The sequence below is a fragment of the Xenopus laevis genome, chromosome 2S (genome assembly GCF_017654675.1).
Source record: "Xenopus laevis strain J_2021 chromosome 2S, Xenopus_laevis_v10.1, whole genome shotgun sequence".
Taxonomy (NCBI): domain Eukaryota; kingdom Metazoa; phylum Chordata; class Amphibia; order Anura; family Pipidae; genus Xenopus; species Xenopus laevis.
Window position 1 is genome coordinate 11,659,737 of NC_054374.1, and position 144,179 is coordinate 11,803,915.

Below are 144,179 nucleotides of genomic sequence, written 5' to 3' on the forward strand. Positions count from 1 at the left end.
ACCCTGTTTTATCTTTGACCCTTTTATCCTTGTTTTCCTGTTAAATTTCTCTACTCCACTATTCCTGTACAGAACTTTCAGGTTACTAACGTACCCCTTCAACAAATGTATCCCCCTTGATATTAGTGGTGAGTAAAAATTTTTGCGTGTTTCACTGCAAGGTGAGCCGAAATGGGTCAGATTCACTACTTGTTTTTGATGTTCCAGCGATCCTTTGAAAAAGTCAAAAAAGGGAAATCAAAGAGAAGCATGTTGTGAATTTAAAAAAACAAAATATTTGGCTTTAATCCAGTTAAAGGAATAAAATATAGCATGGTAGAATAAATAAATATAATTGCATTCTGTATTAATTTTTTTTTAAATTCCTTTTGATCATCAGCTCTGTTACCCCAAATGAGTTTTGATGGATTCATCTCTTTCTTTAACAGCAGAACTGTATGCTACTGTATAAAAAAAATCTACACTGTCTTTTGGAAATGCCATGCAAGTGATATATAAATGGTGTTATCGGAATAATACAATGAAAATTGCTTCGTTTTCTAAAGTTAGAGTCAGTGAACTTGTATGTATTGTATTAAACTTGTGTTTGTCAGAGATTACAGTAGGGATGCACCGAATCCAGGATTCGGTTCGGGATTCGGCCAGGATTCGGCCTTTTTCAGCAGGATTCGGATTCGCCCGAATCCTTCTGCCTGGCCGAACCGAATCTGAACCCTAATTTGCATATGCAAATTAGGGGCGGGGAGGGAAATTGTGTGACTTTTTGGCAAAAACAAGGAAGTACAATTTGTTTTCCCTTCCCACCCCTAATTTGCATATGCAAATTAGGATTCGGTTCGGTATTCGGCCAAATCTTTCACGGAGGATTCGGAGGTTCGGCCAAATCCAAAATAGTGGATTCGGTGCATCCCTAGATTAAAGATCAATAAAAATAATATAGCACATTGATAAAAAAAAAAATTCTCCTGTATGCCTAACATTGAGACAGTTATGGTGTGTAATTTCAGTGTTAATATATGATTATTTCTATTACTGCTTTTTTACATACAAACTGAGAAGGGGTTCTGACCTTTCTCATTTCTCCCACATAATAACTTATGTGTGGGTTGTCTGTATTAGACATCTTAATCACAGAACCCAAAGCAATCAAGAAGAATAATTTTCTCCATAATTGTTTCATGCTCTTTAACAGAAACTTGAAAAGAAAATCTACTCTAAGCCTTTACAAACCTAAGGAATAAACAGTAATGTTAGCTCTGTTAGCAAACACCGAAAGTACATTTGCACAGCACAATCATTCCATCCAATATATTTTCATTCATTGTACGCGAGTCCTGCACGGTTTGTGAGCATTATAATTCTGTAGTGCTTTTTAAGACCATTGTGCACTTACCCTTAGCTCAGGAGCTCTAGTGGGAAAGCTGGAAGCTTTTAAGCCCCAGCCAGGGCAGCCATCAGGGGGGGACAGGGAGGAGAGTTGTAGGGGGCCTGAGGGTAAGGGGGGCCCCCCATCTTTCTGAGAGCTGCTGACTTCGGGAAGGCATGGACGTTTAAGGGGCCCTGGCCACCAATTTTCTCATAATAATAATAATTTTTATTTTCTCATGTGTAGTCCTAGCCACCAATATTTTTTAATGGGGGGGGGCCCTGACCACCAATATCTTTTTATTTTTTATTAACATGTGGGAACCCTAGCCACCAATATTTTTCTGTTTTTTTACTGTGTGGTGGGGGGTGGACCTGTGGGGGTGGGGAGGGCGGACTTGTAGGTGGGGCTTACGATGGGTGAAGCCCAGGGGGCCCAGATAATGTTGTCGTATGGGGCCCTGCAATTTCTGATGGCGGTCCTGGCCCCAGCCAACAAACATACACCTGTGAATAATTTCCTTCCTACACTATTTGCATTTTAACTTTGTAGTGTATTTAAAATCAAGTCCCACAGTAAACATGTGACTGAGTAATAAGACCATGGTGCACTTCCCCTTAACTCAGGGGCTATAGTGATAAAGCAAGGAGCTTTTTATCCCCAGCCAACTAACTAAAACTTGTACACGAAACCGAAAAAATCGCCAGCACACGGACTTACTCAGGCTGTGGCGTTGACCAGCTGCCGTAGACACCATTGTCCCAGTGCTTGTTCTAACCCACATTCTGGAGTTGAGCATAATTGAGTGCAGAGATGTACAACTAAATGGGATGGAACAATTAAAATATGAGGAAAGACTGTCAAGGTGGAAGTTTTTTTCTTGACAGACATTTGTTATTTTTAAACTGTGTAACTATGTAACAAGCACGAGATGGCTATTTTTTTTTACTCCCTTTCTTACAGATCAGGATGAATCATGGGTGGTTCTACCGTGAGGCAAGTTGAGAATCTTGCTTCAGGAGGAAGCACCTTACAAGTTACATGGGGCAGTTGAGAAGCTGATTTAAGACCTTAATTTCCAATTTTTTTTATGAGTGATTCATCATTTGACTACATTCTTCTTCCACAATTGATCTAAGGAACCAGTGAGATGAGATCAAGGGGGTTATCTTCTAAAGTCTGTTTTTTTTTTTGGTTGGTGTTTTACAGGGGAAAACATTTTCCATTGTTTGAAGGAAAACATGTTTACATTTTTTGGAGGGATGTATTAAACCCCAAAGCTGCTAACAGTCAGAATAAAAAAGTGCTCCATCTCACCCCTGCCATGTATAAGTCAGTTGTCCCATTTACAATTGGAAGATATCCTGATCTGTGCTGGGTTTTTTTTTATACGTGAAGCCAAAATAATTTGTAGATTTCAGGCATCAAGTCCAAAAAAATTATTCTGATTTTTTTATCAAGCCTTTTCCTGCACCAGATTTTATCGAATTAATTTATTGATGAATAAGGTAAAAATGTGGATGGGAGTTTGGGAGAAGTGGTTTTAATAAAATGAGAAATATTTTAGTAAATAACCCCTTTATTCCAAATCTAAAAATACTCCATCTGAAATGTGTCATAAAAATCTCAGAGAAAAATGGACTTTAGTAAATAACCCCCTTAACAGCCTCTGAGAATACTAAGGGGCAGGTTTATCAAAGGTCGAGGTGAATTTTCGAATGAAAAAAATTAGAATTTCGAGCTATTTTTGTGTACTTCGACTAGGGAATAGTCCAAATTCGATTTGAATTCGAAAGAAATTCGAAAATTTGAATATTGAAATTTATCATGTACTGTCTCTTTAAAAATTCGATGTTGACTATTCAACATCTAAAACCTGCTGCATTGCTGTTTTATTTGGAGTCAATTGGTGGACTTTGACTTTGGACTTTTGGGAAAAACTTTGAATCGAATGCACCATTCATCTTCATTTTGTACGATTTGAATTTGGTCAAATATGGACCTATTAGTTTGAAAACAGACCTATTCGACCAAAAAAAAACTTCAACTTCAACTTTTTGCATTCAAATTTTTACGTTTTTTCAATTCGAAATTCGACCCTTGAAAAAACTCGTATTTTAGTAAAAAAAAATCTAGAATTTTTAGAGAAAAAAAAATGTGTTTTAATAAATAACCCCCCTTTCAGTTTTTTCGACTTAATAAATACCAGACATTCAAGTTTTTTTTAAATATAATTCTAATTTGAGAGTTTTTGTGCATAAAAAACATTTGGTTGTGGCAAAAATTCAAATTTGAACCTTGATAAATCATCCCCTTATTGCATTTCTTATATGGCCAGCACTTTTTTATTTAATGTGTGTGTGTTGGGGTATCATGAATCCAGAAGTGTGATTGAAACCAAAAAGATGTAATGTCTGACTTGAATTGGACTGATTCTTTGCAAGTTCACTTACAAATCTATTTTTCTCCAAGAAAAAAAAAAAAGCAGAAATCCAAACATGCAGGCAAACAGCAATAAAACTAAACACGCAGGGAAATTGGAAATGACACAAAACTCTCAGAAACCAGTACTATTTGTGCAGTCAATGATGACACCAAGTTTGAAAGAGGGAATTCAGGTTTGATTTCTATGTCTGCTCAAAGTCACTGTATCTCCCATTGCCCGGGGCATAGAAATATAGATCGTATATTTCACTGAGGAGCAACTTGACATGCCCGAAAAGATTCTTTTTGTATTGTCTCTGCTTCCTGAAAGACTAAGAATAAAGTCAGCTATTATAAACGTTATAAAGTTTAGCATTGTCTCTGGAAAGTTATAAGGACAAAACAGTATTTGTAAAGGCAAGAGCTGAAAGTTTATTTATGCATCACAGAATCCAAGACATGTTTTGTATTACTCTGCACTGCTAATTCTGCAGGGAAAAAGAAGCATGAATTAGCTATTTGAATGTTTTTAGAAAATTGGCACCATATAGGGCAGGTATGGGCTTATTTATCATAGATTGAATTTGTGAGGTTTGTGGGGTTTTTTGTAATACAAATAAACTCACAATTTTTTTATGAGGTTATAAGCTTAAAAAAACTCGAATTAGTGAGTTTTTAAAAATATAATTCGAATCTGTGAGTTTTTATGCAAAAATATTAAACAGTGGCAAAAAAATCTAATTTGAACCGTGATAAATCATCTCCTTAGTGTAGATATAACACTTCATGCATTGCGGTGTGCATAACAATACTTAAAAACAGTTTTTCTTAAAACCACTTGGACCAAACTCCTGTGCACATTGTTACCATATTTTTCTATAAATTTTCTATAAATTTACTTTAAATTTACTTTTTAATTTAAAATCTGCTGCGGGAAAAGACTCAATAAGATCATGAAAAAAACCAAATCATACAAATTTTTCAGATTTGATGCCTGAAAACTCATATTTTTTTGGATTATTGCCTAAAAACCATGTATTAATTGGATTATTGTACAAACCCAGTGCAGATCATGATATCTTCCAATTGTAAATGGGACATCTGACATTCTGACATTTTCAAGCTATGAAATGGGGGGCAGTGACCCCATCTAAAAAACAAATGCTCTGTAAGGCTACACATTTATTGTTATTGCTACTTTTTTATTACTCATCTTTCTATTCAGACCTTTCCTAATCCTATTCCAGTCCCTTATTCAAATAGGTGCATGGTTGCTAGGGGGAATTTGGACCCTAGCAACCAGACAGATGAAATTGCAAACTGGAGAGCTGCTGAATAAAAATTCAAATAACTCAAAAACCACCACAAATAATAAAAAATAAAAACCATTGCAAATTGGCTCAGAATATCACTCTCTATGTCATACTAAGGGGCAGATTTCCAAAGGTGTGAATGGTAAATTCAAAATTTTCTAAAAAAAAATTTGGTCAAAACTCACAATTTCGAATTTAAAACCAGCAACTCTAATTTGATGTGAGGTTTATCACACTTGACCCAGGAAACAGTTCTAATTTGAAACTTCGCCACCTAAAACCTGCCGAGTTCATGTAGAAGTCAATGGTCGATTGAACCATTTTAGCGTTCCTGACATTCAAGTTATATCTTCAGAGGAAAACTCGATTCAAATTCAATTCGTATTTTCGGGTTGTTCCTATTCGAGCGAATGATAGACGTTCGTTTTTCCTTGAAAACCCTCGATTTCACATAACTTTGAAATCCGACCTTTGATAAATAACCCCCTAAAAGTTACCTCAATGATAAACAACCCTTTACTTATAATTTTCGTTTCAACTGTCTCTGCTACTTCTTCATAAATGTGTTCTTGATGTCATTATTTAGGGGGTGAATTTGATAATAATTAGAAATTCGAATTTTAAAATTTATCATGTACTGTCTGTTTAAAAATTCGACCATTCACCATCTAAAACCTGCCAAATTGCTATTTCAGCCTTTGGGGGACCTCCTAGAACCTATCTGGAGTCAATTGGTGGACTTTGAAAAATTAATGTTTTTTTTTGGTAAAACTTCGAATCAAATTCGATCTAATGCGCTATTAATTTGAAAACTGACCTATTCGATCAAAAACTGACCTATTCGGCCGAAAAAAACTTCATTTAAATTAAGTTGGTCTTTTTGAATTTCAGAGTTTTTCAAATTCGAAATTCGACCCTTGATAAATCTGCCCCTTAATATATCATGTGTTATGGCCATATTCATACAAATACATGATTTCATAAAATATATAACATCTTCTTGTGTCAGTATATCTTGATAGCTCGATACAATATCATGCAATCAGCATAGTTCAAATATTTTTCCTGGCTGTAATGTTTAATCAGTACTTTGTTGTATCTTGTGTTGGACTGGCCCACCGTGATACCAGGAAAACTCCCGGTGGGCCCAGGTGTCAGTGGAACCTCATGCTGCAAAACATTTGGCCTATTTCATGGTCATTCCCTATTTCTTTGAGAACAAAGAGGCTAAATAGATGGAATAATAGATTATAGTATGTAAAGAAAAGAGACTGGGAGAATAGAGGTTGAGTGAGGAGAATAATAGTAGAGAGTGGATCTATGGTTCTTTGGTGGGCCCCTATTCTAAGGTTTTTGGGTGGGCCCCTGGTGTCCCAGTCCGACACTGATTGTATCACATGATTAGGCAGAGCTTCTGTATACATTTATTCTGTAGAATGTTTTACCATACCTGAGTAAAAAGCTCTAGAAACTCTCTGTTTGTTTAGGATAGGAGCTGCAGTATTAACATGGTGTGACATCACTTCCTGCCGGAGTCTCTCCCTGCTCTGAGCTCAGATTACAGCAGTGAAGGGAGGGGGGGGGGGTGAAGAGGAGCAAACTGAGCATGCTCTTGCCCAGGGCAATGAGGTTTAAGCTGAAGGCAGGAAGTCTGATACAGAAGCCCATGTGTACATAATAGAAGGAAAGAAATGCAGTGTTTCTTTTGACAGGGGACTCAAAGCAACACTACTTTGGGGGTTTACTGGTATATTTAGATGGACCTTTCTGATAAGGCTTACTTAGTTTTAACCTTTCCTTCTCCTTGAAGTGAAATGGTTTCGATTCAAGCTGACCAGTACAAGCTCACTGGTGTTCCATCTGGAGGGAGAGAGATAGAGAGAGATCAACTAAACCTACAGAAGTCAATGTAACTGTACACACACACAGTTGCCTGCAAAATGTAATAATAAATTAGCGTTAAAAACCCGAGTGGCTTAGATCAGAGTTTGTAGCAGCGCCGGATTTCAGTGACGGCCGCCCCTAGGCCGCGCGGTCCGACCAGGCGGCCGCACGGTCCTAGCGCCCACCTAAACTCCCCTTCCCAGCGCGCCGGCACAGCTGCTGTAATTGAATGGGGACGCACACGTCTCCATAATGCGGCTGGGCGGCATGGCGCCCTAGGCCCGGGCCTATGCGGCCTTGCTGCAAATCCGGGCCAGGTTTGTAGAAGCCAATATTGAGATAAATTCGGACCTTGATAAATAAAAGTGTTTATATAACACTTCAGCATGGCAATTTATCTTTCCTAATGCAACAGTACAACTCTTTATGGTGGATTGCTCCACTTTTAAACCATAGCAGCAAGTGACATCACAATGATTAGATGTAGCGCTTCCCTCTCAGAGAAAGTTTTCTTCCAGTGATTTAAGGTTTCTTAAATCAATCAGTGTCCATATCTGAGGTCGTTAGCCACGCATATTGGTATTCACTGCTGCAGAGGTATGCAGCTGCCATTGGCAAACGATTTGGATATTGCAGGTCTCGTCTGATATTTTGTGCTACACTGGCTATACTGTATCTCGAACTGCACATAATGGATAAGAAAGTGTCTCTAGTGTTGTTAATACAAGAAGCTAGAAATGACTTTCACTGAATGCCTAAATCATTACCTTTTTTAAAATGTTAATAAATACAGGTAGAGTAGAAATATGACAATGAATTATGATTCTGTAATTACAGTAAATGCAAGTTACTTTGTTTTTATAGATAACTAAAGTACACCTAAACCCTCATATTTTGTTTCCATTTAATTGCAGATTTTAAAGTCAGCAAAATGAGATATTGCGGGGGGAAATAACTAAATCATGTACCAAAATTTGATCACCTTTGAAATGCTCCTCACCATATCAAATCTGACAATGTGTTGCATTTTATATGTAAATGTTCTAGAACTGAATGCTATGTAAAAAGAGCTAAGCATTCAACATACAAAAGCAGCTTTGCGAATGTAATTAAAAACAGAATCAAAAAGCATCTAGTAGTCGCTCCAGTCCATCAAGAGATATGCTGTTGGGAATATATTAAGGGAAATTACAGTGCTCGAACATTAACTCAAGGGGATTTCAAACATCTTTCATCTCATTTTGTGCAGCTTCAGTTAAACTGAATTGCTTTCATTCGTCTCCCCTTTCAACCATACAGAAATAATATATATATTTTTAAATATTCTTAAATAAGCTATATACTTTTTTTGTTAGGAAAATCGAATACAAAAAAAAAAGATACTTCTTTCAGTGTTCTTCCATAAAGTGAAGAGTTAAAAAATGTATTTTGAATAAAAAAAAAAAAACTAGAAAAGCCCAACCTTTTCTTTACAATAAAGAATTGTTGCTAGAAACAATTCCTAATGATTTCTATAGAAATTTGCCAGCTTTTACATGGCAAATCTTTTCTGGCGAATAAATGCTTTTTTTTTCTTCAATAAATTTATTTTTTACATTCCAATATCCTCTGGTCCTGATATTTTTATATTAGCATAATTGCAACAACTAGAGCAAAGCTATAGATTGCAATTCAATGTTTTTTCGTAAAGAATGCCAGTGGTTTTGAAATAATTGAAAACAAATATCGAAGTCGAAGGATTTACTGCATTTCATTCGATCGAATGATTCGAAGGATTTGGTGCTTGGTAGGTTTTAGGTGGAGAAGTAGGTAGTCAGTTTTTTTTAAAGAGACAGTACTTCGACTATTGAATTGTTGAATAGTCGAACGATTTTTAGTTCAAATCATTCGATTTGAAGTCGTAGTCGAAGTAGCCAATTCGATGGTCGAAGTAGCCAAAAAAGAAACTTCGAAATTCAAAGTATTTTTCATTCTAATCCTTCACTCGAGCTAAGTAAATGTGCCCCTAAGAGTCCTTATGCTGAAAATAAAATAAGAATCTGTATGCCAAATTTATATGGGCTAGTTTATTAAAAATCAAATTAGTTTTTTTTCAATTTTAATTTGAAAAAATTTGAATGTTTGTTTAATAAAAAAATCAGAATATGAAAACCTAGAGTGAATACAACTGTGAACTCGAAAACTGAAATTTTGTGAGTTTACAAGCTCTCATCTTAAATAAAAAAAAAAGCTTGAATTTTACCTAGGACAATTCCCATTGACTTCTACATGAACTCACAAGCTTTTAGTTGCTGAAGTTTTGCTTTCAAGTTTTTTTGTGCTTAATATATACTAAAATTCTAATTTTTGAAGATATAATTTCAATTTGTGAGTTTTTTGGTAAAAAAAATAAATTCAGCCCCATAGTCTCTTAAAATGCACAAGAGTTCTTACTGAAAAAATTACCATCATTAGACCAAACATGAAGAACAAATATAATTAATATGCTATGGCATTATACTATTCCTTTTCATCAATAGTAGATTATTTGGCACAAACAGACACACCTTATTCCTCTTAATTAAACATTTAAAAAAAAAATGATGAACCACGATTGTTGTTTGTCTCCAGGGCATCAATATACTCTGCCTTATATGTATCTAAATCTATTATTGAATGTCTGGAAGCAAACTTCTAGAAATGTGGGACCATAACATGTTACACTCAGATTTGTAAAGAAACGTTTAATTAAACCAGCTCTTGAGCACTCATAAAATTATATATGAAACAAATAAGTATCTTCATAGGAATGCAATATAATCAAAATATATAATTATTTCCTATGGGAAAACTCATAACTCATAGAAAAACTCATAAGCTTGTCATGGGTTTCCTATGGAAGAGTTGTGAGCATTGCTGTATTAATTAAAAAAAAAAACATAGCACACAAACATACCATACTATTAAGGCTTTTAAATATTTTAGGCTGTCATTATATAGCTTAATATGGCCATTGTGTGCTTTTTAAGCTTATAAACAAAAATGTAGAACAGCAGACAACTGTTCCCTTGTTGGCACAGTGGGATTTGTCTAAATTAAACATTTGATATGACATAAAAAGAAGCAAATATACCTGTTTTTTTGTTAAAATAAGTTAAGGTGTTAAGGCTATTTTATGTATAGCATGAGGCCTGTGAATACTTGTAGTCCACGTCACCGTTCTATTACTAGAGGCTGGTTAATCTCCAGGACCTGTTCCTCAGAAGCCATGCTTCAATCTCTTGCATTGATGAGATCTAACAATAGGCTGTCCACAAATTTGGATGTATGGCTCTGAATTCTAATGGGGTTGTAGACCATATACCACAAATAAAGCAAATGTTAATATTGCAATATCCATTCATTACAAATCATTTTAAAGTATCTTGCACTTTAATTATAGTAACATAGTAAGTTAGGTTGAAAAAAAGACATGTTCATCAAGCTCAAACGTTTAGATCTACTGTATTTATAACCTGCCTAAATGCTAATTGTTCCAGAAGAATGAAAAACCCCTGTTTGAGGCCTTTCCAATTTGCCTCAGAGGGGGAGAAAATTCCTTTCATACTCAAAGATGGCAATCAGACCAATTACCGGATCAGCTTGTACTATGAGCTATCTTCCATGACCCTGTATTCCCTAACTTGCTAAAAAGCCATCTAAACCCTTCTTATAGCTATATAATGTCTCAGTCATCACAACTGATTCAGGGAGACAATTCCACATCTTCACAGCTCTTACTGTAAAAAAAAAAAAACCCTTCCGAATATTTCGGCGGAACCTCTTTCCTTCTAATCAAAATGGATAACCACGTATCAGCTGGAAGGAACTACTGGTAAATAAAGCATCAGAGAGATTATATGATCCTCATATATTTATCATCGTTATCATATCACCTGTCAAGCGCCTCTTCTCTAGTGTTAAAAACCGCAACTTGGCCAGTCTTTCCCCATAGCTAAGATTTTCCATACCTTTTACCAACTTAGTTGCCCTTCTCTGGACTCTCTCTAATTCAATAATGTCCTGTTTGAGCACTGGAGACCAAAACTGTATGGCATATTCTAGATGGGGCCTTACCAGTTCTCTATACATTGAAAGAATCCTCCCACAAATCTATGCCCCTTTTAATACAGCTCAAGACCTTATTTGCCCTTCCAGTTGCTGACTGGCATTGCTTGCTACAGTCAAGATTATTATCTACTATTTCCATTATGGCTTGCGTATTTTACATCCTAGGTGCATGACTTTACATTTATCAACATTGAATCTCATCTCAGATTGCAGGTTTGTCAAGATCCTGTTGCAAGGATACCGCATCCTGGATGGAATTATTTGTGCTTCATAGTTCTGTGTCATCTGCAAACACTGATACATTACTTACAATTACAATACCCTCCCCTAAGTCATTAATGAACAAGTTAAATAAAAGTGGACCCAATACCGAGCCCTGAGGGACTCCACTAAGAACCTTACTCCAAGTAGAGAATGTACCATTAGCATCCATCCTCTTAGCCAGTTTCCTATCTATGAGCAAACTTCTTTATTAAACCTAACAGCCCTTAGTTTAGAAAGCAGTCATTTGTGGGTCACTATCAAATGATTTGGCAAAATCAAAATAGATCTACTGCAGTACTGTTGGTCCAGTCAATATCTAAGTAATTAAAATCACCTTTTATCATTACCCTAAACTATCAGCCTTTTCTATTTGCAACTGGAGCTTAGCCTCCTCCTCTTCACTTACTATCCTAGAGCCCCTGCACAGTCCCAATCACCACCAGCTCTAGACACCCTAGATTGGTTCTCTGGCCCCCTTACTAGCAAGTCCCATGTCTAGCAGTTAATGTACAGTGGAAGTACTCATGGGAGTTTGTAAAAACTCCAATAAACTCACATAAACTTGAAATTCGACCAACTGCAATTTATAAAAAAAGAATTTGAATTTTGCAAACTCAGGTGAAAGATCGACCTGCATCAGATGAGTTTACAAAATTTGAGTTTTTTTAAGGGCTGACGCCAATGCTCTAGCGTTACTACATTCTTCCACGCTTTCCCTAATGTGCAATTTTCTTCCCCGAGTTCCAGGCAAACCTGTAGCCGAAACAGTCAAATAAAGTGCAAAATAAATCTTACTCTTTACAGTGTCTCTGAGAAATATGCCGATAATGTACAGCCTAGAGGCACTGCAGTAAGATGGCTGCTTAAGAGGCACGTTCCTTGGAGGCTCATTGGGTCCAGGGGAGAGAAACTGCAGAACGAATAGAAGTGGTGCTGAATGGACAGCGACAAGCTATCGGCGGCAGAGCGCACAGCTCTATACACAGAAAAGTAGAGGAATGAATGGAAACAGGTGAGCTGTGAGCCGAGCACTAGCAGCTAAACTCAAATAAGAGGGGAAAAGGCCCACACAACTAAACTCCTCCCCAACAGCGCACTACTACTCTGTCTCATTCAGGCTCTCTCTCTCTCAAATGCTGGCACAGTGATAGTTACCAGTGCAGGGAAAAGTGCAGTATCCAGCAGTCAGTGATACACAGGCATTCTCCTGCTGAGGGGTGGAAATGAGCAGAGAGATTGCATTGGCTAAACTTTCCCTGTGGATGTGGTTACTATATAGAGGTATGGTAATAAAAGCAATTACACACAGCTTATTGGCAATGCAACGATCACTGCTAAAGGGCAGCAGCAGCACACAGTTACTGAAGGGTAACCTACAGGTCATCCCTGTAAGTGCCTTTAAAGTTCATTTAAAATTCTTGATCAGAACAAATTGGCACGGTTTAGGAACCTCCCCCATAAGCTAAAACAGCAATTCGTCAAGTTTAAGGTAGTCGAATTTGAATTCTGAAAGGGCCAGTACATGATAAATTTCAAAAATCAATTTCAAAAACTTGATCGACTTTTAACTATTTCCTAGTCGAATTCCACTCGAAAATTCGAATTCAAATTTTCACTTCGACCCTTGATAAATCTGCCCCCTAAATATATCTATTGCAATTTTAGAGGAAAAAAAAAAACATTTTAAGAGATTTGTGGCAAAAAAAAAACCAAAAAACTTCAAAATGGAAATTTTTATTAAATACTGTAGACAACTGCACTACACCAGACCTTACAGCAGTTTATCTGTGTCACAAAAGAAAACTGAACAATAAATTCATCAACTGACTTTTGGGAAGACTATGACCTTGGACTATTTTTTTCGTTGTTTTAGAAACCAATATTTCCAAGATTATAGACATCAAGCAGGTAAGCTTTATAAGTGCTTACTGACCTTTAGGAAAAGTAATGATTTTTTCCTGGGATTTAGATGGATGGTGCCTTAGTCCTGATCAATAAAATCATAACAATTTTAAGTCCTCGTTGTTGATTTTGTGTGAATAGCAATGAAGCTCTACAGAGTGAAGAACATGAAATTTACATCTTATAAGCATTCTGAAAAATGTATAATATCAATGAAGGTACTTTAAATTGCCCTGCATTATCTCATAACTGAGAAATGTTTGTCTGAAAACAATGTGATCAGAAAATTGTCTAATTAGCTTCAAAAACAAGATAGTTATTGGGAACTAGGGATTATACGCCTAAGCTTTCCGCCAAAAAAAAAAAAGAAAAATGCGTAACAACTCCACGGGCAAAAGAAAAAAAAAATATCTTAAGAAAAGAGCAGTGAAGAAATGCTGCAGCGAACTACTAATCTGTGTGTCAGATTAAGTTCAAGCTTTTGCAGGTAACTGATAATACATAGTAGCTTATGATTCCAAAGTACAGTATGTAGGAAAGCTAATGGTAAAAAAAATGAATGACGTTAAAGCACCACTTTTCCTAATAAACTGCATTCCATTTGGAATAGTCTCAGACTGTACCGTTTGTAAAGTGAATGCTGGTCACCATTTGAAGGACGATTTGCGGTTGAATCATCTTCTCATTTTGATTTCTAAAACCTAAACTTGTGGATCAGAAGCTGGCATGACAGATCTTTATCCTTTTCATACCTTTTAAAAGATTTTTCTTTAAACACCTATGTATTACTTTAGGACTATTTTAAAAGTTTTATTATACACCACTCCCCTTCATTGGTGAAAGTAGTGTACCTGGAAAGTTGGCTATATTGACAATCCCAGATAAGAGACGCTAACACTACCTAGTACTGAAACCTATGGGGCCATTTATTACCAATCAAATTGCACTTTTTCCCATGAAGCTCGAAAAAAATAGTTTTTCTTTATTTCTTAAAAGCTCTAAAATGTTATTTAGTTAAAACACAAACCTTTTATACCAAACATTGTCAAGTAAAAGTTGAGGTGTTGAGAAGTCAATGGAAGCTGCACCAATCTTACTGGACTGCTTTTATTCAAATCAGTCTTTGAGGTTTTCATTTTTTTCTTCTTCTAGGAATTGTTCAGGAAACTCAAATTTTTAGAGGTTTTCAACGTAATCATATTTTTAATTACATTTATTTTCGTATGCACTTTTCATATTCAGATCTTTTCATAAATTCAAAGACATTTGTGGTTTAAGAGTTTGTGAGTTTAGTTGTAGTTTCCAAAACAACTGCATTTCAACCTTCTATAAATAATCCTCCAAGTGTTGGGAGAATATTATGCAAGTTATATTATGCAAGTTATATTTCAACAAATTAATTTTGCAAGACTGGCCTAGCACTACTTTGGAAGACACACGTAGGAGGGGGGAAAAAAATCTCATAACTTCAAATTATGATAAAACATGCCATACTAACCACAGGGCATATCCCGATTGGGAGGAGTGCAATAATACCCATAATGGGGGCAAGGCAAAAAATCTATTTCATGGTATAACACCTTGAGTGTACAAGGGCATTTTTAAAGGTAGATTTCCATATAGAATGAGTTCAGTTTTTGCTGCCACCAAAGGGAGCAGGTTAAGCCATGGCCAAATAAGACCGAAGGCAGTTAAAAAATTCAGAATCAAAGGCTGTAGATCAGCAAAACAAAGGTAGGTTTATTAGTGTGAGCATATTTATCAATAGTTGACTGTTCGAGTGCATGGTTTCCTAAATACGCCTCTTAGATCCGATAGGAATGAATAATGTGGCAGAATTTTACTGTGGTGAGCTCAAACGTCACACTTTGAGGGAGCTTGGAATGAAGGTTGACCTGTCAGATCAGGAGGGATCGAACAAAATAAGTAGTAGTATCTTTTGATTTTTCACAAAAATAGCTAATAGGCTGAAAAACTCCAGATGGACCTTGACATAGAGGCTCACTGTGTCCTTTCATTCCACTGGATCATTATCACATGATCTATTGGAATGCATTATATGGCATGCTGTGCTGCATGAGGCTGAAACTAAGTTTGCTCCACCTGTACAGGTATAATTTGTAAAATATATGAGGGAACACAAGTAAATCTATAAGTCTCTGGTTAATATTCATTAAGAGGGAGACGCTAAATTCATATTTTAGATATATAATTTATACTGTATAATTTTAAATTGGGATTAAAAATACTCATGCTCACTTGAGTAGAGCAACTGTGCACGATTTTTCTCAGCACCAGTGTTCTTACTTTCCAAAATGGTTACTGTAATACACAAGATGGACAGACTCAAAATGTTCTACACATCTGGGATACAAGATCTAAAAATATGCTTCCAATATATTTAAGAACTATAACTTGGAAATGTTTGTTTAACTGAATACAGAAACAGGATAGTGAGGTAGAGAACATTCATTATTAATTAAAGTTTAAAAACAATGCAAAGTTTATTTTTTTTAATCTTTTTAATATATATTTTTTTCATTTGGAAATAAACCTATTTGTAATTTGCATAATACATTTTCTGCTATAGAAAAGCCAAAATTATACAAGTAACATTTATCCCATACATTTTTACATGTGACAGAACAGCATTTTACAACAAAGAAAAAAACACAGCTACGAAGAAGGATCTGGTGCCTAAAGTTGCAGCCTTCGAATCTAAAAAAAATATATATTTCTATATATATGTTTGACAGCGACTCCTAAACGAAAACATATTTCATGGTTATTCAGTTAGAGACCTAGAAGGAAAATGTTTGGATTTTATGCTTGTTGTAAATGTTCTCAACAGGAAGGGAAAATATATGTGATGCATTTTGTGTAATTGTGGTGATTGTTCAACAATACTACTTGCTATACATTGATAATAGAGATGAACTAACCATAATAAAAAATAAAAACTGGTATTTCAAAGCAAGACCCTAAAGGTAATGTAATAATGGGTGAATTTCCAACGGCAAAGGACATCTATGTGTCCTCCAGGTGGTAAAGTAAAAGTGCTTCTGAAAGTCTGGAGAAATGCCCATTGAGACATTCCAATTAAAGTATTCATCCTTCTCTATAGGTATGTATGCCAAGATATCACTAATGTACCAGTTGGCTTGCTTCTTCCTTCCTCTCCTCTGTGCTACATGAAGTTGCAGTAGTAAAGCATTGCAAAGCCATTATGGGATCTGCTTTCAAGCCAAAACCAACTTTCAAATATAAAATTCTAAATACTTTTATAACAGAGTGTCTTTGATTCAAGAAAATGATGTTTTTCAATGAAAAAAATAAAATAAAAATATGATTATATATATATATATATATATATATATATATATATATATATATATATATATATATATATATATATATATATATATATATATATATATATATATATATATATATATATATATATATATATATATATATATATACCATAATTCCTATGGGGTTTTTAAAAGCAAATGTATCAAATGGTGAACTACATTTTCTGAAAATCCCATAGGATTAAATAGAACATAGGTGAGTTTTTCTGTGGTGAGCTATAATCTCACATTTTGATAAATTAGCCGCATATAGTGGAGATACTTTATTGAATGGAGCACACATGTATTGTTGTCGGTATTAGCCCAAATGCCAAATCAATATGTAATTCAAAAGGATGAAGAGATAAGAGAACCCGGAGATGAAGTCTTTGAATTATTAAAAATAATAAATAAATTATTTAGCAACATTAAAGAGTGTCAAAACCTAAAATAGACTTTTGCAGTATATGCACAATAAGCCATGTACAGAAACTTTAGTGTAGCCCAGCAAAGATTGCAATAAATTACAATAGTAAGAGGAAATAGTCTAGAGCACTGCTGATTGCTTTGTTCAACAGTCTGGTTAAAGAATGAGGAAAATGTAGGGCTGAGCATTTTATTTTTTGTTTCCTTTTCAAACAGGTATGATTTACACATGGAAAATGTTGAAGTGAACACTTAACGGATCAATCAGCCTTGCACATTTTATACAGTAAGGGACAGATTTACTAAGCTCAAGTAAAAAAGTTTGAAATTCTAAGTAATTTTTTGGGTACTTCGACCATCATCGAATAGGTTACTACGACCTTCGACACGAACGATCGAAGTAAAAATCGTTCAACTATTCCACCATTCGATAAACGAAGTATTGTCTCTTTAAAAAAAAAAACTTTGACTTCAATACTTCGCACACTTAAACCTGCCGAAGTGCTATGTTAGCCTATGGGGACCTTCCAGAGCAATTTTCTAAGTTTTTTGGTTTCGAAGGAAAATCGTACGATGAATAAAATCCTCCGACTTCGAATGTCGGAGGATTCTATTCGATGGTCGAATTTCGAAGTATTTTCCACTTCGAAATTCGACTCGATAAATCTGCCCCTAGGTGTCCTGTTTTAAACATTTTACAGTAACTCTGCAAATTAATCTAAATTTGTATCCATTCAAACAAGAAATGCAGCAGATGCAGAAAAGGCTAATGAATATGAATCATCAAATCAAATACTTAAAAATTTCACCTGAAACCGGATGAGTTATCTTAGAAGTAAATTGGAATCAAGTAGTTATTCAGCTTTTTTTTTTCTATCCCGTTTTTAAATTTTAATAAATATGAAAACAATTGTGGGGAAAAAAAACGTCAGAGTATTTATTTTTTAACTTGACAAATATTTTAAAATATATTTTAAGAAATATACCCCTATGGGGTAGCTTTATCTATACTGTATGTGAGATTATAGTTTAGAACAGAAAAACTCACCCACTTTCTGTTGATTCCTATGGGATTTTTAGCAGCATATTTTTCAAATGGGAAACTAACTTTCTCCCTTTGATAAAAAACTTCTAAAAATCCTATAGGAATAAACAGGAAGCAGGTGAATTTTTCCATGGTAAACTCTAATATCACATTTTAATAAATCTGCCCTTTATGTAGGAGTTATCTGACCAGGATTGCAAAATACATGAGACTACAGTTTTACAATTATCCCTTTGAAATGTGGGACAAACCCCAAATGGTGCAGAGCCATTCGGAATTATTTTTTTAAACATATTTTGCACTGGTTTCTTTGGTTCCAGTATGCCTTGTATTAATTATCAGCTAATTAGAAATGCATGGGGCAGATTTAGCAAAGTGTGAAATTAGAGCTCACTAATTATTGATTACAAATTTTAGACGCAAATTTATCAAATGGAAACTTTCAGGCATTGATAAATTTCACATTTACAATCCGACATTTAAGATGAAATATTATGGCTACACAATAAAAGGTCATGTCAATAGGGACCCATACTGCACTGTGGAAAGTGACATTGTAACTTGTTTCCCTACTAACAGAGCTTCATGACTCCATGGTACAGATTACAGTATGTTTTGTAGGAACTCACTTGGGCTACCCAAATGAATGACAATGGCACACATAGTTGAAAAATGCCCAAAATCATTTCCTATAACAGAAAATGGGATTTATGATTTTTGCAGAAAGCACATAAAAAAAGTATAGTATTTTGAAGCAAAAACTATGCCTGAACAGCTTGTATACATTATATGCAATTCATTTTTTAAGCCAGAGGGCCTCTAGTGTAAGTACAGATATTTTATATGGGTTTTAAGACATGGAAGATTCAAACTACATTAAAAAATAAAGCTTTCCTATTAGTATAATGTGTGAATTGTTAACAGTAAAAACAACACACACTAACACTCGAGAGCAACAAGCCCTTACATGTATTATCTATGTACTCTCACAGTTACACGGCACTTTTGTCTTCATCGAGAGAAGAACAAACACATAATTGAAAATACTTTTCAATTTTAGCAAAAAGGCTTACAACAAGCAAACATATGCTTTCATTTTTCTAAACCATTTGTTTCTTTGTAATTGCATTTCGAAGTGGGATGATGGCAAATTCAAGGTTTTTTTTTTTTTTTTTTTCAAAATAGATTGGAGGACTTTGAATAACCTTCAAGACATCTTCAGACAACACATGGCTTCTAAAATAATGTATTACTTCTTTTCGCTATGCGATATAGGAGCAGCTTCACTTCTTAGGAGTTGTCAATATTGCAAAGAACAATTGCAACCCTGCATGGAATGTAGACCTGAAAAATAAATGTATATAGAAGGAAAACATTTTTTAGATAACCTGAATAATCGGAATAATCGATTAATTTGGTTTCCGCAAATTAATAGATAAACATTATTTAAGGCAGAAATGCCAAACAACTCAACCAGTAGAGTCTTACTTATTATCCTATGAGTACGTTATCCTAAAGGAATCATTCATCAAAATTATCAGTATAGTTTTGGAAATGTTTATAGTGAGTGAATGACAAGTTCAGCAGTTCTAGAGGCAATCAATTAATATACATGCATAAAAAATGTCAATAGTTTTAAAGGTTTGCACATGTAATTCCTATAGAAGTAGTGCATTTTTGGTTGAAACAATGTAGTAGAAGCCATCCGATAACCACTGACTTTCATTGTATTGAATATATAAAAAGGGAAAATTCACTAGATACTAGTTCAAAATGTTCCCACTATACTCACCAAAATTGAATGTGAACAACTGTTGTAAGGTGCGTCTTCTGCGAAAAATTCAGTTTTATGGTTTATTCTTTGATGCCCACCATATTCAGAAGAATCTGTATCCAGAGCGATCATATACTTAAAATCTACGGGTTAAGGAACATTTCAATGGAACACACAATGGTCAATAAAAAGTTGAAGAGTTGTTCCTCTACAAATACCTTTTCAATTTAGTTGTGACGGGAAACTAAAGGATGCAAAAAAAAAAAAACCCCACACACACACACACACCACATGTAAATACAGTATATTAAAAGGAAAAGAACCCAAAACAACTAAAGAAACTAAAAGCGCAGAGTTTCAAGTCAAAACGTCTGCATATATATATTTTAATTGCTGGAAATAGCAGCTTGCAGCCCTGAAGCACATTCATTTTATACCAATTTGGAACTATAGCCCATCTGTTGTTCTGTGTTTTTATAATTGTCAATATAATATAACTATTATGATCTTCCTGCTTTGTTCTAAAATCTTTCTGGTTTCAAAATGATATTCCTTGCCACAGATTACATATACATCTCCAGCCATTTTTGTGAACAATTCTAAACTCAGTTTGCATATATCTAGATCTAAAGAGCCTTCTTGTAACTCAAACTTTCATTGATACAGGTATTTGGAATGCAAGAGACAGAAGGAAGGGCATCACCCCAATGTTCTACAAAAGTCCACCTTTGAACCTAATTTCAATACATCCCAAACAAAGTCATAATGTAACCCAATGTTACAGCACATGCGCACTGTTGGCCCTAATGAAAATGGGTCAGTGGACAGAGCAAAATAACTCATAACAGGGTGGTACTATTAAGTATTAAAGCAGAAGTAAATGTATGTGTAATCCCTGGGGGGGGGGGTAAGTTTCAGATGTTAGGCACTTTAATTACTTGAAGACTTCTGTAGTAACACAATGTCAGAACCACCTCCTGCTTCATCGCTGTGGCCCTGGGTGCAAATGCACAGTAGAGTGAAAAAGCTGGATTTTCGCTTCAAAATTTAGCTTTTTAATCTAGTCTGCACCTGGACCAGACTGTATAAAACATCCCAGGGGAAGATGGTATTTTGGTGCTGCTACAGTAGTATTTGGACCAACGCATGTTTTTATAGAGCAAAAGGAACCACCAGCCGGGGCCTCAGGTAAGTTATTACAAGCACTACAGAGTACCTAGTGTTTTGGCACCCCCAGTGGTTATACCTTTTCTTCTCCTTTAAGATTAAAAGAGTTATTTACAAATACATATGCAAAAAACACTAGTTTGTTTGACCATGATAGAGTCAATGCATGTGCTCCATTTTATGTCCAACCTTTTTTGCCTTACAGGGAAACCACACTTACAGGTGCCACAAGAACATACTGTAGTCTAAAATGAATCAACACCAAATAGTGTTGCGTACAGAGCAAAGCTTTGTAGTGAACGGCTTTCTAAAACATGAGATTTTAAAGGACCAGTAACGTCAAAAATTTTTACAAAAAAATTCGCTAGAATACAACGAAAAAAAAACACCAACACAATATAAAATTTAAAATAGCAAAGCCTTTATTAAGAAATAACTTACAGAAACTCCACTTCCTGTCCTCTTCATAAATGGCGAAAGGGCGACCATCCATCTGCAGCGCTCGATTTCTCCTCCTGGCTATACACTGACAGCGTGTCCTCTGCCTGATCGCCTTCTCGAGCTCTTCTTCATCCAACAGCAGTATGAAGGCGATGTCTCCTGCTCCTCTGCTCCAGGAATGCAGCCCTGACTGCCGACCCCGTGCCCACTCCGTCACTGTCAAGGCAGCTGAAACAAAGCAGCCGCAAAAGAATGCGTCCAACACTGAGCTGGCAGGAGGAGTAAATAAAAGTAAATCATATAACCCCGGCAGGTCCGCATTGAGTGTATTAGGAGGCTGCGCCTGCACCGCTCCAGGGCGAAAGGCTGTCCCCCCCCCCAAATCCTGCCGGTTCACGATTCAGCCTTCAGCAGCCCAACCGCAGTTTGACAGAGGGAGCAGCAGCTGCAGGTGGGGAGCAGCACGGCTCACCAAAAGAAGCCCGTCCTTCTGGGGTTGCCGGCTCAGTGTTGGATGCATTCTTTTGCGGCTGCTTTGTTTCAGCTGCCTTGACAGTGACGGAGTGGGCGCGGGGTCGGCAGTCAGGGCTGCATTCCTGGAGCATAGGAGCAGGAGACATCGCCTTCCTACTGCTGCTGGATGAAGAAGAGCTGGAGAAGGCGATCGGGCAGAGGACACGCTGTCAGTGAATAGCCAGGAGGAGAAATCGAGCGCTGCAGATGGATGGTCGCCCTTTCGCCGTTTATGAAGAGGACAGGAAGTGGAGTTTCTGTAAGTTATTTCTTAATAAAGGCTTTGCTATTTTAAATTTTAATTTGTGTTGGTGTTTTTTTTTTCGTTGTATTCTAACGAATTTCTTTGAAAAAATTTTTGACATTACTGGTCCTTTAATGAATGAGATTAAAAGTTATGTCTACAGACCTGACTTGGCTAGGACTCCCTGAACCACCTTACTGAATGCTGCCAACCCCTCAAACAGCCATTTAAATTCTAACTTGTTATACAGTACCAGATGTGGCACTATAGCACACTATATAAATGACACTTGTACCGAGTACTGTTTAACAAACAATTTCCAATGAAAAAACGAAAAGCAGATCAGGTACAAATATGTCTGCATATCATTAACTTGTACATGGGGTGGCGGGTAGAATGTTATAGATAATGGCATAAATTATTGCTAAGGATGGATGATTTATAATTTGCATTTCAATCATCTATTATTAATAGCATGAGATTTTCATGGTACTAATTTTAAAGGGATTGCTAATGAAGATGTCTCTTTCGTTGGCATTTGTAAATAATTGAAGTAATTGTACATCTTAGAGATGAGGGAAAAAAAAACACTGATGTCAAGTGCCTGTGAAAAGCTTTCAGGATATTAATAAAATATGGATTTCAAGGTTAGGAGATAGTCCTATAACCAAAGAAGCATCCACAGCCAAATATCTACAAAAACAACTTTTAACAAATTTTAATTTAGTTCTGTATATCTATATTATGCAGCTATATTAATGTTTATGGCCTAGATATGCAGTCAGTTAAAAACATATGTAAGGTGTGGGGTTTATTATCCAGAATGCTTGGGATTTTGAATAAACCCAAAACAGAATTGTTCTGCCATCAAGATGCTTTCATGCAGCTTAGTTACCATCAAGTACAAGGTACAGTTTCCTTTTTCTCTGTAATAATAAAACACATTATTTGCTTAAAATGGACTATGTGAAATTGCCTTCCTGTAATTTGGAGCTATCTGAATAAGGCATCCCATCCCTGTACTATCGAGACTATGGGTTACATACACTGGGGGGCAAATTTACTTATGGTCGAATATCGAGGGTTAATTAACCCTCGATATTCGACTGCCGAATTGAAATCCTTCGACTTCAAATATCCTATTCCTATGATCGAAGGAATAATCGTTCGATCCAACGATTAAATCCTTCGCATCGAACGATTCGAAGGATTTTAATCCATCGATCGAAGGATTATCCTTCGATCAGAAAATTGTTAGGAAGCCTATGGGGACCTTCCCCTTAGGCTAACATTGGCCTCGGTAGGTTTTAGGTGGAGAACTAGGGGGTCGAAGTATTTTTTAAAGAGACAGTACTTCGACTATCGAATGGTCGAATAGTCAAACGATTTTTAGTTCGAATCGTTCAAATCGAAGTCGAAGGTCAAAGTAGCCCATTCGATGGTCGAAGTAGCCAAATTCAAAGTTTTTTTCCTCTATTCCTTCCCTCGAGCTAAGTAAATGGGCCCCTCAAGTTTGACTCAATACGTATTTTTAAAAAATATTTCTGCATATCTTACCTTTTAACACCCCCCCAACCCCCTTTCCCAGTTTAAATCAATATGTTACTATGTAAAACTTGTGTGCTTTGGACTTTCTATGCCACAAAATGCATAAAAAAAAAAGTTTTTCAACTTCTGTAAATGTACATGCAATAAATGAAGTTTTCAACTTGGATATTCACTCTTCCATCTGCGACTAGAACTTCAATAGCAAGGATTTGCACAAATGTTTTAAAACAAATTTATATTATTACCTTCTTGAAAAGGCTATTATAGAAACTCTCAATATACTGGTCTAGAAGAACAATGCATTATATACCATCCTTGCTTAATGAAACAGAAAACATCACTTTAACAGAACGCAATGATACTTAGTAGATCAATTTGCTTTTTAACTCAATTTAAAAAAAAAAAAAAAAAGAACCATCAAATAAATATTTAGGAGAGTCTTTATGTTCTTATTAACAGACATACTTAAAATGTGATTTGCATCTTTGCTAACAAAGTCGGCAATGTAATGCACAAAGATGCATCATGGGTCTATCCCACACTAATAGGATGACCTTGTTTTGCAAAGGCAATTTTGTCCTGTTTTAAAAAACATATGCAGACATTAAACATTGCCCGACCTGTAATCCAAGCTTTCCATAAATTATATATTTTAGCTTCAATTAAACATATATCACAAACATTTGCCTATATTGTCGATGAATGCTCTATAACCTCCACATATTCTGCACTCTTTTAATGCTCTGTTTCAAAGAGGAAAAAAAAAAGTATGCCCTAGGATACGTTTCAAGGCTTTAGACAAGAAAAACAAGGAAAATCAACCTTGTAAAACAAGCATCTAATGCACTAGCTTTCTTCCAGAATATTCAAACAATTTCAGTTGCATGGCCTTTAATTAAAATAAATATAAAGGTTATGTGGAGGTCTTTTTAGCAACTTACTTTCTCTAAAACCACAAATGTAATGAAAATTATAAAAATAGGAATTGAAAGAGTACAAATAGAAAGTCAGGAAAACTGAAGCTTGTCACACAATAACTACGACTTTTTTGTATTGTTGCGAAAAAGCCAGAGTCAAAAACATCCAAAAACCTCTAAAACCACAAATCAAAGAAAGATCTTCCAATTGTAAAAGGGATGTTTGCCATTGACCTCTACACGTTTGACAGATTTTAGCTAGAACATTTTCGCATTTAGAATGGTTGCAGTTTTGTTGTACAATAAATTCCAAAAGTTAGTTTTTTTAATTCCGTAAAAAAAAAGATACAAAAAAGTTGTGGTTTCTTAAATCAGCCCCCAAGTGTATAGATAGAAAAAGGAACATCAGCAGTAAGTCAACAAATTTAAAGTCACATGCCCTTTGTCATGAAAGGTGCTTTAAGTTCTACAATGATTTAGAGGCCGATTTGTTCATGCCAACCAGTTTTGACATTGTATTAAATATTAAGTGTCAAAAATTAGCCAGCCTCTGGAATACACCATGCAGTATTCAGCAGGATACCTACCTGTATATGGGAAGAACAAGACAGAATAAGTTAAAATTGTCTATCCAGAAGAGCAAGGCAATAGGTGGGTTAACACTAGGCTTGAATTTGCCTTTCAGTCTGAAGGTACAGTACCATCAGCGATAGAACCAATGGGAATTAACAAATGTATACATTTAACAAAGCAAATGAATCTGCTAATTTGTATTAGAATTTGTATTATGTTTGACAGCTTTTTATGTGTATAAATACAACTTAGCAAGAGTACTTTTGGTAAATACAAGACTGATATTGCAAAAAAAATAATAAATGCATACATCACATCTTACAAAAGATTTTTCTATCTAAAGATATGCATTCATTGAATATGGCATCTTGATAGATCTAGATTAAGGTTTTTTTTTTTGTCTTGACGTGTTTAAAAGAAATAAATTAAAGTGTCTATAATGGGTTCAGACAGTTACATAACTGTACTTCAAAGCTTCCAACAAGTCAAGCCACTACAAAGCAACATCTAAGCCACCAGCAATCATGCTCGGGTGACTCACTTAGATAACCTTTTTTCCTCATTAGAAGATTTTGAGCCAAATAAAATGTCAGAGACTACATTAACACTTAAAATGCACAATTACAAGTTTTTACATGTTAAAAATATTAGTTTGCGCCAATTATTCTGTGTGTTTACAATTTTGCTATATGGGATAACCAAATTTATATGACTATCTATGCATATACCTTACAGTTAGAAATGGTGTAATATTACACATTTACTTGTAGATACTTGGGATACTTAGTAGTCCTGAGTCAGAAGGCCCATCTGGGTCCCAGTGCCCCACAAGCCCAGTCCAAGCCTGCAAACACTATTCTTGGTACAATCCCAGTGTGATCATGCAAGCAACAAAGTGTGAGTTTATCAACCAATGCAAAGAATTAAGATGGTTCCTTCTGTATGAAGCAAATCGTACATAAAGGATGATTTCCTAGAGGTCCCACTTTTATTTTCAAAAAAAAAACTCAACACTACAGTCATATTATAATGACTTCAAAGATGCTCAGGGTACACAAAGTCACGGAAAAGTTCTCTTTCAATACAGTAGAACCCCAATGTTATGGGGTTTTTACAGGGGACCAGAGAAAGATTATGTAAAATCCGGGAAAACTTAAAATCAGGGAAATGTGTTATAGACCCTTAAATGTAAAGTATATAAGGAAATAAAGGAAATAACTAAAGGAGTCATAATGCAGTGATTGGCAGAGACAGCACTAAAAATTGATGTAAAATCTGGGAAAACAAAACGTTCTAACACTAGGGTTGCCACCTGTCCCGATTTCACCTGGACAGCCAGGTATTTGGAAGGGCTGTCTGGGTGAAACCTTCTTGTCTGGATTTCCAAATTAGTAAATCTGGAAAACATTGAAAGAAACATTGAATGAAAATATGAAAAATGGCACTGTGAAAAGCCAATCGCTGATTGCCACGCCATCAGTCCCACCCCCGACATCACCAGTCCTGCTCCACCCCTACCTTTTTCCACCCTGCCAGTTTTCTGGCTCCAGAAAAGGTCACTTCTGAGTTATACTGTAGTAAATTTCTGTTTTCAAACTGATAACATCTTTCTATTGGTTATGAAAAAACAATCCCATGCACATGTCTAATCTCTTTTGTAATCCCAAAATATACCATGTTTATCATTTAAATTGACTCCATTGCATAAAACGTTTCATCTGCAAAATTGTTAAGTACATCTTCTAAGCAATGGCCCTTTTTCTTGCTTAGAATGTTCCCAAAGGTAGCACACTGCTTTCTGTATAGATTACAAGAATGCATCATATCCACATTTTCCAGTTCCAGCTGAATCCTAAATCTTCCATTAAAAATTTGGACAAATCCCAAATTTAATATAATTTCTAATTTACATATGCAAAGGATTATAGTATGGTGGGGAGGGGTTGGTAGTGTACACCGCACCACACACACGCACCTCACATTGATTTATGTAATTACATGATCTAAAGTCACCTGCTAGGGTTCACATTCAGAATCATTCAAAAAAAAAAAAAAAAAAAAACCTTCAGGATTTGATACATCCTACTGGTGATGTACCGGTCAAATCAAATAGAATCTGAACCGGACCCCATCCCTCCCAGCCTGGCAACCCTATTCATAGATTTACCAATCTCTTAAATTACAAAAAGGGACGTGGCGGGTGCATAGATATAAATAGAGGCTGCCGCTGTCGGAAGCTGGCAGCGCAGAACGATCGTGGGTGGGGGAAGTGGAAGGAAGAGCTCAACCCAAGTTTGCCGGTGACCCGAAAATCATTTGTGGAAGCCAATCTAAACCCGCGGGTGTCGTGCCAGCCCACGCATCACTAATCCCTAGTCGATGGCTGCAATCTCGCTCAAATTCTTATTCACTTTTCAGTTACTTGGCTGTTTATATTTTTTTACTTGCAAAAACTGCAGCTGCTTCCTGTACTTTCCAGATTGATTCTATCAATATTGATATCCCATGTAATCTCCTACATCAATAAATGTATATCCAAAACACAAGCTGAGAAGACCCATTTATTTTTATTCCTAAAATGACCTTACACTATCCTCCTCTTAGTAACAATATTGAGAAGGATTAAAATGTTTAACAAAGGTCAGAAAGAGAAATCTCCCTCGCTTCTACATCTGTACCAAACACCATATGTCCCTAAAGCATTCATCCATACTCAAACAGAACTATACCTACATCAAGACAAACATTACATGATAAATAGTAGTCTTTGAAAAGACCAAATCCTAGATAAGCAATATGCAAGCATGCACCACTATAGTAGCATTAACAAATATCTCCAATGATAAATAAGCGACAAAAACATCAGAGAACTTGGCCATCACATTTTGGCTGCAAACCAAAATAACCGAAATCAATATACATTATATGCAAAAAGCAGGGCACTATTTATATACTATATAAATCAATTTTTAGATATTGCCTGTTTGATGTATACACACCTACTTCACAGCTGTGTGGAATATGTTGGCCTTGTAATATAATATAAAAATACATACAACAAAATAAAAATGATATTATTTTCATATAACAAAAATCCACTAATATATTGATATTTATAAAAGGATATTTCCCAGGTTTGTTCACTGCAACTCTGTATCCAGTATAGCTTTTGTATGGATGGAAATTAAAGATGAAAATAAGATTTGCCCTTTCAAATGCAATGATCTTATCACTTTCATGCTTTGCACTGATATAGGCCTAAAAAGAAAATAAATCCATTGTAAGCATAACTCATTTTCTGACAAATATATATATACAAAAAAATGCTACTTTAGGCTTTTCAGAATTGTGATTAATAAAATAAATCTAAATCCTGTTGATATTGAAAAGAAATTTAGCCCTCAGCACTTGTATATCCATGTATGCAAGAGGAAAGGGAAGCCAGAAAGGCTACAATTATGCTTTTACAATATTAACTTTCAGATTTTTAAATTCACAAATAAAAAAAAAAGTGAGCACTTATGCCAATAAAACCTGTACCTTACCTGTGGTGCAGCAAGCCATCCAAACTTTTCTTCTAGTTTATTCATATCTCTATCAAAAGCATAAAGGAATCTATAGCGTAGTTGTTGATCATCAATTAAATGAAATTGCCTTCTGGCATAATGGTAGCTTTCCCCATTTCCTTTCCTTGGGAAATCCAACCATTCCGGGTGTCCAAACTCATTACCTGAATGTGAACAGAAACAGTTAGTTCTTATGCAAAAGGAAACAGAAGATAAAAAAAAAAAAAAAAAAAAAAAAAAAAAAAAAAAGGATGTGCTTAAAAATGTGACAGAGGAGTCCTAGAACAACACACAAAAAAAACAACCACTTTCAATTAATTCTTTTGGGATTTTAAGAAGAGTTAATTAACCCTCGATATTCGACCATCGAAGTAAAATCCTTCGACTTCGAATATCGAAGTTGAAGGATTTACCACATTTCATTTGATCGAACGATCGAAGGAAAAATTATTTGATCGAACAATTAAATCCTTCGATTGTTAGATTAATCCATTGATCGAACGATTTTCCTTCGATCAGAAATTACTTAGGAAAGCCTATGGGGAAGGTCCCCATAGGCTCAAATTGGTGCTTGGTAGGTTTTAGCTGGCGAAGTAGGTAGTCAAAGTTTTTTAAAGAGACAATACTTCGACTATCGAATGGTCGAATAGTCGAGCGATTTTTAGTTTGAATCGAAGTTGTAGTCGAAGGTCGAAGTAGCCAAAAAAAGCCTTCGAAATTTTAAGTATTTTTCATTCTAATCCTTCACTCAAGCTAAGTAAATGTGCCCCTAACTGTCACCAATACATGTACAGTCATATGAAAAAGTTTGTAATTGTTTGTAGTTTTTTTTAATCATTATCTGAGCTTTCAAAGTAGCAACTTCCTTTTAATATATGACATGCCTTATGGAAACAGTAGTGTTTCAGCAGTGACAAAGTTTATTGGATTAACTGAAAATATGCAATGATAGGTGCATAAATATGGGCACCCCAACAGATGCATTAAATCAACACTTAGTTCAGCCTTCTTTTCTCCTTTCGCAAATGTAAGCCTTTAGACGCCTCCTATAGCCTTTGATGAGTGTCTGTATTTTTGACCATTCGTCCATACAAAATATCTCCAGTTCAGTTACATTTAATGGCTGCCAAACATGGACAGTCTGCTTCAAATCATCCCATCGATTTTCAATGATATTCAAGTCGGGGGCCATTCCAGAATATTTTACTTCTTCATCTGCATAAATGCCTTAGTAGATTTCAAAGTGTATTTAGGGTCCTTGCGTAACTTCAACTTTGTGACTGACGCGTGAACATTATCCTGAAGAAATTGATGATATTGGTTTGAATTCACCCGACCTTCGACTTTAACAAGGGCCCCAGTCCCTGAACTAGCCACACAGCATGATGGGATCTCCACCAAATTTGAAAGTAGGTAGCAGGTGTTGTTCTTGGAATCCAGTGTTCTTCTTCCACGATGCAAAGCATTTTTGTCTCATCAGGCCAAAGCACTTTGTTCCAAAATTACTGTGGCTTGTCTAAATGAGCTTTTGCATACAACAAATGACTATTTGTGGTGTGAGTGCAGAAAGTGCTTCTTTCTCATCACCCTGTCATACAGATGTTCTTTGTGCAAATGGCGCTGAATTGTAGAACAATGTACAGATACACCATATCTGCAGCAAGATGTTCTTGAAGGTCTTTGGAGGTGATCTTTGAGTTGTCTGTAACCATTCTCACAATCCTCCGCATATGCCTCTCCTGTATTTTTCTTGGCCTGCCAGACCTGGGTTTTACAGCAACCCTGTCTGTGGCCTTCCATTTCCTGATTCCATTCCTTACAGTTGAAAATTACAGTTTAAACCTCTGAGATAGTTTTTGTAGCCTTCTCCTAAACCATGATACTGAACAATCTTTGTTTTCAGATCTTTTAAGAGTTGCTTTGAGGATCCCATGTTGTCACTCTTCAGAGAAGAATCAAACAGAAGCACAACTTGCAATTGGCCACCTTAAATAGCTTTTCTCATGATTGGACACACCTACCTATGAAGTTCAAGGCTTAACGAGCTAATCCAACCAATTTAGTGTTGCCAGTAATCAGCATTGAACAGTTACATACATTAAAATTAGCAAAATTACATTATATTATATATTACCCAAATTTTTGCACAGCCAGTTTTTCTCATTTGATTTAATTTTATACAACTGAATACTGCTTCAATAAAAATCGTTGTTCAGAAAACACCCCAGTTCCTGGGAAATGAAAGACATACCACAGTTATCTTTGTGGAGTAAATTATTATGCAGGCTGAGAGGGGTTCTCAAATTTTTTATATGACTGTATATATAAAGAGATTTGTGGGTTGAAAAAATCTGATTGTCAGCAAATGGGCACCTAAGAGATTAAGGCCACAAGTGTCCTATTCTTCAGGAAGAAAAAAAAATAAAATGCAGGTCTTTAAGACAAGGAATTAATCAGTTTTATTCAACATTACATTAGTAATGTAACAACATTAGTTTGTGTTCTTGCCAACGAATATCACAAGTGTTTGCCTCTGTTTCTTTAACTCTCACACTATAGCTACATAATATCAGAAGCTAGAAGCAAACGTGACTCAGGAACTCCACGAAGGAATGTGAATGTTTTATCCTTACATTTTCTCAATAAATAGCAACAGTGAAGCATGGATAATTGAGGAAATATCTAAGCAGACATACCACTGAGATTTTCTTTCCTGTAATTAATTGTAAGATGCTTTTTGTAAAACTCAGCTATATAATGACAAAAAACTAGATCGAACAAGTGATGCAAGTTAAAACAATGGGGTGCTAATAGGAAAAAGAACAATGTTATTACCAGAACATTTTCATCAATCTTTGCAGTTTGTTCATCTGAGGACCACATATATTTTCCCATCTGACTATTTAAAGGGGTTGTTGATCTTAAAATGAATTTTTAGAATAAGCCCGAAACTTTCGAGAACCATGAAGGCAAAAAAACATGTTCCAAAGGATAAAGGGACCATCTGCCATGGAGTTTTACATGACTGTCAGGTTTTAGTTGGAGTATTTTCAGATTCAAATTGTTAGCAGCTTCAGGGTATAATAAATCTGTAAAAAATAGATTTTTTTTCCTAAAGATTTGCCTAGAAAAAATGGAGTTTTAAAGGAATAGTTCAGTGTGAAAACAAAAACTGGGTAAATAGATAGGCTGTGCAAAATAAAAAATGTTTCTAATATAGTTAGTTAGCCAAAAATGTAATGTATAAAGGCTGGAGTGAACAGATGTCTAACAAAACAGCCAGAATCCAACTTCCTGCTTTTCAGCTCTCTAACTCTGAGTTAGTCAGCGACTTGAAGGGGGGCCACATGGTACATTTCTGTTCAGTGAGTTTGTAATTGACCCTCAGCATTCAGCTCAGATTCAAAAGCAACAGATATGACCCATGTGGCCCCCCCCCTCAAGTCTCTGATTGGTTACTGCCTGGTAACCAGGGTAACCAGTAATTGTAAACCAAGACAGCTGAAAAGCAGGAAGTAGTGCTCTGACTGACAAGTTATACATCAAATCACTCCAGCCTTTATACATTACATTTTTGGCTAACTATATTAGAAACATTTTTTATTTTGCACAGCCTGTCTATTTACCCAGTTTTTATTTTTAAACTGAACAATTCCTTTAATAAATAGGCCCCTTAATTTTAGGCTATAATGGATAGATGGTATTGCAATAAAATAGATATAAGTTATTAAAGATCATGCTAAAAGACCAAACATAGCTGTAAGCTTGTATGTTAAGCCAGCATTGGCATTTAGCAATATCCTGCAGTTGCACTTCTTTTTCATAAGCACGTCTTACACATCTTCTTTACATGCAATATGTAGTATACAACTCAATTTTCCAGTTGCAGCACAGAATCTAAATTATACCAAAACAAGACACCATTATTTACTCTTTTATTAAAAAAAATAAATAAAAAAAATGCCCATTCCATTGATGAAAAGCAGCCCCAAAGCAAGACATTACCACAACCCTAATTAATTGTAGCTAGGATTAATAAATCATGAGAAGTGTTAAATTTACACCAAAATGTCTGAACTTTGAACAAATAGTGCTACATTGGCCTAATCAGATTAGAATACCTTTTATCACATTTCAAATTTGCTTTTACGTGGTTGCCAATCACTCACTCTTAGGGGTTTATTTATCAAAGTCTGAAGTTTTCTCAATATTTTCTGCTACAGAAATATTCAGATCAAATCCGTTCGGGTTTTTTAAGATTATTTATTATTATTACATTTTCCTGAAAATTTGTTTTGCTGGAAAAATATCCGATTTTCACGATTTTTTCTCTGAGTTTAATGAATTCTGAAAAATTAGTGTTTTTTTAAAAAAAAATCCGATTTTATTAAAAAAAATTAACACATTTTTTGTGTTTTTTGCATTCGGAGTTTAGTAAATAAACTCGTGTATGTTTGGGCAAGACAAAAGAATTACCATGTAAATCATAAACATAATTACTTTTTGCCAATATGCATAATTAAAGATTTGTGCCATCCTTGGAAGGCACAGATATAAATATCATGTCTAAAGGTCCAGTAACAACAGTCATTCATATAAATGACCCAGCTGCCTCAATTTAAATAAATAAAAATCAACTTAAATAAATAAATTGATATGTGTGCTGATCACACAGATCAATACAGTTTTCCACCAAATCGTTCGACCTTTTCAGATTTGTTGCCCGAAAACCCCAAAATTTTCGGATAATTGAACAAAACCCAGCGCAGATAAGGATATCAACGGGACATCTGCCATTGACTTCAAGATGAACTCGGCAGGTCTGAGCTGGAGTACTTTTTCCATTCAGACTTTTAACACCATCGGGGTTTAATAAATCACGAAAAATGTTAAGTTTTTATTCTATGAAAAAAAAAAAAAAAATTAGTTTTTCCCAGTCTCACCAGGAAAAAAAAACAAGTGCCACACTGGTAGTTATCTGGAAGACAGTCAGATTACTCAGAAGCGAGACACTATACATATACCAAACATTTCTATGAAATTATATTATTGGTGTGGTAAAGCAGGTTTATTTTCCACATGGACATGGGAATCATTCAAGTTCAGAAATAAAAGTTTCAATCTTTATTTTCCCGATTACAACTTGCAGGAGGGATTTGTGATTTTCAGGGGTGTTAAAGCTCACCAGAAGCTATCACTCCAGAATGCAAAGTAGGGTTTGTCCACTCAAAAAAAGTTGACACATTTAACTCTAAACAATATAACACAAATAATTAACATGTTAAAATGTTTACAAGCCATTCTGGGAAAGGGAGTGTTGGCTAGGGAAGAGTATATTTTAGAAATTGCTACCAAAATTGAAACGGACATGGAAACACAATAGAAACTTCAGGGCAGTACCCACCTATGAAGTTGAGATAGCCTTCACCTCCAAGAGCATGAGTAATCAGACGCAGCATTTTATGGAGTTGCATTCCCCGATCAATAACTGGAGTCAATGGCGAGAATACACTCATGTTTGTGTACATTTCTGCATCCATTAACCAAAATGCTAAACTCTTATCTCCAACAAGTGCCTACAAATAAAAAAAAAAAAAACACATATCAATATCTACTGCAACATTTCTATGCAAAGGCAAAATCAATAGCACATAATCAGATGAACGCTGAATATTTTCCTTTTTTCGCTCCAATAAATAACTTGTTTCCTGTTTCACTCCAACCTTTAAAAGTAGAATTCAATCCTAAAGTTAAAAAAATGGTCTGTATAAATTTCTATTTCTGGCTCGAGTAGGACGTTGCTAATATTCGGAACCCTTGTGGTATAACATCCACATAACCGAACTGATGCTCGTAACACAGTGATTGCTAAATCGCTAATTATGTCGCTGGACCGAGTACTTTGATATTCAATCCAATCAAGAGTTAATCTTTATATATAGACCTTACTGACTGAGTATTTACTTAATCGCCAGTTGTAATACCACTTTGGTACCAACAAACAATGGATTTAACATGCTGCTTTGCCTTTTATTGTGCACCGTTAATGTGGATATAATGTATATTATATAGGCATATCAGCCCTTTATTGTACACTGCTATTTATATATCTCCAAGGAGAGGGATCCCTCCTCCCAGATGCAGCACTATATTTAAAGTTACAAAACCCTACCCCCCCACCCTACATAGACCCCCCTCGCTCCCCCCCCTAAGTCTTTGGTAACCCTTCGTGCAGATTGTGTCCAGTGGCGTTCACGGCAGCCATCTTCTTCTCTTCGGTAAAAATAACTGCTGTATCGGCCCATGCGCAGTTGGAGCAATTTTCGGTCATGTAACAACTGTGCATGTGCCGAAACTCACGAAAATTGCCGAAGAGCCGGTCTCATTCCAAAGATTACTGTCTGAGTGTCTGAAGATGGCGCCTGTGAACTTCGCTGGACAGAATCTGCACGGAGGGGAAAGTAAAGACTTAGGGGCATTTGCCCGGGGTAACGCTTAGGCTAAAGGGAAAGGAGGGAGGGGGTCCATTTAGGGTAGGGGGATAGGGGTTTAACTTTAGGGTTTAGTTCTCCTTTAACATTCGTTGAATCTAAAAGGACAAAAAAAGTTGACAAAGTTGTACCCAGAGTAATCATATAATAACCAAGGGCCACCAGCTAGTTGCTCCTAAAAATAAGTTTTGATCAGTTTACTACAAGTTAGAAAATAACTTAACAAAACACATTGTAATACAAACATTTATTTCATTTAACTCCGTGCTACTAAAACAAAGAGCAGTAGTGTTACCTGATCATGGCTTTCTGCATAGGCGATACATTTCTCATTATATCGTCTATTGGTTAATGTGTGCACTATATTACCCATGTCCCAATCTTCATCTTTTAGCTCTTTTAAGATCTGTGATAGAAATAAGTCAGTCACTTGCAGACCATTATATTTTTTAAACCACAGTTTACGTTTTACAAAGGTTTGTACAGAATTTCTGGCACCAAGCATTTTGATCTACTTGATGTAGAGAAAGCAATATCAACAGAAGACATTCAGATGCTTCAGGGATTCAGGGAATTCATTACATTTACACAAATGTTTATTTAAGTGAAAAAAAATATACAAGTTTCCTAATATTTGGACCCAGCTGTGTGAGATACGCAAACAGATTTGCACGGTTGCAGTGCTCTTGTATCTCTGAATTCTTAAGGGCCCATTTACTTAGCTCGAGTGAAGGAATAGAAGAAAAAAAAACAAAAAAATTTTTTTTTGGCTACTTCGACCACAAACTATGCAAACTAAAAATCGTTCAACTATTCGATAGTCGAAGTACTGTCTCTTCAACCCTCTACTTCGCCACTTAAAACCTACCGAGGTGCCATGTTAGCCTATGGGGAAGGTCCCCATAGGCTAACAATTTTTAGGTCGAAGAAAAATCGTTTGACCGATCGATAAAAAAACTTCGAATCGAAAGATTCTAAGGATTTAATCGTTAGATGGAACGATTATTCGTACAACCGAACTACTTGCGTTAAATCCTTCGACTTCGATATTCGAAGTCGAAGGATTTACATTCGGCAGTCGGGTTAATTAACCCTCGATATTCGACCCTATGTAAATCTGCCCCTTAAGGTCTGTGCTTAAGTCATAGTTTCTAGTCTACTTCTTTCATGTTTTAGTTGCCTTGAATCCATTATAAATAGTTCATCGTTATCTTATAAAATAGTTCCAAACATAGAAATTTAGTAAACCCTGGGGTGTTAAGAAAGGAAAGAGCACACAGAAACAGGTAATCTGTATTTTTCATATTTCTACAATAAGATAAAATAATGGCTCCACATCTACCTTTTTGATATCATTGGCCATTAAAGGATTCTCTAATCAACTAGGAAGACAGGCATGAGAACTGCTTTATTAACCATTGCATAATACTTAAAGGTTTTCAAAATTGCAATCTTAATTTTTTTGACGATGTATAGGAATTCTTTTGTGTTCATTGGTACCAATATTGAATTTTACGTGAGATTTTCAGAATTCATAATGCGTATATCCACAATCCTGTTCAATAACATGCCAGGTACCAGCAGAAGAAGTGACTTACCTGAATCCATTTGTCAGGCACAGCCATTGCTAGTCGGTAATCAAATCCAACACCACCTTGAGATATAGGGCAGCAAATCGCTGGCATTCCTGACACTTCCTATATAAAAAGGATCAAAAAATATTTATATACATCCATTTCAAAAAAAGACTGCCAACACTGTGCTAGAAACACGGAAGAGAAAGATGCAGTGTTCTTCCTTATAAGGTTATTAATTTTGTTTAAATATGTTTATTAGTTGCATACAACATATATGCTATAATGAGCTGCAGAGTACTACAGTTTATTTAAAGGAGAAGGAAAGGTTAAAATTAAGTAAACTTTATCAGAAAGGTCTCTATAAATACACCAGTAAACCCTCAAAATAATTCTCTGTCAAAAGAAACACAGCTTTTCTTTCCTTCTATTGTGTACTCATGGGCTTCTGTATCAGACTTCCTGTTTTCAGCATAAACCTCCAGGGCTTGAGCATGCTCAGTTTGCTCCCCTCTACCCCTCCCTCCCTGCTGTAATCTGAGCCCAGAGCTGAGTGAGCAGGGAGAGACTCAGGCAGGAAGTGATGTCACACCGAGCCAATATGGCAGCTGCTATCCTAAACAAACAAAAAGCTTCTAGAGCTATTTACCGTACTCAGGTATTTTAAAGAGTTCTGCAGAATAAATATAGTCTTATAGCTTGCATTATTGTAGCTTATCTATTGGCGATAAAGTGCTTCGGTAGCTTTCCTTCTCCTTTAAACTAGTGGGTCTTCTGTTATGCCGCTGTAAAGGAATGTGCATAATAAAGTATAGCCTTACCATAAAATTACACATAAAGGTCTTTTAAACAAAAAAATAAGTACACATTTATAAATTATTTCAGATAGTATTCTAAAGAAAGCAGGTCAGCATAATCTAGTCAGCTGGCGTTACATTGAAATTGGATGGATTTATTTCTGTTTATAGTATGTATAGCATGTATTTGAGGTATGACAACACCTTACCATTTGCCTCAGGCTGTAACACACAGTTAGAGGCACATGCTTTTGTTCAAAAGCATTCACACGGACACTACATCAAAGTAAATGCCTAATATGTGCTGACTGGTGCTATGGGTGATAACATCAAGCATTCAAAAGAAACACTGCTGCATCTGAAATTTGAGTGTCCAGATGGTTAACCTGAAATCATCCATTTGCAGATACCAGAGCATTTATCCTACATCTAAGGTATTGTTGGAAGACTTGGTGACCAGATCACAGAGTGTTCTTGGGCGAACAGTCTTAAAGCAAAAATGCATTCGAATTCTTTGCTGTATAGTGCAGCTCACATGGTTTAGGCCACATTGCTCATATTCACTGCAAAAGATTTCCAGAAAACAAACAAAAAACACTAACTTCTGACACTGCTGTATTGAGCAGGAGGTCATAATAATAATGTTATCATTTGACCATCTGCTTGCCACAGGAATGTCCAGAAGTAGTGACTCATAAATCCTTGTACGTCTTTCATGATTCCATGACCATCATACCTCGGCTACTGTAATGCAATGAGGATAAAGTGTATGTATCATGTGGTTTGCCAACAGAAGGTACAACAGAGAATCTTCATCCACGTGAAGTCCAAAATATTCATTATAACCTCCAGAAAATCCACAACCTAAAAAGGTTAAAATAAATAAAATTATATATATATATATATATATATATATATATATATATATCTATCTATCTATATCTATATCTATATCATAGTTAAATTTATAACCGTCTCCATCTTACCCATCATCCTCTACTCCAAAAAGGGCCCAGAAAAAAATATAAGCCAAGAAAGAATGTGTCTCTTCTTTGAACCACCACAGGAGACTTTAAAAAAAAAATTAAAAAAAAAAAAAAAAAAAAAAAAAAAAAAAAAAGATATTCTGGGGAATAGATACTGGATTCAGAGTTACTCCAGAGTAACTAATCTGTGTTCACTGAGAAACCCTTTCTATACATAAACCTCTACCATCCCAAACTGAAACCCATTATGCTTTTAAAAAAACAGCACCTCATTATACAGAGGCTTCTGCAGATTTCTTTTGACTGTGCTCGTTGGCACCACAAATAGAATGTGCCTATATTTTTTGAAGAAAGCGACAAGCACTCCTGGAGCCACTCGTAGGTAAAAACAGCTTTTTATTTCAGTCGGTTCAAACATACAATCCTGACGCGTTTCGTATCTCACCGATACGCTACGTATTGGTGAGATGCAAAACGCGTCAGGATTGTATGTTTTAACCAACTGAAATAAAAAGCTGTTTTAACCTATGAGTGGCTCCAGGAGTGCTTGTCGCTTTCTTCACATTTCTTCACTCACCCCAGCTACGGATTCGGGGTGATGCACCCGGGCCACCCTTCGAGTAACAAGATCTTGGATTTTGAGATATATATATATATAGATATATATATATATATATATATATATATATATATATATAGATGTCATTTCTGTCACATGACTCACTTAAATTTGTGTATTATAATAAATAAAGTACCCCCAGTTGCAAAATATGAGGATATTAGAAGTTACCTCGGAGTTCCATGACCTGTATAAAACACCCGGCCTACGGCCTCGAACTTTTATATGGTCATGAAACTCCTCGGTAACTTATAATATCCTTATATTTTACAAGAGGGGGTACTTTATTCAATATATATATATCTATCTCTATCTCTATCTAGAGAGATATATATATATATGTATATATATATATATATATATATATATATATATATATATATATATATATATATATATATATATATATATATATATATATATATATATATCCTAATTTTAAAAATAGACATGTTCATTACACTAAAGCTTAAAAGATGCATCCTGGGTTTTTATTTTAATTTTTTTGGATCTTTACCTATACCGTGGTGGTGATACAACATGGATGTAACCCCATCAAATCGAAACCCATCAAATCCATATTCCTCAATCCACCACCGCAAGTTTGATAGAAGGAATCTTAAAACTTCCCAACTGTTGACGAAAAACAACATTTTTACATTTTTTATTTTCTTTTCACTATACAGCTGTACATTGGTCTGTTTACAAAACAAATATGGAACTTCAGTAAAATTAAATCAAGCATATTCCTAAACAGATCAACCATTGTGCCAACATTTACAAGTGGTAGGAATATCTTCACATCCTTACCAAAAACAGAAATTTTTAAATGTGTATTGAAATTGTGGTCCCCTTATAAGAAGTGATGGATACTGCAAGTCTTTAGGTTTATACACAACTTGTGTTTTAGCAGAAGGCTGTTCATTTCCAACAGGTTGGATAAGAATGGTGCAATTTCTCATTGATGTGTTTTTGAAAGACATATGTTACCAAAAATATTAAACTATCATGAAGCCACAAAGGCAACAAGCCATTTAGATGTTTTCTCTTATTTTATCAATATTGGAAGTATTCACTGTATCAAAATGGGGTTCTAATACTAGGAAGGGGAAAACCCCCACTAGTAAAAATACAGACATTGTTAGAAATAGAACTAGATTAAAATCTGAATGTGAAAAAATGTCCCAGTTTATTGCTCGTGTTATGTTAAAGGGATACTGTCATGGGGAAAACATTTTTTTTTTAAATAAATCAGTTAATAGTGCTGCTCCAGAAGAATTCTGCACTGAAATCCATTTCTCAAAAGAGCAAACAGATTTTTTTTATATTCAATTTTGAAATCTGACATGGGGCTAGACATATTGTCAATTTCCCAGCTGCCCCAAGTCATGTGACTTGTGCTCTGATAAACTTCAATCACTCTTTACTGCTGTACTGCAAGTTGGAGTGATATCACCCCCCCTCCCTTTTTCCCCCCAGCAGCCAAACAAAAGAACAATGGGAAGGTAACCAGATAACAGCTCCCTAACACAAGATAACAGTTGCCTGGTAGATCTAAGAACAATACTCAATAGTAAAAACCCATGTCTCACTGAGACACATTCAGTTACATTGAGAAGGAAAAACAGCAGCCTGCCAGAAAGCATTTCTCTCCTAAAGCGCAGGCACAAGTCACATGACCAGGGGCAGCTGGGAAATTGACAAAATGTCTAGCCCCATGTCAGATTTCAAAATTGAATATAAAAAAATCTGTTCGCTCTTTTGAGAAATGGATTTCAGTGCTTAATTCTGCTGGAGTAGCACTATTAACTGATGCGTTTTGAAAAAAAACATGTTTTCCGATGACAGGTTCCCTTTAAGAAAGCACTGCACAGTTTATTCCCAGATTTGTGTCACTGTAGCCCAAAGATGGGGGGGGGGGGGCTGTGCTATACAATTGGTAGATATATTCAAGATTACTTTCCGAAATTTAATTAAAATATATAGAAAATGTAAGTGTTTATATAAATGTTCACATGAATTTATGCTTAACAGTGAATTAGTTGTCAAGGCAAATTTAAAAAAAACCTGCAGCACAAAAAATATTAATTACCAGAATAAATAAATTGCCTTACAAATACATAGTAACACCCAGAGTCAAATATTTCTCTCTCTGAACTAGTTCCCTTCTTATTTATGCCTGTTTTTTTGTTAAATTAATGTTCATTCTGGCATTTCAGACCTTGACAGATCCTCTGAAGTTTTTCTCTTTCATTTCCCAAATGTCATTGTACTTTGTAAGGTGTACTGTGAAAAATGTCGGCATACAGTTGCTTGGAAGATACTTTCTATGACTTTTATACAAGTGCTTCGCCAATCAACACTAAGCAGCATGCTGCCTTTGGCTTCATATTAAAGATGATCATTTAAAGTAGGCCAGTTAAAAGCCAGGTTCTTTAACAGGCATGACGTTGTAAAGAGAGAAAGGGAATACTCATTTTTTAATGTGGCCATAATCTACTTGCAAAATCTTTTCTCTACCAGAGATTAAGTATTCTTTTCTGGAATGTTAATTAATTGTTAAAATGGAAGGTGACATTGAGAATGATAGAAGTTTTATTAATAAGTGAAGCTTGGTATTTTGATCATATCTGCATAAAAGATGGTTTTAGCTTTCTCGTCTTGTAGAATGACATCTTAAAAGGGGAATACATTGGTATACAAGTGCTGCGCTATATTTTCATTTTTGGAATGGTATCCCTTGTCTGGGCAGGTACATGCAGAGTATAGAACTTCTTTGGTGATTACTGTACTGCACAATCGAACAGCTTGAATGGGGGTAGGGGTGACCTGGCAGCAGTTATTGCCACTGGGGGGGGGCACATATTGGCACAACCCAGCAGCAATTTTTGGCTTCACTTAAGTTAAAGAAAAGCAGAGATTTATGATATCCAAACTAATCGTATTTGGTCAACAGATCTTTTACAGTAGACTGTACAATTTATAGCCTAATTCTACTGTAAATTAAGTTGTATAGTCAAAAAGACAAGTTTAAGAAACCTTGTATACACACATTTCACAAACATGCTTTTCTCTGGAGAACAACTAAGGGTAGGACTACACGAACGATTCCAGCGCGATCCGACGCGCTGCGACAAAACGTATGCGACAAAAATAAGTTAAAGAGATACTGACACCTGAAATTAAACTTTTTTTTACATCTATTATAATATTGGCTTTGCAAGCTACTTCTAACTTTGCCATAAATTATTTGCATGATGCTTTTACATTACCTGTCCGATCCCCCATGTTCCTGTATGAGGGGGCTGCCATATTTGTGCAGCAGGAGTCCGTTAGCATTAGAAACTCTAACTAACAGGCTGAGATGGGACAGTCAGGTTGGCAAAGTCAGAGTGTCAGAGAGTCAGGCTTAGGAACTTCAACAACAATTATATACAAAAACAAACCTCTCAGCAAAAAATGATCAACCTGACATATAGGTAACATCTAATGTACATTCATATGCTAAAATTCATTTTTTAGTGTCAGTATCACTTTAAGAGATAGAATTGTCACATGGTGTCGCAGCGTTGATCCGATGCGACTGTTGAATGCAGACGCAACACGCTGCATCTGCATCAGACAGTCGATACTGTGATACTGAAGGCCAACACAAACATCTATAACTTAGTGTTATAAGCACTCTTTTGGACCGGTTTAAGAAATAAGGACACAAAAAGGTGTGTTATGTTTTGACAAATAAAGACTGTCCGTTTCCTACTGTAAAGTACAATGATTACTGATACACATAAAATTGGCTCTATGTACAATAAGGGGGTTATTTATTAAGCTCCGAATACCCAAAATACAAAAAAAAATAATTGAATTTTTCAGACCTTGAAAAAAGAATTTTTTTTTATTTAAGTCCGATTGTATGAAAACTCTCTCAAAGCTGTTGAGGTCCTGTATTAGTCAATGGGGAAGGTCCCAGGGGGTTATTTATGAAGCTCCGAATTTATCTCAGTATTTCTAAGATAAAAATCCGAGCAACTCCGAATTCCCGAATGGACTTTTTTATCATTCAAAAAAAATAGGTTTGGGCAAAAACCTGACAACTTCGTACCTTTACCATTTTTCGGGGTTTTTGGACCCAAAATCATCGGATATCGGTACTGACAGTGCAGACACTGGGACCTTCAACACTGACTAATACAGGACCCCGACAGCTTTGAGATGCCAGGTTTACGGATTCAGAGTTTTCATACTATCGGACTTTAATAAATCCCGGATTTTTTTTTGATTTTTTTAAAGTCTGATAAAATCAGAATTTTTCGGATTTTGGGTATTTGGAGCTTAATAAATAACCCTCCCAGTGTCTTTGCTGCTGTCAGTACGGATATCCAATGATTTCAGGGATTTAGGCCAAAAAATCTGAAAACTCGGGCAAAGGTCCGAAGTTTTCAGGTTTTTGCCCGAAACCTATTTTTTCGAATGATGACATAAGGTCGATTTGGGAATTCGGAATTGCTCGGATTTTTATCTTAGAAAAACCGAGATAAATTCGGAGCTTGATAAATAACCCCCGAAGACTGCTTTCAACTGTAAAACACTATTCAATGCACATTCAAGAATTGGACTTGGACTTATGTTTTAAATAAGTGTTAGGGGGTTATTTACTAAAACTCAAATTTTTTTTTTGAAGGGGAAAAAAAGGACTCAAATTTTTCGATTCATTATACCCTGAAGCAGTTAGCAATTCAAATCCGAAAATACTCAAGCTAAAACCAAAATTATAAAAAAATAAAATAAAAAAAAAAGCAGATGGTCCCTTTTACCTTTGGAACAAGTTTTATGCCTTCATGGTTCTCAAAGGTTTCAGGCTGTTTGCGCTTGGTTTTGTTCAATAATCTAAATTATTCGGGCAACAATTAAAAAAAGTCGAGTTTTAAGAGCATCACTTCGGAAAAGTTGCACAAACCAAATGGACACTATTTTGTTACTTTTTTTTTTTTTTTAACACTGATTTTTTTTTTTTTTTAAATAGTTAAATAAAGGGGATTTGGGTGCGGTCGGATTTTTTTAATGAAGGGAAGAAGTCAAGTTTTAGTAAATAAACCCCTTAGTGTCTGTTGTTAAAACATATTTGATCATTTTTTAGAAAAATTGCAGCTATTTGAAGTGAAAAGAAAAACTGCATATACACATACTTCGAGTAGTCAAAAAGTCTGCTATCCCAAAGAGCATGGATTCCTCGAGCCCCATCATGAAAAAAGCACGAGTCTGTGCCATCAAATTTATTGAGACCATCTTCAGTATTGTTTGATGCATGGCTATGTACAACATCAAGAAGAACTTGGATTCCCATTGAGTGAGCAACATCAATCAGTTCTTTCAGCTCATCTGGTGTGCCATAGCGACTTGAAAGCAATAAAGAAGGAAAAAATAAAAAAGGTATAATGGAATGGTCATGAAATCCATTTAACAGTAGGGTAAAAATAATGGAATCACTATAACAAAGTCTACGTATATTATAAACATAGAAGTTCCACAGTTTATATTATTTAAGTCCTAATGGTGGTCATTAATCCTGTTAAAACCATTTAACAAATGTGTTAACTAGAGAAAAGAGGTGCCATTTTCATCAATGTAAGTAAATCTGCAGCGAGCAAAGTCCCATGATACAATACATAAAGGAAGAAGAACATTAAAGTCAAAAAATGAAAGGTAGAAGAACGATGGATACACTTAAACAAGGGAAAAATCATATAGAATTACATTTTTTACCTTGAAGCTGCAAAGAAGCTGGTGATTTGATAACCAAAGCTTGCATAATAGGCATGCTCCATAATAGCCATCATTTGTATGCAATTATAACCTGTTGCAAAAGATATTCAACATCACTAAACATTAAAACAAATAATATTCGTTTAAGCTGTACTTATCACCCATTAATGAGAATAGTATAAAATAGAATTTTTGTTTAGGGCCAAAACAAATACAAAATTATTTAACTGGTCCCATTTATGATGAAGGTGTAAGGGCAATATTACTTTTGGTAGGTTGGGGATTTTCACGACATTCAAGTGAAAAAGAAAGAAGAAAAAAAAAAGAAAACTGCCAAGACAAAACTTCAAGTAAAAAATGCCAAGGTGCTATAGGTACTATAAGTAAATGAGAGCTCCGCTGATCCTATTGGACCTCTTTAAATAAATTCAGACTTTGAGGTTTTCTGATTTTTTTTCTTCAATATAAGTTGGCGGAAAACTAAAATTTTGAGATATTCTTAATTTTTAGCGCATTGTTCTTCTGTTTTTGCTCATATTTTATTCAGATTTTTTTAGTAAATCTCACAAGATTCAGTAGGTTTAGAGTTTGCAAATGTTGTTGTGGCTTCAAAAACCACAAAAAATTCAGATAATAAATAAGTGGGACCTGCTATCCAGAAAAACCCTGGTCCCAAGCATTCTGTATAAGGCCTTTTTTCCGTGAATTTGTTCTACATACTTTAGAGGGACGATTTACTAGAAAATGACAAATTACAATTTTTTCCGCAAGTCTCTAAAAATTCATGTTTTTTCCTATATTTTTTTTTTTTAAAAAAAACTAAATGTTGAGATGTATTTTGAGATTTTGAGTTTAGTCATGGCTTTGCCTCTAAAGGCACTAAAATTTAACCTTTAATAAATAGGCCCCCACATCTACAAAATCATTGAAACATTAATTAAACCCAGTAAGATTATTTTGTCTCCGACATGTATTAATTTTATCCTACTTGGGATCAAGTACAAGGTACTGTTTTATTATTACAGACAAAAAAGGAAATCATTTTTTCTTTTTAAATGATCTGATTAAAATGGTGCCTATGGTAGATGGCCTTCCCATAAGTCAGTGCTGTGCAGATAAAGGGTTTCCAGATAATGGATCCCATGCCTATACAGCATTTTATTGAAGAAAAAAAAAAAAAAAAAAAAAAAAAGATGTCCATCTGCATTGCCTGAACTTCACATGCAGTTTTGCAATTTACAAGGCAGCTAAAAAAATAAATAAAAAAAATATATATATTTTTTTGCCCTCCGTCACAATTAGCTGAACTGTTAACCAGAATACATAAAGGTAAAACCATGAACTGATTATACTGTAGAACTCGGAACAAAATCAGTCTCAAGAAACACTTTTACGTAAAGAGATGTTCTTTCAAACAGATGGCAAATGATTTCTATTACTAAGAATGACATTCAGGTTAATAAGAGCAGAGTAAATGTATTTATTTATTTCAGTTCTTTTCAAATGTTGATCTTGCATTCAGATATGTGAAGAAAAATAATGCTCATGTTATCTTACACTATGTTTTCAATGTAATCGTATTATACTATACAGTGTGTGATGTTATATTAAAATAAAAAAAAATTATAGATATAGATATAGATATAGATAGAGATAGATAGAGATAGATAGAGATAGATAGAGATAGATAGAGATAGATAGAGATAGAGAGAGAGATTACATTTATGCCAGAACTCACCAAGATCTTTTATTTTGGGCAGAACGTTGTCTGTAAAGTTTTTATATGAAGCAATTCTTCCTTCTGAAGATGCAATTCCAACATGAGCTTCATATATACGCACACTCTTTAGCTTCTTGGGGCTAGCATGCTTGCGCTATAACAATGTTCAGGAAAAAGGCATGAATGTTGCAGCTTTAGTGACAGAATACATTTGGACTAGTATATCTATAGATTATAATAAGCTGTAACTGGACCCTTTTAATCACATGCTTAAAGGGGTTGTTCACCATCAAACAACTAGTTGGTTTCAGAAAGATCACCAGAAATAATGACTTTATCCAATTACTTTTAAAGTTCTGTGTCACCGTCTTTCTAATATTGAAGTGTAAAGTGTCATTTTTCACCTTCTAAAGCAGCTCTGGGAGGGGGGTCGCCGACCCTGTAAACTGTTCTAAATGGATACATTTCTTATCTTTGTCCCTGCTGAGCAGAATCTCTGGGTTTCATTACAGACAGCTGTTAAGACTTGATACAATAGTTGCCAATATTCCAGAGATGCTGCTGAGAAATGTATCAACTCAATGTTGCAAAATTGTAACAGTTCTGAGTCTGCACCTGAATTACTGAGCTGCCGGACTCAAACACAAGAGGCAGGAACATTCAACTTTAAACTACGATTTTGGAAAAACAGTAAAATGGAACAGTAATGGAAACTATTGAAAAAAAAAAAGTCTGTATTTCTGGGGAACAATCTGAAAAAAAAAAAAAAAAAAAAAGTGTTTGGAAGGTGAACGACTCCTTTAAGGTAAGTAAAAAAACACAAAATCACCCAACATCACACCAAGGGGCATATTTATCAAGGGTCGAATTTTGAATTGAAAAAACAACTTTGAAATTTGAATTCAAAAAGAGCAACCAAAATTAAGGGGCAGATTTATCAAGGGTCGAAGTGAATTTGAGGGGAATTTTCAAAGTAAAAAAATTCAAAATTCGAAGTAATTTTTTGGATACTTTGACCATCGAATAGGATACCACGACTTCGATTCAAAGTAAAACCATTCGATAATCGAAGTACTGTCTCTTTTAAAAAAAATTCGACTTCAATACTTCGCCAAATTAAAGCTGCCGAAGTGCTATGTTAGCCTATGGAGACCTTCTAGAGCATTTTTCTAAGTTTTTGGAAGTCGAAGTAAAATCGTTTGATCAATGAAATCCTTCGAATCGTTCGAAGGATTTAATCATTCAATCGAACGATTTTACTTCGACCGCAGGATACCCAAATTCGATGAAAAAAACTTCGACTTCGATATTCAAAGTATTTCAATTCGATGGTCGAATTTCGAAGTATTTTTATCTTTGAAATTCGACCCTTGATAAATCTGCCCCTAGGTCCAAGTTTTTTTTTTTTGGCCGAATTTTCGATCGAATAGGACTGTATTCGGCCGTATTTGAATCGTAGGAATCGAAGGAATAGCATGTTCGATCAAATTCCATTCAAAGTTTTTCCCCAAAAAAACTTTGATTTTTCAGTGTCTGCCAATTGACTCCAAATAGGCTCTAGGAGGGCCCCCATATGCTAAAACAGCAATTCCGCAGGTTTTAGATGGCGAATGGTCGAAGTTGAATTTTTAAAGAGACAGTACATGATACATTTCAATATTCGGATTTCTTTTTCAAATTTGAATCGAATTTGGACTATTCCCTAGTCGAAGTACACAAAAAATAGCTCGAAATTCAAATTTTTTTAATTCGAAGATTCACCTCGACCTTTGATAAATCTCTCCCTATTTGTTTTTCCTGTTTGCCAGCAGTGCAAACAAACTTCTCACAGTGTACATTCAGCACCTGTGTGGTGTTACCAATCACTATCTCTTTTATATAAAATGAAAGCTCAACAATGTAATCTTCCAGTCACTTGTCTCTGTAGAATAATCCCACAATTTTTCTTCTTCCCTATAACTACCTCAGCTAAACTGGGTTTTTTTTTGGACTTTAAGTGGGACCGGTCACCCTAAGTAATTAAATAATTCCAAATCCTACTTTATGATGTTGGGGGCAGATTTATTAAAGTTTTGAATGGCAAATTCGAATTTTCTATTTTTTCTTTTTGTGTGTCAAAACTCACAAATTAGAATTTAAAAGCACCAAATCGAATGTAAATTTGGATGTGAGATTTATCACACCTTGATCATTGAAACAGTTCTAATTCAAATATTCAACACCTAAAACCTGCTGAATTAATTTGCAAGTCAATGGCAGAGGTTCATTTATCCATTTCAAGATGTTAATAGCCTTCCTTACATGCAAGTTTTTTCGGAGAAAAAAAAATAAAGTTTCATTCAAATTCGATTGGAATTTTCCGGTCAGTAACATTCGTTCGAATTTTAAATGTTCAAGCTTTTTCTTAAAAAAGATAAGATTCGAGTTTTGAGAACATTCAAATTTGCGTTAGAAAAAAATTCGAAATTCGAGCTTTGATAAATCTGCCCCTTAATCAAGCAAAATAAATGTCACAACTTATTTCAACCTTGTTTTTTTTAGTCTAGGAATTCACAATCACATCAAGCACGCAAGAGCCATTTTGTAGACACGATTATTAACGAAAGATTTGCATCAAGCCAAAATCTTGTTTATGCACCAGAATGGGGCACCTGATGCCCATGTTATTGCATGCCCTGCAACTTTATGAGGCACGTTTATCAAAGGTTGAATTTCAAATTCATGTTTTTTTAAACTCCTTTAAATTCTAATATACTCAAAATTCGATTGGGGAGCTATCTAATAAGAAAAATTGAATATCTAAAACTTGCACGAATTTTACCGACTCGAAAAACTCGAATCAAATATGAATCGAATAGGACTAAACTTGATTCTAGTTTTTTCTCCGAAAAAAAAATTTGAATGTCAGAAAGGCTCGTAACATGTCCAAATTGGTCCCTGGACCTCTTCTATTAACTTATACATGAACTCAGCAGGTTTTAGGTGGCGAATAGTCGAATTTGAGTTTTTAAAGGGCCAGAGTATGATAAATCTCAATATCTGAATTTGAATTTGAATTAAAACTCTTGGATAATTCACAATTCGAATTTGAGAGTTTTTGGGGCGCTCGATTTCTCCTCCTTGCCTTCTATAGGAGATAGCCAGGCCCGAAAAAATCAAGCGCGCACGATGGATCGTCACCCTGTCGCTGTTTCAGAAGAGGAGTGCATGTAAGCAATTTCTTAATAAAAGCTTTGCGATTTAAAAAGTTAAAACGGTGTTGGTGTTTTTTTTTTTTCGTTAAAAAGAAACAATTTTTAAAAATAAATTACTATTACTGGTCCTTTAATAAATCTGCCCCTTTTTTTAATTCGAATTTTCACTTCGACCTTTGATAAATCTGCCCCTTTAATTATACTGTACTGTAAAACTGTGCCTTACTGCATATGAATAAAGAGTTATTTACACACAACTTTATTCCTGAAATCCCTACCATTGATATCGGGCCTCAAACTCTTTATTGCTGGGATACAATTGTGGAGTTCTTTTCATTACAGAGTAACGAATACATTGCTAATGATTTGTAAAAGACTTGGACAGCACTCAATTAAAGGGATTGTTCAGGGTTAAGGTTAAGGAGAGAGAGAGAGAGAGAGAGAGAGATTTTGAATTATTTGCCTTCTTCTTCTGACTCTTTCCCAGCTTTCAAATGGGGGTCACTGACCCTATCTAAAACAAATGCCCTGTAAAGGTGGCCATACACGGGCAGATAAAGCTGCAGATATCGGTCATTTAGAGCAATTTGACAGCTTATCTGCCCGTGTATGGGGGCTTCCGACGGGTCTTCTCGATAGATATCTGGCCACGATATCGATCGGGAAGGTTTGATTTTTACCCGACCGACCCGTCGGAGCCCCTTGGCGTATCGTAATTCGATCGTTCCACCATACGGCCGAACGTTCGAATTACCCCCGATATAGCCATACCATTAATAGCATATCGGGGAAAGATCTGCTCGTTTGGCGATGTCGCCAAACGAGCGGATCTTTGAGTCTATGGCCAGCTTAAGGCTACAAATAAATTATTATTGCTATTTTTTATCACTCATTTCTATTCAGACCCTCTACTATTCATATTCCAGTCTATTCAGATCAATGCATGGCTGCTAGGATATCTGAAAACCAATTACAAATTGTCGCAGAATATCGCACTCTACATCATCCTAAAAGTTAATTTAAAGGCAAACAATCCATTTAATAAATCTGATTAGCATTTCAGGCCTACTGTGACCTTTTACTGATCATTATCCACATGTGTTGGATGTTATATAGTTTATTTCAGTGGACAACACTTAGCAGAATAAGAGCAACATCTTACTTTATAAGGCTGTGGTGGTTCCCAATGTACCCAGTCATACACCGCTTTATTATCTTCCCGAATCACATATTTTGCCCAAGGAGATATTCGGTACAGAGTCTCTCCAGATTTGCTAGTCATTACAACCTAAAACGAGAAAAAAAAAAAAAAAAAAATTAAAAAGTGATACTTTTAACATTGTTTAATGACAAACACCAGTTGTGAGCATGTACACTGTTGCGTTTAGTCGATTTCACTACAAGGAAATCTGCTTGCCCTCCCCTCCATACATAAAAGCTTGAACTATAAAAAGGCTGTTGTCACTGAAAAAAAGTTATACTGGTAAAAAAAGAAAAAAAAGTAATAAAATGTATTGGTAATTTAAATACAATAATTATAACCTAAATGAGATGAAAACAATTATTATTAAGCCATTATTAAAAACAGGTTTGAAATTTTAAAACAAATTCAATACATTTGTCGTAACCACAAATGCATGTGGATGACGGAAAAATATTGCAAGTTTACAAGGTAGCCATGAATCCAAATATACAGAATGCTCACATTAGGGATACTGTCATGGGAAAACGTGTTTTTTTCAAAACGCATCAGTTAATAGTGCTGCTCCAGCAGAAATCTGCACTGAAATCTAATTCTCAAAAGAGCAAACAGTTTTTTTTTATATTCAGTTTTGAAATCTGACATGGGGCTAGACATATTGTCAGTTTCCCAGCTGCCCCCAGACATGTGACTTGTGCTTGGATGGAACTATTTTCAGGCTGTTATTTCTCCTACTTAATGTAACTGAATCAGTCTCAGTGGGACTTGGCTTTGACTATTGAGTATTGTTCTTAGATCTTGTGTTAGGGAGCTGCTATCTGGTTACCTTCCCATTGTTCTGTTGTTAGGCTGCTGGGGGGAGGGGTGATATCACTCCAACTTGCAGCTCAGCAGTAAAGAATGACTGAAGTTATCAGAGCACAAGTCACTAGTGATGTGCAGGTCAGGGTTTTCCTGAACCGCACCCGACCCTAACCCGTCCTGCTCCAGCCCGCACTTCTGGGGTCCTTATATAGACCCGCATCGCCCCGCCGATAACGTCACAATGACATCACAAAAGGGGCGGGGCAAACAGACCCGAGACTGTGAAACCAGAACCCGGAAGTCGGCATTTGAAGGTGGCGGGCGGGAAGAGCAGGAGAAGAGCTCAACCAGCACCCGCCCTCCACCCGCGAGGAGCAGTGTGAGGTCGACCCGAGCCCATCTGACCCGCGGGTATCCGGTAGACCCGCACATCACTACAAGTCACGTGTCTGGAGGCAGCTGGGAAGCTGCCAATATGTTTAGCCCCATGTCAGATTTCAAAATTGAATATAAAAAAAAATCTATTTGCTCCTTTGAGAAATGGATTTCAGTGCAGAATTCTGCTGTAGCGGCACTGTTAACTGATGCGTTTTGAAAAAAAAAAAACATGTTTTCCCATGACAGTTTCCCTTTAAGTTACACCCACATTAACGTATGTACATTTCTAATAGTTTGGGGAAGGCAACGCATGTTTTAGCCCCATAATACTCCCATGCACAAAAAAGTGGACAGAATTGTCTGATTAGAAACACATCAAATTTCTCATTAACCAACAAGTTTGATCTGTTTGGAAAATCAGTTAAATACACAATAAGAAATGAATAATCTTAATTTTCCGTGACTGCAGGGATTCATTGCTCAAACCAAAAACGAAGGACATATATGAGCTGTCAAATCCCCTAGTAGGTTATGTGCAATATATTTTCCTGGTTGATTTGATCAAAATTCAATTGATACTAATTGATATAAAGCTTTCCTAACTAATCAGAACTAGACTGAGAGAAGGTTGTTACAGTTTGGATTCAATATTTGGCAGTAAAATCCTAAAATTGTCATAGATCAGACTCTACATAAACATTTATAAAAAGGTGCCTTTTAGTCTTTTAAAAGGATTAGCATCAAGTTTGAGGTGAGGGTAAAGCTTAATCATTATGGTTTATCATTTAAAATATGCAACACAAATAAAAGCCAATGTACAAATAGTAAATAAGCATTCCTGTAGCACAAACCTTCAGCTTTGATCCATGAGGAATTATAACAGATTTATCTTCTCGGGGTGGAATATGTAGTTCCCATTTCCCATAATCCAGTTTTTTATATGGATGTGAAAAAGGGTTCCAACCATCTGAAACACAGATCATCTGTTCAGTGTACATTATTTAAAGTTGTAGTATTGTCCTTCAAGAGGGCTGCAAGTCAGCCTATATATTATCAGACATTGTTTTGCTTTTACAAGAATTTAATCTTAACTACAGAAGTAGAGCAGAGACATTGAACATTGTTTTTGAGGCATTTATAACTGCCCAAAGCAACCATAGCTCTTTAGCAGTAAAGACCTGTGCCTCCAAATATGCCCCAGTAGCTCCCCATCTTTTCTAATGAATCACTGCACATGCTCTGCTGCTTAATGTCACAATATAAGTCTGATTAATAAATTATTCAGATTACTGGTACATGGCAGCACAGAAACCATCACAATAAGGGGCCCATTCACCAAGTTCGAGTGAAGGAATAGAGGAAAAAGAGTTTGAATTTCAAATGTTTTTTTTGGCTACTTCGACCATCGAATTGGCTACTTCGACCTTCGACTACAACCTTCGACTTCGAATCGAACGATTCAAACTAAAAATCGTTCGACTATTCAATAGTCGAAGTACTGTCTCTTTAAAAATTCCCCCCTAGTTCGCCACCTAAAACGTACCGAGGCCAATGTTAGCCTATGGGGAAGGTCCCCTTAGGCTTGCTAACAATTTTATGATCGAAGGATAATCCTTCGATCGATGGATTAAAATCCTTTGATTCTAAGGATTTAATCGTTTGATCGAACGATAATTCCGTCGATCGAACGAATTGCGCAAAATCCTTCGACTTCGATATTCGAAGTATTTTAATTCGCCAGTCGAATATCGAGGGTTAATTAACCCTCGATATTCGACCCTTGATACATCTGCCCCTAAGTATCAGAATTAATAATCAGCCCTGTTGCATCAACTTATGTGAGAGGCAAACCTAATGCTAAACTTGATTTGACAACCCCTAAGCTTAGCTTCTCAACAGCCAATCAGAGCCCACTGAGCATGTGAGTGTCACAGACACTTTCCAAGATGGTGACCCCCTGTGACAAGTTTGAAGTCCTGAATCATTGCTGCTATTGACAAGCTGAAACTTTAGCCTGGTGCAATAAGTTCACTATATAAAATTTAATTTTTAGCCATATTTATATATTTAGGCTTTAGTTCTCTAAATGGATATACAATGTTAAGTGAATGGACACCAATTATCAAAAATACTTTCTTTCAAACAGAATCCTTTGCACTTGTCTACAGTTGCACATGGCACCCATCCTAAATCCTTCCCTGAACTGTGAACATTATAAGTCGAGCACTGAAATGACATAGGCCTTAATCTGACAAACTGAATGCAATTGTGCGAGACGCCTCAAGGTGCACCAGCAGAATGTTGACATATGCTAATGGTCACTGCAGGCAAAAGAGTCCAGTGATCAAGGTCTATTAAAACCATAAAATGCAGTAAAGTTGTGTTTTTGAGCATTTCATTCATTCATGTAGTGCAGCATTCATTTTACATTGGTTAAAAACACTTCATTCATAGGAAAAGTCACCAAAACACAAGTACATGATTGAAAAAGTGCCCATCACATTGGAAGTAACATTCAGCACTAAAAAGGTTATTTGAAAAGAATACTTACTAAAATCTCCAGTAAGGAACATAGCTTCAGCTCCAGGAGCCCATTCCTTACAACAAATCCCACCGTTTTCAAGTACATGAACGCCAAATGATTGGTAACTCCTGGAGAACTTTTCCAAACCTCCTTCATTTCCTTCAATGCTTTTCAAGAGTCGGTCAAATAACCTGTACCTTATCCGGGAAAAAAAAAAAAAACTATTTTACTTGTACATGGTTTATATGTTAAATCTAGAGTCTAGGGGCCAAATTCACTAAGATTCGCAGTTGCGCCAGGCGTAACTTCGCCGCACTTCGCCAGGCGTAGTTTCGCCAGCGCTCCGCAAATTCACTAAAATCCGAAGTTGCGCTCAGGGGTAGCGTAAGGTTGCGAAGTTACGCTAGCGATGGTTAATTTGCATATGGCGCCAAATTCAAATTTCAATGGAGGAATACGTAGAATCACTACAAATGCCTGGGAAACCTTCAAAACATCAAATAAAATTTTTATTTTGCCCTACACATGTGCCCACTGTATAGTTAAGTTGCCATGAGTTAGTAAATGTAGGGGGGAAGGAGGGGAGCCCCAAAAATGTTTTCGATCTTTTTCAGCCTATCACCCATAATATAGAAAAAACGCCAGCGTTTTTTGGGACTTAGAAAAAATTTTAACTTTTTTTGAAGCAATCCCCGTCTACTCTATTGCGCTTCCCTGGTCTGAGGTGGCGAAGGAAGTCTAGCGTAAAAGGTAGCGTTCAGTACACTGCGCGCGTTAGTGAATTTGCGTAGTTACGTACGTAGCGAAAATTCGCCAGGCATAAAGGTTGGGACGTAACACTAGCGTATTTACGCCAGCGTTCGTTAATGAATTTGCGAAGTAACGAAAATGCCCAACGCTAGCGGGTGCGAAGTAACACTAGCGTATTTACGCCAGCGTTTGTTAATGAATTTGCGAAGTAACGAAAATGCCCAACGCTAGCGAATTGACGCTAGCGTTAGGCGCTTAGTGAATTTGCCCCTCGATGTTTCTAGAAACCTTCAAAAATGATTCACTCCAGGTTTCCAGTTTAAATGCACGATGCATTAATAAGCAATATATAGTCACCTTCATTAGATGGGACATACTTCCTACCACTCTTTTTGTCTTTAGTGACATACTGTGTGCAACCTGGATCTTCTCTAGATTCATCACAGCACATAAAGAATAAGAAGCAACCAATGAATACTTGGAGGTCCTAAAAGATCTCGGAATGCGACAACTGAACTTGTGGCCACAAGTTTTAACGGGACAGTCACATTATGGCAGCATTTTGGCAATATCCCTTCACTTTAGAATTAATTTATTTGCCCAGCCTGAACACAGTAGCTCCAAACATATCTAACTCACTATGGTAATTAAAACATAGTAAAAAAAAAAAAAAAAAAAAAAAAAAATCCCTCTCCATCTGTGCATTGAACAGGCCATATAATAATAGCATAAGCTAGAATGAATGGATCTGGTAAGAGCTATAGGGGTAGATTTAGTGAAGTTAGAGATCACCACAGTCCACTAGTGTGAAATTCCGCCTTTCTCCATTAATTTCTATGAGATTTTAAAAGGCATATTTATCAAATGGTGAACTTTCACCCTTCGATAAATACGCCTTGAAAAAATCCAATAGAAATTAATGGAGAAAGGCGGAATTTCACTCTGCGGACTGTGGTGATTTCTAACTTCACTCTTTGATAAATTTACCGCATAGAGTATGTGTAGGAACCTCAGTAATCCAGCAGGAGACTTTGATATTCAGAATTAGTTATCTTTACCCACGAAGCACTTTGATGAACTTATACATAGGAACGCAGATGGTGAAGAAGAAAAAATGCAGAACAAGCAAACGTCAAAACAATGGACGAAGCAAAATAATATAGTGGGTGACAAGACACGATAACCTTGAAAACAGATCCTGCAGTAATGGAACTGCCTCTTCTGGGACCGTTGGATGAGACGTTCTTTATAAAAGGTAGATGCCACACTGAATGCGTAAAAATGACAATAATACAGAATATGATGCCTACGTTACTGTATATTTTTTTTAAATGTACACTATACTAGTGGAACCGGTCATGTGTCAACATTTAGACAATTATTGGTTAAATGTCAGTTTGTGAGGCCGTTGTGCATCCAACATATCAGTACTACCTGTAATAAAGTACTTTTCAGATGACAGGCAAAAAGAAGAACACACAATCAGTATTCCAGGAGCATACGGATGCTTGTGAAGGGTACCGTCGATATTTGATTTGCATCGGACTCAATGACAATATTTTTCTTATTATGCTTGATTATGCTTGCCTCACCCCTTGCTCTGTCCAGTCCTCCTCTAGTTATACTTTCTCCTCTAGTTATACTTTCTCCTCTAGTTATACTTTCTCCTCTAGTTATACTTTCTCCTCTAGTTATACTTGCACGGATGCCTGTCCCAAGCTTTTCTGACCTCCCAAACATGTGGGGGCCGATTCATCAAGAGTCGAATATCGAGAGTTAATTAACCTTCGATATTCGACTAGGAACGAAGTCGAAGTATTTAGCGCAAATGCTGCGATCGAACGATCGAAGGATTATTCCTTCGATCGAACGATTAAATCCTTCGAATCGTTCCATTCGAAGGATTTAAATCCAACGATCGAAGGATTATCCTTCGATCAAAAAAAACTTAGGCAAGCCTATGGGGACCTTCGCCATAGGCTAACATTGACTTCGGTAGCTTTTAGCTGCCGAAGTAGGGGGTCGAAGTTTTTTTTAAAGAGGCAGTACTTAGACTACCGAACGGTCAAATAGTCGAACGATTTTTAGTTCGAATCCTTCGATTCGAAGTCGTAGTCGCCGAAATTCGAAGTTTTTTTTACTTCGAATCCTTCACTCGAGCTTCATGAATCGGCCCCGTGGTGTCAGCGGCATCTGCTCATGTGCCTTTAATCTCTCCAGTGGGATTTGGTTGATACAACAGGGCAACAAGTTAACCTGAATTTAAAGTATACGGTTATGCTCTTGCCTTTAAAAAGGAATTCAACAAACTCCAACAGGGGAATGTAATAAAAGTCGCAAAGAGCAAAACAATTCGCAACAATAAGACTAAAAATCCACATCTCGCAATGTAATATTGTTCCTTAAACTGTTATTGCATTGCGAATTTTAATTGCGCATTGCGAATTTTAATTGCGCACTCATAAGAAGTGCTTGAAGGTGTCGTAATCTTTTGGAGCAAACATAACGACTTTTTCAGTAAGAAGTTTTATTACATTGACTGCGCGTTGGCGCAAACTATAAAATTCGCAAACGGTCTTTCACCGTCGGAAGTGGTCGCTAAACAGTTTCCGGGCTCGCAAAAGCTATATTAAATTCGCACAAAGCAAAATTTGTTCGCGCAAAGGCATAACTTTTCGCATTGCGAATAGTTTTTCCGTTAGCGATTTTTATTACATTCCCCCGTATATGTTTAAATGCTTTACTACCTTCTGTCACACTGTATACCTGGATGATATTTTGTTATCAGAGAATGACCTTTGCCAAGACAGGACCTGCAAAAGTATCCATTAGAAAAGCCAATGGCCAGCGTTCCAGCACAAGAGTAGGACATGGCTGGCAAATTAGAGTCCTGTATTGATACATCAGTTCTTAAAAGGTGCAATACAACTTTTTTTTCCCCACCCTTGATACAAAGTACAAAAAAATCCTATAAAACTGCAGTGTTAGAAACCTCCATTTCGGCAGGCATTTTGTAGACATGGACATAGTAAGAAGCGAACGTGCAAAGTATAAAAAACAGTAGTGTTGTGCTGCACTAGTAAAACTGGTGTGTTTGCATCAGAAAGATGACTATTGTTTATATAAACAAGCTGCTGTGGGGGCAGCCATTCAAGCACAGGATACACAGTAGATAACAGATAAGTACTACTATAGTTTATATAAACAAGCTGCTGTGTAGCCATGGGGGCAGCCATTCAAGCACAGGATACACAGTAGATAACAGATAAGTACTACTATAGTTTATATAAACAAGCTGCTGTGTAGCCATGGGGACAGCCATTCAAGCACAGGATACACAGTAGATAACAGATAAGTACTACTATAGTTTATATAAACAAGCTGCTGTGTAGCCATGGGGGCAGCCATTCAAGCACAGGATACACAGTAGATAACAGATAAGTACTACTATAGTTTATATAAACAAGCTGCTGTGTAGCCATGGGGGCAGCCATTCAAGCACAGGATACACAGTAGATAACAGATAAGTACTACTATAGTTTATATAAACAAGCTGCTGTGTAGCCATGGGGACAGCCATTCAAGCACAGGATACACAGTAGATAACAGATAAGTACTACTATAGTTTATATAAACAAGCTGCTGTGTAGCCATGGGGGCAGCCATTCAAGCACAGGATACACAGTAGATAACAGATAAGTACTACTATAGTTTATATAAACAAGCTGCTGTGTAGCCATGGGGACAGCCATTCAAGCACAGGATACACAGTAGATAACAGATAAGTACTACTATAGTTTATATAAACAAGCTGCTGTGTAGCCATGGGGGCAGCCATTCAAGCACAGGATACACAGTAGATGACAGATAAGTACTACTATAGTTTATATAAACAAGCTGCTGTGTAGCCATGGGGGCATTGTCTTTAATATACTGCACAACAGTGAAGAAGTCTGAAGGCTGACCAACCCCGTCTGCCCACATTTAAACAGAGGCAATTATTTTAATTGTATTTCCTCCCGGATTAGCAGTCAGTAAGAATTAGTACTTTAGAAAATGTAGTTCTTTATAGATACATTTCTGTTATCTGAATATGGAGCGGTATCTTTAGGTATGTTAAAGGCAGTCATGTGCAAAATTACTTCTTCTGGTTTTTAAATTTGGTTCCATAGTTTTGTTTATGTTTTTTTTTTTTTTAATAGGGTTTTACAGTAAGCACAATTTATTTACAGCAAGACCATCCTTCAATAAAGCAACTGCTTGCTTCATATGTTTTTTTTTCTTTTGTTAATGAATGGAATGAAAACCTTATTATATTAGAGCAGGCACTCAACAAACAAATCCTCCACACAGACGTGTAAACAAAATTAGTATATCTATTCGGTTCTATGGCATAACCTTAAGCGTTTCTGATCTCCACAGACATTCATAGGACTACGATTAAGGGCTAGTCCACACGGGGAGATAGCGACGCGTTTGCGGCGACAAAGCGCCGCGACCGGCGCAGGCGACAGTTTTGTATGGGCGCCTATGTAAAAACGCCTGTGCTAACCACACGAGGCGATGCGCTTTTTTCAGGCGACTGTTGAAAAGCGCATCGCCTCGTGTGGTTAGCACAGGCGTTTTTACATAGGCGCCCATACAAAACTGTCGCCTGCGCCGGTCGCGGCGACTGTCGCGGCGCTTTGTCGCCGCGACCGCAAACGCGTCGCTATCTCCCCGTGTGGAATAGCCCTTAGTGTCTGGACATACAAAACGCGTATGAAGTTTCACAGTGTGCAACTAAAACATTTCACACTGAATATATTTCACCAAGTGAAAATTCTCCCAGTATGTTGCATACTTTTCTCTCTATAAAAAGGAATGATCCATCTTCAGACATCTAAAGTTGATTAAAAAGAGGGGATTTGACTTCTGTCAGTATTTGAATTTTGATATAGGAGAAAAGAAAGAAGAAAAAAAAAAGGGGATACTTTCTTTTCTCCTATATAAAAATTCAAAAAACTTTTCTCTCTAATGAGTGCAAACACAATGAAGTCCTTAGAGCCTGTATGTTTCATGGGTCAGTACCTACCGACAAAAACAGTGACCTTTGTGTGTTGTGGTCATTAAATCCGGTGTTCTTTACAACACTCTACCGCCTACACATTGTACCTTTACTCTTTGGGTCAGGTCTCTGCAGATGGTATTGTTCAATGGTTCCAACCTTACACAAAAACCCACAATAAACAGACTTCTCTTGCAGTAATCCGTTTGATTTTGATCATATAATATATGTCACCACATCTACGAATGCTTACACTACTGAATGCAGGTAATTCAACTTCTAAAAAGACAGTATTTTTCCCCAATAAGTGAAATCATAAAGATCATAAAGAAAAGAGCTAGGATAATTTTTTCTTTATCAGGCAAAACGATAGACTTATCCTATGGAAATCAACCTAACTAGAGACGCATCACTTTTTTTTTTAAAAAGTGTTTGAAAATGCGGTTTCTTGTTATCTTGTCAATACAAAGAAGTTGTTCAACATTAGGCTTGCAGTCAAAAGGCATGTATTATATAGAGTCTTGGAGCATCTAGGGCAGGCCTGGACTGGCAATCTGTGGGTTCTGGCAAATGCCAGAGGGGCTGCTATAAGGTCCCATAGAAAGTCAATATTAAGTGGGCTGGTGGGAGCTGTTTGGGCCTCCATGTGGGCTGATTGGGCCTCTGTATACCTGAAATGCCAGGGCCTATTTTAATTCTCAGTCCGGACCTGGTCTAGGGTGGCAACCAATGGCTATCCCTATCCTAACCGACCAGGGCATTTGCTTAGACTGAAGGAAAGGGGGACGATTGTCTAAAGGGCTACTTTCACACAATGGGGGAGAATTCACAAAAAAAGTTGGTAAAATAAAGTAACCCAGAAGTGGTGGTCGACAAATTTGTAAAATGTCGAATAAATGGCAAATTCACAAAGGCAGATGTTACAGTTTTTTAAATTGTCTTTTCGGTGGACAGACATTTTGCCGAGCATTTTCAAGAGACAATTTGACCGTCTTTTTCATTTCGGAGAGCCTAATGTGTCGGAACATTTGTCGGCAAAACAAATGAGTTTACGAGCAATTCATAAAAACGTGGGGAAAATCGTCGCCGAAAAAAACATGCCCGCGTTTAACGATACGATTTCAAAAGTGCCATATATGTGGGGAAAATTGGCAGGTAAATGCTCTGTGAATTTGTCGGCTGTTACTACGACACTTTCTACGATGTTTTTGTGAATTCCCCCCAATGAGTTACAGTACCACAACATTTTATAAAAGGTCATAGCACTCATAACTCTTACCTTGTAAACAAAATATGCTGGTGAGGGCACTTAGACCAACATTAGGTGGCACTAGTACCAGGTGGCAGATTTTTTGCTATAAATATGCCTGAACACAAGGAGTATTATTGTGTTTAATTATTTAAACACATTATCCCATACCTCCCAACATTTTGGAAATAGAAAGAGGGACAAAAAGATTTGCCATGCGGAGCACTGACCACACCTGTTTTGTAGCCACGCCCCCTAATTACCATGTTCATTTTACAAAATGTGGCAGGGTATGAAAGTTTGAACACATTTGTGGTTTTTATGTGTTATTTGTGACAATATTTGATTGACAGCTGAGTTTTATAACAGCTATAAATGCTTTAATAAAAAATAGTAATTGGATTTCATATTTAATTTGAAAAGGACTTGTATTATACAGATGTGTGTGTCTGGGTGACAGGTCCACTTTAAAGAAAACAACGCACAAGGCAACAATCAAACATACATACATCTAGAATTGCATTCTCTCAAGCAAAGAAATTATATATAGACCTTCTAGACATTTTACACTAATCCAGATCTTAATTTGAGAGGAAAAAGTGGGAATATTAAGGCGAGAATCAGACGAGGGCTGTTAGCTCATGTTTCATATTACACAGGAGAAAATAAACTGAAAGGTCAGTTGAACAGTTACAGCATTGCCCTTTTCCAAGGTAATCAGAAGAGCACGTAGCAGAGACATGGACAGAAACGCGACTGGAAAAAACGCTGATAAAGATCCACACTGATTAACGAGAGAGTAAGGAAGAATAAAATATTGCACAGTGCATCATGTTATTTTCGAACCGTAATCCTCAAGACGGAAGCGTTTTATACGTATTCAGTACAAATTACAGGTTGTCCCTTTATGCTACAAGAAAAAAAAAAAAACAAATTAACATAAATTGTAATTATAAAGTATACATGGATGACTTATAACAGAGACGAAAGTACCGCTCCTAATACAATCAACCAGAAATACTACGAGGGCATTTAATTATAGGCCATGTAAAATTTGAGGGGTTTTCGGTCACTACGGACACGGGATGTTTAAACTCAACAGTGGTTTTGGTAATCTGTGCCCAAGAATTATGACATGTGATAAATATGGTGTATTATAACTAGGAATGCACCGAATCCACAGTTTTGGATTCGGCCGAACCCCCGAATCCTTCGCAAAAGATATGGCCAAATACAGAACCATTAAATTAGGGGTGGGAAGGAGAAAACATTTTTTACTTCCTTGTTTATGAGTTTTTTTTTTATTAAAGGGATACTGTCATGGGGGGAAAAAAAAGTTTTTCAAAATGAATCAGTTAATAGTGCTGATCCAGCAGAATTCTGCACTGAAATCCATTTCTCAAAAGAGCAAACAGATTTTTTTATATTCAATTTTGAAATCTGACATAGGGCTAGACATAGTGTCAGTTTCCCAGCTGCCCCAAGTCATGTGACTTGTGCTCTGATAAACTTCAATCACTCTTTACTGCTGTACTGCAAGTTGGAGTGATATCACCCCCCCTCCCTTCCACCCCCCCAGCAGCCAAAGAAAAGAACAATGGGAAGGTAACCAGATAGCAGCTCCCTAACACAAGATAACAGCTGCCTGGTAGATCTAAGAACAACACTCAATAGTAAAAATCCATGTCCCACTGAGACCCTTCAGTTATATTGAGAAGGAAAAACAGCAGCCTGCCAGAAAGCATTTCTCTCCTAAAGTGCAGGCACAAGTCACATGACCAGGGGCAGCTGGGAAATTGACACAATGTATAGCCCCATGTCAGATTTCAAAATTGAATATAAAAAAATCTGTTTGCTCTTTTGAGAAATGGATTTCAGTGGACAATTCTGCTGGAGCAGCACTATTAACTGATGCATATTGAAAAAAACATGTTTTCCGATGACAGGATCCCTTTAAAGGGTTGAATTCTCCTTTAAAGGTCGAAATTTAGTGGTGAAAGTAAACTATTTCTCTAACAAATGCCTTGATAGTTATTAAAAGATCAGAATAGAAAAAGTACCAAAAAAAAAAAAAAAGAAGGATGATGCACTAAAAATATAAAAAACCTCTTTCAGCGCAGCTCCATCGACTTCTATGGGATTCAACGGCTTTTACCTGGTGCAGTTTTGTATTAGAATACAATTTTTGTGTGTGGGGGGGAAAGAGATCTGAATGTTAGTAAATCTGCCCTCACAGACTTAAAGGGGTTGTTCACCTTTGAGAACTTTTAGCATGATGCAGAGAGAGATATTCTGAGACAATTTGCAATTGGTTTTCATTTTTTTATTAATTAAGGTTTTGGAGTTATTTCGCTTTTTATTCAGCAGCTCTCCAGTTTGCAATATCAGCCATCTGGTTGCTAGGGTCCAAATTACCCTAGCAACCATGCACTGATTTGAATAAGAGACTGGAATATGAATAGGAGAGGGTCCGAATAGAAAGATGAGTAATAAAAATTAGCAATAAAAATACATTTGTGGCCTTACATAGCATTTGCTTTTGAGAAGGGGGTCAGGGACGCCCATTTGAAAGCTGGAAAGAGTCAGAAGAAAAAGGCAAATAGTTCAAAAAGTATAAAAAATAAATAATGAAAACCAGTTGAAAAGTTGCTCAGAATTAGCCATTCTATAACATACTAAAAGTTAACTTAAAGGTGAACCACCCCTTTAACAACTTTACCTACAAGGCTATCTCTATGCCAACTTTACATCACAAACCTTATCTCCAACTCATCGGCCACGGTTTTCCTCCAACTACTTTACACTTTCCTATTCCTTGCCCATTGGGTCTCAAGATACTTCTGATGTTGTTGTAGCCAATTCTTGGGTTTATAAGTATATGGTGTCTTAAATGGCAGACGCACAATTGTATTCCTCTACTTTTCTTTTTTCTAAACACATCTATGCCTTAAAGTGAGAGGGGTGTTTAGTTGCATTTCCGGTCATATCTTCCCCTGATCTCTGCTAATTTGACAGTTCTTCAAACATTGAACACCAAATATTTTACTTGCAGGAATGAAAACAAGTTAATAGAATTTGATATTAAACCAGTAGCATTGCAACATCACTGACCTTACCCTTAACTTATTAAACATTTCATAATGTCACAGGTTCCTGTGTAGCCTTTTAAAGGGCTAATGGCCTTTAAACACTGTGGCTAGTTGAACTCCCTAGCAAATCAATGGGTCTAAGTGTCAAATGCCATTCATGCGGTTTTGTATCTAATTTTAAGCAAGAAACTTACTGCTGCTTGCAAGGTCATTTATAAATGGAATATGTTAAGTTGTTGCTCTTGACAGGGGTCAATAGTAATTATTAGGCCTGGGAAATATGAAAGAAGACAATAATAGTGGAGACATTACAAACTCATTTTGTCAGCCAACATTCTCACAAGGAGACGAACCTGTTATAGCCAAGATTATGACCTTTGTCAAATGGCAATTCTTATTGAGCGCCTCACAGCAAACATAACATTACAAAGTTAGAGCAGAGATACTTCTAGATTTAAGGCACGGCGTGACCCAACAAACTGATAAATGCTTGAGCTCTGCAACAAAATGTGTTGCCACACAAAAAGTTAAAAGGTCAAATTGTTAGATTTAGTTGTAAAAATATATATATTATATATATCCTGTAATCACAATACTTAGATTGAGCTCTTTGCGGTTATTACTTTACATTGAAGGACAACACAAGTTCAGTCAATTGATACTACAGTTTACAGTACTTAAAGTGTATAGTGTGTGTGATAGACACACACACACATATATATATATATATATATATATATATATATACACACACACACACACACACATCTATTGTCGACAATATGTTTGACAATAAATTTGCTTTTCTAAACAAGTGAAAGATCAGGAAGGAGAAACATTTATTACTTCTTTGTTTTTTGACAAAAAAGTCACAATTTCCCTCCCCCTAATTTGCATATGCAAATTAAGATTCAGATTTTGTTCGGCCGGGCAGTTCACCTTCATAAAAAGGTAGCACAGAAGTGAGATCTATTATCCAGAAAGCTCAGGACCTGGGGTTTTCCCGAATAAGAGGTCTTTCTGTACTTTGATCTCCATAAATTGTCTACTGAAAAATCATTTAAAAAACCTATTAGGACTGTTTCACTTCCAAAAAGCATTAATTATATCTTAGTTGTGATCACGTAAAAGGTACCGTTTTATTATTAGAGACAAAGGCAATCATTTTTAAAATTTATAATTATTTGATTAAAATATAATCTATGGGAGATAGCCGTCCCGTAATTCAGAGCTTTCTATATAGCGGATATCCTGATGGATCCCATACCTGTACACAATTTTTTCTAAATAGGTATTTTAAACGTTTCTTCCTCCCCTATAAGCACTGTAAAACAGAACACTTTCAGTTACATTTCATACATTCGTTGATACATTTTACAACAGTATCTGGGAAGAAAACAATAACTGTAGCAATGTACAAATGTACCAATAGTAACAGATAAGACTTCGGGTTTAGCCAGAGATATTATCCAAAACAAATACCCCAATTCTGTGCTGCATAACCAAGGACTAATTAAGAGTGAGATGTATCAGCAGGAAAAGGATTTCTTTTTGGGGCAACATAAGATACATAAATTGTCCATTCATTTCATGTACTGAATAATTACTGTAAAATTGATGCATGAATGTGCTCCTTATATTATTTTTAGAAACAGTTTTGCAACGGAATTCTGCACATCATTTCTGACATCCTTTTAAAATGTTAACCAAGTATAACAAACAATATTCAGACCCAATTTGCAACAGGGTTGGTGATTCTTTTGGAGACTACACTGAAGGCAAACACTAATTCATCATGCTAGCAGCAAAGACTGATCAGATAACTATAATGGCAAACCATATATAGAGTAATAAAAATAGGAGGAGAAAGCTTCGAGTTCTGCTAAACAGAACACTATTTAACTCAGGTCTCCAGTCCGACTTCACAGAAGGGATATTGCGGCCCCTGAACCTGCTGAAACAGTGACACCACTATGTAAATGCAAATATGGACGTGCGGGCCGGCCCGATGACCGCGGGTCGGGCCGACCTTGAACTCTTTTTCGCGGGTGGCATCAAATGCCGGCTAATGAGAGGAGTATAGAGCTATATAAAATAAAAACCATAAATAGCTACACTAAGGGGCAGATTTATCAAGGGTCGAATTTAGGGGCAAATTCACTAAGATCCGAAGTAGCGCCGGCGGTAGCTTCGCCACACTCCGCCGCACTTCGGCAGGCGTAGTTTCGCCAGCGCTACGCAAATTCACTAAAATGCAAAGTTGCGCTCAGGGAGGCGAACGGTAGCGAAGTAGCGTTAATTCGCCAAGCAAAGCAAAGTTACGCTAACGATGCCTAATTTGCATATGGTGCCAAGTTAAAGTACAATGGGTGTATATGTAGCAGCAAATACATTACATTACACAAGCCTGGGAAAGCTTCATAAAATAAAATAGAGTTGTTATTTTGCCCTACACATGTGCCCACTGTATAGTTTAGGTGCCATATGTTAGGAAATGTAGGGGGGAAGGAGGGTACCCCCAAAAAATGTACAATCTTTTTTCCGCCTATTACCCTTAAAAAAGGAAAAGACGCCAGCGTTTTTTGGGACTTAGAAAAAATTTCAACTTTTTTTGAAGCAAGCCCTATCTACTCCATTGCACTTCGCCTGGTCTGAGGTGGCGAAGGCAAGTCTGGCGCAAGAGTTAACGTTCATGAAAATCCGCAACTTAGTGAATTAGTGTAGTTACGTTCCTTCGCCATAGCGCAACTTCGCCCGGCGTAAGGGTGCGAAGTAGCGCTAGAGTAGGTCCAGTTCGCTAGCGAATTTACGCTAGCCACTTTGCGCTTTAGTGAATTTGACCCTTACAGTTCATGGGAGTTTTTTTAAACTTTCACAAACTCAAAATTCGACCAACTGCAAATTTATGAAAAAATTCTAATTTTTCAAACTCGGGTGAATGGGATCAACCTACAAACTCAAATCAAGAGGTCTTTCTGCACTTTGATCTCCATATTTTGTCTACTGAAAAATCATTTAAAAACCCAGCAGGCTTCCAAGAAGCATTTATTATATCTTAGTTGGGATCAAATAAAAAGGTACTGTTTTATTATTATAGAAAAAAAGGAAATCATTTTTAAAATGGGTATTTAATTGATTAAAATATAATGTATGAGAGATTGCTGTTATGCAATTCAGAGCTTTCTATATACCAGATATCCCAATGGATCCCATAACTGTACACAATTTTTTCTATAAATTTATCTAATTTTTTCTATTCAAGTTTTTTTCTCTTAATAAAAAAAGAAAAAACGATTTTCAGGAAGGCTGCAAACAACTCAAAATGGATCCCAGGATGTCCCCCGTAAGCTAAAATATGAATTAGTAGAGTTAAAGGTGGCAAATAGTCAAATTTGAATTCTTAGGGCCAGTAATTCACATTTTATTTTTTAAAAACTCGATTCAAATTTTAACTATTCCCTAGTTGAATTTCACTTTAAATTTTTTTATTTTTTTTATTTTAAAATTCAAAATTCAAATTTTCACTTCAACCCTTGATAAATCTGCCCCTAAGTTATACAAGAGCAGAACTGTTTTTAAGACTAGAAAGTAATATCTAGTTGCACTTACTGTAGATTTAAAGATTTATAGCCAAAAAAACAAAGAAAACTGTGCTCTATCTTCAGGATCTCCGGTCTTTTTCCTTCCCTTCAGCAAATTTCCAGCACTTCAGGAGCATGTGCAGTTACTAAAAGACTGCTCTAACTGCGCATACACCAATACGGCGTTCACTTAAAGAAGAAGACGAAGATCCAGAAGGTGGCATCCATGAGCTCCACTGCGCTTACTGATACATGATCAAACTCTAAGGGGCACTTTTAGGGGTAACAAACTATGTGGGGGGGGGACAACCTTGGGTAGTAGGTAGGTTTTTTTCTTATTGGGGGGTTAGTTCTCCTTTAAACATGAAATAAACCCAATAGGCTGGCTTTGCTTCCAATAAGGATTAATTATATCTTCGTTGGGATCAAGTACAAGCGACTGTTTTATTATTACAGAGAAAAAGGAAATCATTTTAAAAACGTTAGATTATTTGGATAACATGGAGTTCATGGGAGATGGCCTTTCCGTAATTCTGAGCTTTCTGGATAACGGCTTTCCGGATAAGGGATCCCATACCTGTACAAGTTATTGGTGCCAGTCCATGAACTGAAGCACATAGTACCATACGTCTTGTTCACCCTCATTGTACGCTATAGAAAAGGACAGCTAGACTTGATGGTTGTGCAACAATGTAAAACGACTTTATTTATAAGCAGGGTTATAACTATAGAGGAAACAGACCCTGCAATTGCTGAAGGGCCAGAACTATTGGAGCCAAGTTGGACATTAACTGATCAGTTTGAGCAGCTGAAAAATAAGTTTATGGAAAATATCTTGTTCCCAAACCTTAGAGGCCCATTGATCTTGCTGAACTGGCATCTGAATCGAATCAAGCTGCATGTGATTGGATGTTCACCACAAGGCAACGCAAGTGTTTATCGTGCCCTATGGATCTGCATTTTTGGGTGCGGGCATACTGAAACAGGGTTTTTTTACAGGGGTGTTGAGTGCTGGACTTCACTGCTGTGAGTAGATACCCACATGGCAGAGCAATATCAATTAACCACACAGTATCAGAGGAGTAACTAGATACTACTGGGCCTCACAGCAAATTCATTTTCAGGCCCCCTGAAATATCTAGAGGTTGACCTGTTTTACCAATATCTATTGAAATTGTATATGAATTAGGGCCCTATACCTCTTACCCCCCCCCCCCCTGCTTCCTCTGTTGTTATGCCCCTCCAGTGGATCACAGTGAACCTGCACCAAATGCATGTTAACAGACCAGTAACAGCAAAAAATTTCTATAAAAAAAAAAAAAAAAAAAAAAAGAGACACCAAACACATATTAAATTTTAAAATCGGCAAGTCATTATTAAGAAATAACTTACTGAAACTCCTCTTGCGCTCCTCTTCAGAAACAGCGACAATCCATCGTGCGACGCTCGATTTCTCCTCCCTGGCTATCTCCTATAAGGAAGGCAGGGAGGAGAAATGGAGCGCTGCACGATGGATCGCCTTTTCTGAAGAGGGACGCAAGCAGAATTTCGGTAAGTTATTTCTTAATAAAGACTTAGCGACTTTAAAGTTTAATATGTGTCGGTGTTTTTTTTTTTCGTAGCATACTAATGAATTTTTTTTTTTTTTTTTTTTTAAAAATGTTGCCGATACTAGGCCTTTAAGAATCGTTAGGCAAGTAGTTCCTATTTCCCTTCCTGAACCCGTTCTTATAACTTTTAGTATGTTATAGAATGGCCAATTCTAAGCAACTTTTCAATTGGTCTTCATTATTTTCTATAGTTCAATTATTTGCATGTTACTTCTGAGTCTTTCCAGCTTTCAAAAAAAGGGGGCCACTGCCAGTCCACATAGGGGCTAACAAATGGCAAACCAGAGCCCTTATTTGGTACCCCCAGGTCCTGTTTTCACGCTTGTGTTGCTCCCCAACTCTTTTTATATTTTAAAGTGACTCACGGGTAAAAAAGGTTGGGTATCCCTGTTCTAGTTATTATTGGGGTTGGAAATCAGATTTACATGGCGTTGCATGGCGTTATCAGATAAAATCTGACCCACAAAATCTACTGTGTAGTTTTAGGGTTAAGGGTAGGACTACATGGACGTTTCCGTCGCGATCCGACACACTGCGACAAATCGCATGCAACGGAAATAAGGTAAGTGAATGCATTGTCGGATGAAGTTGCGTCGGATCAACGCTGTGGCTTCTTCCAACATTTCTATCCAATACCTTATTTCCGATTTGTCGCATGCGTTTTGTTGCAGTGCGTCGGATCGCGGTGAAAACGTCCATGTAGTCCTACCCTAACTCCTCAGAACGATTACGAACGATTCAGTGAGGCGACAAAACGCAGACGACAAGTCGGAGGAGCCGAATATAATGGGAAACATCACAGGTACAAACTACGTGTATCCGACACAACGCAACTGTCAGATAGAAATGTAGGAAGCTGCGTCTTCATCCGACAGCCGTGTTTGTACCTGCGATGTTTCTGTCCCTTACATTATATTCAGCGCCTCCGACTTGTCGTCTTGCAACGAATCGCTCCTAATCGTTCCATGGAGTTCAGCCCTTACAGTCTTACAAAGAATGCAAGTTTCAGATGGAAAGAAGTAGAAAGGTCAGATGAAATGGAGCACCAGGCAGCTGTGTTTGTGTGACCATTCAACTGGCAAAGTGCTCCCGTGCTCGTGTCTAAAATAGATGATGCCGGTTTTACACCCCCCACTGCAAAGTTGTACCGTCTTGTGGTCGAGTCCATAGGGCTATAGCAACCATTCCCAAATAAGGGTTCAACAGCCTCGGACACTAGTACCCCCGGCAATGTAGAGGGGACACCGGGGCGCCATATGGCCGATGGGATCATATAATCCAGGGGTGTCCAAAGTGCAGCACCACTAGCTGCTGTTAAACTTTCCGCAGGAGTGGTACAGTGAAGAACTGGCTGGACATTCCTGCTGTGTGTGTACAATATACTATACAAGCTCCCAATTGTTACAAACCAGAATATGTCCTGTCTCCTATACTCTTCAAGCATAGCCCTTGCGATGCCAGGGGAGGCGGGCCCTTGCTATGCCAGAGGGGACGGCAGGGGGCGGGGCCCTTGCGATGCCAGGGGATAAGGGCCCTTGCGATGCCAGGGGATAAGGGCCCTTGCGATGCCAGGGGATAAGGGCCCTTGCGATGCCAGGGGATAAGGGCCCTTGCGATGCCAGAAGATAAGGGCCCTTGCGATGCCAGAAGATAAGGGCCCTTGCGATGCCAGAAGATAAAGGCCCTTGCGATGCCAGGGGAGGCGGGACCCTTGCGATGCCAGGGGAGGCGGGACCCTTGCGATGCCAGGGGAGGCGGGGCCCTTGCGATGCCAGGGGAGGCGGGGCCCTTGCGATGCCAGGGGAGGCGGGGCCCTGCCTTGCGATGCCAGGGGAGGCGGGGCCCTTGCGATGCCAGGGGAGGCGGGGCCCTTGCGATGCCAGGGGAGGCGGGGCCCTTGCGATGCCAGGGGAGGCGGGGCCCTTGCGATGCCAGGGGAGGCGGGGCCCTTGCGATGCCAGGGGAGGCGGGGCCCTTGCGATGCCAGGGGAGGCGGGCCCTTGCGATGCCAGGGGAGGCGGGGCCCTTGCGATGCCAGGGGAGGCGGGGCCCTTGCGATGCCAGGGGAGGCGGGGCCCTTGCGATGCCAGGGGAGGCGGGGCCCTTGCGATGCCAGGGGAGGCGGGGCCCTTGCGATGCCAGGGGAGGCGGGGCCCTTGCGATGCCAGGGGAGGCGGGGCCCTTGCGATGCCAGGGGAGGCGGGGCCCTTGCGATGCCAGGGGGCGGGGCCCTTGCGATGCCAGGGGGCGGGGCCCTTGCGATGCCAGGGGGCGTGACCCTTGCGATGCCAGGGGGCGTGACCCTTGCGATGCCAGATTTACCAATAAGAATACAAAGTTTATAACAAAGGAAACACCAGGCTGGACTTTCTCTCCTTGTTACCACTTGTTCGCAACTGAATGAATGAGTCGCGCCCGGTAAGGAACGTAGAACAGTAAAGGGGCGGAGTGACGGCGTCACAGACAGTTACTTCACACAAAACCTACGCACCTGTAATATCGCCCTTACCTTCTGTGGAAGTCTTTCTCATACGGCTTGAGGTACGGGTCCTGCCCCAACAGCACGTCCAGCTCGGGCACCTCCACCGTACCTAGTTCAGTAGCCATCTTTCTCCGCAGCCCAAACCAATCAACGCCGGCTCCAAGCTTTCCGTCACGCCAGAGGATTCTGACAAGTTAACCCAGTTCAGCGCTTGTATAATAGGCCCGCGCCGTCACGTGTCCAGCTGCGGGGAAACGTAATTGGTAGAAATGATTGACGTTCGCTTCCGCCTATCACTCAGCTGAGGGTTGTCCTGTGACGTACCTACACGGCTGTATTTATAGCGTCTCTTCTACTTGGTAGCGCTGCGCCGAGGTGACAGTTTAGGATGAAAAGGGCGACCAGTTGTTCTGGGGCAGTGGGTGGGTGGGTTGTTTGTTTTTTTTTTTGTTTGTTTTTTTAACCTGCTTTTTATGTTCTGTGTAATTCGTCACTGCAATGAACAGCTGAGTCAGCAACAGGCTGTACTGGGAGGAATAGTTGCACCACAGCTTCATTGCCTTGGTCACAAATAAAGCTTTCTGGCTCTTTTGTAAGTGAGTATACTAGTCCTGAAAAGAGTTTTCCTCCATATTAATTGGTTGTGGGACATAAATATCATAAATTCTTCACTACTGTCCTCCTGCACTTCCAATAAATACTGTTCATTTATATAATCCCTTCATAGAGACTTCATGTAAATCTTATACAGCTCATATTCCATAGCCACAATCCTCTCCCACCAGCCATTTCCCTTCCCAGAGACTATTATCCACTGTTACTATAGACACCATCTCTCCCTACTATACCTGCTATCCCACAGTCACACTCCCTTCCCAGAGACTATTATCCACTGTTACTATAGGTACATCTCTCCCTACTATACCTGCTATCCCACAGTCACACTCCCTTCCCAGAGACTATTATCCACTGTTACTATAGGTACATCTCTCCCTACTATACCTGCTATCCCACAGTTACACTCCCTTCCCAGAGACTATTATCCACTGTTACTATAGACACCATCTCTCCCTACTATACCTGCTATCCCACAGTCACACTCCCTTCCCAGAGACTATTATCCACTTGTTACTATAGACACCATCTCTCCCTACTATACCTGCTATCCCACAGTCACACTCCCTTCCCAGAGACTATTATCCACTGTTACTATAGGTACATCTCTCCCTACTATACCTGCTATCCACAGTCACACTCCCTTCCCAGAGACTATTATCCACTGTTACTATAGGACACCATCTCTCCCTACTATACCTGCTATCCCACAGTCACACTCCCTTCCCAGAGACTATTATCCACTGTTACTATAGACACCATCTCTCCCTACTATACCTGCTATCCCACAGTCACACTCCCTTCCCAGAGACTATTATCCACTGTTACTATAGCACCATCTCTCCCTACTATACCTGCTATCCCACAGTTCACACTCCCTTCCCAGAGACTATTATCACTGTTACTATAGGACACCATCTCTCCCTACTATACCTGCTATCCCACAGTCACACTCCCTTCCCAGAGACTATTATCCACTGTTACTATAGGCACATCTCTCCCTACTATACCTGCTATCCCACAGTCACACTCCCTTCCCAGAGACTATTATCCACTGTTACTATAGGCACCATCTCTCCCTACTATACCTGCTATCCCACAGTCACACTCCCTTCCCAGAGACTATTATCCACTGTTACTATAGACACCATCTCTCCCTACTATACCTGCTATCCCACAGTCACACTCCCTTCCCAGAGACTATTATCCACTGTTACTATAGGCACCATCTCTCCCTACTATACCTGCTATCCCACAGTCACACTCCCTTCCCAGAGACTATTATCCACTGTTACTATAGGACACCATCTCTCCCTACTATACCTTGCTATCCCACAGTCACACTCCCTTCCCAGAGACTATTATCCACTGTTACTATAGACACCATCTCTCCCTACTATACCTGCTATCCCACAGTCACACTCCCTTCCCAGAGACTATTATCCACTGTTACTATAGACACCATCTCTCCCTACTATACCTGCTATCCCACAGTCACACTCCCTTCCCAGAGACTATTATCCACTGTTACTATAGACACCATCTCTCCCTACTATACCTGCTATCCCACAGTCACACTCCCTTCCCAGAGACTATTATCCACTGTTACTATAGGCCACCATCTCTCCCTACTATACCTGCTATCCCACAGTCACACTCCCTTCCCAGAGACTATTATCCACTGTTACTATAGGCACCATCTCTCCCTACTATACCTGCCTATCCCACAGTCACACTCCCTTCCCAGAGACTATTATCCACTGTTACTATAGGCACCATCTCTCCCTACTATACCTGCTATCCCACAGTCACACTCCCTTCCCAGAGACTATTATCCACTGTTACTATAGGCACCATCTCTCCCTACTATACCTGCTATCCCACAGTCACACTCCCTTCCCAGAGACTATTATCCACTGTTACTATAGGCACCATCTCTCCCTACTATACCTGCTATCCCACAGTCACACTCCCTTCCCAGAGACTATTATCCACTGTTACTATAGGCACCATCTCTCCCTACTATACCTGCTATCCCACAGTCACACTCCCTTCCCAGAGACTATTATCCACTGTTACTATAGGCACCATCTCTCCCTACTATACCTGCTATCCCACAGTCACACTCCCTTCCCAGAGACTATTATCCACTGTTACTATAGACACCATCTCTCCCTACTATACCTGCTATCCCACAGTCACACTCCCTTCCCAGAGACTATTATCCACTGTTACTATAGGCACCATCTCTCCCTACTATACCTGCTATCCCACAGTCACACTCCCTTCCCAGAGACTATTATCCACTGTTACTATAGGCACCATCTCTCCCTACTATACCTGCTATCCCACAGTCACACTCCCTTCCCAGAGACTATTATCCACTGTTACTATAGACACCATCTCTCCCTACTATACCTGCTATCCCACAGTCACACTCCCTTCCAGAGACTATTATCCACTGTTACTATAGACACCATCTCTCCCTACTATACCTGCTATCCCACAGTCACACTCCCTTCCCAGAGACTATTATCCACTGTTACTATAGACACCATCTCTCCCTACTATACCTGCTATCCCACAGTCACACTCCCTTCCCAGAGACTATTATCCCACTGTTACTATAGGCACCATCTCTCCCTACTATACCTGCTATCCCACAGTCACACTCCCTTCCCAGAGACTATTATCCCACTGTTACTATAGGCACCATCTCTCCCTACTATACCTGCTATCCCACAGTCACACTCCCTTCCCAGAGACTATTATCCACTGTTACTATAGGCACCATCTCTCCCTACTATACCTGCTATCCCACAGTCACACTCCCTTCCCAGAGACTATTATCCACTGTTACTATAGACACCATCTCTCCCTACTATACCTGCTATCCCACAGTCACACTCCCTTCCCAGAGACTATTATCCACTGTTACTATAGACACCATCTCTCCCTACTATACCTGCTATCCCACAGTCACACTCCCTTCCCAGAGACTATTATCCACTGTTACTATAGGCACCAATCTCTCCCTACTATCCTGCTATCCCACAGTCACACTCCCTTCCCAGAGACTATTATCCACTGTTACTATAGGCACCATCTCTCCCTACTATACCTGCTATCCCACAGTCACACTCCCTTCCCAGAGACTATTATCCCACTGTTACTATAGGCACCATCTCTCCTACTATACCTGCTATCCCACAGTCACACTCCCTTCCCAGAGACTATTATCCACTGTTACTATAGCACCATCTCTCCCTACTATACCTGCTATCCCACAGTCACACTCCCTTCCCAGAGACTATTATCCACTGTTACTATAGACACCATCTCTCCTACTATACCTGCTATCCCACAGTCACACTCCCTTCCCAGAGACTATTATCCACTGTTACTATAGACACCATCTCTCCCTACTATACCTGCTATCCCACAGTCACACTCCCTTCCCAGAGACTATTATCCACTGTTACTATAGGCACAATCTCTCCCTACTATTCCTGCTATCCCACAGTCACACTCCCTTCCCAGAGACTATTATCCACTGTTACTATAGGCACCATCTCTCCCTACTATACCTGCTATCCCACAGTCACACTCCCTTCCCAGAGAGAGACTATTATCCACTGTTACTATAGACACCATCTCTCCCTACTATACCTGCTATCCCACAGTCACACTCCCTTCCCAGAGACTATTATCCACTGTTACTATAGACACCATCTCTCCCTACTATACCTGCTATCCCACAGTCACACTCCCTTCCCAGAGACTATTTATCCACTGTTACTATAGGCACCATCTCTCCCTACTATACCTGCTATCCCACAGTCACACTCCCTTCCCAGAGACTATTATCCACTGTTACTATAGACACCATCTCTCCCTACTATACCTGTTATCCCACAGTCACACTCCCTTCCCAGAGACTATTATCCACTGTTACTATAGGCACCATCTCTCCCTACTATACCTGCTATCCCACAGTCACACTCCCTTTCCAGAGACTATTATCGTTACTATAGGCACCATCTCTTCTAGTCTCTACCATACCGCTATCCCACTGCTAAAATATGCCCCATTTTATTTGCTGTTGCCTTTCATATTGTTAACAGAACTGATGCTTATATTTGCTTTTGAATAGATTTTCTTACACTACAGATTTTAAACATTTAATTCTACAAATCTATCACTTCTAAAAAATGAGAGAAACTTGAAAATATGCTGTTAGATCATTATAGCAGTGGCATAAATACCATATAGCACAGAAGGCCCAGGGTGCAAGGGGGCAGCCATGTCAATATTCAAACATTATATAACACCTGCCTACTTGCTAATTTGCAGTGGGTGGCAGTTTGGGATGGGCAGGGGTAGGGTTGGGGCTTTTAAATGAGGTCAGGGACCTACGGGTGCATCCTGGCGCCCTCTGATGTCTTATTGCAGGGGTGGTGGGATTGTGGTGCTTTGAATGTATGCCACTGTATTATTGGTAGTCTAGGGAATCTAAAGCTTCATGCCAGTAAATATGATTATAATTGTGCTCAGGTTTACAAGATAAAAGCCCTTCTGGCATCATTTGGCCTAACTTTGTTTTATTGAACATCTTAGCTTGTGTGCATGGTGTCATAGATTTCTCTTGTAGGTTGCCTGTGGTTACATTTTCTGTGCTCATTAAACCATAACTCTAGCAGTCACTTATTTCAATTCCTGTTAGACGTGAGCTTGAAATTGTTTCTAAAGACCTACATTATAGTTTTAAGTTCTTTTTGCGCATAAATAGGATCTGTACATATGCCACTGGCATAAAATTATACCCCTCCCCAAAATGAGAAGACTTTGACCTCCTTTCTGGTTGCTAGGGTCCAAATGACCTTAGCTAACATGATTGATTTGAATAAGAGTCTGGGATATGAATAGGAGAGGCCTGAATCTAAACTTGGGTAATAAAAAGCAGCAATAACTGTAAATTTGTAGCCTTACAGAGCATTTGTTTTTTAGATGGGGTCAATGACCCTCATTTGAAAGCCAGAAAGAGTCAGAAGAAGAAGGCAAATAATTCAAAAACTATAAAAAAGAAAAAATGAAGGCCAGTTGCTTAGAATTAATCATTTTATATCATACTAAAATGTAACTTGAGGATGAACCACCCTTTTAATGCATTTTGGGGCAGGACATTTGGGACAACATTGTGCAATAATAACACAGGTGTGGAATGTGTAATCCGGCAACCCTTTATTCAGAAAGCTCTGAATTACAGAAAGGCCTTCTCCCATAAGATAGACTCAATTTTATCAAAATAATAAAAAAAAAATTATAAACGATTTCTTTTTTTTTGTGTTGTAATAAAGCAGTAGCAAAACAAGAACTATTGGATTTATTTAAAGGAAAACTATACCCCAAAATGAATGCCTGAGCAACAGATATATCACATTAAGTGGAATATTAAAGAATCTTATCAAACTGGAATATATATTTTAGTAAATATTGCCCTTTTACATCTCTTGCCTTAAACCCCCATTTTGTGATGGTCTGTGTGCTGCCTCAGAGATCACCTGACCAGAAATACTGCAGCTCTAACTGTAACAGGAAGAAGTGTGGAAGCAAAAGACACAACTGTCTGTTAATTGGCTCATGTGACCTACACACGCCGGCAGGGCCCCTCCATAGAAGCTGCAATAGCCTGTGCAACACAGATGTTGATATGTGATTTTACTTCAAAACAAATGTGAGTGCAAGCTTGTTTTTAAAGTATATTTTTATTAAATGGTGTTATACTATTTTGGATTTATATCTTTCCATATTGGGATTTGTGGAACTGAGCTAAAAGGAGAGGAAGGATCTGCTAATTCTACGGGCAATATATCTTAATTTTGGCTTGTAAGTAGGCACTTTAGCCACATGATGGATACAACTACTTGGATGCAAAGGGATCTTTCTTTTGCATGCTTTCAACAGCAGTGGAAGATTTAAAGGGGAAGCACACCTTATAAAGAGGTTTTTAAACACTGGGTGCCATCCAAAAATCCAAACATACTGCACTATTTTGGTTTTCTGTTTTTCTTTTCTCATAGGCGCTGATCTATTTACACATTTTGGTGAATTACATAATCCCAGAGGGCTGCCCTTATTTTTTAAAATTGCAGTTTTCTATTTATGATTACCCAATGGCACATACTACTAAAAAGTGTATTATTATAAAAAAAAATGGTTTATTTACCTGAAGCAGGGTTTTACATATGAGCTGTTTTATGCAATATATTTTTATAGAGACCTACATAGTTTGAGGGGTATAGTTTTCCTTCAATGTTTACATGATTTTCTAGTAGATTTAAGCTATGAAGATCCAAATTACTTAAATATCCATTATCCAGAAAACCCCAGGTCCCAAGCATTCTGGATAACAGATCCCATACCTTTAATGCATTCTTATCTCCGTGTTCACAGTGTGACACAGCATATCCTGTGGCCTGATGCAAGAATGCAGAGCATAGAATATATGGCCAGAAATGTCCCAATTTATAAAGAGACAATGTTAGTAGGTGTACCCTAAAAGAATAGCTCAAATAGGAGAACAGTGCACCAACAATTAAATTAACATCTAAGAAGATGTTGACCTATTCAGAGTATGGTTAGTTGGCACCAACCTCCAGCATGGATATTGAGGAGAATTCAACCCTTAAATAAAAAAACTTCTACCTCCTACCCCACGTAGACCCCCAACCTCCTCCCCCCAGCGATCCTTGGACCGTTATTTATGTTCCAGAAGGCTTTACAATTATATATGCCTTGATATTTTATATAGATTAATGTGGATTCTCATAAGCATTTATGGAATCTTTCATGTCTTAGAAAATGCATGGAAGAGACCTTGATGGTATTGGTAATCTCATTAACATTGCAGCTTCTCCCAATAATCATATGTATGACTATATTGATTGCAATGTCACCCGAATGGCTGCACCAATTGCTCTGCACTGGCATCTTGAAAGGGAGATTTTATTTCTAACCATTACACTATTTCCTGTATAATTTTAGAATTAAGCCCATTTTGCTGAGTTTTATATTTTTATTCTAGTTAAACATCACCTAATATTTACCTTTCTATAACCCTGTGTTTTAATTATACTCTTCAAACTTAAAATTGAAGGCAATAGACAAAGTGAAACCAATCATCTGTTGCAAAGAACTGAGGCCATTTCTTAAGTTCCAGAAGCTTCTCAAAAGGTAACATGAATGTACCCTTTATATAAAATGTCATTTTATCCTGTGGAATAGCATTCAAAACATAAGTGTTTTTTGTTTAAGGATCTTTGACTTTATACATTGAAACAAAGGTAACAATAATTCAGAGAAAAGGTTAACATCTTGACTTAATATTATAGCCTTCATAAAACATGTCCAAGCTTCATAACAGTTCTCAATTTGCTGGTTTGGCAGATAATAAAGTAATAAAGAATGAGGCTTGAATTATCTATCTTGATTTTAAGTGGGAGAATCAAAGCCTTCCGACTCCTTGTGTGCAGCACCCCTATCTCCGGGGCTAATCAAATCAGCTATAAAGAAGCATCAGGCAAATGCGAATTCAAATGTCCCACAATGCTATGGATTTTTTTCTGAATGTCAAATTACTACAACTTGGGATAAACATCATAGCTAGAGTTTATCCAAAATGTAATAGTAATGAGAACATGCAGCACTATTAGATTAGTTTATGATCCCAACCCACTTGGAGCCTAGCTATTAGAATACAGATGTCTGTATCTAACCTTCAAGTTCAAAAACACTTTGCTGTATTGAAATGATATTTTCTAATCATTTTCCTACTCAGACCATTGTTTTGAGATAACTAGAATGTCTAAAACTAAAAGATCTCATGCCTTCTGTTTGGTGTGGTATAAAAATACCGAGGGGTTCTTTTGCAAATAGATCCCAAAATAATCAGTTTGTGTATATCAGTGTCAAGTTACATTTGTTCCTGACAGGGCTGGAACTAGCGGTAGGCAAAAGAGGCAGCTATCTTGTGCACGATGATAGGGGGGCGCTGGACAGCTACCTCTAAAATTGTCATCTGCCTACCCCTAGTCCTTGTTCTCACCCCTCAGTCTTACTCTCCTTCCTTCCCTCTGTCACCCACCCCTCTGTCACTCTCTCCCCTCAGTCACTCAACCTTCCCTCCCCTCCGTCGCTTTCCCCCGTAATTCAAGAAGATCACAGTAAAATTGTAATCTCTAAATTTTTTTTTTTTTAAAATTCAGTCTTTCCAAACATGAATATTTGAGATGTATCAATTAAAATAAACCTCAAAAATTTGAATGCAAGAATGCGGCAACTAAAAACTGTAGAACTCAATGAGATGTGTATTTTTAATAGTCCAGTGTTTTCCTTGACCCAAAGTTTTTCAGAATCATGTAAATACAGTATGCTAGCAATCAAGAAAAAAAAATAATTTTAACTTTTTTATCCTTTACTGAGTTTTCAGCCTATAGGAGCATTTTTCAAGAGACTCAGTAGTGTTAATGGGTAGAAATTTGGTAGAATTATAGTTTATCCTTGTGGCAGTGTGAAACAAATTATAGAAACAGAGAGAGTTAAGATTAAAGCAAGCATGAGGTATTTGGCATGGTCTTAATGGGGAAAAATAGCAAATTTTACCACTATCAGATAAGCTATAGAGCAAATGAGGGATGTTGAATGGTGTAAACCAGATTTAAGATTAGTAGGGGGTAAACCTTCTAGTGAACTATCTCATGTTTATTTGCTGTGCTGGATATTCTCAGAATTATAGCTGATATGACGATGTTTGCACATATCTGTTGTTTCGATTGGTATCCCAGAATAAACCTTTCGCAACCACCTTTCATTTTGGGAAGAGCCCTCTGCTACTCGGGTGCTGCCAGGTCTTAATATGAAAGGACCAAGGAGAGAGTTCTGGGCATGCAAGGGAACTGCACGTTTTGCTGAATTGGAGAACAAGGAATGTAGTCAGCGTCACAGGCCCGGCCAATATACCAGATGAGCAGAGTAGTACAATAACAGGAGATGGTAGCATAATTGAAGTCACAAGCTGGGTCAATATACCAAACGGGCAGCGCAGTACAAAACAGGAGTCAGAAGAGTAATTGGGTCACAGGCCGGGTCAAAATACCAGAAGTTAGTAGGATCCGAGAGCAGTGGGTTCTGGCAAATGCCAGATGGGCTGATATAAGGTGCCATAGAAAGTCTGTATTTAGTGGGCTGATTGGGCCTCTGTGTACTGAGAATGTCCGAGAGAATGGTCAAAACACAGGCAGTTTGTCAGACAGGCAGCAGATGGGACTTGGGCAAGAACAGGCAGGGTCAAACATAAATAAATACAGATAATCACACACAGGAACTAATGAATAGACCTTTACGTTGGGCAATGAAAACTACACGAAGAACCCTTTAAATATTTTGATTTTGCACCACTGATGATAAATCTGGAAATAGCCTTGTGGCGCGAACCTGGAAGTGTGCGCATTCAGAAGAACGTCGCAGAAGAAGAAGGATACAGCGGGTGTCCCTGGCAAGAGTGCAACGGGCTTCACTGTCGCACCCCCACTAGACCACCAGGGTGAGTTCTGACATCTGTACTGTATCTGAGTTCTGTACAGGGGTATAGAACAAGTAAGGTACCTCAACTGGTGTCTTAAATCCCCCAAAAAATCTGAAATAGAATGGGATTGAAGAAAAGTAGGAGTTTAAGTCAAAGTCAAAGGAGTCACACTGATAAAGTTTTCATCTCACTGTGTACCTTTTTTAAGATACACAAGCTGGCATCACATAAAACATCTCCAAAATGGTAGTCTACTTCAATACAATGGTTCTAATGTGTTTCCTTGTTTAGTCCTGAAGTGTGAAAAGTTATGAAAAAACAGCATCTTATTATAACTGCTGGTTCTTAATCATGCTCTACAGTGAGCTGCTTTTGTACTCCCTTCAGCTATATCTAGCATAGCTGACATCTTGACTTAGACGTCTCTAATATGAAAAGATCTATTGTTAGCATCCAGAAGTTTTCATACTTGGCCTCCTACTTCGTGTCTGTGACGCATTTAGCAGAGCAATGTATATTTTTTAAAACAGAGAGAGAGAATGGTGTTGCACTTATCACAGTTCTGTGAGAAATAGACATGAAAATAAAAAGTATTGTAGGGAGTTGTGTGTGGATATGCAAATGTGCAGTGGTGAGCACCAACACCAGGTCATCCACTAAGTTACTAACCAAATAAAGAACATTTTATTATTACTTCAGGTTGATACAGCATCCATATTTCTTACATCTACCACATTGTTGCAATTATAACCCTACTTTCCACCACATCTGAATTTCTACAGAAATCTGCAGCCATCGCCAGTGATCCAGCACTGCCTGCTTTTAGCAGCACTGTATTCACGAGGGGGAGGCAGGCCATAGGGACATAGGCATCCCTGCTCCTGTACTAACCCATTCCCTAATTTGGAGATTGACAGCAGCACCCTGAATTTGCCCCTTGCCCTTTGCTAGCCAGGTCTTGCACCCCTTGCACTTCTGTTTAGGGTCTTCATAAATGATATCTAATACAGTAATTCTAATTAGAGTTTAGTTGGGATTTTCTTAGTTTTGTGTCCAGATATTTTGTCTGGCTCATAACAATATAATAAAAACAGAAAGACACTGGGGACCAGATTCAGTTAAGTGAGAAAAAGTTATCTCATGGCTTATCACGTGAAAACTCATGGACGAGATTCAATTCAAGGAAAAAACAAATATGTCAAAGTTGTTTTTTTAAAAAAAAAAATAAAATAAATAATTTGATTGAATTTGATCATACTTCAATTCAAACAATCGAATACAGCCTATTCACCTGCATAAAAACTTTCTTCAATTTTTTCAATTTTTAAAATAAATTTCAGTTGTTTTTTGTTTTTTTTTATTAGAATTTCAATTCGAATTGGTGTTTTAGCCTGTGGGGGACCTCCTACAACCAATTTGGAATCATTTGGTGGACTTTTGAAAATCAATTTTTTTTTTTTTTTTTAAATAACTAGAATCGAATTCAATTCGAATTCTATTTGAATTCGATAAGAGTTTGCAGGTTGATCATATTCATCTGAATATAAAAAAAAATCTAGATTTTCACGATTGTGTCGAGTTTTTTCCCGAACTCGAATTTTATGGGACAATGTATTAATAAATAATGGGAAATAGCCTGTGCGCATTTGGACAGCGTATATTTCAGAAAATGGGATCAATTCTGACAAAATTCTGAATTTGATAAATGTAGTTCCCTGTAAACCTAAAACTGTGTTTGTGTGATGGAGATTGTGCTCACTTGGAGTCCACCCTACTCTGAAACATGTGGGTAAGGAAGGCAAAATGCACCCTCATACCTCTAAAAAAGTTGAGTAGGACAAGCATTCATCTCCCTAACCTTTGCCTCCGGGGATATGTATATTAGCCGTTATCAATGCCCATTCTTCAGGCTGTAAATTTTAATTAAAAAAAAAAATCGCTCAATCTATAGCTAGGAAACAACATAAGGATTGACAAATTGTTCTTCAGTCACTAATTTAGAGCAGCCAATCCCTCTAAATATTCTCTTAGCTGAAGGCCATCATCAGAACCTACAAGTGGTTTTCAGTATGGAGCCACATTTGTCAGTTATCCAAATATGAACTTTGCTGTTATCTTCACTCATTTGTAAAAGAATAACAGCATGACAGCTGTCTGTTCCCATAGTGATATTACTAATTGCATACAGTATATATATAACGTATAAATAATAAATGATCTTCTTAAGACAGACAAACTGTAAGATTAGTTATCATAATGATCCCTCATATCTGTGGTAACCCGCTCAGTACTTGCATTGAACACTTGATCTCTGCCAACACTGTAAATCATGTTTGAGTCCCTATACTGCATTTTAGTTATATACTCCATAACTACGTTCCTATGGCAATGACAGCAGAGTGAATTAATGAAAATTTAATGAATATTAATGAATATTTATGAGGGTGTAATTAATTACTGGGAGGCCTCACTAAGAAATGATTTAAGAGTTGCCAACATATTGTTCCCAACTGAGAATGACACAGTAAAGAAATGTACTAAATTGTACTATAGTAAATTAAAGCTAGAGGGGAAAAAGGGAATAAAAAAGAAAGGTCATAAAAAAGTTGACAGCAATTATTTCGGAATCAGTTTATCAAATTACCAGTTCAAATCTAGGGTATGTATCTTTCTGCATAGCTATATATTATATAGTGAATAATTAGGGTGGTACAATGAAAATTAAGAGGCAGATTTATCAAGGGTATAATTCCGAAGTAATTTTTTTTGTACTCCCATAACATCGAAATTCGAATAAAATAAGACCAACCGAAATTTATTAAAGAAATCAAAGTTTTTTTTTTTGAGGGTGAATAGGCTGTATTTGATCATTTGAATCTAAGTAAGATCGAATTCGATCATATTCAATTCGAAGTAGTTAAAAAAAATTTAGATTTTTCAAAGTCCACCAATCGACTCCAAATAGGTTCTAGGAGGTCCCCCATAGGCTAAAACAGCAATTCGGCAGGTTTTAGATGGCAAATAATTTGAAGTCGAAGTTTTAAAGAGACAGTACATGATAAAGTTTAATATTGGAATTTTCAATTTTTTTTAAAATTCGAAACGAATTTGGACTATTCCCTAGTCGAAGTACACAAAAATAGCTCGAAATTAAAAAATCTTTACTTTGAATTTTCACTTTGTCCCTTGATAAATTTGCCCCTAAATGTACTGTGCATATATCACAGAGCACATACTTATATAGTTACATTTGGTTGAAAATACATACACACACTGACCCCTCAATACACTCACATAAACTATATATACACTCATACACTAAGGGGCAGATTTATCAAAGGTCGAGGTGAATATTTGAATGAAAAAATTCGATTTTCGAGCTATTTTTTGTGTACTTCGACTAGGGAATAGTCCAAATTTGATTTAAAAAAAAAATCAAAATTCATCATGTACTGTCTCTTTAAAAAATTCAACTTCGACCATTCGAACTTGCCGAATTGCTGTTTTAGCCTATGGACTCCTAGAACCTATTTGGAGTCAATTGGTGGACTTTGAAAATTTTTGGGAAAAACATCGAATCGTATTTGATCGCTATTCCTTCAATTCGTATGATTCGAATTTGGCCGAATATTTACATATATGATTGAAAATGGATTTCGGTTGATCTTTTGAAATCCAAATTTTGATGTTTTTTCAATTCGAAAATTGACCCTTGATAAATATGCCCCTAACTATAGATTTTAGTATCACAATAGCCTTTGATATTATGCTTGTCCTAGAAATCATCCAAGCCCCTCTTAAAGGCATTAATCTTTCCTAGGCTTTGGGGAATGATTATAATGCTATTTGTAATTGCAATGCATTATTTTTTCTTACGGTTTTGATTCTATAATAGCCGTTAACTTGCCTGTCAGTGTATTCTGGAATTCTTCAGAATTTATTAAATCCCGAGGATGGAAAAGTCTGAATCGTAAAATCCATCATCTCAGACCAGACCTGTTGAGGTTGCATATAAGTCAATGGGAGAAGTTCGAATTATTTTTTGATGTGCGCTGGGTTTCGTGCAAAAATCTGATTTTTTTTTTTTAAGGTGCAAAGTCCGAAAAAATTGTGAAAATCAGATTTTTCCCCGCAAAGCAAATTTTCAGCAAAATGTAATAATAAATAAGCGCAAAAAACTCGAGCAGATTTGATCTGAGTTTCTATTTTATTTGGACATAACTTCATCAACATATGTCTTTTTTCATACTCTACGCCAGGGGTCCCCAACCTTTTTTACCCGTGAGCCACATCCAAATGTAAAAAGAGTTGAGGAGCAACACAAGCTTTAAAAAGTCCCTTGGTGTGCCAAAGAAGGGCCGTGATTGGCTGTTTGGTAGCCCCTATGTGAACTGGCAGCCTACAAGAGGCTCTACTTGGCACTATACTTCATTTTTATGCAATTAAAACTTGCTTCCAAACCTGAAATTAAAAAATAAGCACCTGCATTGAGGCTACTGAGAGTAACATCCAAGGGGTTGGAGAGCAACATGTTACTCACAAGCTACTGGTTGGGGATCACTGCTCTATGCTATGTTATTTACTGTAATACACATGAAAGTAAATGACAGTTTTTTGCAAATGTTTACCACTAAAAAGACCTATAATATATACCCTCCCGCACCCCCTACGTAGATACTTCTCTTTTATGCTAACGGGACTTCTGGAATTGTCAATAAAAATGGATGAGCTCATTAGAACAGATTATTTCAACAATTCTGTATGCATTTGTACATCACAAAAGGAAACATTATATTAGCCGTAAAAATGCATTCTTTCCTTTGCCTGACTTCAGTGAATCATCTAATCTAATTGCTTTCTAATAGCGTATTGTAGAAGATATTGTAAAACTAATAAAAGACTAAACACATATTTCATAGAGCTTATGCCACACAAAAAAAAAAAAAGCTGTTATTGCCCCCGAATCACGTTCTACACCGTATTAAAGAACAAGTGATTCATTGCCAACATTTAGATCAATAAACAATTATTACTCTGTGTGAAATACTGAAAGGGGTCTATGGAGACTCTTCTGGTAAAAAACACCAGTAAGCAATGGCATGTAATTTATCTGCAATATGGGGCTAAATATATTTTCTGGCAAAAAGTACGAAAAGTCATGCTCATTTAGCATTAGATTTAAGAATTAGAAAAGGGTTTCCTTTAATTAAAATTTTCAGTCTAAAGGAAATTGGATCCATTCATTTTTTAAAAGAAACAACAGAATAATTATTGTTTTAAAAAAAAAACTTTTTTCCTTTCATATACAATGAATACTTGGTGCCCTATGTATACAAGGTAAATGTTGCATTTATTTATACAGTATAAGGGCAGAGACACACACTCAGATTCAGGGAGATTAGTTGCCCAGTGACAAATCTCTTCTTCGGGGCAACTAATCTCCCTGAACTGCCTCCCACTGGCTAGAATCTAAATTGCCTGCTGGATGGCACTCAGAGTGCTTCATTTTCCAAAGGCAACTTCGGGCGACTTCGGAAATCGAATCACTCCAAGTGCCATCTCACTGGCGATTTACATTCTAGCCGGCGGGAAGGCAGTTTGGGGAGATTAGTTGCCCCAAAGAAAAGGAGATTTGTTGCAGGGCAACAATCTGCCTGAGTCTCTGCCCTCAGGCATTTGCCACAGGTTGTGTTTGGTTCTCCATTGTATTTATTTGAAAAGTCATAGTGAAACTGGAACAATTGGTCAGCACTCACCCAAACCATACTTTGACAAACAGGTACACGTGCAGAGTTGTCCACTCCAACTGGCTGAATATATCAATAGCAAAATCACAGCACCTTCCAAATCTTGTTAAATAATAAAAGCCTTTATTGGATTCCTGGCTCAAATCTCGAACAAATCGAGATTTGAGCCAGGAATCCAATAAAGGCTTTTATTATTTAACAAGATTTGGATGGTGCTGTGATTTTGCTTTTGAAAAGTCATAGCGCATATTACAGTTCAGTTGTTTTCAGATTGCTCACCATAAACAAAGACTTTTTTTCAATTGCTTTCCATTTATTATTTTTTACCATTCTCCCAAAATTTATGTTTAATGTTCATGTCTCTAGTGTTACATTCTGGCAGCTATTGTATCAATTCTAACAGCTGACTTTAATGAAACTCAGGGATTCTGCTCAGCAGGGACAAAGATAAGAAATGTATCAACTAAATTTATCAGTTTCTAACATTTAAAGAGTGATGAACTATCTGAAACCAACTGAACTGGAAAAAGTGTTTGAAGGTGAGCAGCCACTTTAAATGGTTTGGTTGGGTATACTAAATGGTGATCATATTTTAACATCCATAATGAGGATTCATTTCAAAACCACTTGACTTGCACTGACAGCAGCTTGGGAAATTATTGTAGTTGGGGGAAAAAAATACTTTAGTACATGAACATATAAGCCACCGTTCTGCAATAGATCATGTTTTGATGATGGTATATATACCCCCCTAACCCACCCCTCCATGCATTTTAGTAACTGCTTGCGATATCGATGAGCACTTCAAAAATTGACGTATTAGAAACAACATCCACCAAGCTTTCCACTTCCCTCCTGCAACACTCATCATTTTCTTCTCTTCCCTTTCTACCCTGTGACTGCAGAGGACTTCTCTTAATCACTCGAGCCTTGATAATTTCTGTGCTCTTTCTGCTCCCTTTGTATCTAAACTACTCACACACATACTGTAGCACACAACTGACTGAACTGGTTTCTCTCTGATCATGACTTGCTTGACCCCTACAATCTAGGTATTGCCACACAATTTGCTTTTGCATTGATCTTTTTATCTGCTAAAGCCAAAACACTTCTCATTACTAATACTCCTTAATCTTTTAGCAGCCTTTAACAGTGTTGATCACCCTTTCCTACTTCAGTCCTTATATTCTGGTTAACGTGACACTTTTTCAGTGTCACCTTCAATGGAGACTCATCCTTAACTTAAAGCTCTTTCCTAGATCCATTAATATTATACTTTCTGTATGTTACTCCTTTGGCTAAACCAACTCTCTTAACTTGGGTTTGTTTGTTTGCCATTTCTACTTAAATACCCCAGTGCTAACTTAAATTAAACCTGTCTTTTTTTCCCTATCCAACAACCATAACATCTCAGAAATATCTATTAGGGGACTAATATTTCCACTATTATTTATGCCTCCCAGAGGTACTTTGGCATTATAATTTAGTCTGACTCTCCTTCACTCCTTGTATACAATCAATGCCTCCAAAATTCTGATTCACTCTCACGTCATGTCACTTATTGACAACTGTAGCTCTCTATTAATTGACCTTCTTCTCCAGAGACTGTTACCTCTTCATTCTTTAATAAATACAGCTGCCAGGCCCATACACCTCAGCAATTACTCTTCCTCTGCTATACCACTCTCTCTGCATAAACTGACTTTTGCTACCTTTCAGAATGAAATTTAAATTAATGACCCTGACCCTGACACTGAAAACTCTGTTCCACCATACACCTCTAAACTTATTTCCAAGTACTCACCAAAAACAGCTTGAAATCCTATTTTAACAAGAATTTAATTTACTGCTCAGCACCCAGAGTTGAACCCTTTTTCTAGAATTCCCTCCCATGTTCCACCCAGAGTAGTCTTTTCACACCCAAAAACTATATTGGCCAGTGATATCCTCCAATGCAGGGTGGAGGTCATGAGCTTGCAGTTTTTATGGGAAAAATCCAGAATACAATACGAATGCAATACGTGCAACGAACAAAAGTTGCAAGACAATGCATTTGATCATGTGTTAGTGTTGCAATTGAAGGCCAAGTGCAAAAATTTTTGTGTAGTTTTCCCATAATTCAGGTTTTTTTTTTCAGAATTCTAGGTAAAAAAGCAAAAAGGTAAAAAATTGCCTAGTTGCAAGTCTGTGCTTATAAATGTTGCACAATTTGCATCCTCCAGTATCAAGAGCATTAGTATTGGTGCAGGTGGTTAAGTTGCACACAAGTTTGCAGGCCCAATAAACACTCCACCATAAACAGTATATAGCACAGTCTACAATGGGAACCATGGGCTTTAGGTCTGAAAAAACTCTTAACATTCTGAGTCAACAGGATTAATGCTCCTCCGATTGACTTCTACAGCATCTCAAGAACTTTTACTTGGTGAAGTTTGGCATGAAAGGCTTTCATATTTTTTTTTTCACTTGATAGAAAAAAAAATGGGCCCCTTAGTTTTTTTTTTTATATAAAATAAAGACATATTGTCTATACTATAAATATACTTTTCATTTCCCATAAACACAATTACATGTTTATCTGACGAAAAGATAGAAATAAAAACTATTGAAAGTTTTAATAAGAGTCTAAGTGAATATTCGAATTTCAAAAACTTTGAATTTGGAAGTAATTTTTGGATACTTCGACCATCGAATAGGCCAAATTCGACTTCAATTTAAAGTAAAAAACTTTGACTTCGAAGCACGAAGTACTGTCTCTTTAAAAAAGTTTGACTTCGACACTTCACCATCTTAAACCTGACGAATTGCTGTTTAGCCTATGGGGGACCTCCTATAAACTATCTTGAGTGTTTGGGCAAGTTTTGAGAAATCTAAGGATTTTTGGTAAAATCGTACGATCGTATGATTAAATCGTTTGAATCGTTTCGATTCAAACGATTTCATCGTATGATTTTAAAAATCCTTCGACTTCGAATGTCAAACTAACCTATTCAATGGTCTAATCAAGTTTTTTGCACTTTGAAATTCAACCCTTGATAATTCTGCCCCTAAATGTTTGATTGTTTGCCAGTTAATAGGCTTTCTGACTCAGGATAAAGAATATTATAAATAGAGAGCATTCATTTCTGCAACTGTTTGAAAGCAATTAGAAGAGAAAATTGCATAACATAGTCTGGCAAGAACATCTGTCACATTTGTTACATTCCAAGTAAAAACCAGTGTGGGGGAAAAGTACTGTAGTATCTGGGAGCAAGTTTACCAAAATATGTTAAGGAGCTAATTTATTAACATTACTTTTTTTTCCCACAATTCAATCTTTTTAGTGCTAAAAATCTTGCATATGAAGAATGGGCTTAAAACAACATTTTTTCGCTATTTATTAAGTTTAAAAACAACAAAAACCTCTAATGTGAAAGTCAAAGGGAGCTGTCTTTAGCAAATTTAAAATTATTTAGTTACTTCAAGGTTTTAACATGTAATAGAAAGGTGTCAGAATGAGTACTAGCAAGTATATGATTGACTATAGGGAGAAATACAGTAGAATGAATAAAGTCACCCATGCATGATTATATGATCTGCATAATGTGGTGTTAACAAATATGATTTCAACCAACTGAGGATCAAGAGGAATTCTCCCACTTTTTTTTTTTTTTTACTTACCACAACAGCCTGAACTAAAAAACCATAAAGCCTTCTTTAGTGCCTTAAGCTAACAGAAAAAAGCCCAATACATTATATATGTCCTATTAAAATTTCATTTAAACATAAATATATGTAAAAGACTTTATCATTCTGTTGTCGTTTTCTACAATTTTCATATGTCTTAGAAAAAGAATAACCTGTCAAATTTCTTTTGAATATCGGATTAAACAATATTTTTCATTTTGTGAAAAAAAATTTGCATACCTGCTTCATAGACAAAAATATTGTTTTTGTGGTTTGTAAAATGTCCCAATGTGTATTGAAGAAAGAAAAAAATAATGTTTTTCATAACCACTTAAGTGTAAGGAAGTTGCACCCTTGCTTTTTACTAATAAAAAAATTGACAAAATGGGCAAATCTTACTTGAAAACACAGGGGCTTTTTTGTCAATCCATAGAGTTAAAAGTCTCCACTTGAGCAATACAGAAAAGTCTTACTTCTATGGTGCTATTTGTATATTGACGTAGAGATAAACATTCTTGAAAGAAATTAATCACTGAAATGACCCCAAAATGTCTTTACATCAAACACCCAATTTCCAAACAAAAGCATCATCTTGATTTATCTGTGAAACTCAAGATGATTATGCTTTCTGTTTGTTCGTGTATAAGTCGTGGGGGGAAAAAACAGCATTTGACATGATTTTTCTAACTTGAAAGCGGGCTGTGGGATATCATGCATATTTTACAGATAGAGGGAAGTTAGGGCAGAATTAGGGACAGATTTATCAAGGGTCAAATTGAAAATTCAAATTTCGAGTTTAGTTTAGTGTAATTCAACTAGGAAATAGTCCAAATTCGATTAGAGTTTAAAAAAAATTAGAAGTTCAAAATTTGTCATGTACTATCCCTTTGAGAATTCAAATTTGACTATTCGCCATCTATGGGGGACCTCCTACAATGAATTTGGAGTCATTTTTTTCGTGGACTTTTTGGTGAAAAAACTCGAATCTAATTCGATTCGAGTTTGCAGGTCAATCTTATTCAACCAAATTTATTAAAAATGTTTCTAAATTTCGATTGGTAATTTTTTTTGAATTTCAAGTTTATGGGAGTTTTCATAAACTCCCAATAAACTATAAATTCAACCCTTGATAAATATGCCCTTTAGTGTTTGCTAAATGCTTCTTATTAGTGGGCTATGAACACTTTTTTTTTCTTTAATAAATACTCCCCCTGAACTTCTGATGACTCTTCTCTATGCAATTAGCCTGTGTTCCTGCCCACTTTTGCTCATGGAGACTGCTAGGAGCTTGGAATGCTCTTTTTTTAATAAATTAAAATAAATTATTCCTTAAATGCAGTCATACATATTAGGTACATTGTTAATGTTTTGTTGCAAAGATCAGAAAAGTAAACTGATTTGTTGCCCCTGTGGAAGCCTATGTTATGGCTACAGGATACAGTGGGCATCATGCTTTAATGTAGCTAACACCAACTCATAACCGAAACCGCTCCTTACAATTATGTTCTAGATTTTTCCGGTTGTATAGCATGACAAATTATTTTTATAAAAGGGTGGTGAACTTGTTTTTTACACAGAAAATAGGTGATGATGGCTTCAAAGCAACCAAGCCTTAATCCAAACCACAAAAAAAAGAAATGTTCCTCAATAAAATTACCGGTAGATCTTCCAATGATTAATAATTGATTTACTTTAGTTAAGGGGTGGTCATGCTACATCCCTGAAGCTGCTGTTGACCTGTAACCTCCAGCAAACCTCACAATCCATGCTGGTTAACCTGTAAACATATAAATCAAGTTTTCACCATGCACCAGGGCAATTATATTTAAATATATATATATATTTGCCATTGATTCTTTGCTTGATTTGGGCACTATTCAGTTATATCTTTGTTTAGTTTTATCATTCATCAACTGCAACCTTCTTAACAGCTTACATTCATTACTCAAGTAATAGAGCATTTCATTTGCAGCCTTCTTTATCCATATTGCATAACCTTTGTAAAATCAGATAGACCCAGCTGGCATATTGTAGGTTTTTGTTTTTGTCATTGCTGACATTCAATTTAAGTATTGTTTTCATGTTTTAAGCAATTTTCCCAACTTGCTGTTTCTTCACCTTTTCATGCCATCCCTTGTTAAGAACAAAATTTCTTCCATGTTTGCCTTTGTTTATTTTGATGAAGATGAATTTTCTGGCAAATTATTTCCTGAATGTTTCTCTGTTTTGGTATCTTGCCCGATGTATTTATCATCGGAGTTAGGAAGCTGTTTGTGTTCTCTTTTGTTTTTAATCCTGTATACAATTTTGTTTGAAATAATGACAAGAGTATAAAAGGAGCTGCAATACATAGTTAAAAGCCAGCCTTACAAAATACCGTCATTAATTTGCTAAGGGTCTTTGCAGAGTTTACAGAACAACAATTTAATGCCCTTGTTAACACAAAGGAAAGCAGCCTCCAAAAAACTTTTCAAAGATGTACAACAGATATGACTATTTGCGTGTGATTTTGGAATCAAGTTGAAGTGAACCTAATATAAAAAGGACATATAACCCCATATAATCAATGTTCTCTCATACCTTAAGAAAAGGAATAATATTATAATACAGGAATAGCAACAGATGAAAATATTCATGAATTTACACTAGAATTTTGCCATGCATATTGTTTCACTCCAAAAAGGTGTTCGTGTAGGACAAAAACATGAGAATGCAAGGCCACCAACTAATGCATTTGGAGCCAGAAAAATGCCCATTGACACAATTCACTTGGCAAAATTTCACCATTTTACAAATGTTTCCACGGTTTGGAATTTTTTTCTGCATAGCGAAAAGAGACAGTTTCGCTCCTAAACTGTTACGTTTTTAAAATCTCATATTTTATTAGATATTAGAATATATTTTTAATAAATAATGCTACATAACATCTTTTCAGGGGCCAATTTATTGAGATTCATATTTGTTTTTTTTTAACTGCAATTCAAATTATTTTGCGATAACAAATTCAAATAATGGTTTCCAGACCCCAAAATTTAGAGATTTAAAACTTGAATGTAAAAATTAGCATCTAAAAGTCGGTGAGAGTTATCCAAGAAAACTTCAAGCAATTTTTTTAAAAGGTGGTAGAAAATGATGGATAGAATGTCATTGTGCTGTTGAGTTTTTTACGTAATAAAGGATAACATTTTCGAGATTTTAACAATAAATATATTCAAATAAAAAAATCAAAAGTTCACTAATTTGTATTTTGATAAATAGGTCTCCAAAAAAAAAGTATTAAATGTTTTTAACATACTAAGAAGAATGTGTTCAAAATATCCAGACCAGTGAAAAATGGGGAAAGTAATTGTGTATAATTTTTATTTAAGATAGATAAAGCCTAAGGGGGTATTTACTAAATCTTGACTTTTTTTCACTATAATTAAAGAAAAATTCCCAAAATCTGAATCCCCTTAATTTATCAATAATTATTCTAAAAAAAAATTGAAGTGAAAAAACGACATAAGTCAAGTTTTTCAACTTTCAATTCAAAAATAACATACGATTCAGATTATTGAACGAAACCCAATGTTAAAAGCCCCAAACTTTCGACAACCATGAAGGCAAAAAACATGTTCCAAAAGTTAAAGGGACCACCCGCCACTGACTTTTAAATGACCGTTTTATCTAGAGTATTTTTGGATCAAAATCTTTAGCAGCTTCAGAGCATAATAAATCATTTTTTTAAATGTACAGTTTTTCCCCTTTAAAAACATGACCAGAAAAATGTGAGGTTTAATAAATAGACCCCTTAGGTATGCCTGCTGCCACAAGTGTGATCATTGAAAGGGGCAACAATGTCTAAAAAAAAAAAAAGCCAGCAGTCAGACTTCCTGACTGCATGGAATTGTCTGGCATTCATAAAATAGAGGTTGTTCTAAGCACTCTAAACCTAGACCTACAGATGGAGCACACTGTGTATATGGGAACACCATTCAAAATGTCTATGGAACATTGGTTTAACCTTCAAAGGTATTGAGATATTTCACAACATGTCTACCAAAAGTAGATTTTACTGGTCAACTTTTTGAAAGGAAGAAATGCATTTGTTTCCATGAGTTACTAGACACACAGACCCTTTGCTGCTGTACTAAATGACTCAACCCAAAATCAACTGCCTATAAACCAGTAGGAGTTCATTTATTCATGCATCATTTTATTATTTCTAACCATCATTGGCCATATTTTCTTGACAATCTTCTGCATGTTTTTATACTTCAATGCAGACAATGCCAAATGTTGTTTGATTTTGGGATATTTGGCCACTCAGGTAAATCTTCAGTTTAACTTGCCTGCTCACAGCAATGATATATAGATAGATAGATAGAGAGATAGAGAGATAGATAGATAGATAGATAGATAGATAGATATACAACTGATGTGATATGGAATTGTATACTTGCTTATGCTTTACACTTAAAAGTCTGAACCATTCTTTTGTTCATATTTCAAACTCTATTGAAATACTTTTTTAGTCCTTCTTCAGGAGACTTGAGAATGGTATTGATGCAAATGATCATCTGATGCAAGGTGTTTGGGGAATCTTATGAAAGTATCATTAACACCAATTTCTAACATTAGAGACACAGACAAGTCTAAACTGGCCTTTGCATTTATTTTGTTTACTTTCAGCCAAACCATTGGACACAGGAAAGATTGTTAATTTCCACTACAAACCGTACAATCTGATTTGTCAGATATGCAGGTAGGAACAATAGAATTCTATCTCTATTTGATGATTCAGCAGTAAGCCTTGGCCGCTGTTCAGGCACTCCATACAAAATTTCTGTCTTAGCCAATTGACGAGACAACAAATATACAAGACATTTTTCTCATATCGGTCGCCTCGTCTCCCATTATACACACACTGAATATTGTACAAACCTTTGTTTCATATGATATCTGTGCGTGCATGGCCACCTTTACTCCCACGCCTCTAAAACTACAGATAGTGAATAAACCTCTGCATCTGACCAAGAGCCCTATTCATAGCCCTGTATTTCACAGCTCCCTTTGCTGCTTCATAGAGTATTTTGACTGTTATATCGTCCTTCTTATATCTTTCCTGTAACCTTGACAATTCATGGAATGATTAAAGAGAATGGTAGCTAGCTTCAATATGGTGTTGGGTGGCTTTTTAGCAAGTGGGAAAATACAGGTTTATTTTGGTACTAAGTTGACCCAGGTACTGGTCTGATTTTGGTAGTTAGAAGAGAACAAGGTGCTCCAGAATAAAATGTTAATGACTCACCGAGTAATGAATGTGGTCCGGGTGCACCAGCCCCAGACCCCCAGCTTTAGGGAGCAGTACGGCAAAGGAAAAAGCCGGGTCAACCGGCACTCAAACAGATCCACAGGACCAGAGAAATTCAATTAAAAAATATTTTTTATTTATACAAAGTTAAAAATATAAATCTGCATCTCCATCAGATATATATATTTCTCCATCAGAAATATTTTTTAATTGAATTTCTCTGGCCCTGCTTTTTCCTTTACTGGTCTGATTGCCTTCTCGAAGTCAGGAAGGAATTGATTGCCATTCTGAAGCAAATTGAAGAGGCTTTAGATGCTTTTGGGGGGTTTTTTTTGCCTTCCTCTTTTTCCATTTAGACAAAATGGGGTTGAACCAAATGGACATGTGTCTTTTTGTGTTATTACTAGTATGAAAGATGTAGAGAACACCGTTGTTAACTGCTTTGAGTGAGGAAGATGAATCAGTTGGTGTGTGTGGTGAGGTGTGTTGAACCTGGAAGCTACATTTATTATGGACTTCATAATAATCTGCCTTATGCTAGTAGCATGGGATTTAAAACTTCTACTCTATCTTCTGAATGTTTGCAACTAAGTATGGTTATTAAATAACATTTACACTTACAATAACACTTTCATTTTTACAGCCACTAACACATAAATATACTCATTAACTCCTACTAAAACAGAAGGATGCCCAGTTTCTCTCCTGAACTTTAAAAACATTAATTTTAAGAGTAAAACACCTTTATATATTGCGAATGCATTTTGCATGATTGGTTAAAACATGACACTCATTTCTACACTGATACACTTCCACATCTGCTAGTTCTTCAATTAAATGCCATAGACTGACTTACCCAGTCAATAATGAGGCCAATTTTCTTCTTTTTATACAAGCTTGCATTTTTATTGTGCTAAATTGCCCTTTGTTTTCTTTTTATCTTTTATGGAAACCCATGGTTTGTCACGCAGATCTAATTAATAAACAAATAAACCTGTATGATTTTATATGTTATGCAATGCATTTACTGAATGTACCTAACCATAATAATCTCATTGCGTACTGTGGTTTTACAGCCATCATTAATTTGGGGAGAAGTTTATGCCTAGCTATGCACATTCTCCTATTTAAGAATTGTTTCTTTTTAATCCTGTTTGGAGAAATTATTTGAATGTTTTTTTTTTGTTTTTTTTTTTTTACAGCAAACAACCCTGATAACATAAACCTCCAGTGACTATAATAATATTCAGGGAAGTTTACTGTGAGGCCTTTCCAAATGAAAATAAAACACCACATGTGTTCCCAAGTATGTGACCGATTACTTATACTTGTGCTTATGTGTCTTTTGTGATATGAATATTTTTCACAGTAAGGATGTCTCCAGAACCAAGTAGATTCTTAAATCAGCTCATCAAATGTGTTCCTTTAAAAGATAATAGCGCTTATCACAATTCATACCAGGGGCCCTGCAGCATCCATCAGTGAAAAGAAACTACTGTACAATGGAACTGCAAATATGCACCGGTATATCTTAACTGTACAGATATCCACTTACTGGGTTTTTTATTCAGTAAATGATGTTGACAACTAACAATTACAGTGGGGCATAATTACATTTGCTCAACAATTACAATTGTTCTCTGACAGATAAACGCAGGCGGGCATTTATATTATTTTGTATTTTAAGATTGATCTTTCTCCTCTTATTTATACCCTAAATACTGCAAGGACTTTTAGGGGCAAATTTACTTATGGTCCAATATCGATATTCGACTACAGAATTGAAATACTTCGACTTCGAATATCGAAGTCGAAGGATTTAGCGCAAATAGTTTGATCGAATGAAAAATCGTTCAGCGATTAAATCCTTCGAATCATTCGATTCGAAGGATTTTAATCCATCGATCGAATGATTTCTCTTCGACCAAAAAAAGATAGCAAAGCCTATGGGGACCTTGACTTCGGTAGGTTTTAGGTAGGGATGCACCGAATCTAGGATTCCTTCTGCTCGGCCGAACCGAATCTGAATCCTAATTTACATATGCAAATTAGGGGCAGGGAGGGAAATCGCGTGACTTTTTGTAAGAAACAAGGAAGTAAAAAATGTTTTCCTCTTCCCACCCCTAATTTGAATATGCAAATTAGGGCTCGGATTCAGTTCGGTAATCGGCAGAATCTTTCGCGAAGGATTCGGGGGTTTGGCCGAATCCAAAATAGTGGATTCGGTGCATCCCTAGTTTTAAGTGGCGAACTAGGGGCTCAAAGTTTTTTTTAAAGAGACAGTACTTCGACTATCGAATGGTCGAATGGTCGAATAGTCGAACGATTTTTAGTTTGAATCGTTCAATTCGAAGTCGTAGTCGAAGGTCGAAGTAGCCCATTCGATGGTCGAAATAGCCAAAAAAAACATTAGAAATTCAACGTTTTTTTTTTTATTTTATTCCTTAACTCGAGCTTAGTAAATGGGCCCCTTAATTATTACACTCTTCTGTTTCTTCTTTACCATTCTCATCTTCTTTTCTATGGTACCGTAGAAATACGCAAACTTTTACATCCAGAACAGTTCTGCAGAGTTTTTCAGGAGGCCATTAAACTTCATGCGTATCCACGCAAAAATTCTATTGAGTGTTTTGTGCAGCTGGATAAAGAAATAAGATCAGGAACCTTTCTAGCCTCCACTTGTGCTGGGTTTGGAAGAAATTGGCAACATGGGAGACAATTTTTCCATGAAAAACAGTTGCAGCATAATCGAAAGGAGCTTCTCTAACAAGGTAGGACAATGTATATATTATCAAAGTGCTACAACTGCCTTAATTGCAATGTAATTTTGCTTTCCCGTTGACCCCAATGCATTTGGTAAAGCTTTTTGTGGGGTTTTTCTGTGGTTTTGTGAATTTTTTGTCAAAGAAAAATTGTCCTGTATTGCTTATTACAAGTGATTTAATCTGTGTTTTTTTCATTAAAGTTGTTTTCTTTCGTATATATATTTATATTAATTTGCTTTCACACATTTAGTTAACAATACAGTGTATAATACATAAATATGGCTTAATATCTAAGCATTTTGCCTTTAAAGTTTCCTTTTTTTTTTTTTTTTTTTATCGAAGTCTTGTGTTTTTAGGAAATATATATTATCACCAACACGCACTTATCACAAATGTCTCATTACCAATGATGAGGGAAATTTTTTGGGAAGTTTCGCCCTTATGGGGAAATGTTTTGTGAATGTTAGCGACCATGTTTGCGCCATTTTTAAAGCCCTCTACAACTTTCTCGCAAAGTTAGAGACCAAATTGCTTTTGCGAACATTCGCACTGTATGTAATAAAATTTTGAAATTGCAAACCATTTTTTGCAACAAAATTGCAACAAAACTCCAGAGCAGGTATTAAAGGTTCGCAATGTGCAATTAATATTCGTAATGCAATAAAAGCCTAACAAAGAAAATTACATTGTGATAGGAGAATTTTTATTACGTTTATTACGAAAAAAATGTGTTGTGTGTCAAAAACTTATCATGCATCAAAATAAAATTTTGTTGCATCAAAATAAAATTTTGTTGCATCAAAATAAAATTTTGTTGCCTGAAGACTTCAATGCATTTCAGCGAATTTTGGGTGACGTGAAATGGGTCAGATTCACTCATCACTACTCATAACTCCCATGTCCCCAGTGGGGGGAGGTGGGTAAGACTACTGTACCCCGAAAGGATAATATTGTGAGGATAGCAAGGTATGGCAAATGCCATAATATACACTTGAGAAAGGGCACTTGTGGCCCGAAACATGCTGTTTGTATGTAGTCAGAAAAAAAGCCCCTTGAAGCAGCAATCTGCATCTGGTATGCTCTCCTCACTTCTCTAAGTAACCATGATATAGGATATAGGAAAAGCAAATCAAGAAGAAAAGAAAACATTTGTAACAATGAAAACAATTTGGGCATACATCTATGAGGATATTCCCTTTAAGTGGCATATAATAAAACAGTCATATACTTTGATGTATCCTGAAATAAGGTTTTCATAAAAAGTTAAGGCTTGTGTTAAAACAGCTGTGGCATAAACCCCTATGCCATCCACCTCGGGCTTGATGCTTATACGAACACATTTAGGGGGTTATTTATTAAAGTCCGAATGCCAAAAACTCGAAAAAATTTTAGTGAAAAAAAAAACCTCAAATTTTTTGGGATTTAATATACCCCAAGAATGGAAAAAGTTTGAATCAGAAAATTCGGCATCGAAGACCTGCCGATGTTCGGTTGAACATCTGAAAAATTCATAGGATTCAAATTTTCGTATGCTTTTCATGATTTTTGTTCCTGAACTGGAATGGATTTGGTCAAAGTATATTTCAGAAAATAATGAGATAAATTTGGATTTTGATAAATAACCCCTTATGTGTCCAACCAGCGCCGGATTTCTTTGCCGGCCGCCCCTAGGACGTGCAGTCCGACCAGGCGGCCGTGCGGTCCTAGCGCCTGCCTACACTTCCCCTTCCCATCGCACCGGCAAAAAAAAGGCATGCCGCCCCTACTTTTTTGCGGCCCTAGGCCCGGGCCTATGCGGCCTTGCAACTGTGTCCAACAGTATGAAAATAAGCATAATTTTACATATCTAAGACTGTTCTCTTAATCCAATTAGACCTCTTGAATAATGCCACCGTTGTTCCAGACTTTGTTAAAAAGGTTCACAGTATCTTTTCTAAGTGCTGTTAAATTTTTCATTCTCCTTATAAAAGTACTCTCTCTAGATGGCACACCTATGTGGTTTCCCTTTTCTTGCTCTAAATGGGTTTCAGATTTGTAGATTTATGAAACATTTTCTCCGTTTCAGTTCTTAAAGGACAAGGAAAGGTATAATCACTGAGGGATGTCAACTTGTTATGCACCCACCAGAGATTCTAGTCACTTCTAGACTTCAGATCTCATTAGGCATGTGATAAATACAGGGCTCCATTGCAGCCTGTTGCTGCTGGTGCTTCCTGACTGAAGGAGGAGATGGGCAGTGCCTATTCCTTCAGCTCCTTATGATTACAGCACTGCCAAATACAGGTAGCACTTTATTAATGGGGTGAACTTAGGTTTTTGCATAATGTTTTGTAGCACAAAGGCCTACAGCAATTCTACATGCAGGTCAGAAAAGTAAATTACCCCTACAAACTCTTGCTAATACATACTGGACATTTTCTGCATGGCTTCCTCTAATCCACTACTATAAACTGCATGCAAGATTGCCTTATTAATTATAAAGCTCACCTGATTAATAGATGTTTTTGATCTTACTCTGTGTTACACCAACCATTTAATCATTGATGACAACATAAATGTACAACAAAAATATTTTAATAGATATTACATATATCTTTCATATACACTATTGGCTACATAAAACAAAAGTCATCACAAGAACATATATAAAGGCTGTCAGGTACCTTCTAACTTACATACACTGACATTATATGCACAATATCCTTCCCTATAAAACCTCAGTTTCTACAATTTTGTTGGTTGGGTAGTTTTATATGTAAACTCACACAGAGCAATGGAGGACGCACAAAAGCATCTGATGGTTGGTGAATTATTTATTACTATCTCTGTGTGTTTATACAGAAAATTTAACAAAATCGGACACACTGTCAGGACCAACCGGTATTTAAATTCTGGTGTTTGTATTTCTGAAACAGTGCACTTACCATCTGAGCCACTGGAAGCACTTAGGGTTGCCCTTTCTCAGTTCTCTTTACACACTTCATATATTCATTCTGTTTGCTTTCTTTCCCCTGCCCACTCTATTAATTTTAGGTGTGGATCATCATGTAAATAAGACCCATTATAAGCCTGTTACTGATCATTGCTCCTTGCTTGATCATTGAAGCCTTACAGCTTGATCCTGCCTGCATTCTATAAACTCCTCTGAATCTCAGGCCCAAACCCCAGTTTCTTGGTTAATCTAATGTAACCAAGATTGTGCTTGCTGTTCAGTCGTCTCCAACCCTTGTGCCAATGCTCCAGTCACCTGCTCCTGTGCCGGCTCCCCAGCCTGTTCCAATTGCTGTACCGGCTCCCCGGCCAGTGTCTGCTCATTTGCCCTCTCCCCAGCCAACATCTGCTCCTATACCTGCACCCCAACAGCTGCCTCATCCTGTGCCAGTGTTTACTCCTGTGCCTGCACCCTGACGACAACTCACCTTATGCCAGTATCTACTGCTGTGCCTGCACCCTGAAGACTGCCTCATCCTGTGCCAGTGTCTACTCCTGTGCCTGCACCCTGATGGCTGCCTTATACTGTGCCAGTGTCTACTGCTGTGCCTGCACACTGAAGACTATCTTGTCCTGTGCCAGTGTCTACTCCCATGCCTGCACCCTGATGGCTGGCAGCTCCTATGGCAGTAGTCCTGCCTGTTCCAGCTCCTGTTCCAGCAGTCCTGCCTGTCCCAGCCTCTAATGACTGGCTCCAGACCTGCCTTGCTTGCTACTGGATTTGGTAGTTCTGTTGTCCCAGACTCAACCAGTCCCCTTGCTGTCCATATGTGGTGGTCTTGTTGCTGTCCTGGGTGACTCTCCTCTTGTTGCTGATTGAGCTGGTCCACCATCTGTAATGAGTGTGAAGGGTCCTGTCTGCCTTCCTGTTCTGGCTCCCAATCCTGCAGATGTTTCTGTATTGGCTCCCAATCCTGCCTATGCTCCTTTATTGGCTCCCAATCCTGCCTATGCTCCTGTTCTGGCTCCTGACCCTGGCAACTCCTCTGTTCTGGCTCCTTGTTTACTAGGGTTCATTTCTAGCAGACTCTCTCTTCAAGCTTATCTAAGAATTGTCAGTTTCCACTGTTTCTTTCTTTTTGCTTCAGTGCAATGTGTTCATTGGTCTGTCAGTACAAATAGTTCAAGTTTTTTGTTGATGTGCTTCTAGCTATGGTCAATAATGCAAAACTGAGACATTTCCATGCTTGTCCGGACAGTTTATTCATTACAGCACTTCTGAAATACATTATCTAGTGCAACACATGCACCAATCTGATCCTGGGATCAATCCTCAAAGGAAGGGGGGCAATGTCAGGACTAGCCAGTATTCAAACTCTGGTGTTTTTGTAATTTTTGTGTGCTGGAGGCACTTAGGTATGGTCCTGACCAGTTTTCCTTACACACTCCTTGTAATCATTCTGTTTGCTTTCTTTCCTCTGTCCACATTATTAGTTTCAGATGTGAATCATGAAAAATGTGCATGTATATAAAACGTATATATGTTTGTGTGTTGGATTCAATTTCTGGGAATCACCATTAGATGGCAGCAGAATTCTTTAACTTAATTTTAGGTGTAGTTTTTACCCTGGCCACCAGAGGCCACTGTGGGACTTAAGGCTAAGGGCTATAAAAGGAGGTGCCCTGCCCAAGGTGAGCTGTCTTAATGGGAGGGCATGGCCGAAGCAACATCACCTGGCTGGTGAGTGGAGACCTACATCAATAGATAGGGGAAGCTAGCATAGGAAAGATCAAAGTGAGCGAGCACTAGGTGCACAAGATAGTCAAGATATTTAGTAAGGGCAGTTGTGGCTCCATCAAGGAGGAAAGTTGAGTTAGTCTCCTACTGGCACTCCATAAGAAAGGGAATCAGTGGTAGTCTAGGACCAGGTAGGAAGGACACCAGGGCTTTAGGCCAATACTTGAATGGAAAAAGGGTCCTAACCTGGAAGAGTGGAGGGTATCACCCTGAAGGTATTGAGCCACTATTGGAGAGTGGGGGGATACGGGTGGAGTTTATACCGGACTACTAGACGGTTAGGTGGAATCCAAGATCCTAAGGAAGTTGTGCCTATCAAGAAACTGATTTGTTGGAATATATGTAACTGAATGTGTCTGAAGAAGTATTTACTGGAGTGTGCAAAGTGTGCCTGACTGAAGAAAAGCCTCTGGTGTGCCTGTAAATAAAAATCGTCTCTTCAACTTTTCCATCGAGTTCCGTGTGGTGAGTAACAGTTAGGTTTACTTCCCCTTAAAAATCTGGAAGCCCCTCCCACACATACATCAAATATTTTTTAACTAACCCAGCACAGTGGTGTGTTTATATATTCTGTATATTTGTGTGTGAATTTTTTGATATTCGATATGTATATATGAACCTGTGCCTGTAAATGCAGAATGTTAAAGGCGCACTGTACATCTCACAAGTAAGAGGGGTAATGTTTGCTGCCCTTTTGCACATCACGTAGCCGCCACCTCTACAACAAATATTTTGCTGGTAGACTGGTACTGTTTAATGCAGTGGCCACATATATATGAATTCTTGTAATTATCATGTTTGATAAATACAGCCCCTGATAAACATCTAAATCTCAAGGGACTCCCCTCATACTCCATTTCCTAACAGTCAAGATCCAATTCCTTTTCTTCAGTATGAAATCTGCCCATACAGCACTATATTACTTGTGGAATATCAAACGAATGTTTTGTATTTTTACAGTATGACAAACATATTTGAGCTGTCTGACACCAGCTGAACTCTTTTGCAATTCCAAATGAAACTTGCAAGTTATTTTCATATATTAATTTGTAATGTCTGTTTTAAATTATTGATAATATATCAGTGACATCAACTGCTTGCATAATGTCAGACACAAGCAAAATAGAGGGAAAATTATAATATATAGTCACACCATAGAGCAGGCATTTACCGGTATACATCAGATTTTGAGTTGATTTATCTCAATATATTTTTCAATTTCACTTATTTGAAATTAAACTGAGCCAAATGACCTGGAAAGCCAAGTTTCACTTTATTGCCTCCTGAAGATTAGGTGGTGGGTCTGAAGCTGAAACTTTGTGGCTCATTGCGTGTAGAAAAAAATTACTTAATAATTGCTGCAGAATTAAAGCTAGGTATAGATTTATCATTAACATAATTCATATATTGCTATAAAAAAAAAAAGCAGCTTTATCTGGCATGCTCCAGGTTTTCAGCGTAGGGTAAAAGCAAATATTCTTTTTAAATATATTTTACTTATCTAAAGTACAAAAATGTATTATTTATTTATCTTTTAATTAAACTGTGATGTTAAAGTAGGAAAGCTACTGTATACTCCAGCTAAAAACACCCAAACTCATGCCTGCTACTTCCACCCATTGTTTTGAATGGGGAAACACTTGATGATGAGGCACTGACACTGAACACACTAATGCTGAAAGACATGGGTAATGTCCCAAACAAGTTAATTTCCCTTACTTCTTAGAAAGTCCGGAGTGTGTAACCTATTGCCTTTATGAGGTAGGTTTCTCAAGTGCAGTTCTTGTTGATTGTTATAAAAAGTAAGATAGCACATGGCTCTTTCTTTTTGGTCTTCATCTAGTTCCAGGGGTGAATGTGTCGGGAGACTGGAACATGAGGCATAAGAGGGTGGGGATCTGTGAACAAAGTTATGGCAGTTCTATAACACACTCATAGGAGGCCTGCTTAGCAATAGCAACATCTGCTCTATTAAGGAGAAGTTGACTGGAGTTACTACTCCAAGATGGCACCTACAAGTGTAGGGACCGCACTATGGAAAGGGACTCAGGTTTTTTCTGTCTGGGGGACATTTCACTAAGATGCCTCTCTACTGGTGAAAATATTCCTTCACAATAACTGTCTCCTACAGGTAACCATGCATGATCCATTGTACTTGTGATTTGCTATAACACTTACTCTCATATTGCCTCCCCTACTACTACTACTGGTGCTAGTTTTATTTCTCTCCTTAAGGCATATTTAAGAGTTACAGTTTCAGCAGCATAAAAACTATTCTCTAACACCTTGCAGTTTGCAGTCTACTGATCTGTGGCCATTGTAAATGAAGGGAAATCATTTGAACCCCACTTCTGACCCATAACACATGCAAATGTATACAGTATTTTTGTACACTATCTCTCTATGGGGCAGATTTATGAAATTAGAGCTCATCATAGAAAAACCAACTTTGATTTCTTGTGGGGTTTTTAGAAGCGTAAATGCTTCTTAAAATTGGTAAATCTATAATTCTATAAATTTGCCTCTATCTATTATGTATCTAAAATCTTGTACATGTTTCTTTTTTGACAAACTATTTAGATTTTATTTAATTTACTGCATCAGGAAAGACTGTTCCATGTGTGATGCAATCATATAGTTGATTCAGTTATTTAGCTATGTTTAGGTCTATTCCTCTAAGAGTAGCTGGAGTGTTCCTAGTCTTCAGAAACACATTTCACAGAAATAAAGAATCTTTCAGAGAATAATTCAACAGTATACACAGCCGAGCCTTGGGAGATGTATTTCATGGCAATCACAGAAAGTCTTCCCAGAAGGATTTCATAATGCTTACAAAAGGGCCTTTCAAAACGCATTTAGTGTGTTCAAAAGAAGAACCTCTAGTGAAACATTCAAAGCCTTCAGAGAACCTGCAAAAGGTATTTATACCTGGAATGCAAGACATTGCTTGAAAAGATTAATACTGCAACAGGTCTTTGTAAATAATGATCAATTATTTATTAATGAAAGAGGGGTTTCAATATAAGAATAAACTAGGATACAGGTCAGCTAATTTTAGCTCTATATCTCTATTTCTTTAGCTTATGAAATCTGAATCCTAAAATGCAAGATTTTTGTGGTCCTTTCCCTTTAACTTGCAAATTACCCTTTGGACATACAGTATATAGGCTTAACCCTTTGACTTTTAAGAGAAAGAGACTGCCCAGACCAACACCTTTTTAGAGACTAAATCTTTTAAAGGTTGAAAGCACAAATTTTGTGGTCTTGGCAATCTCTCTCCTTTAAATGCTAATGGCTTAGGAAAACTAAGCCCTCTTATTGAAACCATTGCCCTGGTCAGGAGACACATATCTCAAGAAATGCTTCCAGGCAGGGAGGTGCCAGTCTTTAAATAATATGACTGGAGGGAAATAGTTAGGGACCACCATATGGGGTTTACCTTGATGTGGTATGGTTGCTTACCATACCTTAACTTTGCTACTAAAACCCTCTCCTTTTGTAAATAAATGCACTTGCATAGATATTAGTAGGGATGCACCGAATCCACTATTTTGGATTCGGCCGAATCCCTGAATCCATCTTGGAAGATTCGGCCGAATAACAAACCGAATCCAAATCCTAATTTGTATATGCAAATTATGGGCAGGAAAGGAAAAAGTGGAAAAAAATTGGTTTACTTCCTTGTTTTGTAACAAAAAGTCACGTGAAATCCCGCTCTCCCCACAATTTACATATGGAAATTAGGATTCGGATTTGGTTCGGCCAGGCACAAGGATTCAGCCGAATCCGAACCCTGCTGAAAAAGCCGGAATCTTGGCCGAATCCCGAACCGAATCCTGGATTCGGTGCTTCCCTAGATATTAGATTACTTGTTATACAAGGGGCTGGTGGTCAGAAGGTGAGGAACCAGAGTTTGTGCTCACTTCCTGCATTTCCCATCATTCATGTGTTTTGCATGCAGTTGGAACAATAGAAAGGTTGCCCTACATACAGTTAGGTTCATAAATATTTGGACAGAGACAAATGTTTTCTAATTTTGGTTCTGTACATTACCACAATGAATTTTAAATGAAACAACTCAGTTGAACTGCAGACTTTCAGCTTTAATTCAGTGGGTTGAACACAACGATTGCATAAAAATGTGAGGAACACACAATCACTTCATTTCAGGGGCTCAAATGCAACTGGACAATTGACTCAAAGGCAGGTGTGGGCAATTCCTTAGTTATGTCATTATCAATGAAGCAGATAAAAGCCCTGGAGTTGATTTGAGGGGGGGTGGTTTTTGTATGTGGAATATTTTGCTGTGAACAGACGACATTCATTCAAAGGAGTTCTCCATGCAGGTGAAACAAGCCATCCTTAAGCTGCAAAAACAGAAAAAAAACATCCGAGAAATTGCTACAATATTAGTAGTGGCAACATCTACAGTTTGGTACATCCTGAGAACGAAAGGAAGCGCTGGTGAACTCACAAGGCATTCAGTTAATACTTTTATTTTCCTAGAGCAGTTAAACCTGTATATCAAAATGCTCAGAAGATATAAACCAAAATTAAATAAGCAGCAAAATAACATATATAAACGCTTCCCACATGTTATAATACCAATAAAAACCTGTGTAATTACATTGTGTTTCCACCTATATATTCTTTAAAAAGTTCAGCAAATGTCAACAATATAAAACAGTTTTTCCATAGATTTTGGAAGTTGACACCTTCTGCTGAGTGGATTTTCTCAATTTCTTTTTCCCATTACTTTGCAAATGAAAAACTGATGGACACACTAGTCACACATGTTTATACCAGTAACTCAGACTGACTACATCATTGAACTGATATTGCTTGTTTTATCTTCTGTTCACGAATGCTCTGAAGACTAGATGGACTTTTCCCAAACCCGGACTCTCACTTTTTAAAGCAACTCTTTGTGACATTTGCGTCCTGTATTGAAAGAACGATTAATGAAAAGTTAGATATTTTGTCATGGAATTGATGCAATCAATCTCCTGGTCTCAAGTGTCAGGGAAATTCATGTTGTTGCTGCTGCTGCGGTGTTTCCTGGCATAGGCTTAATGTTATAGATATTTTAATAGTAGAAGATAGCTATCTGGCAGAGAATCACAGCTGACTGCATCTCTGGAGTGGATGGAAAGAAAAATTGATTCTTTTCCTTCTTCCTTCCTTCTTGAATCATAAGTCTAACAGCTTCTTTAATCACGTATAAATGTGTTAAACATTTGCTATTGTGTGAGGGGAAATTACTGCTGTAATTAATCAAATGAACTCTTTTACATATTTCAAAAACACGACAAAAATTTTGTATACTTTTTCAGATTGAGTGAAACTATCATAACAAATATTTTGTGCCAGTTAGCATCAATATACAGCAATGGGTGTCAGGAGACTAATGGGGAAATATAATAAAATATACATTTTTATTTGCGCAAATGTAATATAGCTTTTGCGAACCCGGAAACTGTTTTGTGACCTCTTCCAACAGTGAAAGAAGGTTTGCAACTTAACTTAAGTTCTTACTGAAAAAGATATGTTTGCTCAAAAAGATTACAACACCTTCAAGCACTTTTTAAAAGTGTGCAATTAAAATTAGCAATGTGCAAATTCTACATTGCCAAATGTGAATTTTTATTCTTATTTGTTTAAATTGTTTCTCTCTTTGTGACTTTTTTTACATTCCTCCATATACCTTTTAACTCCGCACCCTTGGCCTGTTCTCATAGTTTGGCATATTCCCTAAAGCTTGCAGAGGAGTCTGAGGGCCAATTTATCGGAACAGTCTTTTTGACAGGAAAGAAGTGTGACTTTTTCCGGATTTACAATACTATGCGACAAAACGGCTTCAATTCTGAATATAAAAATACTCCAGCTAAAACCTTTTGAAAACTTGTAGAAGTCAATGGCAGGTGTCCCTTTAACAACTAGAAGATCTTTCTTTGATTTGTGTTTTTTGACACTGGCTTTTGTACCAAAAATATGAAAAAGTCGTTGTTGCAATTTTCACCATCTTTTCCCATTTGTGTTTTTTCAGTTTGAATTTTTAAATAAATTTAAATTGATTATTTCATACCTCGATGCCTCAATGTTAAAATCCGATTTTAATCTTCCTTTTGGTTTATTGAATGTATTGAGGTTTCAACTTCCATTCTTCTATGCTGCAGTTAAATATAACCAGCCCATGGGGCAAATTCACTAAGATTCGTAGTTGCGCCAGGCGTAACTTCGCCCACTTCGACATACTTCGCAAGTCGTAGTTTCGCCAGCGCTCCGCAAATTCACTAAAATCTGAAGTTGCGCTCAGGGGTAGCGTAAGGTTGCGAAGTTGCGCTAGCGTTGATTCGCTAAGCGAAGCGAAGTTACGCTAGCGATGGTTAATTTGCATAGGGCGCCAAATTCGAATTTCAATGGAGGAATACGTACATTCACTACAAATGCCTGGGAAACCTTCAAAATCAAATAAAAAATTTTTTTTTGCCCTACACATGTGCCCACTGTATAGTTAAGTTGCCATGAGTTAGGAAATGTAGGGGGGAAGGAGGGGAGCCCCAAAAAATTTTTCGATCTTTTTCAGCCTATCACCCATAATATAGAAAAAAAGCCAGCGTTTTTTGGGACTTAGAAAAATTTTTAACTTTTTTTGAAGAAATCCCTATCTACTCTATTGCGCTTCGCCTGGTCTGAGGTGGCGAAGGAAGTCTAGCGTAAAAGGTAGCGTTCAGAACAATGCGCGCGTTAGTGAATTTGCGTAGTTACGTCCGTTGCGCAAATTCGCCAGGCGTAAGGGTGCAAAGTTACGCTAGCGTCCGTTAGTGAATTTGCAAAGTAACGAAAATGGCCAATGCGAATTGATGCTAGCGTTAGGCGTTTCGGCGCATAGTGAATTTGCCCCCATATCACTATCCTATAATCATTTGTAAGTTGGGTCGGCAGCAGGTGCAGCTATCTGAATTTGAAAGCATCATTTCACTCAATGTATCATTTCTGGTGTAATTTCCAATGCCAGCTGTTTGACAGATTGGGCCAGCATAAGCATTATGGTGCTGTTATCTTAACTGTTACAGCTTAACATATTGTTAATAAAACTCAGCCTTGACCAAAAACATCTTTAGACGTTCTCGGGATACCTTCTCAAAGATGTAAATCTGCACCTACATGTCTTGTATCATCACAATGCATCCTATTACAACCATTTCTAATAGCTTTTATGAGACCATCTTTCTCTTCAAACTGAGCATTTTCTCTGTCTCTTGAAAAATAAATGGCTCATGTTCCGTGTACTCTCATCATTGATCTGAATTCTGTAAATGACTGGTCACTGAAAACCATATCTCACAGCTTGTTGCCACTATCTGTTTAAAATGCTTTTGTTACTGTGACTATAGGTGCCAGTGTCTGCTGAGTTGTCATTAAATTGCTGCTGGTTCTTTATTAAAGATCAGATTTAGAGAATAGATTGGTACTTTATAAATAAAAGATAATGATATAAAATTGGACATCCATTAGAAAAAACGTGTTCTTTTATATCTTTCCTGACCCTCATTACATCTCAGATTAAATCTTCAATTATTCCTTTTTTTCTCTGTCAGTGCTCTCTAAACCCTGGGTCGCGAGTTCTTTATCCCATCTACAACTCTTCTTCCAACCACGGCTTTCAAGTCTGTGAATGTACGTCTGCACTAAATATATCAAACCAGCCACAGAATAGAAATTAATTCTTCTTTGTAATGAATATTTCTTTCTTTAAAGCATTGCACAAAATGTGAGACAAAATGAACACTGATATATCCATAAATAATAGGCACATGCAAAGAGGAAACACATTATACAGATTACAGCAGATACTAATGATTTCTTGAGATATTCCATAGAAATATAATTTCGAAAGTGTTTGACAAGTGCCCAGCCCTAGGCCCAGGGACAAATCACAGTTTGAATAGACTGCAGTTTATTGCAGGGGTTCAGCTGGGCTAGGGGGAGAGTCTTGAGTAGAGCTTAGATCTATCCTAATTTATTGCTAAATAGGTTATTCTGCTATTATGGGGGATTTCATATATCGCATTAACCAAAATAAAACAATCTGGAAATGGAAGTGCAGAAGGGACAATTACAACATGTGACAGTGTGTTTAGAAAATGCATGAGCCTGGCATGAAAATGTACTGAAAAACATGTATTTAAGCAGTATAATATGGAATGGATGAGATTGCCTAGTGTAGATAGATTTAGTTTTACATCCCAATCAGGTAATTAGGTGGCAGCTGACATCAGAGCTGCTACTGTAGGTAAAAAGATATGTGCTCCCACGCCTATTGGCTCTTCCTCAAATGTCTGAAGGAGACAGATTTATCCTGTGTGTCTGGAAGAGAGACATGGTCCTGTGTGAGGAAGCCTGAGAGAGAACCAAATGACCCTTGGAGGATGAGACACTGAGAGACAAAGTGCATTAGCTTGCGCTAGAAAGAGAAAGCGAATGCCAAGGGACCTGGGACTATGTCTGGAGAGAGAGGCCAAGTCTTTAGGGAATTAGGCTGTGTGGCCTGGTTGATGGAGAGAAGTTATCTCTGAGATGTGAGTATCAGGGAGTTAACGTTGTGGTGGCATACCTCCCAATATCTAAAACAAATTAAGAATGGGACAAAAAGATCTGCTGCACACAGTTCAGCGAATAAAGACATGGTGAAAAGATACATATAAACCACTCAATGATTATTTTCATGTAGCAAAACCTTCATCAGCCACGAAAGACAGAAGTGTGTTATTTCTTTATATTAGATTGGACTAAGACTGGTGTATTGTCCAACTATACTGCTATTTTACTTTGGGTCTCAGAATAAACTAAACATTTTTCAAATCGGATTCTTTATTTATTCTATGCATTTGAAAGCCACATACAGTATTATTTGATTCTCCTTTACTACATCTTCGCATCAAAACCACCTTTTTTTTTGAGTTCCTGTTTTTCTACTTTTTTCACATATTTGCCTTACAACACCTCTGCCTAGCAGCTGTGCTTTGGGCCTATATCTATCAATGAGGACTACCTCCCCAGAAGAAAATGTATTTTTTATTTCCAATATTGTGTTCTTGTCGCTGTGAAGTCTACTAGGGGCCCATTTACTTAGTTCGAGTGAAGGAATAGAGGAAAAATAGTTTGAATTTCGAATGTTTTTTTTCGCTACTTCGACCATCGAATGGGCTACTTCGGCCTTTGACTACGACCTTCGACTTCGAATCAAACGATTCTAACTAAAAATCGTTTGACTATTCGACCATTCGATAGTCGAAGTACTGTCTCTTTAAAAAATTCTTCGACCCCCTAGTTCACCACCTAAAACCTACCGAGGCCAATGTTAGCCTATGGGGAAGGTCCCCATAGGCTTCCTAACAATTTTCTCATCGAAGGAATATCCTTCGATGGACGGATTATTCCTTCAATCGTTCGATCGTAGGAATAGCGCAAAATCTTTTTTTTTTTTTTACTTCGACTGTTAATTAACCCTCGATATTCGACCCTAGGTAAGTCTGCCCCTACATGTTTACTGAAATCCTGAGGTAACTACATCAGAAAAAATCAAGCAGGTTACTAAAGTTATCTCCAGGGGTTATAAATTGGTCAGACAGAGATCATCCTATGGTTTATTTGGAATTATGTCAAAGACACATGAGTGATATAAGGTATCTGTTGAGCTCTTTTATTTTTCTGAGGATAAAATAAAATATATTTAAAAACCAGCACAATGATTACAATAATCTGTTTATTATATAAAGGAAACAAATAAAATAAATCTGCAAATCAATAATTATAAGTATAATAAGTATATTAAATGCCCAAATTATGACATATATTGAGATGTTGGAACACTGGTGGAATATGTAACCTTATAAAAAAAAAATTTCTGATCATAGACAAAGACCTGTAAGCTTTGAATCTGTAATTGTGGAATGAAAATTCCAGAGAAAAGGCACTTGCCAGGGGATATAATAACGCTTTACTAGTAAAGAGGTCATTATAGACAGCGGTGGACCTTTTTCAATTAGAAAAGTTCAACGCACTTGAGGCCAGCCCTTTAGAATGGAGCAACAGAACTTTCATTTGAAGCAGCAAAGATGGTTCTTCACAATGAGAGCAGTGAGGTTGTGGAATACCTGTTAGTTGATTGGCTGATTCTGTTAATGCCTTGAAAAGTGGCTTGGAAGATTTCCTGGCTAAACATGATAGCAAAGGCTATTGTAGCCTTAAGATCGACAGTTAGGGGCACATTTACTATGCTCAAGTGAAGGAATAGAATTAAAAAAACTTCAAATTTTGAATGTTTTTTTTTGGCTACTTCGACCTTCGACTATGACTTTGAATCGAACGATTCAAACTAAAAATCGTTCGAATATTCGACCATTCGATTGTCAAAGTACTGTCTCTTTAAAAAAAACTTTGACCCCCCTACTTCGCCACCTAAAACCTACCGAGGTGCGATGTTAGCCTATGGGGAAGGTCCCCATAGGCTTTCCTATGTTTTTTTGGTCGTAGAAAAATCGTTCGATCGATGGATTAAAATCCTTCGAATCGTTTGATTCGAAGGATTTAATCGTTCGATCGAACGATCAAACTATTTGCAGTAAAACCTTCGACTTTGATATTCGAAGTCGAAGGATTTACATTCGGCAGTCGATATCTAACTATTTAGTTCTACATCTTCCTGAATACTTGTAGCAGTAGCCAACAACAATTAGCTCTAGGTCTGCTACAGTGAAAGTATTATCTTATTGGTTGAAAAAATTCCCTTATATATTGTATTTTTTCCATTCTTCTTGCAATACATTTAGAATATGAATATGTGCTATAAATGTGTAAAATATCTTGCCAGACAGACTTTAGTGAATGTGATTTAAATTATCTTTAAAGCTTTTGATACAGGTGAAGGTCACAGTGTAAAGGAAGGTATTAATTTACTGTGACACAAATTTGCATTTGGATAAAAAAGGAGTGACTGACATAATGCAGAGAATAGAGATAAAGTGGGCATTCTCTGTTTGGAAGAATTTTATTACTGATGTACCTCAGGGCTTTGCCCTTGGCCCACTTCTTTTTTATATTATTTATAAAGAACCTTGAAGTTGCATTGTCAATGTTATATGTTTGTTAACAATGGTACCAATGTATTCAGAACTGAAAGTATTTACAGGGTTTTATCATTGTTCAGAATAGGCAACCGTAGGTTAATTATGATAATTATAAAGTTATATATTTTGCAAACAGGGCTAGGCTAGTAAAGGCTATCCTGAGTGTGTGTGTTCTCTCTCTCTCTCTCTCTCTCTCTCTCTCTCTCTCTCTCTCTCTCAGGTGATTAGGAGGTAATAACATGACACATTAAAATAAATAAGAAGGCACATCTCAGAGACTCATTTCTAGGGAATTCTTTACTGTGGAGGGAGTTTTTTAGAAAAATACTAAAACCACAATTTTTTCAATTGTTAGTAAATAGACCCTCTAGTGGCAGATTTATCAAAATGTGAAAATAAAATCTAAAACATGTTTAAGTTAATTTTCCTGGGAACTGTAAGATTTATAAGTATTTCACAGATAAGATAACAATTGTTTTAAATTTTATATACAGGTATGGGACCTGTCAGTCAGAATGCTTGGCACTTGAACTTTTCCATATAAGGAATCTTAAAAGTCTACTTAAAAGTCATTTAAAAATTAAGCAGACCTATAGGATTGTTTTGTCTCCAATAAGAATTAATTGTATCTTAGTTGGGATCAAGTTCAAGGTACTGTTTTATTATTACAAAGAAATAAAGAAATCACTTTTAAAAACATTCATTATTTGAATAAAATGGAGTCTATGGGTCAAATTTACTAACCATTGAAGATTCGCCAGCAAGAACTTTGCACCCATAGCAACACTTTGGAAGGCGAAAATTTGCTGGAACAACGTTAATTTACTAAAATGCGAAGTTTCGTCTTGGCCAACAGACGTTGGCGAATTTTCGCTAGCAGTACTTCGGCAATGCGAGCAAATCAAAGCGAAGATGCGCTAGCTTTCAATAGAGGTCTTGCGCTCAGGCTAATTTGCATACTGCGGGAAATTTAAAGTTGAATGGACCTCTTTCTCTTACATGTTGCATCTAATACATTACATTGACACTGATAACTAGACATGTCCAGGGAACCTTAATAAAGTCAATAGTGTTGTTTTAATGCCCTACACCTGAGCCCACTGTAAAATAATGTTCTATATGTTAAAAAAATGTATGGGGGAAACTGGTTACACAAAAAAAAAATCTATCACCCTGAAAAAAGGAAAAGACGCCAGCGTTTTTGGAACTTAGAAGTTTTTCCACCTACAAAATATGTAAATATCTGAAGATTGAGGAAGTTCTATATACCCCACTCCTGGACTGAGCTGGCGAAGGCAAGTCTGGTAAAGTTCAGTAAAATCCGAATTTTAATGAATTTGCGGTGTAACGTCCATTCGCCAGAGTGAAAAGTCTCCTGGCGATTGAGTGTGAAACCCCACTAGCTTCTGTCTCCTTAGCTAGCGAAGTGACGCCTGTAGTGATGAGTGAATTTGTCCCATTTCGCTTTACCACGAATTTCGCAAATTCCCAGCGATATTCCCAACACTGGGGAAAAATTTGAGAAACGGCAATTTTGACACCTGCGACAATTCGTCAGCGCCTATCGGCATCAAAATTGGTGCCCACTTTAGAACCTTCACCGGCGTCAAAAATACCTTGATGCCTGCATCAAAACCGTCACCGCCATCAAATTTTTTTTGACGCCGGTGAATTTTCACCAGCGAATTTTTGTGCAAATTTATTCACAAACTGACAAATTGACGCCTGGCAAATAAATTCGCCCAACACTAGACACCTGTGCCTGTTAGTAAATCGGCAAAGTCCCTGTGGGAGGCAACACTGGAGAATTTTCGCGACCGTTTGCAAATTCACCCTTTAGTAAATCTGCCCCTATGTGAGATGGCTGTCATGTAATTTAGAGCTTTCTGGATAAGGGGTTTCAGTATAATGGATCCCACACCTGCATTTTTATATATTATACATTTTAAAGGAAAACTATACCCCCAAAATGAATACTTAAGCAACAGATAGTTTATATCAAATTGAATGACATATTAAAGAATCTTACCAATCTGGAATATATATTTACATAAATATTGCCCTTTTACATCTCTTGCCTTGAACCACCATTTCGTGACTCTATCTGTGCTGTCTCAGAGATCACCTGACCAGAAATACTACAACACTAACTGTAACAGGAAGAAGTGAGGAAGCAAAAGGCAGAACTCTATCTGTTAATTGGCTCATGTGACCTTACATGCGGTTTGTATGTGTGCACAGTGAATCTTACGATCTCAGGGGGCGGCCCTTATTTTTTAAAATGGCAATTTTCTATTTATGATTACCCAATGGCACATACTACTAAAAAAGTATATTATTATGATAATGGTTTATTTACATGAAGCAGGGTTTTACATATGAGCTGTTTTACTCAGAATCTTTTAATAGAGACCTACATTGTTTGGGGGGTATAGTTTTCCTTTAAGAATTACACTAAATAAAATAGGTATCCATACATATTGGGCATATTGGGAATTAATTTTTATAAGCACGTTTTCAAATTGAATGCAGCCTATGGGGCTAATTTCGAAACATAGCTGGTACTGTGGACCAGTGAACACACCCATAGTAACCAATGTGATCATTACTTTCATTTCATTTCAGTCCGATTAAGTGTGCTGACAAAACACCTTGGCCAAACATTACAATTTTATTTTGGGAGTTTATTACATTGAAAGCCCTAGGCATGTACATAGTTTGCTTTATAGATGTCAAACCTTGCCCCACATATTTATTATCTTGTTATAGCATGAACTGTGTCAGATGATTATACAGTACAATTACTGCTTGAGCACATTTAAAAAAAAGCCCATGTGTGTCAAGTCACTTGATTATCTCCAAAATTAAAATATTACAGTGATCTTAATGTCAAGAAAACATTGAAAATGGTCAGATTATTCTTTATTTTAATAAATAACACAATGGTTTAGGACGCTATGGTTATATATACGCCCTGTTTCAATCTTTGTTGTATCTATTTTCATGATCAGTTAACAGAGGAATAAAAAATGAGCAACGCAAGCCATAATTTTCATTTTGGGGTTACAGTGATTGGTCCAAACATTGCCTGGACTGAATGCTAAACTTTAACATTTAAAGTTTAGTTTTGGTTGATATTATTCCTTATACAGTATGTAAACAGAGGACACAGTGGGACAGTGGGGCAAATTCACTGTGCGCCGAAGCGCCTAACGCTAGCGTCAATTCGCTAGCGTTGGCCATTTTCGTTACTTCGTAAATTCACTAACGGACGCTGGCGTAACTTCGCTAGTGTAACTTCGCTAGCGTAACTTCGCACCCTTACGCCTGACGAATTTGCGCAACGGACGTAACTACGCAAATTCACTAACGCGCGCATTGTTATGAACGCTACCTTTTACACTAGACTTCCTTGGCCACCTCAGACCAGGCGAAGCGCAATAGAGTAGGGATTTCTTCAAAAAAAGTTCAAATTTTTTATAAGTCCCAAAAAACGCTGGCGTTTTTTCTATATTATGGGTGATAGGCCGAAAAAGATCGAAAAATTTTTTGGGGCTCCCCTCCTTCCCCCCTACATTTCCTCACTAATGGCAACTTAACTATACAGTGGGCACATGTGTAGGGCAAAATAAAAATTTTATTTGATGTTTTGAAGGTTTCCCAGGCATTTGTAGTGATTGTACGTATTCCTCCATTGAAATTTGAATTTGGCGCCGTATGCATATTAACCATCGCTAGCGTAACTTCGCTTCGCTTAGCGAATCAACGCTAGCGCAACTTCGCAACCTTACGCTACCCCTGAGCGCAACTTCGGATTTTAGTGAATTTGCGGAGCGCTGGCGAAACTACGCCTGACAAAGTGTGGCGAAGTTACGCCTGTCGCAACTACGAATCTTAGTGAATTTGCCCCAGTGAGTGTAACTGGGTGTATTAACATAGGCTTATCTTACATAGTTTTGACCTTTCCTTCTCCTTTAATAAATCTTGTAAAAGGAAATTTTGAAAACTCAAATTCATGTTTTTGCCACAAAAAAACCCCTTGATATAGGTATAGAGATAAGATGAATTTGACAAAAGCCCCATATGTATTAAAGCCATTAATAAATAACCCTTTATTCAATCCTAGTACAGAACGAGGTGCATTTAACAAATGGCGAGAGCTAGAAGGAAGACCTACAAGAATAAGTGATTTTACGATCAATAGTAAATAATATCTCTTGTCGATATAGAAGATAAATGGGGAAGTCATCCCAGAGATATGTGGAACTACCAACAGCTACACTATTATATAAAACAAGACACTAGAATAGACCACTTACAAAGTGGGAAGAAATACTTGAAAGCAAAGAGAATACTATAACTACCAAAAATTCAGCACATTAAGAATGGGAAAAAGATTTGAATATCATGATTTCATCTTCAACATGGGAAAAAACCCTGGCAATAACACACAAGACATCAAGGGCAGTAAGGATAAGGGAAATGAATTATAAACTAGCAACTAGATGGCATCAAACTTCAGCTAAACTTAAAAAAATATTCCCAAATAGTCTGGACAGCTGTTGGAGATGTAATCATGATATAGGTACACATGTACATATATGGTACAATTGTTCATCTTTGAAGGAATATTGGAGTAAAATCTTACAAACAATAGCGGAGATTACACTAGTAGACATCAAAGTGAACGATGTACTATTAATTTTGTTGAATATAAAAACCGAGGAAAGCAATATAAGGTTAGATATACTTACTATGCATTTGCTAAATGCAACAAAATCCTTGGTCCCGAGACATTGGAGGGAGACATCTCCGCCGCAATATAATGAATGGCAGCAGTTGGTAGAAGAAATAAGGAAAATGGAAGAGATAACACATATATTACATAATACAAGTAAAATGTACTGGGAGATATGAGAACCCTGGCTATCTTTTCTCAAAAGGTAGTATTTTAGGAGAAAACAATATACATATAAAGCCAAGAAAATTACAAGTAGAATCTCCAGTGCAGTGGGAATAACAAAAAGGCAATTGAATGTAAATAAAAAGAGCTTTATTAGAACAAATACTTAAAACATTAGTAAAACTGTACAATTGATTACGATTATAAAAAAAAGTCATTAATACCATATTGTATAAAAGTAATAATATTTTAAAAGAATGTCTTCTTCTTTTCCTACCCCCAACCTTTTTCATTTCTGTATCCCTATTTTCTAAAATGTTTTGGAAAAAAAGAAAACAAAAAAAAATACCCTTTTTTTGATTTTTCATAAATGACCCCTTAATCTTATTCTGGATAAGATATGAAATGATGAGAAAACACAGGTAGCAACACACCAGCAAATTTACCTCCTTTTGTTCATTTTTATATATTTACAACATGTTTACAACATTTTTTTACAAAACTTTATTTATTTATGCATATTTGTCATAATATTGAGATGTAAACTCATATTAATTTACTTCCATTAGTAAACGTTGACAGGACATTGACATTGACATGAGACATTCCGGAAGAACAATTTAGGTGTAATGTATGTTCATTGCCCACTATCTCCATCTGGGCTGCTCTTCACTTGATAAAGGGCTCACTGCAGCTCAAAATAATGTTGCATGAGCACAACATTTAAAGCTTAGTTCTGCTCTGTGCTACTCCTCCCTTTGTGTTTAATGTTTATAATTAGTACTTTCATCAAATATTAGACAGGGGAACATATTTAATTAAAAACAATTCTATTTTTTTTTATACAAAGTCTATACAAACGAAATAAACAAGTCAAAGTATCAGCGAAATGTGCATAATTATTCTTTTCTATTTTTTTTTTTTTGTTGCTGAGAGCTGTGTTTTCATGCATTTATATGGCTCATTTTTCTCCAACTTTGATTGCATAAATTAAATGACTACATACAGGTCAAACTTTCTGATGGATGTGAATAACTTATTATAGAGATAGAACTTATTTATGCAGATAAACATGGAGAAAACTGTCATCTTGAAATCCTAAATGAAACCATCTTCTGTATACTCTATGTCCATGTTGTCTGCTGAAAAGATGGAATCTGATACCAATTTTATTATTAAAAACATAACATCACATGTTATATTTATAAACATATCTTTGATATGTTTAAAATATAACTGATGTTGCGATCCTAGCCATTTAAGTTTTAATCAAATGTATATACAGTAACAGTAGTAGTACTGATGGTGCTACACCATGATTAGTGTACATGCAGTAGTGCTCAGTTGCAGAGGTCAGGGGTTTATTATACAGGACTTCTCTAAGAGGATATCATCATACCAGCAGATAACAAGTACATAAGTACAGTATCAGACTGGCTAGGGGCCCTCCTCTCCAGTCAATAACAACCCACCATCAGTCTTCCCCCTCTCCCTTTATGTGCCACATAATTTTTACTTCCTTTCTTGGGACACACTCAGGGGTGGGGAGAATCTCAAGGGTAATAGTGGGGAGCAGATCTGGGTCATTGGGGCCCAGTCCAACTCTGCATAAGAACCAGAAGACCTCACCTAAAATTGTTACTCAGACCCATAACCACCAATAAACAAGGATTAGAGCTGTCCCTTGAAAATGTAGGAATAAGGAACCTTTCTGATCTCACGTTTCTCTATAGAAACAGTAGGAGAAGTAACTTTTAGAAACTGGTTCAAACTGGAGAAATGTAAATATATGTGCTGATTTATTCATTTTTGAGAAAAACAATATCTTATGGTATATCTTATAGAATAGTTGATTCTCGCCCCCAACCCCCAACTCGGTTGTGGTCTTTTTTTTTTTTTAGCACATACTTTTAAAAAAATCTCCAATGGGTCAATCAGCGTTGAGTACAATTGAATAAAAAAAAACTCAGTCGTGATTGCAATTCTCAATTTTCAAACTCAAGCTTTACTTTGCTTGAATGGTGATTATGCACTTTCCATTGACTTCTAAAGCATCTCACAAAAAATTACAATTTTAATTAATACCCTTTCTTTATTTTATTAATGCTATGCTATAAAACCTAGAATTTTGCTTCTACTATAACTATCTCCCCCCGTCTTCACCACCCATTTGTAATTCGGAACATTCGTTTATAGAAAAATAAGTTCTGTATATACAAGCCCATTCTTTTCCCCGGCTGCTGCTTGCGTTTTAGACTTACAGCTAATTATACATGGCTTTATCTTGAAAATGTAATTTTATAAACTGCCTTCTTCTCCTTCCTGATATATTATGAGAAGCAATGTGGTTAAGTAGGAATTAAAGTGTTTTAAGTGTCAGTGTTCTTCAATGTTTAGTGCAAGAGATAAAAAAAATACTATTTTCTATTTTAAAATAGGTAGAAAGTAGGGATGCACCATAAGAAGGATGCAGTTTGGTATTTGGCCAGGATTACGCCTTTTTTACTTGACTTTTTGTCGCACAAACTGCGTGCACAGTACTATTTTCCCCTTCCTCTCCTTAATTTGCATATGCAAATTAGGATTCATTTCACTATTTGGCCAAATCTATCACAAAGGATTCGGGTTTTGGTCTGAATCCCAAAATATTGCATGCCAAGCAGAAAATAGTCTCTCAATCTATACTCGTTGATTTAGGGGGTTATTTATCAGTCAGAATTTATCTCAATATTTTCTGTTACAAACTCCGATCAAATCCGCTCGTTTTTTTGCGCTTATTTATTTTTTTCCCGAAAAATTTTTTTTGCAGGAAAAAAAATCTGATTTTCATGATTATTTCAGATTTTTCATCCAATTTTCAAAATTTTTTCCTGATTTTTGCATTCAGAGTTTATTAAATAACCCCCCTTCAGGGGGGTTATTTAACAAAGTCCAAATTTATCTAAATATTTTCTGCTACAAATTCCGATCCAATCCGTTTTGGGTTTTTTGCATTTATTTATTATTAAATTTTCCCGAAAATTAGGTTTTTCACGTTTTTTTCAGATTTTTGACTGAAAACTCCGGGGTATTGCACAAAACCCAATGCACATAAAAAAAAATCATTGGGACTTCTCTCATTGACAGGTCTGAAATGCCGGATTTTCAGATACGGCCATCATCTGGGTTTAATAAATTCTGAAAAATTTGTGATTTTTTTTTTGAATTTTTTTTTGAAGATAAGTATATATTACCCTAGTAATAATTATTATGGTAACATTTAAAAACAAGCTTACTCATTTATAAGATTTTGAATAGTAGTAGTGTTACATGCAAAAAAATACGCTTACTTAAGGGGAAAAAAAAGATTCCTAATATCAGTGTTCAGCAAACTGTTAGCTTTGAACATCCTTGTTGCACCTGAATGCAAATATTGTTTGTTGTGATCAAACATCCTGCTGTTAGAATAGTCTGTTATATTCCTGTGTGAGACAAGACAGCAATGCATAAAAACCGTAAACAATTTTCTTTGTGCTTGAAGCCAATAAACAAGGCTCTAATACACAGTAACATCTGTCTACAAGGTTTTTCATTTGTCCTGAAACGCAATTAATATTTAGACAGCATGATATATAGTGAGAACCCAAGAGAAATATTTTTTTTTACCTAAAAGGGAAGTGTGGCTGGGCGAATCTCATGTGTAATAGAGATACACGTATTTTTTACTTAATCATGAATTATTCATTTAAAGTTTTGAAGAAATTTTGAATTTTTCAGTCCTAAATACTAATAGCATTGTTAATATCCTTGTGTTTATATTTATCAAACAAACTGGTGTTTTGTTTGCTACTCATGTGGTGCAAGATAAATACTGCTGAAATGACATTTAGGGGCAGATGTATTAAGGGTCGAATATCGAGGGTTAATTAACCCTCGATATTCGACTGACGAATTAAATTCCTTCGACTTTGAATATTGAAGTCGAAGGATTTTGCGCAATTCGTTTGATGGAACGATTAAATCCTTCGAATCGATCGATTCGAAGGATTTTAATCCATCGATCAAAGGATTATCCTTCGACCAAAAAAAGATAGCCAAGCCTATGGGGACCTTCCCCATAGGCTAACATTGACTTTGGTAGCTTTTAGGTGGCGAACTAGGGGGTCGAAGTTTTTTCATAAAGAGACAGTAATTCGACTATCGAATGGTCGAATAGTCAAACAATTTTTAGTTTGAATCGTTCGATTTGAAGTCGAAGTCGTAGTCGAAGGTCGAAGTAGCCCATTCGATGGTCAAATTAGCCAAAAAAACACTTCGAAAATCGAAGTATTTTTTCTTCTGTTCCTTCACTCCAACTTAGTGAATGGGCCCCTCAAAGAAGGTCCTTTCGATAAGGCCTACTCTCCAGGATGTAAATCCATTGTAATATAGGGCAATATCTGAGCAGATTGTCCAGTGTGTAAGCAATTGTCTTATTGCCTATACAATATTTTAAAAAATTGGCCTTAGTCAATAGATTCATTCTCACTCAAGCACTTATAGCCATATGTGTAGCCTGCATATTGTTAAGCACCACCTGTTAATCCAGTTGGATGATGTTACAATGCCTTTTCTATGCAATGATCCATCAGCCAGTGTTTTATCCGTCTACAAAGATCATTTATAAGATCCACAAACCTTAGTTTAAACAGTAATTGATTATGTTGCACTACATTATTTGGCAACATCAACATCTAGCTTTCTACAGTACTTACTGCAATAAAATTAGTTCAGAATTAGTGATGAGAGAGGTTTTGCCAGGTTTCACTGCGTAAAAGACGCCCATAGATACACAGTAGATAACAGATAAATTCTGAAGAATCTGTATCTGTTATCTGCTGTGTATCCTGTGCCTTTTCTACTTTTTCAGCTTTGAATGGCTGCCCCTATGCCTACACAGCAGCTTTTTTATATAAATTATAGTTGTGTTGTTTTATCAGTGCCGGGCAACTGTACAGTATATTATATTTGAAATACTCCAAAACACTTTAATTTTCTGGTGTTACTATTCCTTTAAAATCATGTGACTTTTGGGCACACAAGCAAGGAAATTAAAAAAAATTTTAGCAGCACACCAAATTTTTCATAAAGGATTCGTGATTTGGACGTTTCCCAAAATAGTGGATTCTGCGCATGTCTAATAATATGTAATATACAGATGAACACCTGAAAAAAACTTTATTCTATTACTGGTTTGTTACTTGGAGGCTGAATTATCAACCACTTCATTATTTTGCACATTAGTCAAAATGAGTGTCAGAGACATTTAACTAGGAGAGCTAGGAAAGTTTTAATGACAATTTCATTGACACTTCTATCAAACCTGATACCTGTTTCAGTTTGTCAGAAAGTTGTCACGGTCGGCACCCTAAATACAGAACGATTCCAAGCACCCTTGTCTCGGCTCATGCTTCTGCCTGTAGCAGCCGTCTTTGGCCGCGGGAGGAGCCCTCAGCTACTCAGATGCTGCAAGGTCTTAAAACGAGAGGTGCAAGGCGAGGGGTTCTGGACAAACAAAGGGGCACGACCGGATAGCAAAGTCTTTGGGCAGAAGGTCAAAGTACAAGGCGATAGGCAGAATAGTAATCAGAACAGACCGAGTCGAGACAGGCAGAATACAATGAAGTCAGGCAGGCAAGGGTAAAACCAGGAAATCAAGCCGAAGGGTTAAACAGGAACAGAGTCGGATATTAGGCAAGGATCAAACCAGGAAGTCAAGCAGAGGGATACGGCAGAATCGAAGTCAAATAACAAGCAAGAGTCAGATTTCAGAAGGTAGAATTGTCAGGAACAGGCAGGGGTCACAACAGGTAATCAAAAGCAGGTTTCAGGAACAGAATAGCAAAAGCTAAGCACCAGTAACAAACTCCTATAACGGGCAATGTGAAAATCCAAACTGTGCCTTTAAATACTTTTAAATTTTGCGCCACTGCGCGCTGACGTCACACGCCAGTGCGCATGCGCCTTTAAATAATGAACGCACGACGCACGCGCGCCCTAAGGGAAGCCGGCACAGGAACAGACTGGACGCATGCGACGGGCATCCCTGTCAGAGACACGGCGGACGCCCCCGCATGCCAGGGGCACACCACTAGACCACCAGGGTAAGCAGATTTTATTACAAAAGTGTTCCACTAAAGCGCGAAGTGGCTAACGCTAGCTCAAATTAGCCAGCGTGACATCATTTCGTTACTTCGCCGATTTACTAACGGGAAGTGGACCTACTCTATCGCTACTTTGCACCCTTACGCCGGGCGAAGTTGCGATATGGCGAAGGAATGTAACTACGCTAATTCACTAACTTGCGGATTTTCATGAACGTTAACTCCTGCGCCAGACTTGCCTTCGCCAACTGAGACCAGGCGAAGTGCAATAGAGTAGATAGGGCTTGCTTCAAAAAAAGCTGAAACGCTAGCGTCTTTTCCTTTTTTAAGGGTGATAGGCTGAAAAAGATTGTACATTGTTTTGGGGGAACCCTCCTTCCCCCCTACATTTCCTAACATATGGCACCTAAACTATACAGTGGGCACATGTATAGGGCAAAATAACAACTCTATTTTATTTTATGAAGCTTTCCCAGGCTTGTGTAGTGTAATGTATTTGCTGCTACATATACGTCCATTGTACTTTAACTTGGCACCATATGCAAATTAGGCATCGCTATCGTAACTTCGCTTTGCTTGACGAATTAACGCTAGTGCAACTTCGCTACCGTTCGCCTCCCTGAGCGCAACTTTGCATTTTAGTGAATTTGCGTAGTGCTGGCGAAACTACACCTGTCGAAGTGCGGCGGAGTGTGGCGAAGCTGTCGCCGGCGCAACTTCGGATCTTAGTGAATTTGCCCCTTAGAAGTAAGTAGGTGGTTTTTTTATATTCACCCTTGGAACAAATGTTTTTGGTGGTCTTCTTTAATGCCCTCCATTTTTACTTACACATGTAAATTAAAAGGTTCATTTCAAGTTGGTGGTATTTAAATAATACAAATAAAAGGATTTAATCCAAAAACTCTTTTTAAATCATCTGTGTCCGATTACTTTTTTTTATCAGTTATATGGCTTGTTTATCAATTCAAGTAAAGCTAGAAACTGTAGTTTCTGCAACAAGTGCAAGAGAAAAGCCAGTGAAATCTACTCTTTAATATGTGTCTCAAATGATAAAAAATATATCCTTTATTGGACAAAAACTGATGTGAAATTAATATGATTCAGCTGGATCCAGAAAAGATAAACAAAAATGTTGAGAACTCACCAAAAGTGATGTGGGGTCCAGGTGCTATCCCTTCTACGAGCCAAGATTTTCATTTTTACTTTAATACAGATTTCATGTTGTGGACTTCTACAACACCGTTTTGCCACATTTGATGTAAGCTGTTTTCTATGTATTTGAGATTTTTATTCTCCGTTTTTTCTAATAGAAGCAAATGAGTATGGTTATGCACCAACATAAAAACAGAATAGGAAATGTTTATTTCTGTTGCTCGTGCGTTAACTGAAATGTTCACAGAAAGCAATCTTCAGCTTTGTTGCATTATAATTCTAAATTATGTACAAGGGCAGGTAATTGAATGCTGTTCAATTACTAATGTCAAGCAATGAGAAATCCAGACAATTTACTGGAACAGTTGGGCAAACATTTTTGTCACACTTTACTAATGTATTGGACGTGTTTTGTTAATGGAGGTCAATTTAGAAAATGGAAAAAAAATATGTCATTCTGTGGCTACCAAAGAAAATAAAGTTCTGTCTTGCAAAAAAAGGGCATAAACTCAAGGGATGAAAACATAATTATGTCTCTTTATAGGTCCCTGGTGAGGCCTCATCTGGAGTATGGGGGCAGTTTTGGACTCCAGTCCTTAAGAGGGTTATAAATGAGCTGGAGAGAGTGCAGAGACTAAGTGCAACTAAACTGGTTAGAGGGAGGGAAGAGTTAAATTATGAGGGTAGACTGTCAAGGTTGGGGTTGTTTTCTCTGGAAAAAGGCGCTTGTGAGGGGACATGATTACACTTTACAAGTACATTAGAGGACATTATAGACAAATAGCAGGGGACCTTTTTACCCATAAAGTGGATCACCGTACCAGAGGCCACCCCTTTAGACTAGAAGAAAAGAACTTTCATTTGAAGCAACGTAGGGGGTTCTTCACAGTGAGGTACTATGGTACTGCAGCCTTAAAAATGACATACCCCATGGGCTTGTTCTTACTTGTGTTATTCTATACTAGTGCAATGGGCCAACTCTTGAGCAGCGAGCAGCACATTCTTAAACACTGAATCCCTGAAAGTAACACTAGTCTACACCAAGTAGTAAGTACAGGGCTCCATTTGCATTTTGTGCTTATATTGCACCAGTTGATTCCGAAACAATTGTATGGCATGCGCATACACACCCTTCTCCCACATTCACACTGCCCTTCCAATCACAGGTTTAAGGGAATCACAAATAAAAAAATCATAAAAACCCCTATCCTGACTTTCCTAACAAATTGACAGACTTATCAAACTAATGTTTTACTGACTAACATTTTAACATTTGTAGATGCTGCAAATGTTTTACAGAGAGTAACAATAGTTATTGCTTGGTTAAATTTACAGAGGGTCAATGAATCTGGTGAGTGTGCGTCCGCTCTTACTTGCTTGTTTCAATAAATCTGGTGTCATTGGCCGATTCTGTGACCACTATAGGACAATGCGACCCCTGTTTGAAGGGTGCTCGTTTAGTAAAATTGATACAATCACTGCATGCATTGACACTATTCATTAAAGAGATACTGACACCAGAAATTAAATAATTTTTACATCTATGATAATATTGCATTTGAAAGCTACTTATAACTTTGCCATAAAGTATTTGCACGATGCTTTTACATCACCTGTCTGATCCCCCATGTTCCTGTATGAGGGGGCTGCCATATTTGTGCAGCAGGAGTCCGTTAGCATTAGAAACTCTTAACTGACAAGCTGAGATGAGACAGTCAGGTTGGCAAAACTGTCAGGTTTAGGAACTTTAACTAACAATTACTTACAAAACATAACCTATAGGTAACTTTTAGGGGCAAATTTACTTAAGGTTGAATATCGAAGTTACATCCTTCGACTTCGAATATCGAAGTCGAAGGATTTAGCACTATTCGTTCGAGGGGAGTTTTTAAAAACTCACATGAATTCTCAGCATTTCTTGACAGGTTGGCATTGGCCCCACTGACTGTTAGTGGCAGAACTCTGTGGGGCAAATTTACTTACCTCCGAAAATCCGCTAGCATTGCCCTCGCTGCACTTCACCGCACTTCGCCAGGTGTAGATTCTTCAAGGCTGCGCAAATTCACGAAGATCCGAAGTTGCACACAAGTTACCGAACGCTTGCGAAGTTTCGCAATTGATAGTATGATCAGCCGTTTGAAGTTACCATAGCAAAAGGCTAATTTGCATATGGCGCCAAATTTAAAAATGAATGGACGTGTATGCTGCAGCGCACATTACACTACACAATCCCAGGGAAAGTTCATAAAAGTATATAGGGGTGTTCTAATGCCCTACACATGTGCCCACAGTATAGTTAAGGTGCCATATGTTATAAAATGTAGGGGGGGAGGTGGGCAAACTAAAAAAAAAAAAAAATGATCTTTTTTAGCCTATCACCCTATAAAAAGTAAAACACGGCAGCGTTTTTTTGGGACTTTCTTTTCTTTTCAACTTTTTTTTTTTCAAACTCCTATCTACTCTATTGCACTTCGCCTGGTCTAACCTGGGGAAGTCAACTCTGGTGAAAGAGGTCACGTTCATAAAAAAAACTTTTTGCATCATTTCCCCCTTCGCCAGAGTGCAACTTCGCCAGGCGTTAGGCTGCAAAGTTGCACTACTCTATCTAATTCACTGCCAAATTTTCGCCAAGGCCACTGTTAGTAAATTGGCAAAGTGGCAAAATGATGTCACACTCGCGAACGATCGGATACCCATCAGGAGCCCCCACACATGGGCAGATAAGCTGCCAAATCGGTCTAAATGACCCATATCGGCAGCTTTAATCTGCCCATGGCCACCTTATGCCTTCTACAGCTAAAAGTCACTTTAAATGTTAATATATGTTATATGCCCATACAGTGTTGCAGGTTATTAGTCCAATGTAACCTATTATCAGTTTGAATTGTTTTAATTGTTTTCATTGAATAGAAATTAAATTCATCATATGTTAATTTTGACTAACAAGTTAACCTAATTATCTATCATTTCTATACCAGATTTAATGAAATATTATAGCATTAATGAAAAGCTAACAAACCTGACAGATCTTTGTTTATTTTGAAATTCACACACAGTTTGCCACTTCTGACCTTCCGAGCTGAATGCAGTCTTTCAACACGTTTGAAACGTTTCAACACGTTTGACCTTGCAGTCATTAAAATGTATTTGCACGCTGGTTTGGCTTCCATATTCATTAGGACAGGCGAGAGATAGATTAAAACATCCTTATGAAGTGACCAATACATTCATCAGCCGATTTCTGCCGTACTCAACAATCCAATCTTGCTTAAGGATATTAATTGATTAATTGATACTGAATGTCTTTTCTTGAAAAAAATTAGTTTCGTTTTTATAGGAAATAGATGTTACACTGATACTTTGATATACTAGGCTAAAGAAAATAACAGTTTGAGGGATAAATCTATGAAACCAGGGCAACTGTGTGGTTATGCAAATGTTATTTTGTAATTGTAAATGCAACTCTTGCTTGTCTTAATCTATCAAATTACTGGGAATGAGCTAACATTGTTTATGCGCTTTAAGATTAAAATAAAATGCCATTATGCCCAAATCATTGTTATATATTAAGGGGCACATTTACTATTGGTCGAATATCGAGGGTTAATTAACCCTCGATATTCAATGATACAAGTTAAATCCTTTGACTTCAAATATCGAAGTTGAAGGATTTACCGCATTTAGTTTGATCGAACGTTCGAACGATTAAATCCTACAAATCGAACGATTCGAAGGATTTTAATCCATCGATTGAACAATTTTCCTTATATCAGAAATTGCAAGGAAAGCTTATGGGGAAGGTCCCCATAGGCTAACATTGGTGCTCGGTAGGTTTTAGGTGGCGAAGTAGGCAGTCAAAGTTTTTTAAAAGAGACAGTACTTCCGCTATTGAATGGTCGAATAGTCAAACGGTTTTTAGTTCGAATCGTTCAATTCGAAGTCGTAGTTGAAGGTCGAAGTAGCCAATTCGATGGTTGAAGTAACCAAAAAAAAACCTTTGAAATTTGAAGTTTTTTTCATTCTAATCCTTCACTCGAGCTAAGTAAATGTGCCCCTAATTGTTTATCTATAATTTTGGAAGGCCCGGATGCTGAAGTGTTCATCATGATAGGATAACACACTGTAGTAACGCGAGGGTTAGCCCGAAACTCACGATCTTGAAGGTTTACCCGCGGGTTGGGTGGGTTCGGGCCGACTCTTTCACAAAATCTTTGGGTCAAAGGCAGGTCCTGGTTTGGCTCTTCTCCTGCTCTCCCCATCTGCGACCTAGCACTGCCGGCTTCTGCCACCGAAATTTATAGACTCCCTCCCGCCCCTGCCCCTTTTCTGATGTCACTGCGGGGCAGGACGGGCACTGGTCTATAAATTGAAGAGAAACAGCAGGTGGGATCAGGTGCAGGTTGGGAGGGGGTGGGTTAGGGTTGTGTGTGGGGGTCTATCATTTCTAGACCCACACACCATTAACACACTGAATACACAGCCACGTAAATCCCATTTGAGTCAGTATTGTGTAATTGAAGTTATACAAACTGATACCAGAATACAGATGATATGCTCATCTGTACTTTCAGAGATTTTATGATAAGAACATATTTGTTAAAGAAAGATGTCTTTAATACATATTAGTATTCATACAGTAGCAGATTTAAAAAAATATAGGCCTCTATCAAATTCAGTCAGTTGTTCCAATAATTCTTTCAAAGGATATAAGTTTGTCAAATAAAAAGTAAAAAAATAAATATGAATCCATTCTAACATTTATACTACAGAAGAAGATAAAATCACAATGAGTCTCAGAAGAAGTCAAACCAGTTCTTCGATCAACACAAAAATACTGTATGTGTAACAAAAAAGCCTCAGAGCCTTTATTGCAATTATCTGTTTTATTTTGGTCAGCTCATCCTTGCTGCTCTCCACAGTCTAAGCAGCAGACGTAAGTAGCTTTTGGTATGTATATATATATATAGTTTAAGAGAAACACTGGGAAACAGGTTGATGGAGGTTATGCCCAGATTCCAATTACAAAAAATATTTTTTTGCAATGGGGTTTGGGTTTCCCAACTAAATACCTCCCTGATTATCAGGAGTCAGGAATTTATTCAAAGACATATAGGTTACCTAGGGGTAATGATGAGCTGCAATACTGATAATCTCGCAATCTTGAAAGTTAAAAATACATTTGTGTTTGTAGGGGCTTGGGCAACATGGTAGACAAGGAAATCACCTGTAGATGCCAGACAGTCTTTTGTTTCCTGAATTTTTCATTTTGGAAAAAATAAACGGGCTATGGACCAGCTACTGTATACTGTATTTCGCTTCAATTTTGCCTGTGATTTTAGTCTGTAACAGGTCTACCCTCAGAAGACCTTGATACCACTACCTGCAAATTCGACAATAGCTATTGGTTATAATGCTGCTGTTTCCTGACTTAAACCTTTCTCTTTTGCTTCTCTTTACATTTGGAATGCTCTGAAATCCTAAAAAGGATTCTCAATATCTTCAGAAATATCTTCAGAAATAAAATCAAATACTACCTCTTGCAGAACTCACATTAAGGCTAAACTGTAACTGTAAACTGTAACTTATATTGTTATATACACCTTTTTACACATTTCCTTGGTCACGCTACCAAAATACATACACTCCAACATTTTTTTGCACAAAAGTGCCCCCATGCCGTCACCAGCTCTGCAGTACTTGATCTATATCAAATGGAGAGAGCTATAGACACAGCATCCTGGTGTGTCCTTCCTTAATTCTTCTGCCCCAGCATATGAATCTGCAATCTCTAGCCCAGTGTCACTGACTCAACTGGACAAATATGCATTTGTCGGCTGTGTACAGAAGCAGAGAAGACCATATGTATTCTTCTGTTCAGAAGAACTGGTTTACTGTAGCTAAGGAGTTATTTACTAAGCTCCAAATACCCAAAATTCAAAAATGTTTTGATTTTTTGTGTAATAATAGGCTTTTAAAAAAATCACAAATTTTTCGGAATTTATTAAACCCAGAGGGCTAAAAAGCCCGAATATAAAAACATGGCATCTCAAGCCTGTCGAGGTGCATAAAAGTCAATGGCAACAGTTCCATTGATTTTTGGTTTGTCGGAGGTTTCGGGCAATTTCACAATGTTTTCGGAGCTTTCGGGTGAAAACTCAGAAAAATTCGGAGACAAAATTGTGAAAATCTGAGCTTTTCCCGCAAAGGTAATTTTCGGAAAAATGTAATAATAAATAAGTATTAAAAACCCGAGCAGCTTAGATCAGAGTTTGTCACAGTCGATATTGAGATAAATTCGGGCCTTGATAAATAACCCCCTATGTGTATTAAAAGTATTTACCTGCAGGCTACAAATGGGTTGCCTTCATCTAAAACTCCTACCAGTACAGATATCCAAACTGCATCAGCATGCACATGCAATGCTACTTTAATATCATGTATAAATGTGTTTAAACAAATATACCTCATTAGCACTACTAACAACATTTATGAAACCAAATATACTGTCACAGCAGTGTACATATGTACCTATTTTCAAAACCGTAAATGGTCTGTAATAGAACACAATACTTCAAATGTGATTGAAATGTGATCAAACACCATATACTGTAACGTATGGTCAGATTTATTTATAATTACAAATTAGACTTTTTACTGCAATTTGATGGGGGGTTTTTTTGCAGCAAAACGGCAAGTTTACGTTTCTGGAACTCAAATTTTCATGATATATTAAGCACGAAAAACTTGAACATAAAAACTTGAATATAAAAATTTGAAAATTAAAGCTGGCGAGTTCATGTAGATATCAATTGGAGTTGTATGAGCAAAATTTAACTTACATTTCAATCTAATTTTTCAGGATTTATTTGAAATCTGATATCTTGAATATCTGAAATCTGCATTCAAGCAGTTTTTGAAATTTTTGGTTTTAAATAAGCACACATTTGAGATGTTGTTAATTCTTTTGAATTAGAAAACAAAACTCGAAAATTAGATTTGTAATAAATCAACCTCATAATATTCAATATCTATACACGCTTCTCCATAAAATGAATAGGTTAAATTACTTATGGCTAGCAAATCACAGTAAATGTTTAATAGTTATTAGCATACTAATAATAGAAACACAAGAATTTGAAAGTGGCCAAAATAAATATTTTCAGTCCTTTTATGTACAGTATGTGGAAGCTCTTATAAATGCACATTGCCTGAGGCAAGTCTTTCTTGTATAACTGAAAAAAACAAACATTTTTTTAAGATACAGAGCATTTTAGCAGCCCCTGCCATGAACGGATTTGGTATAGACCTCCAGTTCACTCAGAGGGTAAGCTGTGAGTACATCTCCAGATATTGGGGAGGTGTGTTTTACTTTTTTTCTCTTTCTTTGCTTTTTTTAATCCTTTGTTTTACAGTAAGCTACAATAATGCACACAATTATTTTACAAAATTACTAGAAATGCTTGCAAATGTGCATTGGCAAAAAGCTTTACTTGATGCATTAAATTTAGATTATACAATAATCGTATTAATTTTATAAATTTTATAGCTCTTTGGCACAATTTTAACAAATTATGTAGACTACAGTCCTTGGTAATGAACAATTTAAGTGAATGAATCATAAAATTTGTTAAATCCTAGCATTTGCCATTGAAATGTGTGAATTCTGGAATAGAAAAAAGTAATAGGCAGAAGCAAGGATATGAAAATAATAGAGGGAAAATACAATGAAATTTCCACTAACTAATACGTAAAACATTTTGATTACAAAATCACTTAGCAATTACAAGTATATTTTACCACCATCTCCTGATTAGTGATGAGCAAAATGTTTCAAGTTTTGCCCATAGACCAATGGCCACAAAAAGAAAAAGTTGCATGTGATTTGTTATGCAAGTGGCATGCTGCAAAAAAACACCAATAAATAGAGAATCATTTTCAAAAATATATGGACTGCTTTAGCAATATCTATGTCTCCAAAATAAAAACATCACCGTTTAAAAAATAAAGTATTTTAATATTGTTTGTTGCTTTCATTTTAAAATGTGTTTTTAAATATGAATAACTAAAAATCCTAAGGTTGTCTTTTTAATAAGATCAAAATATTTGTAAAATGTTCTTTTTTTTGTACACAGAACATCAGCCTACATAGGAGAAACGATGCATTTTGATGTTCTACATCAGGGATCCCCAACCTTTTTAACCCGTGAGCAACATTCAGAAGTAAAAGTAGTTGGGGAGCAACACAAGCATGAAAAATGTTCTTGGGCTGCCAAATAAGTGCTGTGATTGGCCGTTTGGTAGGCACTATGTGGATTGTCAACCTACATTGAGGTTCTATTTGGCAGTGCACCTGGTTTTTATACAACCAAAACTTGCCTCCAAGCCAGGAATTCAAAAATAAGCTCCTGCTTTGAAGCCACTGGGAGCAACATCCAAGGGGTTGGAGAGATGTTGCTCACGAGCTACTGGTTGGGAATCACTGTTCTACATACTCCAAGTTCATTTGTCAGGTTGACTAGGTACACAAAAGAAGAACAATATAATGTTCAGTTCTCAATATTCTTTTTGTGTAACAAAAGAAAATGTAGTGACACACAATTACATCCAAATATACATAACACATTAAAGGGATACTGTCATGGGAAAAAAGTTTTTTTCCAAAATGAATCAGTTAATAGTGCTGCTACAGCAGAATTCTGCACTGAAATCCATTTCTCAAAAGAGCAAACCAATTTTTTTATATTCAATTTTGAAATCTGACATGGGGCTAGACATATTGTCAATTTCCCAGCTGCCCCAAGTCATGTGACTTGTGCTCTGATAAACTTCAATCACTCTTTTCTGCTGTACTGCAAGTTGGAGTGATATCACCCCCCTCCCCCCCAGCAGCCAAACAAAAGAACAATGGGAAGGTAACCAGATAGCAGCTCCCTAACACAAGATAACAGCTGCCTGGTAGATCTAAGAACAACACTCAATAGTAAACCCATGTCTCACTGAGACACATTCAGTTACATTTAGAAGGAAAAACAGCAGCCTGCCAGAAAGCATTTCTCTCCTAAAGTGCAGGCACAAGTCACATGACCAGGGGCAGCTGGGAAATAGACAAAATGTCTAGCCCCATGTCAGATTTCAAAACTGAATATAAAAAAATCTGTTTGCTCTTTTGAGAAATGGATTTCAGTGCAGAATTCTGCTGGAGTAGCACTATTAACTGATGCGTTTTGAAAAAAACATGTTTTCTGATGACAGGATCCCTTTAAGGGGATTATTAATGAAAGGTCAAATTTTGAAGTTATGTCAATTTTGTAATGCTAATTAATTTGAATGTACTCACAACTCAAATTTATTAGAAAACTAGAATGTCTAATATTCGATCGAATAGGAAAAACCCGAAAATTATAATTGAGTTTTCCTCTGAAAAAAACTAGAATGTCAGGAAGGCTATTAACATCTGCAAATGGTTCAACAGACATCTACCTGTGACAAATACTCACCCTGGTAGTCTAGTGGGGGGACGTCAGGCATGCCCGCCACGGCGGAGCCCTTTGCAGCAGGCACCGCAGGTATTGGCGCAAAAGTTTAAAAAGCCCAGTTGTGACCCCTGCCTGGCTTTTGACTATTCTGACCTCTGGAGCCTTACCCTTGCCTGATTACCGACTACCTCTTCTGCTAAACCCTTCGGATTGACTTTCTGGTTTGACCCTTGCCTGCCTGACTATGTTTATTCTCTGCCTGCCCCGACCCGGCCTAATCTGACTACGATTCTGTCTAAATGCCTTGTACTGTGACCTTCAGCCCAAAAGACTCTTGTTTACAGTTGTGCCCCTTTGCTTGTCTAGAACCCCTCGCCTTGCACCTCTCGTTTTAAGACCTGGTGGCATCTGAGTAGCTGAGGGCTCCTCCCGAGGCCAAAGGCAGCTGCTACAGGCGGAAGCACGAGCCGAGACCAGGGTGCTTGGAATCGGTTCTCGATTTAGGGTGCCAACCGTTTCACTGCCATTGACTTCTATGTGAACTTGTCAGGTTTTATGTGGCGAAGTATTGAATTAGAACTGTTTCCAGGGTCGAGGTGTGATAAATCTCACATTCGCATTCGAGTTGGTGGTTTTAAATTTAAAATTGTGAGTTTTGATGAAAACAATTCGAATTTGAAATTTAACAATTCAAATTAGTTTAGATTAGTAAATCTGCCCCTATATGTGCATAGTAATATCTAATATGCTAATCTACAGTGTTAAAACGAATAGCAGCATATCTGCAAAGCATAATTTATATTAGTATTTTTCATTTTAGAAACATTAATTGAAGTGCTTTAAAATAAAAATATCAGATTTTCTGTGTAGAATTTCCTGTTTAATAAAATGAGAGAAAACGTCTCAATAGTTTTGCAAGACGCTGTATATATTTTATTACACTGCATTACTCATAGTGACTGGTTTTAATACCTCCCTAGTGAAGCTATAGAAAACATGTAAAACTATTAAAATGTAACACGTAGAACTGGGGAATTTGTATTTCAAACATTTAATCTTATAATCATCTCTGGTAGAAGGTGACAGGAATACATTCTGGTGAAAGCCTATATTGCTCCAGGACAATCTGCAAAAACATTACTTCACAGAATAACAAAGAACACAAGAACATTTTCCGAGAGTAAGTAAAGGTCATTTGGTCTATCAAGGCACATCCTTTCGGTACTTCATTTCCCCAAGGAAAGATTCTAATTGTTTCTTCAATGACACTAGTTCTTTTTTGCCTCAGCAATTTGGCCTAAAGGCTGTTCACTGCATTTATATTCTGTACATAAAAACTTACTTTCAGAAATATTTTGTAAATTTGTTTCCATTCCATTATTTATGTGCCTTTTTTCTTTCAACCACAGAAGTTGTAAAATAATCTTACTTAAAAAAAATCTTTACATTCCATCTTGTACGTTGTATTAATATTGTATTAAAACAGTTGTAATACTGTTAAGTTCCACGGAGTATTTTAATAATGACAATGTAATACAAGTTAGCATAAAAGTATAATAGTGCCATATTGCCAGTACTCATCTAAATGCCATATATATTATAATAGTAATTACATATATTGGGGTGCACAAATTATACTTTTATTTCAGTGAATGAATATACAGCATTTATTTATACCACAGCTCCATAAAGTGCCATCTTAAAGTGTATGCTCAATAAATATAAAATAAAAAGTAATTGATGTAAACGTATTCAGCGTTCTTCCCTGAGCACTTGAGCAGTTTATGCTAATTTTCTATTTGTCCCATTCATTCTCAATGTTTTTGTTAACTGGGAAAATAAATAATTGCAGTTGTTAGAGAATATACCAAGATTTGACTTGCAGAATTTTTTCCTTAATTTGAGAATTTTTAAAAAAAAAAAAAAAAATCTGCCCCTTAGGGTCACTGACACTTTGAGCTTTTAAAAAGAGTTATTGAGCCACATGTAAATAACATAAAACTAACACTACTAATATCTCAGAAACTGCTAAAAATAGAAAATTGATGTCAAATAAAAACATTTTCAGAGACCTACTCTAGTGCACACATTTACTTAGTTCGAGTGAAGGAATAGAATAAAAAAACTTCGAATTTCGAATGTTTTTTTTGGCTACTTCGACCATCGAATTGGCTACTTCGACTACGACTTCGACTTCTAATCGAACGATTCAAACTAAAAATCATTCGACTATTCGACCATTCGATAGTCGAAGTACTGTCTCTTTAAAAAAAACTTCGACCCCCTATTTTGGCAAGTAAAACCTACCAAGGTGCAATGTTAGCCTATGGGGAAGGTCCCCATAGGCTTTCTAACAATTTTTTGGTCATAGAAAAATCGTTCGATCGATGGATTAAATTCCTTTGAATTGTTCGATTCGAAGGATTTAATCGATTTTTCCTACGATCGTTCGAATGAACGAATTGCGGTAAATCCTTCCACTTCAATATTCGAAGTTGAAGGATTTAACTTCGACAGTCAAATATCGAGGGTTAATTAACCCTCGATATTCGACCCTAGGTAAATGTGCCCCTAGGTAAGTTTACATCACTTGTTTTCAGTGTCATAGATCAGTACCTTTTTCTTTTAAACTGCTCAAAAAGTTTGTCAAGCTAAGCTATGTGAAATTGCTTTTAATTTGTACCAAAGCAATGTTTACTATAGGCACATTTAGGTCTTTTTGGTTAGCAACAATCAAACCGTTATGGCATTAGGATTTCCTTACTTACGCATTTGTGTGTATTTGTCTGTAGTTTGTAATGCAAATAACAGCCTACCTAATATAGGCCTTCCTCTATGTGAGGGCCTGTGGAATCATAAACCATCAGCTGGTCAGTGCTGAGCTAAGATATCTCAAAATATATTCAGATCTAGTGGCAGAGCATTTCACTGAGAGCAATAGCATTGTCCCATATGTTCCAACACCTTGTCCATATTCTGAAATGTGGAACAAGCAATATGAGTGGGACATTTTCACCTGATCACACCCTTGTAAATGGCACATAAATGTCTAATCATTCTAGGATGCAGACATATTGACTGGATGTTTATTATAAAACCCTTATACATACTGTAGTACATAACTTTATAATATTTGTTCTATGTGGTCACTGTGCTTGATAAAATGCTAATTATTCATTGTAGAGAGACAATTCAGTAGCACATGGTTCACTTGGTGATTTAAATAACTCTTCAGCTGGGAATATATTATTGACTACTATGTGTCTATGCATCTTTTTTATTTGGACTCCTAATAACTGAGCAATTTGTTAACTATAGTAAAGGTACTATACTGTGTTCTTCTGGACCACTTACCAATAGAGAAACTTATAAGTAAAAACAAACTAAACAATCCAGCACCATGGTTGGTGGTAAAATATTTACACTAATGCAGTAGGGTACACTTAGGGGGTTATTTATCAAAATCCAAATTTATCTCAATATTTTCTGCTGCATACTCAAATCCGCTTGGGTTTTTTACGCTTATTTATTATTACATTTTCCCAAAAATATGCTTTCCAGGAAAAAAAATCAGATTTTCACAATTTTTTTCAGGGTTTTTTCATCTGATTTTCACGTTTTTTTTTTTATTTTAACCCGAAAACTCATAAAGCTTCGGGTATTACACAAAACCCAGCACACATCAAAAAAGGGTCTGAGATGCTGGATTTTCAGATTCAGACTTTTCCATCCTCAGGGTTTTCATCCTTGGGTAAGGGGTTGAGTTCATTAAAACAAAATAGACCATTATATGGACATTCTAAAACTGTTTTTGATAATGTAAGTTATTTTAATGATACTCTATGTATTAGATTCTACCATATTTTCTTTAATAAGCTGTATACATGTACTGTTATGTCACATATTTGCCTTTAAACCCTTAACTGTCAAGGAATTTTCCCAGTTCTTGAATTTGAATTTTGATTATAATTTGCAATAAGGGAGTTAAAAAAAAAAAAAATAGTGTAAGAATTATTTATATAATTTCACCTTTTGGTATGTGACATTTCTGCTACTGGCAACTAAAACTTTGTATCTGTTTATATTACCCATAACCACTCAACAATTTTGAAACTTATTCTTTAACTGCCTGTTTATTTTATTTCTAGTAAACAGGTAAAATTATTTAATTGCAATCCAATCAATGTGTAACTACTTAATTGCTTTAATTACCCAAAACAACATCTAACATAAATTGAGGTTCTATTCAGTTTAATTAAGGGTTTTATAGATGATTTAAAGAAGTATATTTTAGCACAACATAGCAGTACATTTTATGATCTGCATCTTTTAAATATTATTTGTACCATAAAATCACAGATTTAAAATATTTTTCAATCTTTATATCACCCTCAATCACTTTTCTGGAGCTTTAAAGTATCTAAGATGAATTAATAAAGAATCTGAAGATACATTTTAATGTATAAGAAATGACATGTTCCAGGCCATTTAAATTAAGATATTTTATGATTAGCAAAGAGCAGGCAGAAGAAAAGGAGTGATGTACTGTATGTGACAAAAAAAAATAGTTGCACATAGTTAATGTTTTACAGTACACCAGCAGAGAGTTGGTGATATGAGTTCATTATGATACTTAAATGGATCAAATTTGAGTTTTTATTGCAAATTGAGTAAAAAAAAACACAAATTTGAAAAAAAAAACATTAAAAGGGATACTGTCATGGGAAAAATTTTTTTTTTCAAAATTAATCAGTTAATAGTGCTGCTCCAGCAGAATTCTGCACTGAAATCCATTTCTCAAAAGAGCAAACAGATTTTTTTACATTAAATTTTGAAATCTGACATGGGGCTAGACATTTTGTCAATTTCCCAGCTGCCCCTGGTCATGTGACTTGTGCCTGCACTTTAGGAGAGACATGCTTTATGGCAGGCTGCTCAATGTAACTGAATGTGTCTCAGTGGGACATGGGTTTTTACTATTGAGTGTTGTTCTTAAATTTACCAGGCAGCTGTTATCTTGTGTTAGGGAGCTGCTATTTGGTTACTTTCCCATTGTTATTTTCTTTGGCTGCTGGGGGGGAAAGGGAGGGGGGTGATATCACTCCAACTTGCAGTACAGCAGTAAAGAGTGATTGAAGTTTATCAGAGCACAAGTCACATGACTTGGGGCAGCTGGGAAATTGACAAAATGTCTAGCCCCTTGTCAGATTTCAAAATTGAATATAAAAAAAATCTGTTTGCTCTTTTGAGAAATGGATTTCAGTGCAGAATTCTGCTGGAGCAGCGCTATTAACTGATTCATTTTGAAAAAAATGTTTTTTCCCATGACAGTATCCCTTTAACAAATCAGGAAATTTGAATTTAGGGGCATATTTACAAAATTCATATTTGTACATTTGAATTTTTAGTATTTAAAAAAATAACTGACCAAACTTAATTTTGCTTATTTATTAAACTTTCAAAAATAATTAAAAAACTCAAACATATTGCTTAATTTTTGCCTAGAAAATTTTCAATATTCTTAAATATTCACGTTTCTATATGGGCAGATTTATCAGTATCCAAATTTGCTTACTTGTTTTATACATAATTAAAAAATAATAAATCAAGACCATTTGCTATGTCTCTTCTGCTGTCCACACAATTCCAAAAAAAATATTTTAAGGTGAACAACCCTCTTAAAGCTCAATATGTGAGCAAGATTTCAACCAAACACTCTTCCCTTCTTTGTTTCATAAACAAGAATTAAAATTCTGATATTAAAACTCAAGGATCATCCATTTCCTTTTTTGATTGAAGTTAATGCGCAAAGAATTTGAGTACATTTGTAGCACCTCATTTATATTTATAACATGAGCCACATGGAATTATTTGGGACATTTATAATAAGCAGTTGTCCTTAGCTAAATAAACTTTGATTTAGCAATAAAATTGGATTGGAATAAACAATGCATTTGCTTTAGTTTTTAATTACTGCTTTCACTCTTTTAGCGAGAGGACAAAAGGGTACATGCAGATGATTTCATTATTGTTTAATGTGAATCACTTAACTTGGAGATTTTTCTTTGTGATATTTCTGGAATATCAATTCTGTTTTTATGAATTGAAATAATTTTTATATTAAAAGGTATAGATAAAATGAATAACAGAGTTAAATATTTTTCTAGAGTTTAATGAAGAAGCATTTTTGTATAGAACCACAATGCCGCTTTAACTTTTTTAAGCATATGTAGTTACTATAGACACACAAAAATAAAGTGCGCATTTAACTTTACATTTTCATTTCCTATTTTTAAATTAATGTCTTGCATGTGTGTGCAAGTTTGTA

General features: G+C 36.9%; 1 protein-coding gene and 1 long non-coding RNA gene across 3 annotated transcripts; one reads left to right on the top strand and one right to left on the bottom strand.

Annotated features, from left to right (window-relative positions):
- Nucleotides 1-19,228: 19,228 nt before the first annotated feature.
- gbe1.S (glucan (1,4-alpha-), branching enzyme 1 S homeolog) lies at nt 19,229-72,833 on the bottom strand. Its single transcript, NM_001094899.1, is given in 16 exon segments — nt 19,229-19,410; nt 19,859-19,976; nt 28,371-28,501; nt 28,789-28,973; nt 34,214-34,385; nt 35,596-35,706; nt 36,899-36,997; nt 38,408-38,535; nt 39,794-39,909; nt 44,463-44,672; nt 45,040-45,130; nt 46,778-46,913; nt 51,116-51,241; nt 53,188-53,303; nt 54,888-55,057; nt 72,696-72,833. Coding segments are annotated over 16 exon segments (2,061 nt in total). The 5' UTR covers nt 72,794-72,833; the 3' UTR covers nt 19,229-19,356.
- Nucleotides 72,834-72,927: 94 nt separating this feature from the next.
- LOC121400397 lies at nt 72,928-98,899 on the top strand. 2 transcript variants are annotated; one of them, XR_005965714.1, is made up of 3 exons: nt 72,928-73,090; nt 96,951-97,023; nt 98,775-98,899. It is a non-coding gene; the product is annotated as an uncharacterized LOC121400397 (long non-coding RNA). The 2 variants fall into 2 exon arrangements; XR_005965713.1 differs by lacking the exon at nt 72,928-73,090 and adding an exon at nt 73,097-73,232.
- The last annotated feature ends 45,280 nt before the right edge of the window (nt 98,900-144,179 follow it).